This window comes from Salmo salar, chromosome 09 (assembly GCF_965601325.2).
Source record: "Salmo salar chromosome 09, fSalSal1, whole genome shotgun sequence".
Taxonomy (NCBI): Eukaryota; Metazoa; Chordata; class Actinopteri; order Salmoniformes; family Salmonidae; genus Salmo; species Salmo salar.
Window position 1 is genome coordinate 7,473,275 of NC_138299.1, and position 144,179 is coordinate 7,617,453.

Genomic DNA, 144,179 nt, shown 5'->3' on the forward strand with positions numbered 1-144,179 from the left:
ATCTTTGGTTCAGGTCATGGATGTGAACAAAGGAATTTGGAGCTGTCCATTGCCTTTTCATTGCAAATGTCCTGATCTTCTCAAAAATATGTTTCTCCGGTTGTGTCTATTCATGGGGGGATTCTTGCACATCTCTGCATAGCAGCTGAAGCTGGTTCCTTCTGAGTGAAAGCTCTTTGGCCAAAACAACACCAGACTCCAGACAATTGAAGCTGTAATGGAAGAACGCAGAAAAAATAGACAAGACATTAAAACCTTGCATACCAGCAAAAACATTTATTGACCCCAGAGTTCACGCAATAAGCTCAAAGTAAAAAGACAAAATACCTGAAGTGTTGCTTGTTCACCCTCGTTCATCTCCTTGTACTGGTGGAGGAGAGCAGGTTCTTATGCTGAAAGACACATTTCAGAAAGTTGATTAAAACATGAATTAATTCATCTCCGATAGCTTGGTATTGCCTGTAGACTGCTACATCTGTACTAAAATGCCCTGTTTACACTCAAACTGATTCCAGCTAAACAATGGCAATGCTAACTAGCTAGATTTAGCAAACATTTATCTTCATAATTACCAGCTGGACAGATGTACATGGTATTCATCTAACTAACCAGCTAGTAGTTGAGCATGCAAAAAACGATCTCAGAATCTACTGTATAATCCAATGTATTTAGCCATCATTTCATCGTGGCAAGCTAGCTAGTCAATTTAGGTAACATGTGTCCCTATCACTTATCATGGGATTTGATTAACTTGCTAAATCAATTACCATTCACACCACAGTGGCTATTTTTGGTAGCTAGTAAGTTAAACATGACAAAGAATACATCAACAATCAACATTAACAGCGGAATGCAACTGGCCAGCTCAGCTAGCTAATGTTAGCTGACTATACCTGTATTTATCTGTCTAGCTAGCTACGTAGCAATGAAAACTACTTTTTGATACAGTTGAGCCAATAACGTATACACATGTAGCTAGCTTGCCATTTTCACTGTAGACTCTTTCAAAATAATCCTTCCCACTGGGCTTCAACCAGACTGCCTTTGCCACTGAAGACAGAGCTGTGTTGATACCTACAGCTGAATTCAGGACAACACTGTTTTTAAAAGCTGTAGCTACATTTTGCATGTTGTCCATTATGAAAATATGAGTAAGTCCAATGATCAAGGCATTTCTGTCTTTGATCAAGTTATGGATATTTCAAATAGAAATGGTGTCTTTTTGTAAAAAGCACATAAAGGCTTCATAATTCAAAGGTCGTTTTAACTGACTGCTATTATCTCATAGAACAAAATGTATAATATCTACTAAGCCTGTGTTAACCTCAGACTTTATTTTTAGCGTTAATTACAAAACACTATTCTTTCCCCATAGAGATGGCTGAACAAACCAGAGGTAACTAATTTCTGGGTTTCAGCACTATAAACTGGTGAGTTCTATATCCGCAGAGAGCAGGGTGTGCCATTTGACAGAGTAGCCTTGAGTGACAGAATGGGCTCTCTTTCTCGTCAATGTCCCAGCCCCCTCATTATCTCAACCAATCATGGCCAGGCAAGATTCAGAATTTTCTCCATGGCTAAACATCTTCGTGATTTCACATTTACAGATTACATACACGTTTGTTATTAAAGGTACAAAATGTAGAAATCACTACGCCATTTCGTGGTTGCAAAAATGTTAATAGTTCACCTAATTACCAGTCTGACAAAACAAGCACCGAGTGTAGATAATCATTGTATCAAATCGTATATGTCACATGCGCCAAATACAACAGGTGTAGACCTTACACTGAAAGGCTTACTTACAAGCCCTTAACCAACAATGCAGTTCAAGAAACAGTTAAGAAAATATTTACTAAATAAAATAAAATAAAGTAGTAACACAAAATAATAATACCGAGTCTATATACAGGGTGTACGTACCGAGTCAATGTGTGGGGGTAAAGGTTAGTCGAAGTAATTTGTACATGTAGGTATGGGTAAAGTGACTATGCATAGATAATAAACAGCGGGGGTGGCCATTTGATTAATTGTTCAGCAGTCTTATGGCTTGGGGGTAGAAGCCTTTTGGACCTAGACATGGCGCTCCGGTATTGCTTGCCTTGCGGTAGCAGAGAGAACAGTCTATGACTTGGGTGACTGGAGTCTGACAACTTTTGGGGCCTTCCTCTGACACGCCTAGTATATAGTTCCTGGATGGCAGGAAGCTTGGCTCCAGTGATGTACTGGGCCATACGCATTACCCTCTGTAGTGCCTTATGGTCGGATGCCGAGCAGTTTCCATACCAGGTGGTGATGCAACCGATCAGGATGCTCTCGATGGTGCAGCTGTATAACTTTTTGAGGATCTGGGGACCCATGCCAAACCTTTTAGTCTCCTGAAGGGGAAAAGGTGTTGTCATGCCCTCTTCACAACTGTCTTGGTGTGTTTGGAACATGATAGTTTGTTGGTGATGTGCACACCAAGGAACTTGAAACTCTCGACCCGCTCCAATACAGCCCCGTCGATGTGAATGGGGGCGTGTTCGGCTCTCCTTTTCCTGTAGTCCACGATCATCTCATTTGTCTTGCTCACGTTGAGGGAGAGGTTGTTGTGCTGGCACCACACTGCCAAGTCTCTGACCTCCTCCCTATAGGCTGTCTAATCGTTGTCAGTCATCAGGCCAACCACTGTTGCGTCGTCAGAAAACTTGGTGTTGGAGTCATGCTTGAGCACGCAGTCGTGGGTGAATAGGGAGTACTGGAGGGGACTAGGCACGCACCCTGAGGGGCCCCCGTGTCGAGGATCAGCATGGCAGATGTGTTGTTGCATTTTAATTGGGTATGAATACAACCAGACGTCACATTTCTATCTTATTTTAAAACAAATCACTTCAAAAAGTAGGCTACCTGCGTATGTTCATCCACTATATTATATTTCATCCGAAATAATTCCAACATCCAAAAAGAGCAATCACGCCATTTGATGAATGAAAAGAGACAACTGTTACAAAACACCAAAAGGTGTAATGACATTTGGCGAATGATGCGTGTTGCTGACAAAAATGGGGTTTTTTTAGAAAGAAAAGTTGGAACACCTGAAAAGGGGCTGAAATACAGAACTGCGAGCCGTGAGCTGCCCAGTGAATCAAGCCTACCAGACGAGCTAAATGCCTTTTATGCTTGCTTCGAGGCAAGCAACACTGAAGCATGCATGAGAGCACCAGCTGTTCCAGACGACTGTGTGAGCACGCTCTGGCTGTGGGGCCAGACAGATTACAAGGACGTGTGCTCAGAGCATGCGTGGACCAACTGGCAAGTGTCTTCACTGACATTTTAAACCTCCCCAGAGATGTCACTGCAGTCCCTGGTTCGATTCCAGGCTGCATCACAGCCGGCTGTGATTGGGAGTCCAATTGGGCGGCGCACAGCATCGTTCTGGTTTGGCCGTCATTGTAAATAAGAATTTGTTCTTAAATCACTTGCCTAGTTAAATAAAGATGAAATAAAATAAAAATATGGGCCACCATATGTCATGTGTCCACTTTCCTCTTAGCATCATTCTCATATGCGTGTGACATGTCTTAAGATATTAATACTGTATTACTACCAGTATGCATGTGTGATGAGTATCCTTGCCTGAGACCTGAAGAATTGTGCTAGCTCCCGGAACTTATACCTAGGCTTTAACTAAATAGGCTAACACTGTCTTGCATCAATGATATTAATCAAGTTCCGTATCAGGCCAGTCACACATGTAAAGTAATATAACCAAGTTATTTCAGTGGTGCAAGTCTATAGCCTTAATTGTCATTTAATTTTTACAATTCTAAGCCGTGGGGGGGTCTCAACTGACATAAAATTGTTTTAAGGTGGTCATACTATGGATCATTTAGCTATTTGATTTGGATTTGGGATAAAAAAAATGTGGATAAATTATTGAATTTGGCTTTTTACTACTATAGCAAAAAAAAGACTTAAAAAACAAGGTTTTGAAGTGTTTCTACCTATTTGGGTAGGCACAAAACTACCTTCATACTTCCATAAAAAAATTTAAACCCGGTATCGGATACCTTCAGAATCATCCTGTGACACAGAGCAAAATGGAGACACCATCGTGTTCGTGAGAATCTCCCCTTTCCATTAGTGGACACATTCAATGCAACAAAAACATATCTCTAGCTTAAATTGACAGATTGTTATGGTGATGTTTTTCATACCAGTGCGTCAAATCGACTCTTGGGGGTTAAAGGAGCAATATGTGATTGCTACAAATACAAGCTTGTTTTACTCCATTGTTTGTAAACGCTGTAATCGTAAATAAACACTAGATATAGCCTCAAAACATGATTAAAACTATAATTATGATCTCATGGTCAGTCCTCGCATCCATAGCTCCGTCTATGAATTTCTCCAGCTCCATCCCAAAAACAGTAGCAGGGTATTGTTTGAACTGAATATTGTCTCTTTAACAAACTATTGTAACCTCACTTATTCTCTCTTTCCTAAGGAGACATCAATGAGATGACCTGGGAACTCAAAATCAGACCAAATTCACTAGACGAGTAAGGACCTTATTCCAACTGTGTACAGCAACACTTCATTCAAACGCTCACCGAGAAGAGCAATCTCATTGCTGAGCCAATGTAGAACCTGCACCTTCAGAATTGCATGACTTCTTTCCTTGCCTGGATTTCAGCACACAGTCAGATCTACCAGGTGTGGAATAGTTATTTTTTTATTTTATGTAACTCATAGTAAAATTATATAATGCATATTCAATGTTACATTACCTTTTTGATTGAAGAATTATAGGTAACACTTTATTTGGATAGTCCATCTGTAGATGCTTTACAGACTATCATTAACATGTCAACTAACTACCTACTAACTCTAACCCTTAACCTAAACCTTATTTAAACCATAACCTTAGCAAGCACTTACTTATCAACAGATAGTTTGTTGGTAGTATGAGCATCTACAGATGGAAAATCTGGATTATAGGATTGCAATGTATGCCAGGGAGAGACAATACATTTTTACCAATCGCAAACGAGCCCAAGCATCTCACACTGTACGTTAAAGCTTCCACGTCTTGCGGTCTTTATTCAAACCAAACTACACAACATGGTGCAAGTACACTTCCAGCAATTTGCCCTGTACCTTTCGTTCCATAGTTTGTTTATATCCATTGGTTATTGCTGGTTGTCGAAAGGCACATTTGACCTACCCTGGCCAGCGGAGTTTCACGTTTGGAACTATTCTATTAGTCCCTAGTTGCAAACTCCACCTACTCTGTAAACCGGGCGAGCTAATCTAGTGTGCCTGTTCACAAATTGCCTCACTCTGCACGAGCCATGACAAAAATGTTTGCCAAACTATTAATTGGACGTGACAAAATAACATTAAAGCCATTATCTTAATGCGGTTGGCCCTCTCATACTGTACGAGGCAAGGATGCCACGAGATATACAGTTTACAAACAATCTAGAAAATGTGTCATCAGGACCCTAAGGGCAAAAATGTAGCCGATTTCGCACAGTTGTCCCTTTTATTCACTGGAAAGAGTAACTTTGATTAAATGATAAGGAATTTACTGATTTGAGTTTAATGTAATTTCTTTTTTTTTACGTATCTTTATAGGACAGAGTATGCCATCTGCATCTTTCCACAGAATTCTACGACCATTTCTACTTGGCACCTTTCTACTGGGCTGTTTTGTGACTCTGTTTTTGATGTACTTCAAACCGTCAACTAGCTGGCTATCAGGTCCTGTAGAGTCAACAGCATCCACTATCCAAGTTAAAAATCTCTTCTCTACCAAGGGTGACAAAAACCTTACCACTGTACTTGTCTGGCTCTGGCCCTTTGGACAGACCTATGACCTGGGTGTCTGCAGCTCTCTGTTCAACATTGAGGGCTGTTTCATCACAGCAGATCGGAACCTATATAATAAGTCAGATGGGGTCGTCATACATCACAGGGATATCTGTACTGATCTCTCCAACCTGCCCCCCCTTCAGCGTCCCTCCTTCCAAAAGTGGATATGGATGAACCTAGAGTCACCATCCCACTCCTCTCAGCTGCCCGGTATTGAAAACTTGTTCAATTTAACTCTGAACTATCGTCAGGATGCTGATATCGAAGTGCCTTATGGGTCGATTGTGACGGCCCAAGGGGACGAGGATTTCGTGCCACCGAGCAAAAGCAAGTTGATCTGCTGGATTGTCAGCAACTGGAACCAGGATCACGTGCGAGTGAAGTACTACAACGAGCTCTATAAACATATTGAAGTTCACGCTTATGGACAAGCCTTTGGAGAGTACATTGCAGATCAAGAATACTTTCCTACCATCGCCAGTTGTAAATTCTACTTGGCGTTTGAGAACTCAATTCACAAAGACTACATCACAGAGAAACTGTATAACCCACTCTCTGTAGGGACGGTGCCTGTGGTTTTAGGTCCACCAAGACAGAACTACGAGAACTTTGTCCAGGGGGAAGCCTTTATCCATGTAGATGACTTCACCTCACCCAAAGAGCTGGCTGATTATATCCTGCTCTTGGACAGGAATGAGGAAATGTATCTCAGATACTTTGAGTGGAGACGGCACTTTAAGGTGAAAAAGGCATACTTCTGGGCCGAACACACATGCCTCGCTTGTGATCATCTCAAAAGGCACAAGGAGTACAAGGCATTCAATAACCTTGATAAATGGTTTTGGGGTGGAATTCCTTGAAGGGCCATGAAATTGTTGTTTTGCAGTTGGAGGCATTACTTAAAAATATATTTGACATTGTCTTTGACAATGTTCCAACATGTTTTTCTCACTGGTTATAGGGGCCCAAATGAGCCATTCTCTTTTTTTATTTTGTTGCCAGACAGATTTGCTCAGCCTTAATTTGTCTATTGCATTTCAATTCAATCATGATTTATGTTGTCATTTGCAATGCATTTAATATTTTATTCATAAAATCTCACTTTTATACATGACCAAAAGTATGTGGACACCTGCTCGTCGAACATCTCATTCTAAAATCATGGGCATTAATATGGAGTTGGTCCACCCTTTTGCTGCTATAACAGCCTCCACTCTTCTGGGAAGGCTTTCCACTAGATGTTGGAACATTGCTGCAGGGACTTGCTTCCATTCAGCCACAAGAGCATTAGTGAGGTCGGGCACTGATGTTGGGCGATTAGGCCTGGCTCGCAGTCGGCATTCCAATTCATCCCAAAGGTGTTCGATGGGGTTGAGGTCAGAGCTCTGTGCAGGCCAGTCAAGTTCTTCCACAACGATTTCGACAAACTATTTCTGTATGGCCCTCACTTAATGCACAGGGGCATTGTCATGCTGAAACAGGAAAGGGCCTTCTCCAAACTTTTGCTACAAAGTTGGAAACACAGAATCATCTAGAATGTCATTGTATGCTGTAGCTTAAGATTTCCTTTCACTGGAACTAAGAGGCCTAGCCCGAACCATGAAAAACAGCTTCAGACCATTATTCCTCCTCCACCGAACTTTACAGTTGGTGCTACTCATTCAGGCAGGTAGCATTCTCCTGGCATCCGCCAAACCCAGAATCGTCCATCGGACTGCCAGATGGTGAAGCGTGATTCATCACTCCAGAGAACGTGTTTCCACTGCTCTAGAGTCCAATATCGGTAATATTTACACCTCTCAAGCTGACGCTTGGCATTGCACATGGTGATCTTAGGCTTGTGTGCGACTGCTCGGCCATTTCATGAAGCTCCTGACGAACAGTTCTTAAGCTGACGTTGCTTCCAGAGGCAGTTTGGAACTTGGTAGTGACTGCTGCAACCGAGGACAGGCGATTTTTACCCGCTACGCGCTTCAACACTCGGCGGTCCCGTTCTGTGAGTTTGTGTGGCTTACCACTTTGCCGCTGGGCCGCAGTTGCTCCTAGACGTTTCCACATCCCTAATAAACACTAAATACAGCACTTAAAGTTGACTGGTGCAGCTCTAGCAGGGCAGAAACTCGACAAACTGACTTGTTGGAAAGGTGGCATCCTATGACAGTGCAACGTTGAAAGTCACTGAGCTCTTCAGTACGGACATTCTACTGTCAATGTTTGTATATGGAGATTACATGGACGTGTACTCGATTTTATACACCAGTCAGCAACGGGTATGGCTGAAATAGCAGAATCCATTAATTTGAAGGGCTGTCCACATACTTTTGTGTATATAGGTGTGTTTAATCTCTGAATGTGACCACATCTGCTGCTATTTGTTTTTTATGATGTACTGTAACTGTTTTGCTATGTGGGAGTCAGGCTGGCATGACATTTTCATATGGCAGCATACAATACATTTTTGAAATTTAAGAAATAGTTGTCAATTAAAATATGTACTATTTATTGAATTGAGGCATTTTATGATAGACCTTCATATGTATTAGTGATACAGTCATCTATGCAGTGTTTATTGAACACATATGAAAGTAATTCAATCGTGTCATTTACTGTAAAATGTAAATTTCTGTACTGTTTGAAGGTTGCATTTGCACTGCAAAACACACTGACACTCATCTTTAATCATATATCGATACAGTAAGACAGTGTAGAAAGAAGGAAAGGAAGATACATAAAAATAGAGAACTATTATGTTAATAGTGGTTTCTTAGTGAGCATTATCACATTAAATGCATTGCAGTTCTATCATATGCTCCATGAATATTTTACTTACAATGCGAACATTATTCAATTTCATTTAGAATGTTTTTGCACTCATATTTACTCCCTATTGTGGTACAAGGATGAGAGCACACATTTTACATGAATAATGAATCATATGCTTATCTGTGTGGGCTTGTCTATTGCCATCTAGCCACATTGTCTTAAATATTCACTTGTATATTTTTAACCTTTAAGCAAATTTCACCATATGAGTTCAGTGCATGAAAAATAGGATAACTATTCAAGCTTGGATCTGCCCACACATCTGTGGTTTCATTGTGAAAGATTGAAAATGCTATTGATTTGTTATTTTTTACCAAAGATACCTCCAACCTTGAACTTAAATGCTACATAATGACCTGAGGTAGTATGTGCATTATGTACACTACCGTTCCAAACTTTGGGGTCATGTTGAAATGTCCTTGTTTTTGAAAGAAAATCCAAAAAATTGTCCATTAAAATAATGGACCCAGTTGTGCACCGGGGCCTCCCTTACCTCTCTTTCAATTCTGGTTAGAGCCAGTTTGGCTGTACTGTGAAGGGAGTAGTACACAGCGTTGTACGAGATCTTCAGTTTCTTGGCAATTTCTCGCATGGAATAGCCTTCAGACTGACGAGTTTCAGAAGAAAGTTATTTTTTTCTGGCCATGTTGAGCCTGTAAATTGAACCCACAAAATGCTTATGCTATAGATACTCAATTAGTCTAAAGAAGGCCAGTTGTATTGCTTCTTTAATCAGAACAACAGTTTTCAGCTGTGCTAACATAATTGCAAAAGGGTTTTCTAATGATCAATTAGCCTTTTAAAATGATAAACTTGGATTAGCTAGCACAACATGCCATTGGAACACAGGAGTGATGGTTGCTGATAATTGGCCTCTGTACTCCTATGTAGATATTCCTTCCATAAAACAAATCTACCGTTTCCAGCTACAAAAGTAATTTACAACATTAACGATGTCTACACTGTATTTCTGATCAATTTGATGTTATTTTAATGGACAAAAAAATGTGCTGTTCTTTCAAAAACAAGGACATTTTGAAGTGACCCCAAACATTTGAACGATAGTGTATATCATAATACCTGTCATTATGTCATGTTTATGACTATATTATGATGCTGGTATGATGTATAGTTCAAATACAGTGTACCACTTTCGTTGAAGGTTGCATACATAAACAATTCATAAAATGTTCATGGAATCGGTACCCTAAAGACCTTCAGAGTGCATTCATATAGTCATTATTGAATAGTATGTCACATGACAGGATAAATGTGAAAATAAAAGTCACATGAACAAATACATTTTTGGCAGAACAAACATTTTCTTCCCTTATTTTACTTTATTGGTTCATTGAAATACTTTTTACTATTTCCAAAACCTCTAGAGCATTATTATACATCACTACAAAGTAATCATGAATGTTGCCATTGTTATACTTTGCTTACTTTGAATTTAATTTCCAAAAATCCATAGCCAGCACAAAGCATATTCTTGAAATGATCTGAAATAATATTCTGTCTCTGATGTTTTCACCAAAAGCCACAACAGAACACTGTCACCGGCAATTGTTAAAAGCAATTTAGCCATTTCCTTTTGCTTTCCAAATGCAAAAAACCGAAGGTTTACTTACCATATATTATTTCGTAATGTAAATGATAGTGATCAACCAAAACATGAACTAAGAAAATGTTTCTGTTTGTCAAGAACAATGATTAACTGTGGACTAATGTCACTAATGACCTCAGAGTTAGACTGACCGGTCAACCCGAATGGGAAATATAACTTCTGTTGCTTACATGCTCTAAAAATTCACCAGATATTTACAGTATCTGGCTATATGTTTTGCAAACACATGTAAAAATGCAATCAATAAAATGTTTGAGAAGTTGAATTTAAAAGTTAAGGACATTTCAGTGCTCCGAACTACCACCATTCCCAATGTTTTCGCATCTCAGAGTTCTTTCTGTAGATGCTTTACAAATGCACTATGAAGGTCTTTATAAATGTTACTTATACCTTAATGGATGTGTTATGAATGTTTATGCTGTTATGAATGCTTTATGTAGGAGTAATGATGTCACTGTGCTTGCTTAGCTGTGCCACTTCCTCCAGCTCACACCGAGAAAATGACCTCTGCCTCGCAACACATGACTACCCTCTTGAAACCCCTTTAGCTAGCTGCGCTACCAAAAAGCTACCTTACCAATGCAATGGCACAGGTGGTGGTTTCAAGTTAGGGCTTGATTCAATCCATTTTGCAGAAGATCTGCAGTGTAGCGCAATTCAAATGTAAAGGTAATTTCCGTTTGAGCCGACATGTGCAGCGTTTACCATGAATGCAGTCTCCGCAAACACAGGAACATTGCCTTTAAATATCAATCGAGCCATCTTCCACGATAAACATTAAATCAAGTTATACATGCAACCTTCAAAGAGCAAACGGTGTAAACAACTTTCAGACTGCTTTCATTTTGTTTTATTTACTCAGTGGGACCATTTGTATAAAGAGGGTAAATAAGTATTTTTCTTATAGACTATGTAGAAGGAAAAAATAAATCATAGCCTCAACATGTCGAAACATCACCTTTTGTTGACTCCCTGAAGATGATCTACAGTACTGTGCACGGCCGACATTCGTAATGGTGTGTTCCATCCTTAAAACAAACTGGTCCACTGACACAGATCATGCCTGTATGTAGGCAAGCGGAATTCTGTAACTTTCATTTTAAAAACACCCCACAGTTCTACCATTTCATTAAAAAGTGTAGAAGATTTAAGAAGGCCGTTCACCGAATGGCTTTTTATTTCACTGTTCCAGTCTGTGATTTCTTTATACTGCTGTGACATAGCCTAGTTCCAAAGGCTGAAGCAGAGCTGCGCCAGCGGTGCATTATAGCCTGCTGCCAGTCAAGGGTGAGCTGCACAGCAAAGTCAATCAATCTAGCTGATATTGTGGGCAGCTGACAGTAATATGTAGGCTACCCTTGGTTGCGCCATTTTTTATATATATTTTTTTACCTTTATTTAACTTGGCAAGTCAGTCAAGAACAAATTGTAAATAACAATGACAGCCTACCCCAGCCAAACCCTAACCCGGACGACGCTGGGCCAATTGTGCTCCGCCCTATGGGATTCTCAATCATGGCCGGTTGTGATACACCCTGGAATTGAACCAGGGTCGGTAGTGACACCTCTAGCACTGAGATGCAGTGCCATAGACCGCTGCACCACTCGGGAGCCCAGAGTTGACCTATACTCCAACTAAGTTAGCTAGTCCATTAATAGCTATTTAAGTTTGGAAAACAAATTGCTAACACTAATTCTCACTAGCTAATAATGCCCAGTGAGTAGGCCAACAACTACTGGCTAATAGATTCACTTTTTTATTTGACTAGGCAAGTCAGTTAAGAACAAATTCTTATTTACAATGATAGCCTACCCTGGCCAAACCCGTAAAACGCTGGCCCAATTGTTCACCTCCCAATCACTTCCAGATGTGATTCAGCATGGATTCAAACCAGGGACTGTAGTGATACCTCTTGCACTGAGATGCAGTGCCTTAGACAGCTGCGCCACTCGGGAGCCCAACTTGCAGAGGTAGGTATTAATAACTAACTTGCTAGTAAAATAAAATGACAGCACATAGCCTATTAGTGTCAGCAGACCACTACATTTTTACAGCCACAGATTATAGCTAATAAAAAGATTGTATTCTTCAGCTCAGCCACTGGCGTTGCCTTGCTTCGATCTTCTGGCTATGTCATAGTTGTATCAACCAATCATATTTTCAAGTTATGCAATAAAATGCAGTCAATCAAGACCGTCAAAAGGCATTCTAAACACTTTTAGAATAATGTGGTGTATATTTTGTATTTGTAATATTTCAGTCTCTAACTTTCAAGTGTACTCAACTTTGAATAATGTTGGTTCTTCAAAGCAGCTCATGAATGATGGGGGAAAAGAGACACTTAAACCAGAGAGCCAGTGTTGACGACAGTGGTAATACTGTTGTGGGAAGGACATTTTTCCTCAAGTGAGACAATTACACAAAGGAGAATGCAGACAGTTTTTGGCTTAAACGCTAATCCTGTTGTGACATTACCTAATTTCAACCATCTTTTTGAAATTCAGCAGAGATATAGAACTTTTATTCATGTGTAAATGTGTGACTCATTGTGCTGGTGGCTGTCTCAAATGGAGCTATTGTGAGTTCATGAACTGTCCCAGAATATGATTATGAAACTGTTTTGTTGTACAGAAAAGAAACTGAGGTTCAATATGGTGGTGATCTGTCGCAAAAGGTTTGTTCTCTGATCAATTTTTTCTTTGCACAAATTCTGTTCTCCCTTTTCAAGTCTGTGAGTGAGTGTATTAGGAGGGCAGCTTAGGATGTGTTTCTTATTCAAGTTGGCACAAAGTTAGTGTCATGGACATTGTCTCTGCATGAAGTGCATTCTTCATGTTTTGCTGAATCCTAATTGAACAATGCTCATTTTTTGCCAGTTTACAGGAAGAGATGTTGAATCAATCATTACAAGGTTTTTGCCAAATCATTGTATTTTGCCAAATGTTGTGTTGAACTGTAGATGTGTTTTAGTGTCAAGAAAATAAAGAAATTGATAAAAGCAAATACGTTTTAAATTGTTTATATACATTACATATTGATTGGAAGACAATGTGCCAGATTGACTACGTTTAATGTTCAAAAGGTTTCAATAAGAAAGTCTTCTAAATGAAGAGTATCCCAAATCCCAGACTGTAGCTAATCCTGTTTAGATCTTGTAAAACAAATCTGTTCAGACCAGGATCCTATCAAAATCCTATTGAGAATAGGATCCTGAAAAAAAAGGGCCCAGTGTTATGATGGTAGCGCCTCAATCCTCTGGCTGTTAGTTACCCAGGACCCTCACCAGAACTCTGGCTTTCATAATCATCCCTTCGAACATGCAGAGTTGAGACAGATTGATTGTCAGTTGGACACAGCGGGCCAAACCCTAACTTTACATAAGCATGATAGAATTCAAAGCAAGATTTGCATGAATCTTATGTGTGGATACTATACACTGTAAAATAATCTTGTTTTTACAGTATTACACAATAAAACTCACAGTAAAGTTCCATATTAATTATTTAGAGTAAATTGCCATAAATGGCAATGCAGTCTGGGATTTTAGAAGTAAACAGTAAATGATTCCTTAAATTTCAAATTAACTTTGGTTTAACAGTACATTACTGTAACCGCACAGTGTTGTGGGATGCTGGCAACCTTTTCAAACAAGTGATCCAACCAAACAAGGTGTGTATAGCATTTATGATTTACAAAATTAATTAAAACACTATTACACTAATGGAAAACTGATTTACACAATGTGTACATTTATCAAAAATAAAATACTGTAAAGCATTATACTCCAGCACACAGTACATTTCTGTGAGGCATTATACTTCAGCATACTGTAAATTATGGTGCAAAGAATTTCTGTATTTCAAATGGTTCCGTAATTCCACCCCACAGAATATAGTATCATACAGTATGTTTGGCACACCAAAAACCTTTTGACCATTACTGGTTACATGGTATTGTTGTTTCTGGCTCATTAACATACATGGAGGCATGCCTTATAAGGGGCTACATTTCTGCCACCCATTAGTGAGAGTGCTGTACCAATTTAACGGATATGTGGTAGTGTTGCTATTAGTGATGTGCATTCTGGCTCTTTTCTGTGAGCCGGCTCGTTCGGCTCAGCTCACCAAAAAGTAGCCGGCTCTTTTGGCTCCCAAACGGCTCATAAAAAAATATAGGTTTTGTATTTTTTCAAGTCAAACAGTTTGCGATAGTTTGAATATGATTGGTGTTAAAACAATTCTAATTAAATTATTAAATCATACTTTACCTTAACCACAATGTATTTAAAGATGCATTGGTTTGTTATGAAAAAGAATGCTGTTAAACATTTGAATTTAAAGTATAACTTTTGAATGTATATAAACAAAGTGCATATAAATCTAACCATTCAAAATGAATACAATCTGAACAGCATAATAGAATATTCCACCATATCAAAGAAAAATAAATAACAATTTGCAAAACTGCAGCATCCCATAAATTGAAATAAATGTAAAAAAGGATGCTATTACACATGTGCATTTAAAGTAACTTTTTTTAATGTATATAAACAAAGTGCATATAAATGTAACAATTCAAAACGCATTCAATCTGAACAACATAATAATAGAATATTGCACCATGTCAAAGAAAAATAAATAGCAAAACTGCAGCATCCCACTTAAAACATTAAACTGGTCCCTCGTTTCTCTCTCTTCTTTATTGCCATGTTATAACCAGCAGCACACGGCAATGCTGCCCATATTTTTGCTTTTATGAGAGATTTGCATTCAAAAATGCAAGCTGCCTCTCTTTCAAGGGGCTGATGCGGTTTCTTCTCTCAGTAATTATTTGTCCCGTTTTCGAGAAGACCCTCTCAGAGGGAACAGATGTGGCCGATATGCAGAGTCTCCCTGTCATGACTTTAGTAAGCCGTGGGTAGACAGAGGTCTTGTTCTTCCACCAGCTCAGAAGATCTGCAGATCTTTGGAGGAGGGGCTGTCCCTCCCTGCTGCTGAGGTTATTCTTTGAAGAGCCTCAATCACTCTGGCATCACTGAAGGCTAACTTCTTAATAAACCTGGGGTCAATTGTAGCGGTTTCTGATAGCACGTGATTATATTCCATTCTGTGGAACTTTCTGTCCATTGATGAACATAGGGTGTCCATCAACTCTGTCACATGTCCTGTGGTTACATTTGCTTATATCTGGTGGCTGAGCATCAACAGGTGCATTGACAATGGCCAGGGTAGAGATGATGGCATCCTTTGACTCAAAAAAACGCTTCAACATATAAAATGTTGAATTCCACCTTGTAGTGCAGTCTTGTTTAGGCCTCAGCTCAGGCATCCCCATCTGGCGTTGTGTAGACTTTAGTTTTTCAGCACCTACTGCGCTCCTGTGGAAGTATTCCACAGCTGCTTTAACTTTGTCCACAGTGGGCTTCATCAACTTCAGAGCATCTCTTACAATCAAGTCCCGCACTGAAGCCTATGTTCTCTCGTACAGTTGTGGAATAAGTGATTTTGAAAGGGTTTTCCTGCTTGGAATTGTGTACATTGGATTTAGACTATAGCTATAATTTCTAAAACCTCTGTCCTCCACGATCGAAAAAGGCTGGAAATAATTTTAGCCAAAGCAATATCAATTTAGCCTTGTTTTGCTACAGACATAGACTTTGGCATAAACTGGTCCATAGAAGACTGCGTTGCTGTGGGTCGTGGAGCAGGCCTACTTGACTGAGTGGATACATCTCCACGTGTGGAGGTGCTGGCTCCACCACTATCACTAGCAGGCCCGCTAGTTTCTCGAAGCTCCGCTACAGCTAGCTTCACAGTTGGGTGCACAGGTCGCATATGCCGCTGTAGGTTGTGCGTAGAACCGGCTTTATATGAGATTCTGTTTTGGCAAATTCTATACTGTGCTCTAACATTGTCTACATTATTAAAATGCATCCAAAATACTGTGCTTCCGACTCATTTTCCTGCTGTTGTTTTCACAGACCTTCCTCTTTCTTTTTTTTTCTTTGCATATATTTTTTGATTTTTATTAACCCCAACTTCAACATACTCTCCTGCAACCTGCCTCGCCCAATGTGGTATGGATCAGCTATTTTCTTTACTTTAGAACCAGAACCCCCAACAGAAGCTAGCCAGCTGACTAGCTACTAGCTAGTAGTCAGCTACCCACTGCTAGCGGTCATCAGCTAACCTTTAGCCTGGACAACTCCTGCCAGTCTGCACAGCGTGATTCAACCCAGAGTTTATCGGACTCCCTTTCGCTTGATGCCCTCAATCTCACAAATTATCAATGAACCTACCAGGTACAACCCCAAATCCGTAAACACAGGCACCCTCATAGATATCATCCTAACCAACCTGCCTTCCAAATACACCTCTGCTGTCTTCAACCAGGATCTCAGCGGTCACTGCCTCATTGCTTGTGTCCGTAATGGGTCTGCGGTCAAACGACCACCCCTCAATACTGTCAAACGCTCCCTAAAACACTTCAGCGAGCAGGCCTTTCTAATCGACCTGGCCCGGGTATCCTGGAAGGATATTAACCTCATTCCGTCCGTAGAAGATGCCTGGTTATTCTTTAAAAGTGCTTTCCTCACAATCTTAAATAAGCATGCCCCATTCAAAAAATGTAGAACCTGGGAACAGATATTGCCCTTGGTTCTCTCCAGACCTGACTGCCCTTAACCAACACAAAAACATCCTGTGGCGTTCTGCATTAGCATTGAATAACCCCCGCGATATGTAACTTTTCAGGGAAGTGTCATGACGTTGCCCTCTTTGGGTACAGCGAGCACAGTTGACCCCCTCCCCCTGCACTTCTTCACCATCTCCCTCGGTCTCCTACACCCAGGTTGCTGTGGTCAGAAGGGGTCATAAATTCCTAAGAAAATGTCCCACCTCATGGCCACAATATAAAGAGACAGTGTTTTCATGGAGAGAACAAAGGATTCTACCACCTCACAGAATTGGAGAACCGAACTATATTTATGTTCTGGAGAAGGTATAAAAGATCGGTGAAGAATCCAGCTACAAACTGGTCCGTTTGGTACAATTTTGTGAAACTCATGAGAGACAATATTACCATAATAATGTTTATATACTAGCCTCAACTATGAGACTTACGTATAAATGGTTGTATAAAATGTATGAATAAGGATAAAGCTATTTGGAATATGTTAGGATGCTTGTAAGATGTTAATGTGAGAGAATTGTATTTTCTGTTTAATGTCTTAACTAAGTCATCAACACGCCCCCAGGGACACAGACTGGACCTGGCATCATGTGACAGCCTTTTCTACGTTCAGTATATAAACCCCCACCCAGGGTTTCTTTCCTAAGACCAGGCCTCCACTCCATTACGAGTTGGCTAATAGGTTTGACCATGCATCCCTCTACTGAACTTTAACCATACCACGTGGTTAAACTATTAGACTATCGATACAGAATAAGAACAAGTCTTTGATATGAATTACTAGTCTGCAGCTAGGAATTCGGTATCATTGAACGCGAAGACCGGCGAAACATCCATTCTATAACGACATTAATGAATGTCGCTTTGAAAGAGCCATTCTAACCGAGAGAGAGAGAGAGAGAGAGAGAGAGAGAGAGAGAGAGAGAGAGAGAACGCGAGGACAAGACTCTCCAACAGAACCGAACTTTTCAACAAAGATCCCGACGACACACTGAGCGTAAATATATATATTGATTGCAATTGTTCCCGAATGAGTGAGCGTTCATTGTGCAAAGGATTAGCATTTCAATTGTTAATATTTATCAACTCTGTAGTGTCTTCTCCGCTGCCCCCACCCCCCTTTTGTTTAACCTGTTATGGCTAGGGGGCAGTATTTTCACGGCTGGACAAAAAACGTACCCAATTTAATCTGGTTACTACTCCTGCCCAGTAACTAGAATATGCATATAATTATTGGCTTTGGATAGAAAACACTCCAAAGTTTCTAAAACTGTTTGAATGGTGTCTGTGAGTATAACAGAACTCAAATGGCAGGTCAAAACCTGAGAGATTCCTTTACAGGAAGTGGCCTGTCTGACCATTTCTTGAACTTCTTTGCGATCTCTATCTTTTACTAAGGATCTCTGCTCTAACGTGACACTTCCTACGTCTTCCATGGGCGCTCAGAGCCCGGGAAAAAACAGAATGTCGTCATCCCAGCCCCAGGCTGAAACACATTATCGCCTTTCTCAACTGGCCGATCAAGGGACTGTGGGCTTAGGCGCATGCCCTGGCCGCCCCCGTCTTTGTGATTTTTCCTCTGTTTGCCGAAAAGGAGATTCCCGGTCGGAATATTATTGCTTTTTTACGAGATAAATTGCATAAAAATTGATTTTAAACAGCGGTTGACATGCTTCGAAGTACGGTAATGGAATATTTAGATTTTTTTTGTCACGAATTGCGCCATGCGCACGACCCTGATTTACCATTTCGGATAGTGTCTGGGACGCACGAACAAAACGCCGCTATTCGGATATAACGATGGATTATTTTGGACCAAACCAACACTTGTTATTGAAGTAGCAGTCCTGGGAGTGCATTCTGACGAAGACAACAAAAGGTAATCAAACTTTTATAATAGTAAATCTGATATTGGTGAGTGCTAAACTTGCTGGGTGTCTAAATAGCTAGCCCGTGATGGCTGGGCTATGTACTTAGAATATTGCAAAATGTGCTTTCACCAAAAAGCTATTTTAAAATCGGACATATCGAGTGCATAGAGGAGTTCTATATTTATAATTCTTAAAATAATTGTTATGCTTTTTGTGAACGTTTATCGTGAGTAATTTAGTAATTTTTTTGCAAATTCCCCGGAAGTTAGTTAGTATGCTAGTTCTGAACGTCACATGCTAATGTAAAAAGCTGTTTTTTGATATAAAAATGAACTTGATTGAACAAAACATGCATGTATTGTATAACATAATGTCCTAGGTGTGTCATCTGATGAAGATGATCAAAGGTTAGTGCTGCATTTAGCTGTCTTCTGGGTTTTTGTGACATTATATGCTAGCTTGAAAAATGGGTGTCTGATTATTTCTGGCTTGGTACTCTGCTGACATAATCTAATGTTTTGCTTTCGCTGTAAAGCCTTTTTGAAATCGGACAGTGTGGTTAGATAAAGGAGAGTCTTGTCTTTAAAATGCTGTGAAATAGTCATATGTTTGAAAAATTGAAGTTTTTGTATTTTTGAGGAATTTGTAATTCGCGCCACGCCTATCATTGGATATTGGAGCAGGTGTTCCGCTAGCGGAACGTCTAGATGTAAGAGGTTAACAAGCCGCCATGCCGGTTTAGCCCACTAGGGCACATTCCTCTACCATTTCTTTGTAACGATACCTACTGTTAGTATGCCTTTCTGTGAATTATTTAGTTTAGTAAATAAATGATTTTAACCTCTCTAGGGTCGGCGGAACGAAATCGTCCCACCTACGTAACAGCCAGTGGAATCCTGTGGCGCGTTATTCAAATACCTTAGAAATGCTATTACTTCAATTTCTCAAACATATGACTATTTTTCACCATTTTAAAGACAAGACTCTCGTTAATCTAACCACACTGTCCGATTTCAAAAAGGCTTTACAACGAAAGCAAAACATTAGATTATGTCAGCAGAGTACCAAGCCAGAAATAATCAGACACCAATGGATTATTTGGGACCAAACCAACATTTGTTATTGAAGTAGCAGTCCTGGGAGTGCATTCTGATGAAGAACACCAAAGGTAATCAAACTTTTCTAATAGTAAATCGGAGTTTGGTGAAGGCTAAACTTGCTGGGTGTCTAAATAGCTAGCCCTATGATGCCGGGCTATCTACTGAGAATATTGCAAAATGTGCTTTCACCATAAAGCTATTTTAAAATCGGACATATCGAGTGCATAGAGGAGTTCTGTATCTATAATTCTTAAAATAATCGTTATGTTTTTTGTTAACGTTTATCGTGAGTAATTTAGTAAATTCACCGGCAGTGTTCGGTGGGAATGCTAGTCACATGCTAGTCACTTGCTAATGTAAAAGCTGGTTTTTGATATAAATATGAACTTGATTGAACAAAACATGCATGTATTGTATAACATAATGTCCTAGGGTTGTCATCTGATGAAGATCATCAAAGGTTAGTGCTGCATTTAGCTGTGGTTTGGTTTTATGTGACATTATATGCTAGCTTGAAAAATGGGTGTCTGATTATTTCTGGCTGGGTACTCTGCTGACATAATCTAATGTTTTTCTTTCGTTGTAAAGCCTTTTTGAAATCGGGCAGTGTGGTTAGATTAACGAGAGTCTTGTCTTTAAAATGGTGTAAAATAGTCATATGTTTGAAAAATTGAAGTTTTTGCATTTTTTAGGTATTCCACCTAGCCCATAGAGGTTAACTGCAGCCTTTGTAATTCCTCTTTTTCAATTGGCAGCAGGGGAAGGCCAAGACCGCTGTGCTGTGGAGTCAGCTGCAATTCTGAGAAACATTGAGGCAAAATTGACTGCAAGACATGATGACAACTTCATTCCAGTTTTGGTCAGAGGACTTTTGAGAGAGCTAGAGGAAAATGGAGCAATGTCTAAAGAAAGCTTTCTCAAAACAGCCCAATCATTCTTCCCTACGGCTGTGAACTACTTGCAAGCATGGGGAAAGCACACAGATAATCTAAAATATTTACATTGTCTCCTTTTAAAAAGGCAACCTCAACGTGAAGAGATCCAGAAGGCAGCAGGCACACTGCAATGCCCCAATGTGACCATCCATGAGGATGCATTGTTTGGCAAGGTTACTGGCATGCAAGAGGTCCTAAAGGGGGGATCGCTTGACGAATGGAAACCATCTGAGACACCGCTTAGTCAGAGATTGAGCCCGGTGGTTACCCACTTCAAAGAGTACGACACCCAACACACTAACCTGGCTAGATTAGCATCTGTTGTCATGTGCTTACCTGGAAGTAATGCACCAGTCGAGAGAGTGTTCTCCCAAACGAATGATGTATGGACAGCAGCAAGAAATAGGTTCACTATTCATTCAAGGCCATGCTTATTGTGTAGACAAACTTCAACCTCCCCTGCCAGGAGTTCATGGAGAAGCTGGCCGAAGACGGAGCAATCCTGAAGAAAATACATTCTTCTGAGAAATATACATATTAGGTTGGCATAAGTATATTATGTAGTTACCAATCTCGTCATCTTATTTCTTTATTATGTTGTTAAGTATTTCCCATATACTATTGTCTGTTTTTTCATCCTTCTGCTCTAATTCTACCCAGACAACCAGGACCTCTGAATGCCTGTTCAGATTGGACAGTTCTGTCTTGTCTGTGGTGTTTCTTTAATGATATATTGACCGCCGAACTGGAAATGTCCTGGTTTTAATTTCAGAAATCTGGTCACCTTAGGCAACAGATTACACAACAGTATCATCCGCATACAAATGGGGGTTACAATTTCTTACAGACTAACCAATATTGTTTATACATACATTGAACAAAAATAAACGCAACATGTAAAGTGGGTCTAGGCCACTTTTTTTCTCCATTTCCACCTAAATGATGTGCCCAAAGTAAACTGCCTGTTGCTCAGGCCCTGAAGCCAGGATATGCATATAATTGAAGTTTGTAGAAATGTTAAAATAATGTAGGATAATATAACACAATAGATATGGTAGTAGAAAATCCAAAGAAATACCAACCCAGAAATGTTTTTTTTTGAGAGACAATCCTCTTAGAAATGCAAGAGAAAGGTCATATTGTAAAATATCTCCCTGGATGTAATTCCTATGGCTTCCACAGGGTGTCAGCAGTCTATGTCCAAGGTTTCAGGCTTTTAACTTCAAAAACAAATAAGAAATAACAATTTTGGTAGAAGGACACCGTCTTGGAAATCCGTGTCGGGGCACACCATGAAGAAACTAAAATCGGTTCCTATTGAACATACTTCTTTCCTAAATAAATATTGTAGTTTGATTACATTGGGAAAAGTATTTTGACTTCTTGAAACTAAGTTCAGGGGTAGATTTTCGGATTCCTTTCTCTGCAAGTTGAACGAGTGGGTTACTCAAATCGATGGCGCCAACTAAACTGACTTTTTGGGAAATAAAGAAGGATTTTATCTAACAAAATGACCCTACATGTTATAGCTGGGACCTTTTGGATGACAAATCAGAGGAAGATTTGAAAAAAGTAAGTGAATATTTAATCGTTATTTGTGAATGTATGAAACATGTGCCGGTGGGAAAATATTTTGATGTGGGGCGCCATCCTCCAACAATTGCATGGCATATTTTCGCTGTAATAGCTACTGTAAATTGGACAGTCGATATAAGACACTTATATGTACCTAAATGTTTAAAATCTAATATAAATATTAGAATTTATTTGAACTCGTTTCACCGGAAGTTGTCCCGCTAGCGGGACCCCGATCCTTAACAGTTCCCAGAAATGTTCCATAAGCACAAAAAGCTTATATCTCTCAAATGTTGTGCACAAATTTGTTTATGGCCCTTTTGGTGAGCAATTCTCCTTTGTCAAGAAATTATCCATCTGACAGGTGTGGCATATCAAGAGGCTGATTAAACAGATTGATCAATACACAGGTGCACCTTGTGCTGAGGACAATAAAAGGCCACTCTAAAATGTGCAGTTTTGTCACACTACACAATGCTACAGATGTCTCAAGTTTTGAGGTAGCGTGCAGTTGGCATGCTGACTGCAGGAATGTCCACCAGAGCTGTTGTCAGATAATTTAATATTAATTTCTCTACCGTAAGCCGTCTCCAATGTCATTTTAGAGAATTTGGCAGTATGTCCAACCGGCCTCACAACCGAAGACCACGTGTAGCCACGCCAGCCCAGGACCTCCACATCTGGCTTCTTCACCTGTGGGATCATCTGAGACCAGACACCCAGACAGACAGCTAATGAAACTGAGGAGTATTTCTGTCTGTAAAGCCCTTTTGTAGGGAAAAATGAATTCTTATTGGCTGGGCCTATGGTATGTCATGCGATGGTATGTTGAGCAGTCCTCCCACTATGACTCAGGAAACCATGCAGTTTATTAGGCTACAGATTAAATCAATTATGATGAACTTCACATGGTGATGAAAGTGCACACTGATAAGCTTGATGCTCCTTTCCAATAAATATCGAGGGTCTTATTCTGGTGACATGATGATTGATGCTTGGCTGCTGTTTGACAAATAAAAATAATATCGCTCTTATCCATAATAATCTCATAATGTAGGTAAACTACCCACACTGTAGGCTTATCAGCAAGCTGTTGAGCTGGCTAGAGTACACGGGCAAAGACCAGAGTGGACACGTTTGCTATCTAACGCAACAAGTTCTTGAACAAAACGGATGGGACACCGATCTGTAGAGATCCTTAAACCACTCTGTCTTTCAAATAAAAGGCCTGCAGAGACCCCACTGGTCACAAACTGATTGAATCAACGTTGATTCAATGTAATTTGTCAAGGTAATGTGGCATGGAATCTACGTGGAAAATAGGTAACAATTTCAACCACAGGGTTATGTCATCATGGTAACCAAATTTCAGCATCAACAACTCTTGTTGTACAAATTCAACATATGTTATACATCAGATCTTCAACATTATATCCAGTATCAGAAAGAAAAAAGGCTGGGCAGCAGCTCCTGTTGGAGAACTGATTTATCTACAGCTAACCTCTGGTCTCCCATCCAGCCATGATATTTGTCATTGATTATTGAGTGATGTCCACTTAAAAATGTATTAGATTCACTGTGGCTATGGAAGTCATTTCAAAAGATACGTGTGGTGGCTAATTTCTGCATTACCAAATGAGGAGAGTTACAAACACACCAGTCTGAGTTAAACTACATCTTTAATACTTAAGATACTTTTGCAAAAGCACTTTGACCTTCAAGAATGCACTATCTCTAATGAACCATTGAAAAAGGGTGCCAACACAATAGCTACTGAGATATTTTATACCCAAGAACCACCCCTTCAACGTACATGACGAACCACAGATCTTAGGAACAGTTCACAAAGGGACCTTATACTTTAGAAAGGAGTATCCACAGCCAGATAGCATTCGCTATAAATTATCGTTCAGTTTGGTCCCTAATGACGTCCCTGGTACTTCATAGAACAAAAACACCATTTCATCCAATGGCATATATCAATTGTCAACTCTAGATACTCCCATCTCAAGTAAACCCCCTCTTGACCCCACTCCTGGACAGGCTCACTGAGGGGAGTGACTTGCGCACAGACATTGTGGAGACAAATAATTGGTTCCCCATTAAACACGCCATCCCTTCACATGGTTTAAGAATAGGTAAAGACACATTCACATATGAAGACAATGTTTCATTCTAAAACATCTTAATTATCTATATTATCCAACTAATTCTGATTTATCCGCCACATAAGTTTCACAGAGCAAATAAAATAGGACCATACTTTATCAGTCATATGTAATCAATGATGCCATTAATGCCTATATACCATTTGCGAAGTCATCAACAGCTATTGTTTCAGTTCAACACAGAATTGTAAAAGAAATCGAAATAAAATTGTATTCGTCACACGAATACAACTGGTGTAGACTTTACCGTGAAATGCTTTCTTACGAGCCCTTCCCAACAATGCAGAGTTTAATAATAACATAAAATACACAATAATGGAGCTATATGCAGGGAGTGCCAATACTAGTTAAATGTGCAGAGGTACGAGGTATTTGAGGTAGGGTAAAGTGTCTAGGCATTAGGATAGATATTAACAGTCAAATAAAGAACAGAGAAGCAGCTGCAAATGATGAGTGTAAAATTGTGTGTGTGTGTGTAGGTGGAGGCTGTTGAGGGGAGGACGGCTCCTAACAATGGCTGGAACGGAGAAAATGGAATTGCATTGAACACATGGAAACCATGTTTTTGATGTATTTGGTACCATTCCACTTATTCTGCTCTAGCCATTACTACGAGCCCGTCCTCCCCAATTAAAGTTTCATCAATCTCCTGTGTTGTGTTTTGTGTGTGTGTGTGTGTGTGTGTGTGTGTGTGTGTGTGTGTGTGTGTGTGTGTGTGTGTGTGTGTGTGTGTGTGTGTGTGTGTGTGTGTGTGTGTGTGTGTGTGTGTGTGTGTGTGTGTGTGTGTATGAAGTGAATTTTTGTGGGTTTTGTGTGGGAGTGTCAATGTAGTGTGTGTGATTGTGTGTGTATATGGTGTGTATATACAGTGCCTTCAGAAAGTGTTCATACCCCTTGATTTATTTCACATTTTGTTGTGTTACAGCCTGAATTTAAAATGGATTAAATATTTTTTCTCCTCTCACCCATCTACACACTATACTCCATAATGACAAATTGAAACATGTTTTTAGCAAATGCATTGAAAATTAAACAGAAATGTTTTATTGACATAATTATTCACACCCCGGAGTCAATACTTTGTAGAAGCACCTTTGGCGGCAATTACAGCTGTCCATTATTCTTTTCAAAATTCTTCAAGCTCTGTCGAGTTGGTTGTTGATCAAATCAAATCAAAGTTTAGTTGTCAGGTGCGCCGAATACAACAGGTGTAGACCTTACAGTGAAATGCTTACTTACAGGCTCTAACCAACAGTGCAAAAAAGGTATTAGGTGAACAATAGGTAAGTAAAGAAATAAAAACAACAGTAAAAAGACGGTGAAAAATAACAGTACATACAGTAACGAGGCCATAACAGTAGCGAGGATACAGGCACCGGTTAGTCAGGCTGATTGAGGTATTATGTACATGTAGATGTGGTTAAAACCTCTCTAGGGTAGGGGGCAGTATTTTCACGGCCGGATGAAAAACGTACCCAAATTAACCGGCCTACTACTCGGGCCCAGGAACTAGAATATGCATGTTATTAGTAGATTTGGATAGAAAAAACACTGAAGTTTCTAAAACAGTTTGAATGATGTCTGTGAGTATAACAGAACTCATATGGCAGGCAAAAACCTGAGAAAAATCTAACCCAGAAGTGAGAATTCTGGTGCTTGTAGTCCTTTCAAGTCATTGCCAATCAAACACACAGTGAGTTAGGGTTCATTTTGCACGTCCTAAGGCTTCCACTAGATGTCAACAGTCTTTAGAAAGTTGTTTGAGGCGTCTATGATGAACACAGACCGAACAAGAAGGCTGGGAAGTTGTAGACCCATCAGTTCATTGGCGCGCTTCACGTGAGAAGGTACCTGTGTTCCAAAACGTTTTTCAAGACACTGGAACCGTCCGGTTGGAATATTACTGAATTTTCACGTTCTAAAGGCCCTAAAGATTGATGCTTTACAACGTTTACATGTTTGAACGAACTCAAATAGATTAAATTTTTTTTACTTTGTGACATTTTTGGCGCGAACTGAACGCACGAACAACAAGGAGCTATTTGGACATAAATGATGGAGTTTATCGAACAAAACAACATTTATTGTGGACCTGGGATTCCTGTAAGTGGCTTCTGATGAAGATCATCAAAGGTAAGTGAATATTTCTAATGCTATTTAATATTTTAGATGACTCCAAAATGGCGGGTATCTGTATTGCCTTAGTGTATTTTTCTGAGCGCAGTACTCAGATTATTGCAAAGTGTGCTTTCCCAGTAAAGTTATTTTGAAATCTTTCACAGCATTAGCATAAAGGAGATGTTCATCTATAATTCTTTGAATGACAGTTTAATATTTTATCAATGTTTATGACGAGTATTTTTGTAAATTGGAGGCAAATTGGAGGCAAAGTATTTTCTGAATGTCACGCGCCAATGTAAAATGCTGTTTTTAGATATAAATATGAACTTGATCGAATAAAAAATGCATGTATTGTGTAACATGATGTCCTAGGAGTGTCATCTGATGAAGATCGTCAAAGGTTAGTGCTTCATTTAGCTGTGTTTTGGGTATTTGTGATGCATGCTAGTTGCTTGGAAATGGCTGTGTGGTTATTTGTGTCTATGTACTCTCCTAACATAATCTAATGTTTTGCTTTCGCTGTAAAGCCTTTTTGAAATCGGACAACGTGGTTCGATTCAGGAGAAGTGTATATGTAAAATAGTCCTATGTTTGAGAACTTTGAATTATGACATTTTGTGGTTTTAAATTTGGTGCTCTGATTTTTCACTGGCTGTTGAATAGTGTGGGACGATTGCGTCCCACCTACCCTAGAGAGGTTAAAGTGACTGCATATATGATAAACAGAGAGTAGCAGTAGCGTAAAAGAGGGGTTGGCGGGTGGTGGGTGGCGGGACACAATGCAGATAGCCCGGTTAGCCAATGTGTGGGGGCACTGGTTGGTCAGGACAATTGAGGTAGTATGTACATGAATGTATAGTTGAAGTGACTATGCATATATGATGAACAGAGAGTAGCAGCAGCGTAAAAGAGGGGTTGGGGGCACACAATGCAAATAGTCCGGCTAGCCGTTTGTTCACCTGTTCAGGAGTCTTATGGCTTGGGGGTAAAAACTGTTGAGAAGCCTTTTTGTCCTAGACTTGACACTCCGGTACCACTTCCCATGCGGTAGGAGAGAGAACAGTCTATGACTGGTGTGGCTTAGGTCTTTGACAATTTTAAGGGCCTTCCTGTGACACCGCCTGGTAAAGAGGTCCTGGATGGTAGGCAGCTTAGCCCCAGTGATGTACTGGGCCGTACGCACTACCCTCTGTAGTGCCTTGCGGTGGGAGGCTGAGCAATTGCCGTACCAGGCAGTGATGCAACCAGTCAGGATGCTCTCGATGTTGCAGCTGTAGAACCTGAGTGCTACAGGTCTGTAGTCATTTAGGCAGGTTGCCTCCGTGTTCTTGGGCACAGGGACTATGGTGGTCTGCTTGAAACATGTTGGTATGACAGACTCAATCAGGGACATGTTGAAAATGTCAGAAAAGACACCTGCCAGTTGGTCAGCACATGCCCGGAGCCACGTCCTGTTAATCTGTCTGGCCCCGCAGCCTTGTGAATGTTGACCTGTTTAAAGGTCTTACTCACGTCGGCTACACATTTTTACTACTGAACTTATTTAGGCTTGCTTCAAGACATTTTAGAGTTTCATATATAATATTCCACTTTGACATTATGGGGTATTGTGTTTAGGCCAGTTACAAAAAAATAGAAATGTAATCAATTTTAAAAAACATTTTGAAAAAGTCAAGGGGTGTGAATACTTTCTGAAGGCAAAGTGTGTAACGGCTGTCGTATAGAGGGGACCAAGGCGCAGCGTGTTGAGTGCTCATAATTACTGTTTATTGAACTCAGAACACTAAAGAAAATAACAAAGAGAAAACGATCAGCTAACAGTTCTGTCAGGTACTGAAGTCTACACAGAACACAACTAAACAGAACACAACTGCCCACAAACACAATAGAAAAAAACCCAACTTAAATATGATCTCCAATTAGAGACAACGCGAACCAGCTGCCTCTAACTGGAGATCATCCCAAAAAACGGCAACATAGAAATAGGAAACTAGAACTAAACATAGAAATAGAAAACCACCCAAAACACCCCTGTCACGCCCTGACCTACTCTACTATAGAAAATGACATCTTACTAGGGTCAGGACGTGACAAAGTGAGTCTAGTGAGTGTGCGTAGGGTCAGTGCAAGATAGTCAGTCATGATAGTTTGGGTACCATTACTTGACTATTTAGCAGTCTTATGGCTTGGGGGTAGAAGCTGTCTCGGAGCCTGTTGGTCTGGTACCGTTTGCCGGAAGGTAGCAGAATGAACAGTCTATGGCTTGGGTGGCTGGACTCTTGCAATTTTTCGTGCCTTCCTCTGACATCGCCTGATATAGAGGTCCTGGATGGCAGGGAGCTTTTCCCTAGTGATGTACTGGGCTGTCCGCACCACCTCCTGTAGCGCTTTGCATTTGCCATACCAAGTGATGATGCAACCAGTCAAGATGCTCTTGATGGTGCAGCTGTAGAACTTTTTGAGGATCCTTCTATTCTCAGCCATTTTCCTTGACTCTGGTTGAACAGTATGTAGATTTTATCTTCATTAATCAAGAAATAGTTGATTGATGACATGCTATACCTGCAAACCTGTCAGATGCATGCTGCATGATTACTGTGTCTGCCACCTTTGTTACCCTACTCTCATTGTCAAAATATTTCTAAACAGTAGATGTTTACTCTATTCAACGTGTTATAGCTTTTAACTCCTCCTTAGAAGAAGGGATCATATGTCTGGCTCGCTAACAGGCCTTGTCTTACGATGACTCACTTGGCAAGAGTGGATGGGAACCAATTTCACAGGCACTCACAGATTAGCCCTAAAGAGGTGCAAGGTTTTGCTAGATCACAGAGTTTGCGATTGTTCCTACTTGTCCCCTGCCCACTCCCTTTGAGGCTATCCTGTTTAGGCCGAGTACTTGGCTGAGAGCCTGGACCTTGGGTCTCCATGGCGGAAAAAGTTTATCGCCCGGCTCTGAGGAACAGGTTTGTGTGAGGCCTCTCATTAACCACTAGAACAAGCCCCATCTCAACCCAATGTATCCACTTATCCTGTCATCACCATACCAGGCAACTATAAGGCTCATTGCAGGGAAGCTTTGTGCCTCAAAGGGAAACATCACTCCACCTCCCCAACAAGTCACCACCTTAATGTACCCAACAAAGTAAAATAATCACACTTTCTTGAAGCCTCGTTGTTCAAGGTCTAATGCAGCCATAGATAACATCTTTTTTCAAATGAATCCAATCTGTTTGTAGTTGGATTTATTGCACCCATTACTGAGATGGTTGTTCCGGTTTAGATGTTCCAGGCAGTCTCATCAGTCAAATGCCTGTACCCTCGTAGGCCTTCTAAATTAACAGTTCCAATTGTTGGATGTCTGTAAATAACATACATTTATTGCACCCGTAACTGAGAGGGTTTTTCCACACTGGCTGGATTTCAATAGAAATTACACATCATTTTGCAAGCCAATGCAGCCGCTTTGTTGTCTGACTGACAGTGCATTTTTGTAATTTTTTTTTGTTGTTGACATTTTTAGTAGACACTCTTATCCAGAGTGACTTACAGTAGTGAATGCATACATTTCATTTCACACACCATGCTGGCGTTGCAAACACCATGCTCTACCAACTGAGCCACAGGGAAGTGTGCTCAACTAGCAAACCTCAATGTGTTAATGTCTGTTTAGTAGTGTTAACACAGAACTGCTATTTCACGACCACTGTCAGATTAAGCCAGTCCACAGCATGAAATCTGTACCATTTTGTTTGCTCATAAATATAGGCCACTACTCTGTCTTTGTACATTACATTGCAGACAGACATGCCAATGAAAGCAACACATTTTAGAAGTGTGTGAATAGTTCAAGTGTAGTTGGATATACAGTCTCAACTTTTGCAGCATTTGTGACATTGAGTCCATCTGAGCATAATTAATAGTTGCGTCCTCAAACTTGTGAAGTTAGCAAACATGATAGCTAACATTATATTAAAACTGATAAGGTTCACATGAATACTACAGGCCAAGATTAATTAAACCTCTGCTATCTGACAACGTTTCTAATCAATCCTCAGGTACCATAATATGTAAATAAATGATTAAATTTAAGACGGAGAATAGTGTGTTCAATACCGGAGATAAATAACGAAGTGCGCGCCCTCATCCAAGCACGCCACAAGACTACAGTCAAAATGAGAGCCACCTTGAAAAACGACTAATTCTAGCTCATTTTTCAAAAAACAAGCCTGAAACCCTTTCTAAAGACTGTTGACATCTACTGGAAGCCATAGGAACTGCAATCTGGGAGGATTTTCTTAGATTTTCCCATAGACAAGAATTTCAATGGGTGGTCACCTCCAAAAAAAAAAATGTACGGATGGATTCTCCTCAGATTTTTGCCTACCATATCAGTTCTGTTATACACACAGACATTATTTTAACCTGTTGGAGCTAGGGGGCAGTGCACGGCCGGATAAAAAACGTACCCGATTTAAACTGGTCCCTACTCTTGCCCAGAAATGAGAATATGCATATAATTAGTAGATTTGGTTAGAAAACACTCTAAAGTTTCTAAAACTGTTTGAATGGTGTCTGTGAGTATAACAGAACTCATATGGCAGGCCAAAACCTGAGAAGATTCCATACAGGAAGTGCCCTGTCTGACAATTTATTGTCCTTCTGTAGCCTCTCTATCGAAAATACAGCATCTATGCTGTAACGTGACATTTTCTAAGACTTCCATTGGCTCTCAGAAGGCGCCAGAAAGTGTAATGAGATGTCTGCAGTCTCTGGGCGAAGTACAGCAGCTCTGTTTGTTACTGGTCAGGCTGAGGACAGTGACACTGGAGATGCGCGTTCATGTGAATTCTCCATTTTGTTCTTTCAGTCTTTGAATGAATACAACGTTGCCCGGTTGGAATATTATCCCTATTTTACGAGAAAAATCGCATAAAAATTGATTTTAAACAGTGTTTGACATGCTTCGAAGTACGGTAATGGAATATTTTGACATTTTTTGTCACGAAATGCGCTCGTGCGTCACCCTTCGAATTGTGACCTGAACGCAAGAAGAATACGGAGTTATTTCAATATAACTATGGATTATTTGGAACCAAAACAACATTTGTTGTTGAAGTAGAAGTCCTGGGAGTGCATTCTGACGAAGAACAGCAAAGGTAATCCAATTTTTCTTATTGTAAATCTGTGTTTGGTGAGGGCCAAACTTGGTGGGTGTCAAATTAGCTAGCCGTGATGGCCGGGCTATCTACTCAGAATATTGCAAAATGTGCTTTCGCCGAAAAGCTATTTTAAAATCTGACACCGCGATTGCATAAAGGAGTTCTGTATCTATAATTCTTAAAATAATTATGTATTTTGTGAACGTTTTATGCTGAGTAATTAAGTAAATTCACCGGAAGTTTGCGGTGTGAATGCTAGTTCTGAACATCACATGCTAATTTAAAAAGCTGGTTTTTGATATAAATATGAACTTGATTGAACAAAACATGCATGTATTGTATAACATAATGTCCTAGGAGTGTCATCTGATGAAGATCATCAAAGGTTAGTGCTGCATTTAGCTGTGTTTTTGTGACATATATGCTTGCTTGAAAAATGGCTGTGTGGTTATTTCTGGCTATGTACTCTCCTAACATAATCTAATGTTTTGCTTTCGCTGTAAAGCCTTTTTGAAATCGGACAATGTGGTTAGATTAACGAGAGTCTTGTCTTTCAAATGGTGTAAAATAGTCCTATGTTTGAGAACTTTGAATTATGACATTTGTGGTTTTAAATTTGGCGCTCTGATGTGTCACTGGCTGTTGAATAGTGCGAGACGATTTCGTCCCACCTACCCTAGAGAGGTTAACAGTTTTAGAAACTTCAGTGTGTTTTCTATCCAATACTACCAATTATATGCATATCCTAGCTTCTGGGCCTGAGTAACAGGCAGTTTACTTTGGGAAAGACATAATGGATTCATTACACACAGTCTATTATTATATTCATTGATTTACTGACGGACTGGGCAGGCGCACTGGAGGCCTGATGCGTGGGGCTGGCACAGGTGGCGCCAGACTGGTGACACGCACTTCAGGGCGAGTACGAGGAGCAGGCACAGGGTGTACTGGGCTGTGGAGGCGCACTGGAGGACTGGAGCGTAGGGCTGGCACAATCCGTCCTGGCTGGATCCTCACTTTAGCCTGAGAAGTGCGGGGCGCTGGCACAGGACGCACTGGGCTGTGAATGTGCACTGGAGACACCGTGCGTATCACCGCAAAACATGGTGCCTGACATGTCACACGCTCCCTCAAGCGAGGGCGTGGAGGAGACACAGGACGTACCAGACTGGGGAGGCGCACTGAAGGCCAGATGCGTGAAACAGGTGCATATGACACCGGACTGGTGTCACGCTCCTCAGCACGCCCGCTCTGCAGCGCTCTCAATGCTAACCCCTCTCTCCGGAACCTTGCGTCGAGTTCCTCACTCGTCTCCCTGACTGGCTCTGGTTCACCCCTCAGCTCTCCACGGTAAGCACGAGGAGTTGGCTCAGGTCCCAAACCTGACTCCACCAAACTACCCGTGTGCCCCCCCCCCCCTCGTAATATCGCCGTTCTGCTCTCGCTGCTTCAATCTCCTCCTTAGGATGGCGATACTCCCCAGGCCTTGTCCAGGGTCCTGCCCCATCCAGGATTTCCTCCCAGGTCCAGTCCTCCACCTCACACTGCTTCATCTTGGTCAAGCAGTTCCGCCCAGCCGTGTACATGTGTGGGTGGGAGATTCTGTCACGGCTGTCTGAAGAATGGGACCAAGGCGCAGCGTGTGTATCGTACCACATTTTATTAAACTGTGAAACTGTGCAAGACATACAAATAAACAAAATAAACAAAACAACAAACCGTGACGAAGAGGTGCAACATACACTTACTCAATACAATCTCCCACAAACCCAGGTGGGAAAAACAACAACTTAAGTATGATCTCCAATTAGAGACAACGATGACCAGCTGCCTCTAATTGGAGATCATCCCCGTTGTATTAGTTAATGTGACGACTGTTGCTCATCGAATGATTAACGGTTTATAATTGCGTGATTAAATGAATTAAGCAATAAATCAAGCAATTATTAACTCATCAACCTGGGGCACCATGGGAACAGTATTTTGATTGAGTTTCTATTTCCCAAATTAACTCAAAGGATATCAGAATATCGATTTTACAACAGTCGCTAAATTAATCAACCTCTTGTCTCATGTCTGAACGTCGCATAATCCGGGAATCTGCACGGACCCGGGTCCCACCAATGAGTTTACCACACCAATCTTAGTTGATTATTTATTTACTAGCAAGCTCCGATGTCAACAACTACAGACCAGTATCCCTTCTTTCTTTTCTCTCCAAAACTCTTGAACATGCCGTCCTTGGCCAGCTCTCCTGCTATCTCTCTCAGAATGACCTTCTTGATCCTAATCAGTCAGGTTTCAAGACTGGGCATTCAACTGAGACTGCTCTTCTCTGTGTCACGGAGGCTCTCCGCACTGCTAAAGCTAACTCTCTCTCCTCTGCTCTCATCCTTCTAGACCTATCTGCTGCCTTTGATACTGTGAACCATCAGATCCTCCTCTCCACCCTCTCCGAGTTGGGCATCTCCGGCGCGGCCCACGCTTGGATTGCGTCCTACCTGACAGGTCGCTCCTACCAGGTGGCGTGGCGAGAATCTGTCTCCGCACCATGCGTTCTCACCACTGGTGTCCCCCAGGGCTCTGTTCTAGGCCCTCTCCTATTCTCGCTATACACCAAGTCACTTGGCTCTGTCATATCCTCACATGGTCTCTCCTATCATTGCTATGCAGATGACACACAATTAATCTTCTCCTTTCCCCCTTCTGATAACCAGGCGGCGAATCGCATCTCTGCATGTCTGTCAGACATATCAGTGTGGATGACGGATCACCAGCTCAAGCTGAACCTCGGCAAGACGGAGCTGCTCTTCCTCCCGGGGAAGGACTGCCCGTTCCATGATCTCGCCATCACGGTTGACAACTCCCTTGTGTCCTCCTCCCAGAGTGCTAAGAACCTTGGCGTGACCCTGGACAACACCCTGTCGTTCTCCACTAACATCAAGGCAGTGACCCGATCCTGTAGGTTCATGCTCTACAACATTCGCAGAGTACGACCCTGCCTCACACAGGAAGCGGCGCAGGTCCTAATCCAGGCACTTGTCATCTCCCGTCTGGATTACTGCAACTCGCTGTTGGCTGGGCTCCCTGCCTGTGCCATTAAACCCCTACAACTCATCCAGAACGCCGCAGCCCGTCTGGTGTTCAACCTTCCCAAGTTCTCTCACGTCACCCCGCTCCTCCGCTCTCTCCACTGGCTTCCAGTTGAAGCTCGCATCCGTTACAAGACCATGGTGATTGCCTACGGAGCTGTGAAGGGAACGGCACCTCCATACCTTCAGGCTCTGATCAGGCCCTACACCCAAACAAGGGCACTGCGTTCATCCACCACTGGCCTGCTGGCCCCCCTACCTCTGAGGAAGCACAGTTCCCGCTCAGCCCAGTCAAAACTGTTCGCTGCTCTGGCACCCCAATGGTGGAACAAGCTCCCTCACGACGCCAGGACAGCGGAGTCAATCACCACCTTCCGGAGACACCTGAAACCCCACCTCTTTAAGGAATACCTAGGATAGGATAAAGTAATCCTTCTACCCCCCCCCCCCCTTTTAAAAGATTTAGATGCACTATTGTAAAGTGGTTGTTCCACTGGATATCATAAGGTGAATGCACCATTTTGTAAGTCGCTCTGGATAAGAGCGTCTGCTAAATGACTTAAATGTAAATGTAAGCTAAAATGATGATAAAAATACACATACACAAAACACAGTATAGCTATTGATTAGGACTTAGTATAACGGGCCAACACACTATGGCACGTGTTACCCAAGATGGGGATTTAGAAGAGAGAGAAACCAAGAAAGTACATGAGAGAAATATACATTTGGGTTCATTTGTCAGCCATGCTTATTTAAACCTTGCCCCGAACTGCCGCTCTTATGGGTCAGAATATAATGATGTAATTACGTGTTGCAGGTCTCAGGTGGGAAGCTCCGCGTGGGTCGTTTAGGCTTCTCAATGACGCACTTCTCCGGCGCAACTCTCTGGTTGTCCTCACGATGTCAGTGTCCTTCTTGGCTTAGTGGTCTGATCCCTCGCGGTCTTCTGAGGACAGACAGCTCTGTGGCTCAGAGCTCACAGCTTCGGACTCGAACGGTGTAGATACCACGATTCAATGGAGAGTGGAGGCTGGGTGGTTCGGCTTGAATTCACCCGCTTAGACACAGCTACTTGTCCGTAGTTCGTGTATAAAAATATTTCTTTGTCTTCAACCTTGTTTCGTTTTGGGGTTCGTTGACTTCGTTAGACCTTCGCTGCAGCTTGGGGTCAATTAGTCTGATATGTTAATTCTTCACTCTCCTGTCTTATACCCTCGGGTCAGAAGTGGGCGTAACCCCCTTTAGGGCAATTCTCTGGGCGGACCAAGTTAAGGGGCAAGGCCTAGATTTGACTAAAATCCTATTTTAGACACTACCTTCACATCTCATCTTTACCAAAACATTCTCTTTGATTTGGATATTTTCCACACAACGTACAATGTATAAACATCAGGCATATACTGGGAAAACTCTTAAAGGTACAATGTTTTCATAATAACGTCATCTCTTAACCTTTAATAACAATTCAAAAGTTACATACATTTTCATATTCCACCTCTCGTCATGACCACCATTGTGGCTGACGGAAACCATTGTTCCAAAGTCCCTTTATTGCATGTTTAATGTTCTGAGGCCAGTTCTCCATAGTGAGAGGACAAAGGAATTTCTCAGTGGCCTACGGTTTATTATGGGCGTGAGGTGTCATAAAACCCCCCACATCTTCAGACCCCTAGATCTCTCCTCCTCTGTTGGGGGTTTGGGAGATAATCTGTAGGGTGGTGGTCTCCTGTACCCTGACCTGATCAGGACAGTCATGACAATAGAAATACAAAAACAAGAACATGACAACATAGAAAATCTAAACTAGACACAACCCCGTCACGCCCTGACCTACTCTACCATAGAAAAGCTTCTATGGTCAGGACGTGACAATTTCACATTATTCATTACAAGATTTATTCATTACATGATTTGTCCCACATACATTTATTTTAGTTTTGAAATATTTAGGACTAACTTATTCCATGCCACCCATTCTGAAACTAACTGCAGCTCTTTGTTAACCTCTATGGGCTAGGTGGGACGCTTGCGTCCCACCTACTCAACAGCCAGTGTAATCCCGTGGCGCGTTATTCAAATTCCTCAAAAATGCAAAAACTTCAATTTTTCAAACATATGACTATTTTACACCATTTTAAAGACAAGACTCTCGTTAACCTGTTAGGGCTAGGGGGCAGTATTGACACGGCTGGATAAAAAACATACCCGATTTAATCTGGTTACCACTCCTACCCAGTAACTAGAATATGCATATACTTATTACATATGGATAGAAAACACCCTAAATTTTCTAAAACTGTTTGAATGGTGTCTGTGAGTATAACAGAACTCAAATGGTAGGTCAAAACCTGAGAGATTCCTTTACAGGAAGTGGCCTGTCTGACCATTTCTTGAACTTCTTTTCCATCTCTATCTTTTACTAAGGATCTCTGCTCTAACGTGACACTTCCCACGTCGTCCATAGGCGCTCAGAGCCCGGGAAAAAACAGAATGTCGTCATTCCAGCCCCAGGCTGAAACACATTATCGCCTTTCTCAAGTGGCCGATCAAGGGACACTGGGCTTATGCGCGTGACCCCGACCGCCCCCGCCTTTGGGATTTTTTCCTCTGTTTGCCGAAAAGGAGATTCCCTGTCGGAATATTATCGCTTTTCTACGAGAAAAATGTCGTAAAAATTGATTTTAAACAGCGGTTGACATGCTTCGAAGTACGGTAATGGAATATTTAGAATTTTATTGTCACGAATTGCGCCATGCGCGTGACACTTCTTTACTATTTCGGATAGTGTCTGGAACGCACGAACAAAACGCCGCTATTCGGATATAACGATGGATTCTTTTGGACCAAACCAACATTTGTTATTGAAGTAGCAGTCCTGGGTGTGCATTCTGACGAAGACAACAAAAGGTAATCAAACTTTTATAATAGTAAATATGATTATGGTGAGTGCTAAACTTGCCGGGTGTCTAAATAGCGAGCCCGTGATGCCTGGGCTATGTACTTAGAATATTGCAAAATGTGCTTTCACCAAAAAGCTATTTTAAAATCGGACATATCGAGTGCATAGAGGAGGTCTGTATCTATAATTCTTAAAATAATTGTTATGCTTTTTGTGAACGTTTATCGTGAGTAATTTAGTAAAATGTTAGCGAATTCCCCGGAAGTTTGCGGGGGGTATGCTAGTTCTGAACGTCACATGCTAATGTAAAAAGCTGGTTTTTGATATAAATATGAACTTGATTGAACAAAACATGCATGTATTGTATAACATAATGTCCTAGGGTTGTCATCTGATGAAGATCATCAAAGGTGAGTGCTGCATTTAGCTGTCTTCTGGGTTTTGGTGACATTATATGCTGGCTTGAAAAATGGGTGTCTGATTATTTCTGGCTTGGTACTCTGCTGACATAATCTAATGTTTTGCTTTCGTTGTAAAGCCTTTTTGAAATCGGACAGTGTGGTTAGATTAACGAGAGTCTTGTCTTTAAATGGCTGTAAAATAGTCATATGTTTGAGAAATTGAAGTAATAGGATTTTTAAGGTTTTGAAAATCGCGCCACAGGCTGGCAGTGGCTGTTACGTAGGTGTCCCACCTAGCCCATAGAGGTTAATCTAACCACACTGTCCGATTTCAAAAAGGCTTTCCAACGAAAGCAAAACATTAGATTATGTCAGCAGAGTACCCAGCCAGAAATAATCAGACACCCATTTTTCAAGCTAGCATATAATGTCACATAAACCCAAACCACAGCTAAATGTAGCACTAACCTTTGATGATCTTCATCAGATGACAACCCTAGGACATTGTTATACAATACATGCATGTTTTGTTCAATCAAGTTCATATTTATATCAAAAACCAGCTTTTTACATTAGCATGTGACTAGCATGTGACTAGCATTCCCACCGAACACTCCCGGTGAATTTACTAAATTACTCATGATAAACGTTCACAAAAAGCATAACAATTGTTTTAAGAATTAGAGATACAGAACTCCTCTATGCACTCTATGTCCAATTTTAAAATAACTTTTCGATGAAAGCACATTTTGCAATATTCTCAGTAGATAGCCCGGCATCACAGGGCTAGCTATTTAGACACCCAGCAAGTTTAGCACTCACCAAAGTCAGATTTACTATAAGAAAAATGTTATTACCTTTGCTGTCTTCGTCAGAATGCACTCCCAGGACTTCTACTTCAATAACAAATGTTGGTTTGGTTCAAAATAATCCATTGTTATATCCAAATAGCGGCGTTTTGTTCGTGCGTTCAAGACACTATCCGAAAGGGTAAATAAGGGTGACGAGCATGGCGCAATTCATGACAAAAAAATTCAAAATATTCCATTACCGTACTTCGAAGCATGTCAACCACTGTTTAAAATCAATTTTTATGCCATTTTTCTCATAAAAAAGCGATAATATTCCGACCGGGAATCTGCGTTTAGGTAAACAGACGAAAGAAAATAAAGCATGGGGTCGACTCGGGCACGCGCCTAAGCCCATAGTACTCTGATCGGACACTTGCCAAACGCGATAAAGTGTTTCAGCCAGAGGCTGCCTCGATATCGTTCAGCTTTTTCCCGGGCTCTGGGAGCCGTAGGAAGTGTCACGTTATAGCAAAGATCCTCAGTCTTCAATAAAAAGAGCCAAGATGAAACACAACTTGTCAGACAGGCCACTTCCTGCATGGAATCTTCTCAGGTTTTGGCCTGCCATATGAGTTCTGTTATACTCACAGACACCAATCTGAACAGTTTTAGAAACTTTAGGGTGTTTTCTATCCAAAGCCAATAATTATATGCATATTCTAGTTACTGGGCAGGAGTAGTAACCAGATTAAATCGGGTACGTTTTTTATCCGGCCGTGTCAATACTGCCCCCTAGCCCTAACAGGTTAACTTCTTTGGGATGGGGGCGGTATTTTGACGTCCGGATGAAAAGCGTGCCCAGAGTAAACTGCCTGCTACTCAGGCACAGAAGCTAGGATATGCATATAATTGGTAGATATGGATAGAAAACACTCTAAAACTTTTAAAATAATGTCTGTGACTATAACAGAACTGAAATGGCAGGTGAAACCCCGAGGACAAACCATCCCCCCCCAAAAAATGTCATCCTACCACTGATTTCAATGGCTGGCACTTTGATAATAGGGCGAAATCGTGCCCAATTGCAGTTCCTAGGGCTTCCACTAGATGTCAACAGTCTTTAGAAAGAGTTTCAGGCTGGTTTTTGGAAAAATGAGCCAGAAATTGTAGTTTTTCTAGGTGGCTCCCATTTTGGCTGTAGTGTTTCCAAGCGCGTGAATGAGTGCGTTGTTTGGTATTTTTCTCCGGGAAAAAGACAATAACGATTCTCCGTCTTAAATTTTATAGTTTATTTGCATATTAGGGTACCTAAGGTTTGATTATAAACATTGATTGACTTGTTTGGATAAGTTTATTGGTAACGTTTGGGATTCATTTTGTATGCATTTTGAAGGAGGGAAACCGAGTGGATTATTGACTGAAGCACGCCAGCTAAACTGAGTTTTTATGGATATAAAAAAGGACTTCATCGAACAAAAGGACCATTTGTAATGTAACTGGGACCTTTTGGAGTGCCAACAGAATAAGATCTTCAAAGGTAAGGCATATATTATATCGCTATTTCTGACTTTCGTGTTGCAACTCCCTGGTTGAAAATGATTTGTTATGCATTTGTGTGCTGGGCGCTGTCCTCAGATAATCGCATGGTTTGCTTTCGCTGTAAAGCCTTTTTGAAATCTGTCACGGCGGCTGGATTAACAACAAGTTAAGCTTTATTTTTATGTATTTGCACTTGTGATTTCATGAAAGTTTAATATTTATAGTACTTTAATTTGAATTTGAAGAAGTTAACCTGTTAGGGCTAGGGGGCAGTATTGACACGGCTGGATAAAAAACGTACCCGATTTAATCTGGTTACTACTCCTGCCCAGTAACTAGAATATGCATATAATTATTGGCTTTGGATAGAAAACACCCTAAAGTTTCTAAAACTGTTTGAATGGTGTCTGTGAGTATAACAGAACTCATATGGCAGGCCAAAACCTGAGAAGATTCTATACAGGAAGTGCCCTGTCTGACAATTTGTTCTCCTTCTAGGGCATCTCTATCCATTACAGAGGAACTCTGCTGTTACGTGACACTTCCTACGGCTCCCATGGGCTCTCAGAAGGCGGCAAAAAGCTGAATCGTGGCTTTTCAGGCTCTGGCTGAAAAAAAAGTAGCGTGTTTGGGTAGTGGCTGGTTACAGTACTGTGAGACTCAGGCGCGTGCCCGCGTCGACAGAATGCTTTGTTTTCTTGCGTCTGTTTACCTAAACGCAGATTCCCGGTCGGAATATTATCGCTTTTTTACGAGAAAAATGGCATAAAAATGGATTTTAAACAGCGGTTGACATGCTTCGAAGTACGGTAATGGAATATTTAGAAAATTTTTGTCACGAATTGCGCCATGCTCATGACCCTTATTTACACTTCGGATAGTGTCTTGAACGCACGAACAAAACGCCGCTATTTGGATATAACGATGGATTATTTTGGACCAAACCAACATTTGTAATTGAAGTAGCAGTCCTGGGAGTGCATTATGACGAAGAACATCAAAGGTAATCAAACTTTTGTAATAGTAAATCGGAGTTTGGTCAGGGCTAAACTTGGTGGGTGTCTAAATAGCTAGCCGTGATGGCTGGGCTATGTACTCAGAATATTGCAAAATGTGCTTTCACCGAAAAGCTATTTTAAAATCGGACACCTCGATTGCACAAAGGAGTTCTGTATCTATAATTCTTAAAATAATTGTTATGCTTTTTGTGAACGTTTATCGTGAGTAATTTAGTAAATTCACCGGAGGTTTGCGGGGGGTATGCTAGTTCTGAAAATCACATGCTAATGTAAAAAGCTGGTTTTTGATATAAATATGAACTTGATTGAACAAAACATGCATGTATTGTGTAACATAATGTCCTAGGTGTGTCATCTGATGAACATCATCAAAGGTTAGTGCTGCATTTAGCTGTCTTCTGGGTTTTTGTGACATTATATGCTAGCTTGAAAAATGGGTGTCTGATTATTTCTGGCTGGGTACTCTGCTGACATAATCTAATGTTTTGCTTTCGTTGTAAAGCCTTTTTGAAATCGGACAGTGTGGTTAGATTAACGAGAGTCTTGTCTTTAAAATGGTGTAAAATAGTCATATGTTTGAGAAATTGAAGTAATAGGATTTTTAAGGTATTTGAAAATCGCGCCACAGGATTCAACTGGCTGTTACGTAGGTGGGACGAGTTCGTCCCGCCTGCCCTAGAGAGGTTAAGTGTTCCAGTCATTTCAGTCGCTGTAGTAGCTAACGTTTATAATGTTGAGTCATCCGCATTCAAAGACACACTGGCTTCACTCAGCCAGTGGCATATAGTTAGTAAACATCGAAAAAAGTAAAGGGCCTATACAGCTGCCCTGGGGAATACCTGGATTATGTTGGAGACGCTTCCATTAAAGAACACCCTCTGTGTTCTGTTTGTTAGACAGGTAATTCTTTATCCACAATATAGCAGGGTGTGTAAAGCCATAAAGCAATCGTTTTTCCAGCAGCAGACTATGATCGATAATGTCAAAAGCCGCAATAAAACAGAAACAAAACAGCCCCCACAATCTTTTTATTTTCAATTTCTCTCAGACAATCAGTCATTTTTGTAAGTGCTGTGCTTGTTGAATTTCCTTCCCTATAAGTGTGCTGAAAGTCTGCTGTCAATTTGTTTACTTTAAAATAGCATTGTATCTGGTCAAACACAATTTATTCCAAACGTTTACTAAGAATAGAGTAGAGAGAGTAGACTATTACTTTATTTATCCAAACTTGGGAAATTGTTATCACAGGATGCATCATCAATGACATAAAATGACAGAACACCCAACAATGACCAACATGTTAAGACAAAGGCACGTGCACCAACCATAGTATCCCTAAAAGAATAGTCTGATTGAAGTGCTGTTTTCTATCCTTCTCTGGGGAAAACAGGCAAAAAACATTTTCCAATAGGAAGTCCTCATCAAGCAGTTTATCAATTACGCTCATTAAAATGCCTTATGGCTGTGAGTAAAAATGACCCTCTAAACCTCTCTGTTGAACATCTAGGCAAGATGAACCTGTTACTGAAGCTGCTCCTGTGTTGCATTAGAGTGCTGTACAGTAGTGGGTGTGTGTCATTGTCTATGATCATGTGTATTTGTACTTGCAGCCTTTTTAAGAACATATCCTGCAATGATTCCAGGCTGCAGCCAAGTGTATCACTGGCTTTGTTAAGCTTGTTTAAGTCTGCGTAAGTTAAATTCCCTTTCCAGCCCACAGTGTCCAATCCTGGTACGAGTGTAAAGGTTCATGAATGATGTCTTCCCCACATTGACCGTATATGTACACTACCATTCAAAAGTTTGGGATCACTTCAAAATGTCCTTGTTTTTTAAAGGAAAGCACATTTTGTGTCCATTAAAATAACATCAAATTGATCAGAAATACTGTGTAGACACTGTTAATTTTGTAAATGACTATTGTAGCTAGAAACAACAGATTTTTTTATGGAATATCTACATAGACGTACAGAGGCCCATTATCAGCAACCATCACTCCTGTGTTCCAATGGCACGTTGTGTTAGCTAATCCAAGTTTATCATTTTAAAAGGCTAATTGATCATTAGAAAACCCTTTTGCAATTATTTTAGCACTGCTGAAAACTGTTGTTCTGATTAAAGAAGCAATAAAACTGGCCTTCTTAGACTAGTTGAGTATCTGGAGCATCAGCATTTGTGGGTTTGATTACAGACTCAAAATGGCCAGAAACAAAGAACATTCTTCTGAAACTCGTCAGTCTATTCTTGTTCTGAGAAATGAAGGCTATTCCATGGGAGAAACTGCCAAGATACTGAAGATCACGTACAACACTGCCTTCGCAGCATTGTCCCTTCACAGAACAGCGCAAACTGGCTCTAACCAGAATAGAAAGAGGAGTGAGAGGCCTCGATGCACAACTGAGCAAGAGGACAAGTACATTAGTGTCTAGTTTGAGAAACAAACGCCTCACAAGTCCTCAAGCTTTATTAAATAGTACCCGCAAAACACCAGTCTCAACGTCAACAGTGAAGAGGCAACTTCGGGATGCTGGCCTTCTAGGCAGAGTTGCAAAGAAAAAGCCATATCTCAGACTGGCCTATAAAAATAAAAGATTAAGATGGGCAAAAAACACAGACACTGGACAGAGGAAGATTGGAAAAAAGTGTTATGGACAGACGAATCTAAGTTTGATGTGTTCGGATCACAAAGAAGAACATTTGTGAGACGCAGAAAAAAATCAAAGATGCCGAAGGAGTGCTTGATGCCATCTGTCAAGCATAGTGGAGGCAATGTGATGGTCTGGGGGTGCTTTGGTGGTGGTAAAGTGGGAGATTTGTACAGGGTAATAGCCTTCCTTCTTTAAGATCCCTATCACTCCATTTTGCAGTGCTTAATTGTAACCAATTTCCTCGTACAACAGGACAATGACCCAAAGCACAGCTCCAAACTATGCCAGAACTATTTAGGGAAGAAGCAGTCAGTTGGTATTCTCTTTTTAATGGAGTGGCCAGGACACTCTCCGGCTCTCAACCCTATTGAGCTGTTGTGGGAGCAGCTTGACCGTATGGTACGTAAGAAGTGCCCATCAAGCCAATCCAACTTGTGGGAGGTGCTTCAGGAAGCATTGGGTGAAATCTCTTCATATTACCTCAACAAATTAACAACTAGAATACCAAAGGTCTGCAAAGCTGTAATTGCTGCAAATGGAGGATTCTTTGACGAAAGCAAAGTTTGAAGGATACAATTATACCATTGTCAACATCTTGACTATATTTCCTATTAATTTTGCAACTCATTTCATGTATGTTTTCTTGGAAAACAAGGACATTTCTAAGTGACTCCAAACTTTAAAACGGTAGTGTACATACCCCAACCAGAAACCACGGACTACAGAAAAAATCTACACTAAGCTAAAGGCTAGAGTTGCCGCTTTCAAGGACTGGGACTCTAATCCGGACACTTATAATAAATCCCTCCCTTAAGCCTCCTTAAGCCTGGGAGTCAAAATGCCTTTTGGTGATTATCCAATGAGTTTTGTTAAGGTATATGTAATTTACCTATGTTTGTCATACTCTTCTATAGTAACATGTGCAAGTTATGTGTTTGCCTTGACTTCTACATCAGACCCCATTGAATCCTTCGTTTTTATTTATGTTTCACAAAAAAATGTAAACCATGAGATGAATATGAAACCTCTCATATACATATGGGTTTATCCTATGGCTTCCCTCTCAATATTCACATAGCTTTGTCATAACCACAACTTTTTCACAAAAATAATTGTTTGCCAGTATGCTCAGCACAAACTCCCTTAGTTTGCAGTGGAGCATGTCCATTCTCTGCAGAGATTACTGGTAATAAAATGGCTGTTCTCCAATTGCTGTGAAGTGTGCTCTCTGCCTACTGGGTGTACGGTAAGATTTTTGTACTGACCCCATATAATGTATATTTTCATGTGCATATTTATATATTAGCACGTCAGTGAAACTGGAGTACATGATTGTCAGGCATAAAGCCTTTAGTCAGTTATGGTTTAAACCAGCAAACGTTTATAGACATCTAATTAACTCAACTGCATGACTGCATCAAAGCCACAATCCTTATGGGCATATACCCTCAGATAATAAAGACTGGAAAATGCATCCCATGACATTTTGACATGCAAATAAGATTGTATTTATTGTAGTTCTCTCGAAGAATGACCTTCCAATTAATGTTAAAAACCATGATTTTAAGCTATATATAAGTTGTTCAGAAATTAACCAATGACAACTAAAACAAAAAATGGTTATGTAATAAATGATAAGGTAAGCCAATTGATAAGCAAAACAGTAATCTCAGTAAGAAACAATTTACAAATCATGGGATACATTTAATCACTGAAATTACTGTGTCAATAATAACCATCATTCTGAACTATTCAATGGTTAACACTGTCTATATGTTTGTTTGATAGGATCTGTCTTATATGGATCACCACTGGCATGAGCAGTGCTTCAAGTGTGCCAAATGCAGCTGCTCTCTCATGGAAAAGCCCTTTGCAGCTAAGGATGAAAGGGCACAGAGTGTTACTCCCATGAGTACTCCTACAAGTGCTCCAACTGCAAGAAAACCATCATGCCCGGTACTGTTGGACAACAATGATGATGATATTTATTATGATAAAATATGTATTTTTGTTGAAAAAAAGGTGTAAAAGAGAACCATACAGGGTACTTTGGTTTGTCCCCATAGGGGAACCCTTTTTGGTGCTGTGTAGAACCCTCTACGTAGGGTTCTTCAAATAACCACCTGTATATGGTTCTATCTCTATGAAAGGTGCTACCAAGAACCATTTTATAATCTAAAGGTTCTTACTAGAACCATGTATGAAGGGTTCATCCAAGAACCCTTTATGAACGGTTCAAACAGCCTTATTTTGACAATACACTACATACACTACCGGTCAAAAGTTTAAGAACACCTCATTCAAGGGTTTTTCTTAATGTTTACTATTTTGAACATTGTGGAATAATAGTGAAGACATCAAAACTATGAAATAACACATATAGAATCATATAGTAATGAAAAAGTGTTGCAGCACTCTGATGCAGCACTCTATCACTCTCCTTCTTGGTCAAATAACTCTTATACAGCCTGGAGGTGTGTTGGGTCATTGTCCTGTTGAAAAACAAATGATACAGCGCCTTGCAAAAGTGTTCATCCCCTTTGGTGTTTTTCCTATTTTGTTGCATTAAAACCTGTAATGTAAATGGATATTTTGGGGGATTTCATGTAATGGACATACACAAAATAGTCCAAATTGGTGAAGTGAAAAATTCAAAAAAATGTCAAATGGAAAAGTGGTGCGTGCGTATGTATTCACCCCTTTTGATATGAAGCCCCTAAATAAGATCTGGTGCAACCAATTACCTTCAGAAGTCACATAATTAGTTAAATAAAGTCCACCTGTGTGCAAACTAAGTGTCACATGATCTGTCACATGATCTCAGTATATATACACCTGTTCTGAAAGGCCTCAGAGTCTGCTACACTACCAAGCAAGCGGCACCATGAAGACCAAGGAGCTCTCCAAACAGGTCAGGGACAGATCAGATTTGGGTTATAAAAAAGTATCCGTAACTTTGAACATCCCACGGCGCACCATTAAATCCATTATTAAAAAATGGAAAGAACATGGCACCACAACAAACCTGCCAAGAGAGGGCAGCCCACCAAAACTCACGGACCAGGCAAGGAGGGCATTAATCAGAGAGGCAACAAAGAGACCAAAGATAACCCTGAATGAGCAGCAAAGCTCCACAGCGGAGATTGGAGTATCTGTCCGTAGGACCACTTTAAGCCGTACACTCCACAGAGCTGGGCTTTACGGAGGAGTGGCCAGAAAAAAAGCCATTGCTTAAAGAAAAAAATAAGAAAAAATGTTTGGTGTTCGCCAAAAGGAATGTGGGAGACTCCCCAAACATATGGAAGAAGGTACTCTGCTCAGATGAGAATAAAATTGAGCTTTCTGGCCATCAAGGAAACGCTATGTCTTGCGCAAAACCCAACACCTCTCATCACCTGGAGAACACCATCCCCACACTGATGCATGGTGGTGGCATTATCATGCTTCATGCTAAATACAGGGAGATTCTTGAGGGAAACCTGTTTCAGTCTTCCAGAGATTTGAGACTGGGATGGAGGTTCACCTTCCAGCAGGACAGTGACCCTAAGCATACTGCTAAAGCAACACAAGTGGTTTATGGGGAAACATTTAAATGTCTTGGAAAGGCCTAGTCAAAGCCCAGACCTTATTCCAATTGAGAATCTGTGGGATCACTTAAAGATTGCTGTACACCAGCGGAACCATCCAACTTGAAGGAGCTGGAGCAGGCTATATGTGCCAAGCTTACAGAGACATACCCCAATGGACTTGCAGCTGTATTTGCTGCAAAAGGTGGCTCTACAAAGTATTGACTTTGGGGTGGGGGTGAATAGCTATGCACGCTCAAGTTTTCTGTTTTTTTGTCTTATTTCTTGTTTGTTTCACAATAAAAAATGTTTTGCATCTTCAAAGGGGTATGCATGTTGTGTAAATAAAGTGATACAAACCCCCCAAAAATCAATTTTAATTCCAGTTAGTCAGGCAACAAAATAGGAAAAATGCCAATGGGGTGAATACTTTCACAAGCCACTGTAGTCCCACTAAGCCCAAACCAGATGGAATGGTGTATCGCTGCAGAAGGCTGTGGTAGCCATGCTGGTTAAGTGTGCCTTGAATTCTAAATAAATCACAGACAGTGTCACAAGCAAAGCACCTACACAGCATAACACCTCCTCTATGCTTTACGGTGGGAAACTTATATGTGGAGATCATCCGTTCACCCACATCGCGTCTCACCAAGACACGGCGGTTGGAACCAAAAATCTCCAATTTGGACTCCTGACCAAAGGACAATTTCCACCGGTCTAATGTCCATTGCTTGGGTTTCTTGGCCCAAGCAAGTCTCTTCTTCTTATTGGTGTCCTTTAGTAGTGGTTTCTTTACAGCAATTCGACCATGAAGGCCTGATTCACAAGTCTCCTCTGAACCGTTGATGTTGAGATGTCTGTTACTTGAACTCTGTGAAGCATTAATTTGGGCTGCAATTTCTGAGGCTGGTAACTCTAATGAACTTATCCTCTGCAGCAGAGGTAACTCTGGGTCTTCCATTCCTGTGACGGTTCTCATGAGAGCCCATTTCATCATAGCGCTTGATGGTTTTTGCGACTGCACTTGAAGAAACTTTAAGTTCTTGAAATGTTCTGTATTGACTGACCGTCATGTCTTAAAGTAATGATGGACTGTCGTTTCTCTTTGCTTATTTGAGCTGTTCTTGCCATAATATGGACTTGGTCTTTTACCAAATAGGGCTATCATCTGTATCACCCCCCCCCCCCCCCCCAGTTGTGTGTAGGGGTGGTCTATCTTCTGTAGACCACCCCTACCTTGTCACAACACAACTGATTGGCTCAAATGCATTAAGAAGGAAAGAAATTCCACAAATTAACTTTTAACAAGGCACACCTGTTAATTGAAATGCATTCCAGGTGACTACCTCATGAAGCTGGTTGAGAGAATGCCAAGAGTGTGCAAAGCTCTCATCAAGGCAAAGGGTGGCTATTTGAATAATCTCAAATATAAAATATATTTTGATTTGTTTCACACATTTTTTGTGTTACTACATGATTCCATGTGTGTTATTTCATAGTTTTGATGTCTTCACTATTATTCTACAATGTAGAAAATAGTGAAAATAAAGAAACCCATGAATGAGTAGGTGTTCTAAAACTTTTGACCCGTAGTGTATATCATAGGGCCTAGTTATACCCTAACATGGGAGTGTTGAGAATCTCCTGGTTTACAGGCCACATCAGGCCAGCAAGTCACATTATACTAGCTTGCAAAGTGGTGTGTAATTCCTATTGGAATCCAGCCAGAGTTAGGATTTCCAACAAGTGGAATTGTTACTCACCCGAAACCTGGATTCAGAATGACTGCCAGGGTAGGCAAGATTGAATACTCAATCATCTAAACTGGGTGCAATTAATCCAATTACTAATAGATTGGGTTTAGAAAACGGTATGTTATTTATCTTTGTGTAGCATAAAATTAATCAACCAATTAATGTATACGCAAAAACACAGATGTTACAGTAAAACAAACAATTCTGAAAATCTCCCTGCAATAGAGCATGCTGGGAAATATTATATATGGTTCTATGTAGAACCCTTCTTGACTTCCAAAGAACCCTTCTTGCCTTCCAAATAACCTTTCTTGCCTTCCAAAGAATCATCAAAGAACCCTTTCTTCCAAAAACTGTTCTTAGGATGGTAAAGGTTCTAGGTAGAACCCTTTGCCTTACAGAGAACCCTTGTCTTCCAAAAAGGGTTATTCTGATCAAAACTGTTCTTGGTTGAATCCTATCCCTCCGCAAATAACATTTTTGTAACCCTTTTTTCTAAGAGTGTAAGTTCCCGCAAAACAGAGTACAAGGGGAACAGCTGGCATGAGACCTGCTTCCTGTGCCACCTTTGCCAGCAGCCACTAGGATCCAAGTCCTTCAATCCAAAGACAATGGCTACTTCAGCATGCCCTGCTTTGAGAAGCAATTTGTCTATCAGTGCTGTGCCTGTAAAAAAGTATGAATCCTATACTTAAAATAATGCTTGGTTAAAAATTAACTAATCTGGGTAAGTATTGGACAGAACCAGTGGTGAAAAAAGAACCCAATTGTAATATTTCAGTAAAAGAAAAGATGCCTTTTAATAGAAAATTACTCAAGTAAAAGAGAAAGTCACCCAGTGAAATGCTACTTGAGTAAAAGTCAAAGTATTTGGTTTTAAATATACTTAAGTATCAAAAGGAAATGTAATTGCTAAAATATACTTAAGTATAAAAAGTTAAAGTATAAATCATTTCAAATTCCTTATATTAAATAAACCGGCACCAATTTCTTGTTTTTTAATTTGCCGATAGCCAGGGGCACACTCCAACACTCAGACATAATTTAAAAACAAAGTATGTCTCATGGTTTGGACTTTGTTAAATAACAAGGGTTCTGATAAGTTTTTATTTACACTGTGACATAATATTATAGGATCTGGATACCCTACATACTGTATAAGCAGCACGCTAGAAAAATGTGTCATTGTATGTTTCTTATACGCTGAGTTATAAAAAACATTAGGAACACCTTCCTAATATTGAGTTGCACCCCTTTTTATATATTTTGTCTTGCCCATTCACCCTCTGAATGGCACACATACACAATCCATGTCTCAATTATCTCAAGGCATAAAAATCCTTCTTGAACCGCTCTCCTCCACTTCATCTACACTGATTGAAGTGGATTTAACAGGTGACATCAATAAGGGATCATAGCTTTCACCTGGTCAGTCGATGTAATGGAAAGAACATGTGTTTTGTACATTCTGTGTGTGTGTGTGTGTGTGTGTGTGTGTGTGTGTGTGTGTGTGTGTGTGTGTGTGTGTGTGTGTGTGTGTGTGTGTGTGTGTGTGTGTGTGTGTGTGTGTGTGTGTGTGTGTGTGTGTGTGTGTGTGTGTCTCTCCTTAAGGCAGGGGATTCCAAACCTTTTTGTCCCGTGACCCCATTTTGATCATAACATTTTTTGCGAAAGAAGTGATGTAATCAACGGCCACTGTTCACTTTTTTTAATTGGGGCTATGACAGTCTATTACAAATCGTTCTGGCAGTACTTTTGACAGTATTTCAATCTGAAGGAAGTATGGTTTGAAGTGACTGAAATGCATCAGAAAGGTATTGGGAAGTTCAGAAGATCACCATGCAATAAGTTTGTATGATTTTCTGTGTAGAAAAGATCATCATCATTGATGTTCTTTTTTCCCCCCAGTCTGATTTAGTGACTGGTCTTGTCCGCTCTGTTCTAATGAGTTCTTGCATGATGTTCCTGAGGCTTATCTTTCAGTGATGGGGTCATAATATTTTCTAGCTTAAATTGTTCAAAAGATAAAGCTACATTTGTAGGAGTAAAACAGAAACCGCTCTGTTTATTACAACCGCTCCTGACATAACCCCGGTTCTATGAACAAAGCGCAATAGTTTTTTCTGAGTACCTCTCGCGACCCCACATGAGGTCGCAACTCCTAGTTTGAGAAATACTGCCTTAAGGCCATTACGACTGGTGTGACTTACAATAACAAATCTTTCAGGACAGCGTCTCACCTCCAGAGAGAAATACCCCTAATGTCTGAACTGCTTTAGCAACCTCTATGCCAAGAAGTGTGGGGGTTGTACCAAACCCATCACCGGTGAGTCACCCTACGAATATTGTCATTCATTTTCTCACCCTTCAGGCTAAGATTTTCTATGAATATTCTCTATTTATGCCATGCAATCACATGTTGTCTCTTGGTGTTTGTGTTTGTAACATTATATGTGTGTACTTGTAAGTGTGTGTGTGTCTATGCGTGCATTATTCTGCATAGTGTGCTGTGCTGATACAGTAGGTGGGTTTATGTGTGCATATCTGTGTCTGAATCTGTGTGTCCTTTTGTGGCAGGTCTGGCAGGAACCAAGTACATCTCCTTTGAGGAACACCTGTGGCACAGCGAGTCTTTCACCTGCATGCAGTGTTCCGTGTCTCTAGTGGGCCATGGCTTCCTCACCCAGCACGACAACATCCTGTGCACCGACTGCAGCAGAGAGAAGTGACCTTGTAACAATCCAGCAAATGGTCAAACCACACTCGAAACATTACTATTACAACATATTTTGAAACACCACAACAAATCCCTACCCAGCAAGAAGTGACAGAAGATGGTCACGATATTTTACCTTTTATTGTTGTATTGTTGTTGTTTCATTGCTAGTGTGATGATTGTGAGGACAGGAGCCTTTGATGTCCACCTGTAGCTTCCCTTTTCAAGAGAAGTAATAGAATTGTTTGCCAAGTTAAATCTGTAATTTACAGAATAATTTAACTTGTCATAATCTACATGACAAAGGGGTATAGTTGACCCCAATAATTTTGTCTGCACATTAGTCTGTCCTGTTTGCATGTTATGTGTTCATCATTATTCACATCAATATAATAGTTGTTTTGTAGTAGTTCAAATAAGGTGACCATTTTTTGTTCAACTAAAAAATGTGACCCTCTTTTATGAATGCCTAAAATGGAATGTATCTGTTGTGTTAAATGAATGACACTGCTTTGCTTTAATTAATAAAACGTTGTATGGGATCATGTCTTTTGTCTCTTGTACTGAAGATTTTGAGGGCTGTTTCTGGTAAGAAACTTGTAGCAATGATGCCATCCAGAGGATGTAACCAATTATGTCAGGTCACAGACACAATGCACTAAACTTGCTGTAAAATAGGCACAGCATATACTGTAAACATGACATCTTGGAAGAGCACTTGCTTTCCCATATTACAGAAAGGCCTGTTGCATTTCTATAACATTATGAATGTTGCACCTTACTAAACATACCCCAGTTTATACTGAATGTTCACCTACTGTTTCCTGACATTGTCCACTGACCACAAACCAAACACTACAATTCATTTTAAGTTTTGTGGCACGTCAAAATATAATTCCTCAACACAGATTGTTTTCATCCTTGTAAAAACGGTTTTATGGTTTAACTTGTGGTGGCATTGTGCAATTGTACTCCTAGGCTGAGAATAAGTGGTGTAAAATGCTGACACAGACTTCCTCTCAGGATGGGAGTCACATGATGAGGTCAAACTACACTTCAGATGAGAAGGGATTTCTAACAACACAAGATCGAGGTAAGGACAATTTATTAGAATAAATATGAATAGATATGTATCTAAACCTTGTGAATATACTTTTTCATTTGATGATAGATTTGAATTATAACATTGTGACAACATTGGTGAAATACATTTCCATTTTAAACTTTTTTGGGTTCAGTTGTAGATCATTGATGAAACATTATTTGCTTTATTTTTTTATCTAGAGTATTCTAATCTAATATCGAGAACAGCAGCATACATCAACAAATACAGTAGCAATGAGTTTGAAAGCCTTTACTCAAGTGCAAGTCTATGAAAAACTTCCCAACCCTAAAGAAAAATACAAATTCAGCATCCATAGCCTGGAGTGTTACGACAGAAATATATACATTGGAACCAAAGACTCATTGGTCCAACACCTTATCCTACCCAGCACCAGTGACTCGAAGGACTCCAGTCAAAGTCCTCGGGAGGGGAGGGTGAAACTGCTAGGCTCAAGCAGCCCAGTCACCCAATTAAGGGTGATACCAGTTCTCAATCACCTTCTGGTTCTGTGGGATCGTTCCGTTAGCGCCCTCAACATGTTCTCCCTAGAACCCCTTCCTTTCCTGAAGCGGATCCAACACGTGTCTTTCTTTGAGGTGTGTGAATCGGCACTGTCAACCTCATCGCAGTCTGTGTTTGTGGAGCTGGTGACAGCCTCTAGCAGAAGCAGAGTGGTCCGCATCCATGTTGTGGGGGTGGAGAGATGGGATTGTGTAAAAGAGGTGTCTCTACCCCAGGACCCTGTGGCCTTAGCTGTGGATGATAACACTTTCTGTGTGGCAACCAGTGACAGGTATTTCCTCCACGATCACAAGAGTGGAAGCACCGTTGATCTCTTCCCTCACAACCTGAGCAGGCAGAATATCATTGTGAGCACCGCAGGAAAAGGGGAATTCCTTTTAAATGGGCCCGGCTCCTTGGGTAAGAGCTACTGTCATGAAAACAATTACACTCACACGCAGCACATGCTCTGTACCCTTCAAAAGAATGCCTGTGGACAAACACATCAGACACCTTATAGACAGCTACTTTGTCTGATTTTATAGTCAAGCACTGTGCCTGTACATAATATAAACAACACCACACTAGTAGCTTATAATAAATAATTGGTAATGTTTATATCGCCATTCATGACGGCAGTGAACACAGAAGGATACAACTCCACTGCTGGGAAAAGTATAGATTTCCTGTTTTTACACATTTACTGTAAGATATCATTATAATCTACAAAATGAGTGACTAATATGTGTTATTTAAAATAACGTGTTGGTTGGTACAGTTTACGTATCTATAGGATATTTGTTCTATAGATGTACTATTATTTGTTTGCCACAGGCATGTTTGTCATGAAGAATGGCATATGCCAGCGGCCACCAGTGCAGTGGTCTGAGGAGCTGTTGGCAGCGGTGGTGTGTTACCCCTACATCCTGGCCCTGCAGCCTCAGGCTCTCTATATCTACAGTATGGTGGATCAGCATCTTAAACAGACTGTGCCTCTGCTTAGGGCCAGGGGCCTACTCTCAACAACAGGTACACTGTAAAACCATCCTGTTATTATAACTCTAAATCATTGTATAAACTGCATACAGTAGATTACGTAAATTACATTGCATTGCGTGAAAATATTCAACGGTTGGGAAATATTTGACGTATTTTGGACATTCTCGTAATATTTTATGTATTTTGGACTTTACCATAACATTTGCTATGTAAAATACAGTAGCAGTTCACTTACTGTATTTGTGAATTTTCTAAATATAACGGCGCTCAAAGAGCACATGGTTGACAAAATCAAAGTACATTCTTTAATGTAAGAAATATGTTATTTTTTGCTGTATTTCCAATGGCTTGTAACTTCCACCCCACAGAAAAAAGTACGATACAGTATTTTGGAGCGCCAAAACCTTTTGACCACTAGTGGGTGCATGGTATTGTTGTTTCTGGCTCATTAACATATTTTGAGGCATGCCTTGTGTGCCTTGTGATGTACCAAGAGTGCTGTACCAATTTAACTGAAATGTGCTAGTAGCGTCCTATCAATTAAATGTATATAAGCGACATATTGGAGTTTCCGCAAGTCTTAAACCTTTAATAGTTGTGTATTTGACATGTCCTTTGGTCTGTTTAGCCCTGTCACTATTTGGAAGCCTTTGTTAAGGCCTCTGGAATTGCAAGTGATACAAAATACGAAAATGTGGTCTTATATCACTTGCACTTCTGGAAGCCTTAACAAAGGCTTCCAAACTGGCATTCATTGATATTCTGTAATATGTAAACACATTACCTAGCAGCCAACCTGCTTGCAGCAATTCAATGTAATTACGGTAAAATACTGTAAAATACAAACCCCATTTCTCCACAATTAATTAAATTAATGAATTAACCCATTTGTTCATTAATTACAATTACCATAATACGATCACTGTAATGCATTATACTGTTGTTTTACTGTAACTTACAGGCAGCCAGTTGCCTGTAAGTTACCATAAAAACAACAGTAAAAAAAGATCACAGTAACGGTATTGAATACTGCAAAAATACAGTACGGTAACATACTGTACCTTTTTCTACGGTAATTTACAAGAAAGGGTTTACAGTGTATTGGACCAACAAATCAATCAAGCTGCCAACCAATAACACATTTACATTTTTATTCATTTCATTCATTCAGTCAGTGCTGATGACAATGTTTAATTGTGGTCATTCTGCATATTGTGGTGTGTTACCCCTACACCCTGGCCCCACTCTGGTTCGAATACTCTGTTTTGGGTTTCTGTCAGAACATGTCAATGTTATCCTCTCTTTAGAGGGTGTGTACATTTTTATGGAGAGAGAGATCATCGGTTTGTCCCATGTACCATTTGAGGAGCAGATCCAAACCCTGGTAAGGTATGAGAGAGTGGAGGAGGCATTGGGACTGCTTGGTGGAGTTCAAGCTCATCTTCCACAGGTTTCTTACAAGGTAATCACTGACAATAAACAAGATCTCCTTTTGACTCTGAATCAAATTGCCTAACTGAACACCAAGAATAAGAACTACAACTCTCACGTAATTAATCAAACATGGTTATGACTTTGAAAATGAAAGGACTCAGGACAGGCAGGCAAGTCGAACCCAGACAATGCAAGCTCTTGTACACAAGGGTTCTTACAAGGTAAAACACAGATTATAAACAGTTGAACAGATGATTAATCTCTCATCTTCCTTGACTCTTCCATCCTAGAAAATGAAGACAAAAACTAATCCAACTATTCACATACTACAATAGTCTAATCCCCAGGACTACAAGTTCAAAATTGCATCAGAACCGTATTCTATATTAGAGCTTTATAACTGATGTGTAGACAGCATTAAATATATTAAAACCCTCATAACATGGAATATGAATTTAATATTTCATCAGGGTAATCATGTTCATCAGTTATTGAGCTGCACATGGAGGTGTATGATGAAATGCAGCATGCACCAAGGCAACAGATGGTATCAGAGATTTATTGGAATCGTGGTAGATTCTCAAGTTATAGGTCAAGGGTTGAATTGAGGTTTCTTGAATGAATATGCCTTCTGTTCATTACTTTTTCATTATACTTTCTCTGTCTCGAAAGCATTGAAATCTGGGTTTGTGGGTACTAAATTTAGATATACATTAACGTGTTGCTCTTAAGATTTAGCTGCAAACACATTAACTTCAGCCCCAGTGACTTGAGAAAAATAAATTGATTTAAAATATGCTTATTTTTAATATGTACCAGATCTTAGAAGATATTTGATTTTACAAATGTATTTGATTTGACAGGAGCTGCATAAGATCATCACTTGCATGGATGGATTCATTAAATTCTACCAGGAGTCTTTTTCAGAGGCCAAAGAACTTTTTATGTGAGGACAGTCCTTTTCCACATCTTATTTTCAGTATGGACCCCTAATTTAAAGAAACTACCTTCAATCATAGTGAAAGTAGATAATGTCAATAGCATTATTTATTGCTTTGTTATAACAGTTTGCATTATTAGTTCTGCTGTCTGTTGAAATGTTTCAATTATTCATTCCTGTTTTCGACAGCAAAGGTGAGTTGGACCCTAGAGAAATCATCAGCTTGTATCCAGAGATGGAACCACTCTGTGAGACCTTTCATTCCCAGCTGGTCAAAGTGAACAACGCAAAGGAGCTCTTGGCACTACGGCAAGAGGACAGGACCACATTTCAACAGTATCTAGACTTCCTGGGCGATTTCCTAAGGGTGGTTCGAGGGACGAAGCAGGGAGTTGAGTGCAGTGAGGATATCGATACTGCACAACTGAGAATATACACAGAGCAAGGTGACAGAGAAGACCTGGACGCACTTGTGTCCTCTCCCAATTCCTGCTCAATCGACAAATGTGTGCCTCTCCTTGAGCTGCACAAGAGGTGAGAATGGGTGGCTGTTCAGTATAAACTGAGAACAACATATTTGAATCTTGCAATGCTTCATTTAACATAATACTGCTATAATTTCATTATACTGTCATCTCAGATTTTTCACACTTGGATTACTCTACCAGAGTCATGGTCACCATATCAAAGCAATCCAGGTAATCTCTGAGTTTAGCATTCAATAAATAGATGATTTGCATTTATTTTAACCAGTCTAATCAATAGCATATTCTTTGTATCTTACTTTGTACCATATTTGTGTTATAAGACAGTGAACAATGATATAATGTAGTTTCTGCTTAAATTAGGATTTCAGACCATACTGAAAATAAGATGTGTAAAAGTACTGTCATCACAAATGTTATTTGGCCTGGTTCTCACAATGTTGCAGACTTGGGTGAAAATTACTGATGGGCAATATGAAGACAGCTCATGTTCAAATGTGTATGAGCACATTGTGAGAACTCTCAGTCGACTAAAACAGAAAGACGTCGTTTGGACGTTTGCAGACTGGGCTCTCCAAAGAAACCAGGAGGTATCTGAGTATCCATATAGCTCAACTGTAGAGGGCAGAGTTATATGATAAAAAAGTATAAAAATATTATAATTATAATAAATAACATCATTATTTGATCGGAACTATACCTCATGTTGACCTATTTTAGTGACATTTCTTTACTGTAACTTTTAAGGTTGGAATACAGATTTTCACAAAAAGAGATCCAGAAGACCAAGACACATTTGCACAGGACGATGTCCTCACTTTTTTAAAGAAGTACTCTCTAGCTTTGATGTTGTTCCTGGAATTTTTGGTCCATGATTTGAAAAGTGAGGTTGGTACCACCAGTATATCAATAGCACCACACCACTTTTACCCATAATAAACTGTTGTTTGAAATTAATTAAAGGCACATATTTGTATCCCCCCTCTTTTTATCATTTCTCAGGAGGAGAAGCATCATACCCTTTTGGTCACCGCATATGTCACCCAGATACTCAGAGCCTTACAGAATGGAAAGGGTACGGATTCAGATGGAGGAATGACCAGAGATAAACTGCAACAGTTGCTGTGGCAGTCTTCCCTCTATGACACCATGACAGTACATGGTATGTGAGTCATATGGAAATGTATCATGCTTAATGTATGTAGGAAATCCTTACGTAACTATTTAATCAAAACTACTTAACAGGATAAATAGAATTATTACTCATGTTGTGCTCTAAGAATTGTGTAGCTTATTAAACTCCATATTCATTAGGATTGATGTAGCTTAATAAACTTCATATTCATTCATCCACAGTAACAATATTTGTTTTTTCTTCTCTCTAGAAACCTGATTCCCAGGTTAGATTGAATAGTATATGTGATTATTGTTTTATAATAATATAAGTATGACTGATATTACAGAGGCCATCCAGCCGACAGTCCTGCACATAGAGAAGGCCATCCTGCTCGGGAGAGATGGTGACCACAATCAGGCCCTACAGACCTTGGTCCACAAAGAGAGAGACCTCCAGGTTGCAGGGGCCTACTGCAGGAGGGCTGCTGGATGGCAGGAAAGGGAACTGGAACACACACTTTTCCTCACCCTGCTCCAGATCTACCTGGGCTCCAATGAGCTAGCAAGTGCAGCTGTGGACCTGTTGAATGCCAATGCTGCTGCTTTTGAACTGGAAATAGTCCTTCAGGTTCTGCCGGATTCCTGGTCTGTTCAGCTGGTCTCCCAGTTCCTGTTGGGGTCTCTTAGAGGGACTTTCCATCAAAGACGAATGGCAGGGGTAGAGAGGGGCCTGGCCCAGGTAGAACTCCTTAGACACAAGTACACTTGGGTGAGCACATGCTTCAATATTTTCTCAGGGATGCACTTGCTTTATTTATAATGGGAATCTTCAGGTATTCATAATGTGGAAGTAGACTCCATTTTATTAATACATGTTATGCATTGCATTAATATTCATCTCTTGTCCCCTCAGGCCCAAGCCTCAAAAAGAATGCTGAAATTGGATAAGGGTCTGGTGTGCAATACCTGCCAGAAGGATCTCACAGAGCCAGAGTTTGTGTGTAGTCTTAGGGGTGAGCTGATTCACACTAACTGTGGAAGCTACACAGAGTAGCTTCCACAAATCCAATGCAAGTCAATGGTACCTATATTAACATTTTCCCATTTCACGTCAAAATCCTCTATAAGTAACTTCATTCAGTTAAAACAATCCATTTTTAGATACTTTAGGATGATTTGGACATAATGCGCAAAAATGATAATGATTATAGGTACCATTGTTTTTTTTATTGAACCTTTATTTAACTAGGCAAGTCAGTTAAGAATACATTCTTATTTACAATGACGGCCTACCTGGGAACAGTGGGTTAACTTTCTTGTTCAGGGGCAGAACGACAGATTTTTACCTTGTCACCTCGGGGATTCGATCCAGCAACCTTTCGGTTACTGGCCCCACACTCTGACCACTAGGTTACCTGCCGCCCCAAATCCAATTATTTGCATTGAATTTGTGCCAAAACTGTTAAAAAGTTAGCATTTGAAACAGTGGCCAGGGAAACAAAACCAAAGCATGGATTGCTGTCATACCTTGTCTATAGACTGCTTACAGGGAAAGAAAACTAATATGCCATTTTGCAATTAGGATGAACTATCCCTTTAAGGCAGCAACATTTGACAGCTGTGCAAGGGGTGTGACGACTTCCACTAGGCACTGTGTCTGCTTCTTACCCAATCATTAGTTTAACCCCTGGTCGGGCTCGACATCCAGCGAAAAATCCTATCGCCATTAGCATAATGAAATGTAATATATATATTTTTTCAAATATAGGACTATGTTATATCGTTTTATAGATACACCTCTCCTGAATCGAACCACGTTGTCTGATTTCAAAAAGGCTTTACAGCAAAAGCAAAACATTAGATTATGTTAGAGGAGTATATCGTAAAAGTAGCCACATAGCCATTTTCCGACCAACCACATGCATCCCAAATAACCAAAAAACAGCTAAATGCAGCACTAACCTTTGACAATCTTAATCAGATGACACCCCTAGGACATCATGTTACACAATACATGCATTCTTTTGTTCGATAAAGTTCATATTTATATATAAAAACAGCATTTTACATCGGCGCGTAACGTTGACTAACTATTTTCCGTCAAATGCATCCGGTGAAACAGCGCTACAATTTACTAAATTACTATTCGAAAACATATTTAAAATGTAATATTGTCATTCTAAGATTTATAGATGAATATCTCTTGAAAGCACCTGTAATGCCAGATTTAAAAATAACTTTACTGGGTAATCACACTTTGCGATAAAAGGGGATGCGATACTCAGAAAATAGGCTACCATTACAGGTCAGCGCCATCTTGGAACAATCGCATATCAAATCTAGTCTTGTATACTATTGTCAATAATCCCTTACCTTTGATTATCTTCATCAGAAAGCACTTCTAGGGATCCCAGATCCACAACAAATGTATTTTCGTTCGAAAAAGTTAATCCTTTATGTTTCAATAGCTTGTTCTTGTTAGCGCGTTCTGAAGGCTGCACCAAAAGTCCGTCGTGCGCAGGACTCCACTTTCAAAAAAATGCATTTTTTATTTATTTAGGTTCGTTCAAACATGTCAAACGTTGTATAACATAAATCTTTATGGCCTTTTTCAACCAGAGCTCCAATAAGATTCAAGGGGGACGATTGCATTGTGTTTCAAAACGTTTCGAAAGGGGAGGGTAGCCAGGGGCGCCGGCGTCATAATGGTGATGGCCCTCTCCGTGTGACCACGTTCCACTGCGTCTCATTCATTCAGTTTTCACAGTAGAAGGCTCATCTAGTGGAAGCAATAGGAAGTGCTCAATGAACCATTGCTCACTGTGTGATTTACAGGCAAACTGATGAAGTTGAGTCCGCAATTCAGAATTCCACTTCCTGTTACGATCGGTCTCGGGGTTTTGACTGCCATATGAGTTCTGTTATACTCACAGACACCATTCAAACAGTTTTAGAGACTTTAGGGTGTTTTCTATCCACAAGTATTAATTATATGCATATCCTAGCTTCTGAGTTTGAGTAGTAGGCCGTTTAAAGTTTTATGGTGAATTCGCAATATACACTGAGTTACACTAAACATTAGGAACACCTCCTAATATTGAGTTGCATTCCCTTCTGCCCTCAGAACAGCCTCAATTCGTTAGGGCATGGACTCTACTAGGTGTCGAAAGTGTTCCACAGGGGTGCTGGCCCATGTTTACTCCAATGCTTCCCACAGTTGTATCAATTGGCTGGATGTCCTTTGGGTGGTGGACAATTCTTGATACACACAGGAAACTGTTGCACATGAAAAACCGAGCAGCGTTGCAGTTCTTGACACACTCAAACCGGTGCGCCAGGCATCTACTACCATACCCCGTTCAAAGGCACTTCAATCTTTTGTCTTTCCCATTCACCCTCTAAATGGCACACAAACACAATTCATGTCTGAATTGTCTCAAGCCTTAAAAGTCCTTCTTTAACCTGTCCCCTCTCCTTCCTCTACACCAGTGGTTCCCAAAATGTTTCTATTCCCGTACCACTTCAAACATTCAACCTCCAGCTGCATACCCCCTCTAGCACCAGGGTCAACGCACTCTCAAATGTTGTTTTTTGCCATCATTGTAAGCCTGCCACACAAACACTATACGATACATTTATTAAACATAAGAATGAGTGTGAGTTTTTGTCACAACCCGGCTCGTGGGAAGTGACAAAGAGCTCTTGAAGGACCAGGGCACAAATAATAATATAATAATAATCAATAATTTTCTTTCTTTATTTAGCCATCTTACATATAAAACCTTATTTGTTCATCAAAAATGGTGAATAACTCACCACAGGTTAATGAGAAGGGTGTGCTTGAAAGGATGCACATAACTCTGCAACGTTGGGTTGTATTGGAGAGAGTCTCAGTCTTTAATAATTTTCCACACACAGTCTTTGCCTGTATTTCGTTTTCATGCTAGCACGGGCCGAGACTCCACTCTCACATAGGTGCGTGGTTGCAAAGGGCATCGGTGTCTTCACAGCACGATTTGCCAAGGCAGGATACTCCGAGTTCAGCCCAATCCAGAAATCTGGCAGTGGCTTCTGATTAAATCACATTTTTTGCAATTATGATGAGGCTCTCTTGTTCAGATATCGGTAAGTGGACCGGAGGCAGGGCATGGAAGGGATAACGAATCCAGTTGTTTGTGTCGTCCGTTTTTGGAAAGTACTTGTGTAATTGCACACCCAGCTCATTCAGGTGCTTCGCTATATCACATTTGACATTGTCCATAAGCTTGAGTTCATTTGCACACAAAAAATCATACAATGACGGAAAGAGCTCCAACTTCTTAATCATAGCCTTGTCATCATGCAAGTGGTCAGACAAATGAAAATTATAGTCAGCGAAGAAAACCTTAAGCTCAACTCTCAATTTAAAAAAAAACATGTCAATACTTTGCCCCTTGATAACCAGTGCACTTCGGTATGTTGTAAAAAAACACTGCCCATATAATTTCATGATGCAGATAATAGACAAGAGTTCAGGAGCCTTGCTTTAACAAAGTTAATCATTTTCACTGTAGTGTCCAAAATGTCTTTCAAGCTGTCAGGCATTCCCTTGGCAGCAAGAGCCTCTCGGTGGGTGCTGCAGTGTACAGAAGTGGCTTCGGGAGCAACTGCTTGCACACGCGTTACCACTCCACTATGTCTCCCTGTCATGGCTTTTGCGCCATCAGTACAGATAGCAACACATCTTGACCTCCAAAGTCCATTTGATGTCACAAAGCTGTCCAGTACTTTAAAAATATTCTCTCATGTTGTCCCGGTTTCCAGTGGTTTGCAGAAGAGGATGTCTTCCTTAATTGACCCCCCATAAACGTAACGGACATATACCAGGAACTGTGCCAGGCCCACCATGTCTGTTGACTCATCCAGCTGTAACGCATAGAATTCACTGGCTTGTATGCGAAGCAGTAATTGTTTCAAAACAGCTCCTGCCATTTCACTGATGCGTCGTGAAACAGTGTTGTTTGATTAAGTAATTGTGTGTATAGTTTTTTGGGCCTATTCCACCAGCATTGTCCCAGCCAAATCTGTGGCAGCAGGAAGAATTAAGTCCTCCACAATAGTATGGGGCTTGCCTGTCCTAGCCACTCGGTAGCTCACCATATAAGATGCTTCTAGCCCCTTCTTATTCATGGTATCTGTTGCTTTTATACATGTCTTACTACTCGAAAGTCGTCTTTATTCTTGCTCAAAAAACTCCCGTGTCTTATTTTTCAAATTGTCATGTTTCGTTTCTAAATGTCTGCGCAAGAGTGAAGGTTTCCCGCGAGAGAGTAACAGTTGATGTGATTGGATGCTAATTATTTGACTAGGCTACCTGTATTTAACATTGTGTTGTTATTTCCTTGAACAGTAAGTAGATGGTTTAATTATATTTTTGGCAGTGAAACGAGGCTACTCAGGCGAGAAAAAAACTCACCCAAATGTATATCTCGTTGGAAAATATAAATGTAGTGTTTGAAAATGTGAAGATAAATGTAAAAATATAACATTTTAAATATGAATCACATTTTTATTTGGCGTTCCCGCAACGACATTGCGCGTACCAACCCCAGTTTGGGAATACCTGCTCTACACTGATTAAAGTGGATTTAACAAGTGACGTCAATAAGGGATAATAGCTTTCACCTGGATTCACCTGGTCAGTCTATGTCAAGGAAAGAGCAGGTGTTCTTAATGTTTTATATACTCAGTGTATAATATTTATTGCGTACTAACAGTGTCTGTGGACTCAGTGTAGTACTCCAATTTAAGGACCATTCACCAGACACATTCCTCAATTAGAATAATGTAAATAAGTTGTCTAAATAACAGAATTATACAATAACCTGTTTAAGGAAAAACACCATTGTGTCACATGCGTCGATGAAAGGGGACCAAAGCGCAGCGTGTTGAGTGCCCATCTTCTTTTATTAACGTAATAAAGTGAACACTTAAACAAAAATAACAAACCGAAAGTCAACAGTCCCGTAAGGCATACAGGCTATACAGAAAAACAACCACCCACAACCCACAGGAAAAAACAGGCTGCCTATCAGAGACAACTAACGACACCTGCCTCTGATTGGAAACCATACTCGGCCACACAAAGAAAAACTAACATAGAAAATGACAACTAGAACATATCCCCTGGAAACAAACAAACCCCAAAACACACAAAAACAACACCCCCTGCCACGCCCTGACCAACTACAATGACAAATGACCCTTTTTACTGGTCAGGACGTGACACATTGCCCATGATACAGCACGCAATGCACATGTTCACTGTGGTATGTCTAAACCATTTCCTTTAAAACCATAGACAGCAATAGTTATAATGTAAATACACATTGAGGACACTGTGGGACATACTGTATTCAATGATCAGACTGATATTTTGGATATGGAAACCACAAAGGGTAGAATTTGGCCATCCTGAATGGAATTTAACCATTTGGCCATCCTGTCCTGCTCTTGGTCTCCACCCTCAATTTCCACTGTGTACATTTACATATGAAGATGGAAATAGATGTGACAGTTTCTACTGCAGTTACTGTGTATAATTTCAACAAACAAGTCAGCACAGCTATCAAATCTTGGACATGGCTGAAAATAAAAGTGTTAATTGCTCTAAATTAAGGAAATACTCATTTATGTTGCAAATGAATTGTTCAAAAATAAAAACTCATTGTGTATAGAACACTAAATACGGTGTAATTCTGCAACCACTGAGTTTGCTTTGACATCAAGTATACCTCATTTTAAAACTCAGCTAGAAGGAAGGAGACATGTATCTATTTCTGTCACAATTAAGTAATTTAGGCTAATCATAAGTGCAAGTATTTCTTTATGCTCATAGTTTTTTGGAAAAGTGCCCAGGAGCAGAAGTCTGACATACATCTGGCAAGAGTTTTTACCACACTTCAGTTAACACCAGTGTTTTCACCTGGACAGAGGGCATTTTACTCTTGCACTTTTTATTAGGCCTAAGTGTGTTTCGACATGGTCAAGTTTCAAACCTGGCCTGGATGAGCTCTATGTGTGTTTTAGGTCTTAGGCAAGTCTCCCTCCTGGGTGGGTTCTGTTTAACACTGATTCTAGTTAAGCTCACTGACTGGCTGTGTTAGGCTGTGTCTGATGACCACTGGGTGTACCCTGCAAGGGGTCACTCTGGGACCATGTCCACTCCCCTCCTTTCAGAGACACCTCCTGGAATAATGCTAATGTTGTTTTGAATGCTTGTGCAACCCAACAAATGTTTTTTTTCATCTTTGATGTCCCCCAACAGTTTTTTAAAACAACTTCTACATAAGCAACAAAGTATCCTGGAGTATGGGTCTCACTATGATACAAAAAAGTATATATCTAAGGACAGATACTGCTTCAATATTGGAGTTAACTGGAGTACAATGACTTTTCCTCCTGTTGTTAATGGCCTGTATATGCAATCTGGTGCTATGTTACACGTGTGTGTGTCTGGGCAGGCGACAGCTCCCCTGGAGTGGGGCCCTGGATCTTTAAATGGCCCAGACCAGACGGTCATTTCACACATGAGGGAACAGGATGGATGCAAAAATCAACAGTTATAGAGCAAAGTATGGTTAGGAACCAGACATTGGTCTCCCATTATACATATCCACACCACAGACAAAGGAAGGAGGAAAAACAATAACATTTACTTCTTGTGCTTTTCTAAACGTAAAGGCACTCGGGATCTGAAAATGCAACTGTTTAGTTTTAGTGTGTGCATGCACCTTTATTGTTGTAGGCTAATTTCGGCTAATATCTTTACAATCCATATATTAGATTAGTTGTATAGAATCATATTCTCTATGAGCTGTCAGAGATCTGAGGTTCAAATGCAGTTCTCAGTCATTGTGCTTTTCTTCTGCAGAATTTGTTCCAATATATTTCCAAATCACAGGAGGTTGGTGGCACCTTAATTGCGGAGGACTGGCTCGTGGTAATGGCTGGGGCAGAATAAGTGGAATGGTTTCAAACACATGGTTTCTATGTGTTTGATGCCATTCCATTCACTCCGTCCTCCTCTCAGCAGCCTCCACTGTTCCAAATCTATTAATTGTTCCAGTTCCAAAACAATTCCAATCACATATTTGAACTGTTACAGGGAAAGGGACAATTACTGTAGTTTCCAATTTGGTAACAGCAGGTAGTTAAATAAAGGTTAAATATATATATATTTTTTTTAATCAAAAAATAAAACCCATGTGGAACCTATGTGAAGAATGAATATACGATGGTGTGCATCCTTCTCATTTTTAGACATTTAGCCACCAATTACTGCATCATGTCTCTTATGATGACTTGTTCTGTCTCTTAGTGATCACTGAAAGACAAGGCAAATCTTAATTTGCAAGTCTTGGTAGCGTTAATGGTAAGATTCAAGAAAACCTAGGATTGAACCTTCTTTAATTTCTACTATCCCTGACAAAACTAATGCTATAGCTGAGCACAGTAAGTACGTTAATAAATAGCCTTAAGGATGATCAAAACATATCTATTTTTTCCTTCTAAGGCAACTCTGTAATTTCCATAGCTTTCTTTAACTTTGGGTTTGGAGAAGTGGCACTCTGGGAAATGTGTAGTGTGACCCACTGGAGACCCACCCAGTCCTCCCGTGTCGAGACATATCATGCTTTATCATGTATGCCACATCTGATGGGTTGATCTCAAGGGCTTAGTATCGAATAACTGATTTTCTCTGTCCATGTTGAGGTGATATACTGTAAATCAGTTTGAAACACTTAGGTATATTATTATTTTAATATTGGCTCCCTCCCTGACTAGCATGATGGTGCTAGTCAGGGAGGGAGTTGTAAAATGGAACAAAAGGTTAAGCAATGAATATAACTATTGACGATACGGAGTGAAAAATCATTCCATGGCAATGTGAGTTGTATTTGAGGTGTACTCCCACAAATGGACCATGTTTATCTCTTCGGAGATCATGCCAGGATAAATTGTACAAAAATAGAAATAGCTGTTATAAACAAATAGTTTTAGTTCATTCCGTGTCCTGAAGTCAGCCATAAATCTGTTTATCAGCTACTTAAGTGATATTAGCTTAATGGTCTGTACTGTACATGTAATGGCTCCATTTTATACAAGAATAAGGCTTGGTTTATGGCAAATGACACCTACTGGCACCCTACCTGTTTTGCACAGGGCCCTCCATTGTTTGTTTTATCAGATTCTGTACCTTAACCCATCATTTCCTTTCCATTCAGAAGTTGTTGAGAGTCGGAGGATCTACAATGAGTAATTTTGAACGCAACAGAACCATTCAACAGGGCTATTCCTGAGGCAATGGGATCCACCTGGGTCCTGAATTGTCAGACGTGTTTCATGTCCACTTCTCATCTCTAGCTCATTGGGGTTTCTACACAGCAGAATCTCCAGTATTGAATCAACACTGATAGTTTTAAATTTAACTCTGGGCCAATGTGTATATGGGTCCACACGTTGCAGTGTTAAATTAACACTGCGCTTGGTGCTAACGCTGTTATGCTTTGTCAGTGTTAGGCAATAACACCTCATATAGTACTTTTAACCATTATGAATAGGTTGCTCAATGTTGGGTTAAGGGCATTACAATATTATTTACAACTCTTTATTTTCACATGTTCTTATATCAGCATTTACAAAGAACTGTCAATGGACATGCTCAAACTTGAATCTTCTACCTCTTTGTGTGGATTTCCCGGAAGACGAGACACTTTGTTACTCATTGCTGCCTTTCACAGTTTGGAAAGTGCATTACATATTTGTTCACAAAAAAGGGAAAAGGGAAATGGAGAAAAAAGGAAATTGCACTGTCATCTAACCCATATATATATATATATATATATATACACAGTACCAGTCAAAGTTTGGAAACACCTACTCATTCCTGGGTTTTTCTTAATTTTATTTCTCCATTGTAGAATAATAGTGAAGACATCAAAACTATGATATAACACATACAGTGGTTCGTCCTTTAAAAGTTGCAGCGTACTGCAACACAGCTTGCATGGCCAACCACTGGTACCATTGATGCTAGTTAGTGCTAGTTTGACCACCAGAAGGCATCTTTGAGAAGCATTTGATGGCCTTCAATAGTGGCTGCTCCCAAGGATGAACCAGACTTGTGGAGGTCTACAATTTTTTTCTGAGGTCTTGGCTGATTTCTTTTGATTTTCCCATGATGTCAAGCAAAGAGGCACTGAGTTTGAGGGTAGGCCTTGAAATACATCCACAGGTACACCTCCAATTGACGTCAATTAGCCTATTAGAAGCTTCTAAAGCCATGACATCATTTTCTGGACTTTTACAAGTTGTTTAAAGGCACAGTCAACTTAGTGTATGTAAACTTCTGACCCACTGGAAATGTGATACAGTGAAATAATCTGTCTGTAAACAATTTTTGGAAATATGACTTGTGTCATGTACAAAGTAGATGTCCTAACCGACTTGCCAAAACTATAGTTTGTTCACAAGAAATTTGTGGAGTGGTTGAAAAACGAGTTTTAATGACTCCAGCCAACTGTACCTGCTAATAGCCATAATGACTCTGTACAACGTGACTGTGTATGTTTGAAAGAGCATTTTCCAGTAAGCAACAATTTGTTTCAATAAACAACTTATGTTTCTGTAATTCAGTGATATTTATTCCCAAAGTAATTCGTTATGGATCCATAACTAAATAAACACATGCATTGTGAAAGAGTATTTTAATCATTATTTTATTTTACGAAAGCATAAAGATGCTGATAAAGAAATACAGTACTGTACAGTATATGCTTTTACATTTGGATATACATGTTTATTAGGCTACTGTGCAGTCTGACAAGTAAACATAGCCTACAGTACATATTGTTGTAAACATGGGAAGTGCCTAATTCCTTACATAAGGGAGAGCAGTCCATATCCAGACTTTCTCGGTGACCTCAAGTACTCCTTAACTCTGTCTTTAATGCTTTTTCGGGTTGCATCAGTCATGGACAGAAACTTTTGTGACACAGTATTAATGATGAACACCCGGAGGTTCACTGGTAAGCTACATTTGCCTTGGTCAAGTTCTGTTGTCAGAAGAGAAATGGAAATGTCAGGGTGAATCGACAACCTGACGAACCCGCCAGGTACGTTGACTTTGCCTGTCGAAGGTGGAGTTCCAGAGCTCACAGGTGTGCCTGGCATGGATTGTGACTCCATCTCGTTCCTCGCCCTCTTCATTCTCCGCCTGACTCTCCCCCAATGCCACCCGGCTCTGGACCAATGCATCAGCTGTCACCCATATCTTTGCCTTCAGATAATGTTTCTCTTTCTGGTCTGCCTTCAATGACTCGATCTCGGTCTTCAAAGTTTGAATCTGATCCATGTGCACCTTCATCAGATGAGCGGAATGGTACCGCCAAGAGCCCCCATCGATTACAGTGACCTACGATAGAAACGGTAGATCAATCAAGAATTAAAAGTGACTCCAACACACAAATGTTGCGTACACATTTTAAGAATCTAGCAAAACTAACCGCTTTCTTGACAACCATGCGTTTTTTTCGGTGCGGCCCGTTGTCCAGACCTTTTTCCACTGATCACCACAGCTGGTTGTCGTCATGGTTGTATGCTCTGCAAAAACACATTCACGTTTTTAGTACACAATCATTTAAAAAATATATTTTTTATTTAACCCTTATTTAATTATCAATTTTATTACACAGTATGCCTACACATTGATAGGCTATATACATTTTTTTTATAAAATGCACTGAAACCAAAATACCTTTAGTTTTGGTGATCCTCTCCGCTCTGATCCTCTGGTGGTTGCAGTCCTACCCTGGGTAGCACCATAGAAAGAAGCTGGCTTGATGAAAACTATGTCCACTATGTCTGTTCTGTTTGGTCGCAATGTCATTTTTTAGACAAACAGCTCGTTTTTGAATGGTAACTGTGTTAATGGTGGAGTTTGGGGCGCAAGGCACTACAGAGGGTAGTGCGTACGGCCCAGTACATCACCGGGGCTAAGCTGCCTGCCATCCAGGACCTCTACACCAGGCGGTGTCAGAGGAAGGCCCTAAAAATGGTCAAAGACCCCAGCCAGCCCAGTCATAGACTGTTCTCTCTACTACCGCATTGCAAGCGGTACCGGAGTGCCAAGTCTAGGACAAAAAGGCTTCTCATCAGTTTTTACCCCCAAGCCATAAGACTCCTGAACAGGTAATCAAATGGCTAGCTGGACTATTTGCATTGTGTGCCCCCCCCCCCCAAACCCTCTTTTTACGCTGCTGCTACTCTGTTTATCATATATGCATAGTCACTTCAACTATACATTCATGTACATACTACCTCAATTGGGCCGACCAACCAGTGCTCCCGCACATTGGCTAACCGGGCTATCTGCATTGTGTCCCACCACCCGCCAACCCCTATTTTACGCTACTGCTACTCTCTCTTCATCATATATGCATAGTCACTTTAACCATATCTACATGTACATCCTATCTCAATCAGGCCTGACTAATCGGTGTCTGTATGTAGCCTCGCTACTTTTATAGCTTCGCTACTGTATATAGCCTGTCTTTTTACTGTTGTTTTATTTCTTTACTTACCTATTGTTCACATAACACCTTTTTCGCACTATTGGTTAGACCCTGTAGGTAAGCATTTCACTGTAAGGTCTACATCTGTTGTATTCGGCGCACGTGACAAATAAACTTTGATTTTATTTGACTTTCAGCTTAAGTACACAGCAGTACACAGCAGACCATAAGTACACAGCAGATCGCCAATTGTCCTCACTTTGATTATGCTGCTAATCGGGCTACCAGTGTTTGAAAACCTGTTTTCAAAATGCCACCAGCTGTCCATCACTACTGTAAATCAAATTAAATATTTAATAATATCTGCCCTCCGAATTCATATCTAAGGAGCATTTTTCACGCCATTATTAGTTACATTGTTTTAGTTTGAACGTGCAGACTAGCACTAAGAGCAGCGGGAACGTTTCCCCAGTCAGCACCATTATTAGTGCATTGCCCCGAGTAGCAGTGCTACTCCTCCCTTCCAAATGGTGCTCGGCTCTGCAGCCCATCCCGTGCCCCCTGCCCTCGTGCCTTGAACCTCGCGCGCTCACCGCTATTTCAGTGGATACAGCTGGAGAACTACAAGGAAATCCCATTGTGCGCCACTCGGGAGCCGTGACCAATATGACCAATATATATTGTCCTGCTAGTAACAGGGTTAATAATATATCTGTGAGAATATCCAAGGGACTTTTATTTAATTCTAAATTAATAATAATAATAATAATCACTTTGTTTAAAAATATATATATATTTTGGAGATGATTTTGTTTTCAAATAAGAAAAAGGCCATTCTTGAACATACGGTGAGACATTGTTACTAATTTGTAAATAAAGCCAGTGTCACGTCCTGACCATAGAAAGCTTTTATTTTCTATAGTAGAGTAGGTCAGGGCGTGACTGGGGGGTTAGTCTAGTTTATTATTTCTATGTGGGGTTCTAGGTTTGTTTTTCTATGTTGGTGACTGTGTATGATTCCCAATTAGAGGCAGCTGGTAATCTTGGTCTCTAATTGGGGATCATACTTAAGTAGCATGTTTTTCCAACTGTGGGATATGGAATATTGTTTATATTTAGTTGCCTGTTAGCACTGCATTGTCGTCACGGTTCGTTTATTTGTTTTGTATTCTGCTAAGTTTCACTTTCTAATAAATTATGTGGAACGCTACTCACAGCTGCACTTTGGTCCGATCATTCCAACGAACGTGACAGAATATCCCATCAAACCAGGACCAAGCAGCGTGTCCGGGAGGAAATGGCATCCTGGTCTTTGGAGGAGATCAGGGAGAAGATAAGTTGGACCTGGGAGGAAATAATGGAAGGGCAGGAGATCCTTCCTTGTCAGGAGTCACAGCAGACGCAAGGAGCAAAGGAGGATCAATCACGACGGAAGCCAGAGAGACAGCCCGAAAACGTTTTTTTTGGGGGGGCACATGGAGTGGTTGGCGGAGACGAGGAGTGAGTCAGAGACCGAGGAGGAATATTGGGACAGACTGAGCGAGGAATGGGCGGCGAAAGTTGAGGAGAGTGATGAGAGAGAGCTGTTGGTTTGGCGTAGTATGCACGGCATTTGCCCTGAGGAGCGTGTTAGCCGTCCGAGGCCACCTGAGTCAGCTCCTCGTACTCTTTCTGAGAAGTGTGTTAAAGTTCCGGTACAATTGATGCCGGCTATATGCACCAGGTCTCCAGTACACCTTCACAGCCCACTACGTCCTGTGCCAACTCCCCATAGTCACCATAGGGAGCGTGTGACTGGTCAGGCACCATGTTTTGCGGTGATACGCACGGTGTCTCCAGTGCGCATCCACAGCCGGTGCGTTCTGTGCCAGCTCCTCGCACTTGCCGTGCGAAAGTGGGCATCTGTCCAGGACGGGTGGTGCCAGCTCAGCGCGCCTGGTCTCCAGTGCACCTCCTCGGTCCAGGATATCCTGCTCCGGCTCTACGCACTGTGTCCCCAGTGCGCCTTCACAGCCCAGTGCATCCTGTGCCGCCCCGCACGCCATGCGAAGGTGGTCATCTGTCCAGGACGCGTTGTGCCAGCTCTACGCTCCAGACCTCCAGTGCGTTTCACTTTCTAATAAATTATGTGGAACGCTACTCACGCTGCGCTTTGGTCCGATCATTCCAACGAACGTGACAGCCAGTTTGTCATTTTGAATTATTTATTTCTGTTTTAGAGGGAGAGAAACCAAAAACCTACAGTCATCCCAGTCAAGGCCAGCACTGGTATTAAACCAACATCTGTAGCAACACAGCTTGCACTGCGATGCAGTCTAGGTTTTTGGTTTCTAGACTGCAGACTGTCCTGTGCCAGCTCCCTGCACTTGCCATGCGAAGGTGGTCATCTGCGCTTTGGTCCGATCATTCCAACGAACGTGACAGCCAGTTTGTCATTTAGAATTATTTATTTCTGTTTTTAGAGGGAGAGAAACCAAAAACCTACAGTCATCCCAGTCAAGGCCAGCACTGGTATTAAACCAACATCTGTAGCAACACAGCTTGCACTGCGATGCAGTCTAGGTTTTTGGTTCCTAGACTGCAGACTGTCCTGTGCCAGCTCCCTGCACTTGCCTTGCGAAGGTGGTCATCTGTCCAGGACGCGTTGTGCCAGCTCTACGCTCCAGACCTCCAGTGCGTTTCACTTTCTAATAAATTATGTGGAACGCTACTCACGCTGCGCTTTGGTCCGATCATTCCAACGAACGTGACAGCCAGTTTGTCATTTAGAATTATTTATTTCTGTTTTTAGAGGGAGAGAAACCAAAAACCTACAGGCATCCCAGTCAAGGCCAGCACTGGTATTAAACCAACATCTGTAGCAACACAGCTTGCACTGCGATGCAGACTGCTGCGCCACTCCTGCGCTGTACAACATGAATGGTCGGGAGTAGGCCTCAGCACTACAGTAAGAGCAAAATATTCCTAACATTTCCACACCCTAATTGTAGTCTAAGTTTCTCTTAGAATAAAAACCTTTGTGTAACAACAGTTTTAGTAATTAATACTGAAGTCATGCACAATTATCAGTTTCTATATGGTTTGTCACCCATTTATTGTCAGTTAGAGACATAGTAGCACCTTGGGACCCAAAAGCACAATCACTGCTCTAATTCCCCCTTACGCTAGTCTGGAGCAATGAAGCAGTGACGTAGGGTAAACCACAAATTACCACAGCATAATCACAAAACGTTTAGTGGAGCAACCACTGTATGGAATCATGTAGTAACCAAAAATGTGTTAAACAAATCAAAATATAAAGTAGCCAACCTTTGCCTTGATGACAGCTTTGCACACTCTTGGCATTCTCTCAACCAGCTTCATGAGGTGACCTGGAATGCATTTCAATTAACAGGTGTGCCTTCTTAAAAGTTATTTGTGGAAAACCTTTCCTCCTTAATGCGTTTGAGCCAATCAGTTGTGTTGTGATCAGGTAGGGGTGGTTTACAGATGGTAGCCCTATTTGGTAAAAGACCAAGTCCATATTATGTTAAGAACAGCTCAAATATGCAAAGAGAAACGACAGTCTATAATTACTTTAAGACATGAAGGTCAGTCAATCCGCAAAATTTCAAGAACTGTGAAAGTTTCCTCAAGTGCAGTTGCAAAAACCATCAAGTGCTATGATGAAACTGGCTCTCATGAGGACCGCCACAGGAAAGGAAGACCCTGAGTTACCTCTGCTGCAGAGGATAGGTTCATTGGAGTTACCAACCTCAGAAATTGCAGACCAAATAAATGCTTCACAGTGTTCAAGTAACAGACACATCTCAACATCAACTGTTTAGAGGAGACTGTGTGAATTAGGTCATTACGGTCAAATTGCTGCAAAGAAACCACTACTAAAGGACACCAATAAGATCTCAGTATATATACACCTGTTCTGAAAGGCCTCAGAGTCTGCTACACTACCAAGCAAGCGGCACCATGAAGACCAAGGAGCTCTCCAAACAGGTCAGGGACAAAGGTGTGGAGAAGTACAGATCAGGGTTGGGTTATAAAAAATATCAGAAACTTTGAACATCCCACGGAGCACATTAAATCCATTATTAAAAAATGGAAAGAATATGGCACCGCAGCAAACCTGCCAAGAGAGGGCCGCCCACTAAAACTCACGGACCAGGCAAGGAGGGCATTAATCAGAGAGGCAACAAAGAGACCAAAGATAACCCTGAATCAAATCAAATGTATTTACATAGCCCTTCTTACATCAGCTGATATATCAAAGTGCTGTACAGAAACCCAGCCTAAAACGCCAAACAGCAAGCAATGCAGGTGTAGAAGCACGGTGGCTAGGAAAAACTCCCTAGAAAGGCCAAAACCTAGGAAGAAACCTAGAGAGGAACCAGGCTATGAGGGGTGGCCTGTCCTCTTCTGGCTGTGCCGGGTGGCGATTATAACAGAACATGGCCAAGATGTTGATAAATGACCAGCATGGTCAAATAACAGTAATCACAGTGAACAGGTCAGGGTTCCATAGCCGCAGGCAGAACAGTTGAAACTGGAGCAGCAGCACAGCCAGGTGGACTGGGGACAACAAGGAGTCATCATGCCAGGTAGTCCTGAGGCATGGTCCTAGGGCTCAGGTCCTCCGAGAGAGAGAAAGAGAGAGCATACTTAAATTCACACAGGACACCGGATAAGACAGATACTCCAGATATAACAGACTGAATGAGCTGCAAAGCTCCGCAGCGGAGATTGGAGTATCTGTCCATAGGACCACTTTAAGCCATACATTCCACAGAGCTGGGCTTTACGGAAGAGTAGCCAGAAAAAGTAATTGCTTCAAGAAAAAAAAAGCAAACATATTTGGTGTTCGCCAAAAGGAATGTGGGAGACTCCCCAAACATATGGAAGAAGGTACTCTGGTCAGATGAGACTAAAATCTTTTTGTCCATCAAGGAAAACGCCATCTCTGGTGCAAACCCAACACCTCTCATCACCCTGAGAACACCACCCCCACAGTGAAGCACAGTGGTGGCAGCATCATGCTGTGGGGATGTTTTTCATCGGCAGGGACTGGGAAACTGGTCAGAATTGAAGGAATGATGGATGGCGCTAAATACAAGGAGATTCTTGAGGGAAACCTGTTTCAGTCTTCCAGAGATTTGAGACTGGGATGGAGGTTCACCTTCCAGCAGGACAATGACCCTAAGCATACTGCTAAAGCAACACTCGAGGGGTTTAAGGAGAAACATTTAAATGTCTTGGAATGGCCTAGTCAAAGCCCAGACCCCAATCCAATTGAGAATCTGTGGTATGACTTAAAGATTGCTGTACACTAGCAGAACCCATCCAACTTGAAGGAGCTGGAGCAGTTTTCCCTTGAAGAATGGGCAAAAATCCCAGTGGTTAGATGTGCTAGATGTGCCAAGCTTATAGAGACATACCCGAAGAGACTTGCAGTTGTAATTGCTGCAAAAGGTGGCTCTACAAAGTATTGACTTTGGGGGGGGGGGGGGGGGTGAATAGTTATGCATGCTCAAGTTTTCCGTTTTTTTTTCTTATTTCTTGTTTGAAGATGCAAAATATTTTTTATTGTGAAACAAAGTGGTAGGCATGTTGTGTAAATCAAATGATACAAACCCCCCAAAAATCAATTTTAATTCCAGGTTGTAAGGCAACAAAATAAGAAAAATGCCAAGGGGGTGAATACTTTTGCATAATAAAACTCTCCCCCTCAACTCTGGTTATTAACACTAAAACTGCCATTATTTTACACCAATGGAGTGTTAAATTAACACTTAAGGAGTAACAACTGATGTGTGGGAAGAGGTCCAAATAAAGCTACTGACTCTATGGAAACCTTTACTGAGAAGGAAACTGTTACTGAGAGAGGAAACTCTGCAAGGCTAAAGTCTCTTTCAGTCCCTGGTAGAGTTACAGAATATACTTGAAGTTAACTCAAATGGAGAATATTATTCATTAGCAATAGACAAACATTATCCATAATAGATTTCAGTTTTTTTCTAATGAGATATCTTAACAATTTCAGACAAGTGACTATGGTTGGATTAAGGTCGTCGGATTTGTGAACAGTAGGCCTATCATTCCCACAGATAACTGCCTGTCTGTGTCATGTGTTCAGTGTTCATTTACAAAAGAGACTAGTCTCAATAAGACTTTCATGTTGAAATAAGGGCAAATCAAATAATTATGAGGTAGACATCAATCAGAAGTGAGGGCGGGTGCTGTAAAACATCTGATATCTTGTCCTGTGTGAAACTAATGCTATCAGGATAAACATGTCTGCTTGACCGCTAAATCACAGCTAGATTTTAACCTTAATCTCAGACTGAGCCTCATCTGGAAATTGACATCACTGATTACAAGGCAAACACTGTCTGAGTTACTGTACACTGAGAAACTTTCAAATGTAGCAACACACATAATTAGACATTTCGCACCAATATTTTCTACAGATGATCACACCCATTACCACAGTAGAAAGACTGTAGAGCTATAAAAGGTTTTTAAAACCCTAAATGTATACTAGCAGTGTACAAAGGGGGGGGGGGGGGATTTTATGAATTGTTCAGCAGTCTTATGGCTTGGGGGTAGAAGCTGTTGAGGAGCCTTTTGGACCTAGACTTGGCGCTCCGGGACCACTTGCCGTGCGGTAGCAGAAAAAACAGTTTATAACTTGGGTGACTGGAGTCTCTGACAAATTTATGGGCTTTCCTCTGACACCGCCTATTATATAGGTCCTGGATGGCAGGAAGCTTGGCCCCAGTGATGTATTGGGCTGATCGCACTACCCTCTATAGTGCCTTACGCTCAGATGCTGAGCAGTTGCCATACCAGGCGGTGATGCAACTGGTCAGGATGCTCTTGATGTTGCAGCTGTAGAACCTTTTGAGGATCTGGGGACCCATGCCAAATTTTTTCAGTCTCCTGAGGGGGAAAAGGTTTTGTTGTGCCCTCTTCACGACTGTCTTGGTGTGTTTGGACCATGATAGTTCGTTGGTGATGTGGACACCAAGGAACTTGAAACTCTCGACCTGCTCCACTACAGCGCCATCGATGTTAATGGGGGCCTGTTCGGCCCACCTTTTCCTGTAGTCCACGATCAGCTCCTTTGTCTTGCTCACATTGAGTGTGAGGTTGTTGTCCTGGCACCACACTGCCAGTTCTCTGACCACCTCCCTATAGGCCGTCTCATCGTTGTCGGTGATCAGGCCTACCACTGTTGTGTCGTCAGCAAACTTAATGATGGTGTTGGAGTCGTACCTGGCCGTGCAGTCATGAGTGAACAGGGAGTACAGTTGTGGGTGAACAGGGAATACAGGAGGGGACTAAGTACACACCCCTGAGGGGCCCCAGTGTTAAGGATCAGCGTGGCAAACATGTTGTTGCCTACACTTGCAACCTGGGGGCGGCCCGTCACGAAGTCCAGGATCCGGTTGCAGAGGGAGGTGTTTAGTCCCAGAGTTCTTAGCTTAGTGATGAGCTTCGTGGGCACTATGGTTGAATGCTGAGCTGTAGTCAATGAACAGTATCCTCACATTGGTGTTCCTTTTGTCTAGGTGAGAAAGGGCAGTGTGGAGTGCGATTGAGATTGCGTCATCTGTGGATCTGTTGGTATGCGAATTGGAGTGGGTCTAGGGTGTCCAGGAGGATGCTGTTGATGTGACCCATGACCAGCCTTTCAAAGCACTTCATGGCTACCGATGTGAGTGCCACGGGGCGGTAATCGTTTAGGCAGGTTACCTTCACTTCCTTGGGCACAGGGACTATGGTGGTCTGCTTGAAACATGTAGGTATTACAGACTCGGTCAGGGAGAGGTTGAATATGTCAGTGAAGACACTTGACAGTTGGTCCGCGCATTCTTTCAGTACACGTCCTGGTAATCCATCTGGCCCAGCGGCTTTGTGAATGTTGACTGGTTTAAAGGTTTTGTTCACATCGGCTACCGAGAGCGTTATCACACAGTCATCCAGAACAGTTGGTGCTCTTGTGCATGCTTCAGTGTTGCTTGCCACGAAGCGGGCATAAAAGGCATTTAGCTCATCTGGTAGGCTCGCATCACTGGGCAGCTCGCGTCTGCCTTTCCCTTTGTAGTCCGTAATAGTTTTCAAGCCCTGCCACATCCGACGAGCGTCAGAGCCGGTGTAGTAGGATTCAATGTTAATCCTGTATTGATGCTTTGCTTGTTTGATGGTTCGTCTGAGGGCATAGCGGGATTTCTTATAAGCGTCCGGATAACTCTCCCGCTCCTTGAGAGTGGCAGATATAGCCTTTAGCTCGATGCGGATGTTGCCTGTAATCCATGGCTTCTTGTTGGGATATGTACGTACAGTTACTTTGGGGACGACGTCATCGATGCACTTATTGATGAAGCCGATGACTGAGGTGGTGTATTCCTCAATGCCATTGGATGAATGTTCCAGTCTGTGCTAGCAAAACAGTCCTGTAGTGTAGCATCCACATCATCTGACCACTTCCGTATTGAGCAAGTCACTGGTACTTCCTGCTTTAGTTTTTGCTTGTAAGCAGGAATCAGGTCAGATTATGGTCAGATTTGCCAAATGGAGGGCGGGGGAGAGCTTGAATGCATATCTGTGTGTGGAGTGAAGGTGATCTAGAATTTATTGTTCCCTGGTTGCACGTGACATGCTGGTAAAAATTTGGTAAAACTGATTTAAGTTTTCCTGCATTAAAGTCCCAGGCCACTAGGAGCACTGCTTCTGGTTGAGCATTTTCTTCTTTGCTTATGGCCTTATAGAGTTGGTTGAGAGCGGTCTTAGTGCCAGCTTCATTTTGTGGTGGTAAATAGACGGCTACGAATAATACAGATGAGAACTCTCTTGGTAGATAATGTGTCCTACAGTTTATCATAAGGTACTGTATCTCAGGCGAGCAATACCTCAAGACTTCTTTAATATTAGATATCACGCACCAGCTCTTATTGTCAAAAAGACACACACCCCCACCCCTTGTCTTACCAGAGGTAGCGTCTCTGTTCTGCCGATGCATGGAAAATCCCACTAGCTCTATATTGTCCAGTCAAAGAGGAATATTAATGTTCCTCATTTATTCTTGGGCACAATGAGCGGCTTCATGCCGGCTGGGGTAGTAATCTTATAGATCACAGTGGCTGGGATGTGGTGTTGAGGAACTGCCTACGTGTGCACTTGGAAATTCTGACTGGCGAGTTCATAAACTGGCTTAGCTAAGCACTTAAAACATAAAGTGGATAGCAGAGAACATGCCTACCATTTACCCTCACTTTGAGGGCAGACAAGAGTTTTAGAAACGGTTCTTCGGCCTCTCGAGTGGCGCAGCGGTTTAACCTGTTAGGGCTAGGGGGCAGCATTGACACGGCTGGATAAAAAACATACCCGATTTAATCTGGTTACCACTCCTACTCAGTAACTAGAATATGCATATACTTATTACATATGGATAGAAAACACCCTAAATTTTCTAAAACTGTTTGAATGGTGTCTGTGAGTATAACAGAACTCAAATGGCAGGTCAAAACCTGAGAGATTCCTTTACAGGAAGTGGCCTGTCTGACCATTTGTTGAACTTCTTTTCCATCTCTATCATTTACTAAGGATCTCTGCTCTAACGTGACACTTCCCACGTCTTCCATAGGCTCTCAGAGCCCGGGAAAAAACAGAATGTCGTCATTCCAGCCCCAGGCTGAAACACATTATTGCCTTTCTCAAGTGGCCCATCAAGAGACACTAGCTTATGCGCGTGACCCCGACCGCCCCCGCCTTTGGGATTTTTTCCTCTGTTTGCCGAAAAGGAGATTCCCTGTCGGAATATTATCGCTTTTCTACGAGAAAAATGTCGTAAAAATTGATTTTAAACAGCGGTTGACATGCTTCGACGTACGGTAATGGAATACTTAGAATTTTATTGTCACGAATTGCGCCATGCGCGCGACACTTCTTTACTATTTCGGATAGTGTCTGGAACGCACGAACAAAACGCCGCTATTCGGATATAACGATGGATTATTTTGGACCAAACCAACATTTGTTATTGAAGTAGCTGTCCTGGGTGTGTATTCTGACGAAGACAACAAAAGGTAATGACATTTTTATAATAGTAAATATGATTATGGTGAGTGCTAAACTTGCCGGGTGTCTAAATAGCGAGCCCGTGATGCCTGGGCTATGTACTTAGAATATTGCAAAATGTGCTTTCACCAAAAAGCTATTTTAAAATCGGACATATCGAGTGCATAGAGGAGGTCTGTATCTATAATTCTTAAAATAATTGTTATGCTTTTTGTGAACGTTTATCGTGAGTCATTTAGTAAAATGTTAGCGAATTCCCCGGAAGTTTGCGGGGGGTATGCTAGTTCTGAACGTCACATGCTAATGTAAAAAGCTGGTTTTTGATATAAATATGAACTTGATTGAACAAAACATGCATGTATTGTATAACATAATGTCCTAGGGTTGTCATCTGATGAAGATCATCAAAGGTGAGTGCTGCATTTAGCTGTCTTCTGGGTTTTGGTGACATTATATGCTGGCTTGAAAAATGGGTGTCTGATTATTTCTGGCTTGGTACTCTGCTGACATAATCTAATGTTTTGCTTTCGTTGTAAAGCCTTTTTGAAATCGGACAGTGTGGTTAGATTAACGAGAGTCTTATCTTTAAATGGCTGTAAAATAGTCATATGTTTGAGAAATTGAAGTAATAGGATTTTTAAGGTTTTGAAAATCGCGCCACAGGATAGCCGTGGCTGTTACGTAGGTGGGACGAATTCGTCCCGCCTAGCCTAGAGAGGCTAAGGCACTGCATCGCATTGCAGTGCTTGAGGTGTCACTACAGACCTGGTTCGATCCCAGGCTGTGTCACAACCGGCCATTAGCAGGAATCCCATAGGGCGGCGCACAATTTGCCCACTGTCGTCTGGGTTAGTGAAGGGTTTGGCCAGTGGGGGGGCTTTATTTGGCTCATTACGCTTTAGCTTCTCCTTGTGGTGGGCTGGACGCCTGCAGGCTGACTTCAGTCTTTGAACGGTGTTTCCTACAACACATTGGTGCAGCTGGCTTCCGGGTTAAGTAGGCAGGTATTAAGAAGCGTGGTTTGGCAGGTCATGTTTCAGAGGACGCATGACTCAAACTTCGCCTCTCCCGAGCCCGTTGGGGAGTTGCAGCGTTGAGACAAGATCAAAAAAGGGGGTAAATGCAAAAAAATAAAAATAAATCGGAGACATCATTATGAATCTAAGCATGGTACTTTCAAAAGTTAGGCCAACTTTTCCACCCCAGACAAAGTATTTGTACTTGTACTTATTATTATGGATCCCCATCAGCAGCTACTCTTCCTGGGGTCCAAAAAAATTAAGGCAGTTATACAATTTTAAAAACATTACAATACATTCCCAGATTTCACCACACTGTGTACCCTCAGGCCCATACTCCACCACTACCACATATTATCTACAGTACAATACAAAATCCATGTGTACGTGTGTATAGTGCGTATGTTAGCATATGTTATCAAAATCTGGACCCCTACAAATCAGCCGGACTAGACAATCTGGACACTCTCTTTCTAAAATGATCCGCTGAAATTGTTGCAACCCCTATTACTAGCCTGTTCAACCTCTCTTTCGTATCGTCTGAGATCCCCAAAAATTGGAAAGCTGACGCAGTCATCACCATCTTCAAAGGGGGAGACACTCTAGACCCAAACTGCTACAGACCCATATCTATCCTACCCTGCCTTTCTAAGGTCTTCGAAAGCCAAGTTAACAAACAGATCACCGTCCATTTCGAATTCCACCGTACCTTCTCTGCTATGCAATCTGGTTTCCGCGCTGGTCATGGGTGCACCTCAGCCACGCTCAAGGTCCTAAACGATATCATAACCGCCATCGATAAGAGACAATACTGTGCAGCTGTATTCATCTACCTGGCCAAGGCTTTCAACTCTGTCAATCACCACATTCTTATCGGCAGACTCAACAGCCTTGGTTTCTCAAATGACTGCCTCGCCTGGTTCACCAACTACTTCTCAGACAGAGTTCAGTGTGTCAAATCGGAGGGCCTGTTGTCCGGACCTCTGGCAGTCTCTATGGGGGTGCCACAGGGTTCAATTTTCGGGCCGACTCTTTTCTATGTATACATCAATGATGTCGCTCTTGCTGCTGGTGATTCTCTGATCCACCTCTGCGCGGACGACACCATTCTGTATACTTCTGGCCCTTCTTTGGACACTGTGTTAACAACCCTCCAGACGAGCTTCAATGCCATACAACTCTCCTTCCGTGGCCTCCAACTGCTCTTAAATGCAAGTAAAACTAAATGCATGCTCTTCAACCGATTGCTGCCAAAACCTGCCCGCCCGTCCAGCATCACCACTCTGGACGGTTCTGACGTAGAATATGTGGACAACTGCAAATACCTAGGTGTCTGCTTAGACTGTAAACTCTCCTTCCAGACTCACATTAAGCATCTCCAATCCAAAATTAAATCTAGAATCGGCTTCCTATTTCGCAATAAAGCATCCTTCACTCATGCTGCCAAACATACCCTCGTAAAACTGACTATCCTACCAATCCTTGACTTCGGCGATGTCATTTACAAAGTAGCCTCCAACACTCTACTCAGCAAATTGGATGCAGTGTATCACAGTGCCATCTGTTTTGTCACGAAAACCCCATATACTACCCACCACTGCGACCTGCATGCTCTCGTTGGCTGGCCCTCGCTTCATATCCGTCGCCAAACCCACTGGCTCCAGGTCATCTATAAGCCTTTGCTAGGTAAAGCCCCGCCTTATCTCAGCTCACTGGTCACCATAGCAGCACCCACCCGTAGCACACGCTCCAGCAGGTATATCTCACTTGTCACACCCAAAGCCAATTACTCCTTTGGCCGTCTTTCCTTCCAGTTCTCTGCTGCCAATGACTGGAACGAACTGCAAAAATCACTGAAGCTGGAGACTCATAACTCCCTCACTAACTTTAAGCACCAGCTGTCAGAGCAGCTCACAGATCACTGCACCTGTACATAGCCCATCTGTAAATAGCCCATCCAACTACCTCATCCCCCATACTGTTATTTATTTTGCTCCTTTGCACCCCAGAGTCTCATTGCCAAAATCCCGACGTATCCCTTTAAGCTAACAAGCTAATGCTTTTGGTCATTTGCTTTAGCAAAAGTTAGGCCAATGGCATACGCATACCCTCTTATCCCTCAATTCGAGTCCTGGTGTTAATTTCACTGACACAGAGGTAGGCTATTTAAAGAGTGCATGGTGCAACACCATGAGCTGTCCAATTGATTATGCCGCTGCTGCAGCTGCCGCTTCAAGTTTCAGCGCCACAATGTTACTTTACTCTGGCTAATTGTGAGGTTAATAACTGATAAATAGCTTCATCATGGGCAAGAAATATATTGTTGTTATTAAAATCAATTATAGTAGTAGCAAGCTATCAAAGTCTTCACGCTCTCCTTCTCAAACTGAACAGTGCTAGTGCTAGTCCGCACACAAAATATTTAATTCAGAAATGCAGACAGGCTCTATAGACTTCTATATATGAGTGACTGGTGTTATGTTGGGCACCTAATGACCAAGAAAGGATTTTATGAAAAAAATACATTACAAGACAAAACAGCTCGCTCATCAAGCATGATAGGCATGTAAGTGTAAAAGCAAAGCTTGTTTTAATATAATAAAAAAAGCTTGAAAAGGTAGTGGAATGGGATTAGTGCTGTGTATGAAGAATCCAATACTTGTATATGGTACAAATCACATTATTGTGAAAGCACCTCCTCTAAGAGTATGAATTAGGCTGTTAGAGAAGATTTGAATCCTAAGCAATCTGCATACACATTGTTTGAAGTACAATAGACCAACAGCTATGACAGTAGGTCAAAGCTGTGTGCTGGCAAACCTTAATTGTAAAGGACTTGGGTTGATACATCTGAACATTAGGAGCTTACTTCCTAAACTGGATTACATCAAGAGCTGGGCTATACAGATGAATCCAGATATTCTGGTATTAAATGAAACTTGGATTTCTGGGGACATTCTGAACTCTGATATTAATATTGAGGGTTATAATATGTTCAGAACTGACAGACAGGGTAGAGGTGGTGGAGTGGTTATTCTTACTAAAAAAATAATTTACCTGTCTCTTTACTGAAATCTATTTCTCTTGCCAAAAAATGTAGCTACTATCTTTAAGCCTTCATCTGGGGAAAACTGTTTTAGGGGTTTTATCGTCCTCCATCGGCTAACCTTTGTGCACTAGAGGAGTTAACTCATTTGTTGTCTTCTTTTATTAAATAAGAAGTTATTATCCTGGGTGACCTAAATCATGATTGGGAAATGCAGGCTTCAGACAATCTAAAAGACATATGAAATTATCTAAACCTAACCCAGCTGGTGACTAAGCCTACACAGCCTAACACTGGCTCTTAGGTAAATTGTTATGGCTGTATTGTTTTAAAAAGCCAATAATGTTGTGGGTCCATCAGACCCTCAAACATTGGGTGAATAACAAAAACAAAAACATGAACATCACACAAGGGTTGTAACGGCTGTCTTCTGTAGAAATGGACCAAGGCGCAGCAGGTATGTGAATACTCATCTTTAATTAAAATAAAGAAGTAAAGCATCCACTTAACAATGCAAACAAAGTGACAACAGCTACAGTTCTGCAGGCTAGAAACGCAGTGCAAAAACAACCACCCACAACCCCAAAGAAAAACACACACACCTATATAGGACTTCCAATCAAAGGCAACTATACACACCTGACCCCAAAACTAAAACACTAGCTCCATCTGCTGGTCAGGACGTGACAGTACCCCCCCCTCAAGGTGCAGACCCCGGAATGCACCTACCAACAAAAAAAAAACAACACAAAACCCATAAACAATAACCCTAAAATAATAAGGGAGGGAAGGGAGGGTGGCTGCCGTCACCGACGGCACTGTGCTACACCCTCCCTCCCCAACCCACCTATCCTGGAGGTGGCTCAGGTGCAGGGCGTGGACCTTGCTCCACCGTCGGCGTAGCCCACTTCGGTGGCGCTGCTAACTGCGCCGGGCAGATGGGCCACTTGGGCTGACCCTGGCAGACGGACCACTCGTGCTGGGCCGGAGGACAGGAGGGCCCCTCGGGCTGGGCCGGGGGACAGGAGGGCCCCTCGGGCTGGGCCGGGGGACAGGAGGGCCCCTCGGGCTGGGCCGGGGGACAGGAGGGCCCCTCGGGCTGGGCCGGGGGACAGGAGGGCCCCTCGGGCTGGGCCGGAGAGCAGGAGGGCCCCTCGGGCTGGGCCGGAGAGCAGGAGGGCCCCTCGGGCTGGGCCGGAGAGCAGGAGGGCCCCTCGGGCTGGGCCGGAGGACAGGAGGGCCACTCTGGCCGATCCTGACAGGCCGGGCACCCTGGCAGATCAGGGCAGGCGGGCCACTCTGGCAGAACAGGGCAGTCCGGCCACTCTGGCAGAACAGGGCAGTCCGGCCACTCTGGCAGAACAGGGCAGTCCGGCCACTCTGGCAGAACAGGGCAGTCCGGCCACTCCGGCAGAACAGGGCAGTCCGGCCACTCTGGCAGAACAGGGCAGTCCGGCCACTCTGGCAGAACAGGGCAGTCCGGCCACTCTGGCAGAACAGGGCAGTCCGGCCACTCTGGCAGAACAGGGCAGTCCGGCCACTCCGGCAGAACAGGGCAGTCCGGCCACTCCGGCAGAACAGGGCAGTCCGGCCACTCCGGCAGAACAGGGCAGTCCGGCCACTCCGGCAGAACAGGGCAGTCCGGCCACTCCGGCAGAACAGGGCAGTCCGGCCACTCCGGCAGAACAGGGCAGTCCGGCCACTCCGGCAGTTCAGGGCAGTCCGGCCACTCCGGCAGTTCAGGGCAGTCCGGCCACTCCGGCAGTTCAGGGCAGTCCGGCCACTCCGGCAGTTCAGGGCAGTCCGGCCACTCCGGCAGTTCAGGGCAGTCCGGCCACTCCGGCAGTTCAGGGCAGTCCGGCCACTCTGGCAGTTCAGGGCAGTCTGGCCACTCCGGCAGTTCAGGGCAGTCTGACCTCTCTGACGACTGTTGACTGGCGGGCAGCTCTGACGACTGTTGACTGGCGGGCAGCTCTGACGACTGTTGACTGGCGGGCAGCTCTGACGACTGTTGACTGGCGGGCAGCTCTGACGACTGTTGACTGGCGGGCAGCTCTGACGACTGTTGACTGGCGGGCAGCTCTGGTGATGGTTGACTGGCGGGCAGCACTGACGACTGTTGACTGGCGGGCAGCTCTGGTGACTGTTGACTGGCGAGGCTGGGTTGACACACTAGACTCCTGATGCGTGGGGCTGGTATAGGACGTGCCAGCCTGGAGACACGCACCTCCATGCTAGTGCGTCTGGCGGGAAACACCGGACCGAAAGGGCGCGCTGGCGGTCTTGATTGTAGGGTTGGCATCCCCCCTTCCGGCTCGATGCTCACCTTGCCCTGGCACCTGCGGGGCGCTGGTACTGGGCGAACTGGGCTGTGCGTCCGTATAGGCGAGATGGTGCATACCTCAGCGTAACATGGCGCCCTCCACCTCGTACGCACCTCCCTGTAGTCACGGGTAGCTGGCTTACTGCTCCTCCCTGGCCTGGCCAAGCTACCCGTGTGCCCCCCCCAAAAAAAATCTTGGGGCTGCCTCTCGGGTTTCCTAGCCAACCGTGTTCCAGCGTAACGTTCCCGATGGTTCCTCTGTCCAGCTGCCTCCACTCTCCTGAGTGCCTCCACCTGTTCCCATGGGAGGCGATCCCTTCCGGCCAGGATCTCTTCCCAGGTATAGGCTCCCTTGCCGTCCAGGACGTCCTCCCATGTCCATTCCTCCCTTTTTCTCTCCTGTGGCTTCCTCCTCTTCTGCTGCTTGGTCCTTTGGTGGGTGGTTCTGTAACGGCTGTCTTCTGTAGAAATGGACCAAGGCGCAGCAGGTATGTGAATACTCATCTTTAATTAAAATAAAGAAGTAAAGCATCCACTTAACAATGCAAACAAAGTGACAACAGCTACAGTTCTGCAGGCTAGAAACGCAGTGCAAAAACAACCACCCACAACCCCAAAGAAAAACACACACACCTATATAGGACTTCCAATCAAAGGCAACTATACACACCTGCCTTCAATTGGAAGTCCCAATCATCCACCCAACATTTAACCAATACAAACATGCCACGTCCTGACCCCAAAACTAAAACACTAGCTCCATCTGCTGGTCAGGACGTGACAAGGGTTAAAGGAATACCAGCTACAAGCCCAAATATTCTGGTAACGGTACACTGTAACACGTTTTTGTTGTTTGACAGTATTATACAATAAAACTAAGAGCAAAGCACTGTAATAATTATTTACACTACATTTCTGTAAATGACAATGCACTCTGGGTGAAAAACGTTGGTTTTACAGTATTTTACTGTAACGACAATTCTTAGTGATCGGATTGAGAGACAAGGTCTGAAGTGAACTAAACATTTATATGATTTACAATATGTATTACACCTAATATCACAGTGTAATGGAAAACTGTGATTTATACGGTACATTTGTACACCCCAGGGAATACAGTACCGTACCGTGTTTTTGGAGTGCCAAAAACCTTTTCACCACTAGTGGTTGCATGTTATGGTTGTTTCTGGCTCATTAGCACATTTTGAAGCATGCCTTGTAGGCAACTACATTTGTGCCACCCATTAGTGAATGTGCTGTACCAATTTAATGGATATGTGTGGTAGTAGTGGCCCAATGATTAAATGTGCATAGGGGACATATTGAAGTGGCAGAAAGTTGTAAACATTTAAAGCTTGAGTATTTGCCATGTACTTTGTTAGTTTTGCCCTGTCAGTCACTGCCAGTTTGGAAGCCTTTGTTGAGGCCTCTAGAAGTGCAAATGATGTAAAATGGCATTCATTGACATGCTGTAATATTTAGCTGACACTCTTATCCATAGTGACTTACAGTAGCAATTAGGGTTAAGTGCCTTGCACATTGACAGTTTTTTCACCTAGTCGGCTCTGGGATTCAAACTAAGACTACCTGCCGCTCTACAGTCATGGCCAAAAGTTTTGAGAATGACACAAATATTGTCTTTAGATACTTTTGTCAGATGTTACTATGGAATACTGAAGTATAATTACAAGCATTTCATATGTGTCAAAGGCTTTGATTGACAATTACATGAAGTTGATGCAAAGAGTCAATATTTGCAGTATTGACCCTTCTTTTTCAAGACCTCTGCAATCCGCCCTGGCATCCTGTCAATTACCCTCTGGGCCACATCCAGACTGATGGCAGCCCATTCTTGCATAATCAAAGCTTGGAGTTTGTCGGTTTTTGTTTGTCCACCCGCCTCTTGAGGATTGACCCCAAGTTCTCAATGAGATTAAGGCCCGGGGAGTTTCCTGGCCATGGACCCAAAATATTGATGTTTTATTCCCTGAGCCACTTAGTTATCACTTTTGTCTTATGGCAAGGTGCTCCATCATTGTAACGGTCATCATATGAAGTGAACCAAGGCCCAGCGGGTTGAGTGCTCATTTTAACTTTTATTTGAACACTGAAAAAACAAAACAAGAAAACTAACGAACGCACAGTAATGCAGGCTACACACAGCTATGCAAAAAAAACAACTTCCCACAAACCACAAGTGAAAAAAGGGCTACCTAAGTATGACTCTCAATCAGCAACAACGATGTACAGCTGTTCCTGATTGAGAGCCATACCAGGCCAACAAAGAAATACACAACCTAGAAAATCATAGAAATACAAAACCAGAACAATACCCCAAAACCCCTACAACACAAAACAAACACACCCCTCTTACATAATAACATACCCAATAAACCCCGAAACACTCTAAACAAACGCCCCCTGCCACGTCCTGACCAAACTATAATAACAAATAACCCCGTTACTTTTTTCCAGATGCCCCAAACATTCGGAAAGGGGATTCATCAGAGAAAATAACTTTACCCCAGTCCTCAGCAATCCAATCCCTGTACCTTTTGCAGAATATCAGTATGTCCCTGATGTTTTTCCTGGAGAGAAGTGGCTTCTTTGCTGCCCTTCTTGGCACCAGGCCATCCTCCAAAAGTCTTTGCCTCACTGTGCGTGCAGATGCACTCACACCTGCCTGCTGCCATTCCTGAGCAAGCTCTGTACTGGTGGTGCCCCGATTCCGCATCTGAATCAACATTAGGAGACGGTCCTGGCACTTGTTGGACTTTCTTGGGCGCCCTGAAGCCTTCTTCACAACAATTGAACCGCTCTCCTTGAAGTTCTTGATGATCTGATAAATGGTTGATTTAGGTGCAATCTTACGGGCAGCAATATCCTTGCCTGTGAAGCCCTTTTTGTGCAAAGCAATGATGACGGCACGTGTTTCCTTGCAGGTAACTATGGTTGACAGAGGAAGAACAAGGATTCCAAGCACCACCCTCCTTTTGAAGCTTCCAGTCTGTTATTCGAACTCAATCAGCATGACAGAGTGATCTCCAGCATTGTCCTCCTCAACACTCACACCTGTGTTAACAAGAGAATCACTGACATGATGTCAGCTGATCCTTTTGTGGCAGGGCTGAAATGCAGTGGAAATGTTTTTGGGGGATTCAGTTCATTTGCATGGCAAAGAGGGACTTTTCAATTAATTGCAACTCATCTGATCACTCTTCATAACATTCTGGAGTATATGCAAATAGCCATCATACAAACTGAGGCAGCAGACTTTGTGAAAATTAATATTTGTGTCATTCTCAAAACTTTTGGCCACGACTGTACTATGTAAACACATTGCCTAGCAGCCAACCTGTTTGCACCAATCCCATGCATTCTGTCAGGCTGTATCACCGCAACTGCACTGCCCTCAACCGGAGTGCTCTCCAGAGGGTGGTGCAGTCAGCCCAACGCATCACCGGCTGCCCTCCAGGACATTTACAGCTAAAAGCTGATTTGCAGTATACAGACCTGAAAAAAATATAAAAGGAATAATATTAGATTGAAAAAGATGGAAAGCGAGTCTCTAGCTATTTCGGTTAGAAGCCAGTTCAGAAAAGTAGTATGGCTTGGGCGGAGGGAGCATTGATGGTGTAGGGCAGGAGAAAAGTCAGTCTAGACAGGCTTGGAGCTTTTCTTCAGAGCTCTGTGACTTCTGCAGTTCCTCGTACGTAGCTAGTCCTCCACTGCTGAAAGTGTAGCACTCACCTGGGTGATGCCCTTGCAGCTGTAAAAGTGCAGAAAGCCCACCACACATCTGCAGTGGACTGGAACAGTCCCTACAATGACCCTATGATTTTCCAACAACTTCCCCTATGCCAATGTCAACATCGTTGTGCAATACACAATACAATAGTTGCTTTTGAGCTGTTGCATTATATCCTCATAGAATCCTATTACTATGTAAGAAGCATTTACAGTATACTCAGCAGTCAGGCATTGAGTATGTCATTGTGTGAGTAATAGGGCTATGTTGTTTTTATAGTATATTGAAAGTATGGCTAAGACAGTCTCACCCAAAGATGACCATTTGTCAGATAACGTTAGCATTATGGTTTCCATATAGTGGTTGTTCAAAAGAAACAACCAAGACACACTGTACTAAGGACAGTTTTCCAATGCCTCAATTTGTGGCCACGTGAGACACGAAACATGCAGACAGCTCTAGAGCTCTACAAAAGCCACCTTCTTTGCAACTGTTCAAAATATCTTGCACAAATGAAGAGCTTGGTCAAACCAAAACCCCTAAACAAACAGATCCCGAAGCTGACCAATGTGATCGTGCAAACCCGTTTGAATGAATCCACCATTATAAGTAAAAAAAAAATATTGATTAATTTTAAGTTGACCTTCTCTCCATGAATGGCCAGTAGCAGATTCAGTTGCAGACATCTTGTTTACACATTCTTAGATACATTTTTCTGTCTTTTCAGATATTCAAACACTTGGTTTGTTCTTCAGAGAAATCAATGTATCAATCAAACTTCTATGAATGGTTAAAAATCCTTACAATTGTCACAGGTACACAGTATGAAAGGGTCCGAAGAATAACACATGAAAGTATTATACAACAAATGAACACATTTCGGTAAGACTTGCTATACACTGTCATAACAACCCATAAGTAGTTATAACATCCTTATAATACAGTACTATGAAGCATTATAAGACCGAAGTCCAGAATGCATCATAACCCTACTTTGGTGAGCTGACCACCTGCCTTGGCTGCTATGATGTTGAACCCAAAAGCTGCACCCTTGCGAAAGTTTCACATAACATGGTGAATGATAATGTTCACGAACTTGGACAGTGCATCGATGCACTTCTTGAAAAGTAACCACCCGGTGCGACATCGAGAGGAGAACAATGGTGGCAATGAGTGAGAAACAGCACAGTCAGTGTTTTCTCTGATCAAGTGTCAAACTTGTTTGTATAAATACCTGACGTTGTACTGTAAATAAACATTTCGCCAGGCATAGTTATACTTTTGACTCATCTGTCCATGATCATTCAGTTGTTTCCAGGTGCTTTTTGGCAAGCTTTAGTCATGTTTTTGGATGGGATTATGGATTAGGGATGTTTGTCTTTGGGACCCTGGAATTTCGCTACCAATCAGTCACATGGTAGTGTGATGGTTTGGGAATGCTTTACTGCCTCAGGACCTAGACGACTTGCCTCAACAGAAGGAACTATGAATTCTGCTCTGAATCAGAGAATTCTACATGAGAATGTCAGGCCATCCGTCTGTGAGCTGAAGCTGAAGCGCAGCTGGTTCATGCAGCAACACGATGATCCAAAACACACAAACAAGTCTACATGAAAATTGTTAAAAAGCAACTAATTTGAAGTATTTGAATGGCCTTGTCAAATTCCAGACCTAATTCCAATTAAGATGTTGTGGCAGGATTTGAAATGAGCAGTTCATGATTGAAAACCCACAAATGTAAGAGTGGGCCAAAATTCCTCCACGGCGATGTGAAAGACTGATCAACAGCTACAGGAAGCATTTGGTTGCAGTCATTGCAGTTAAAGGTAGCACAACCAGTTATTGAGTGTAAGGGGGCAATTATTTTTCACACAGGGGAATTGGGTATTGCATAACTTTGGTAATTACATAAATAAAATAAGTATATGTATTTTTTTGTAAACTCAGGTTCCCTTTATCTAATACAGAGGTTTTGGTTGAAGATCTGATAACGTTCAGTATAAAAACAAATCTAAAATAGAGAAAATCAGAAAGGGTGCAAATTCTTAATGCATCATGACGATGTATTGTAAGGATTTCATAACTACTTATGAGACGTTATGACAGCAACTGTTATAATGTGCTATAAGTGTATCCTTTATGTGCATTATATTCGTGTGCCTCATAGAAAGTGTGAGGTTTTCAACACCACAAGAAGTGTCAACTCCCACACAGCCTCCAATGGTGAGCCACCAAGTCCTACAAACCACATAGAGTCCAGCCTCTTTCTTAGTACTGTACACTGTCATACACTTTAACCTGACTGGTTTCATATGACAGTGGATCTGTGTACAGTATGAAAGATATGTGGATTGTGTGGGCAAGGTTTATTTTATAGCACCCATAATTTGAGACAGACATGGCTGGTCTCAAATACAACAGCACTTCTCTCTCGATGACTCATTATGGTGCAATGCATAGTCTCAATTCTAGAGAGAAGGGTGAACAGGAGCGGTGACAGTGTCTCGTCTAAACTTCCTGTCTGTCCCATCACATACATTTTGAGCTACAGGAAATGGAGAAGTATATCCATTTGAAGCATCAGTGTTTAGATAGTAAAGTCAAATCAATTATGGTAAACATAAATGGTACCATATGAATGATACTTCATGGTCCTTTTTGTACAATTGATGAATAGCAGGCAAAAATTATGTAATAATGAGTTTAATGGAACTGACCCATACTTTTTGGGTAAAGTTAACCTTATAGTACAGAGTTTAGGTCTGTTTCATATTAACTCAAGTAAATAGAATTGCACATGGGTTTGACGTCATAGTTAATTCTGCATTGTCTAAAATGGCACTCCAGTCTGCTATGGCATTGGCTTTCACAATGACAGCTGCATGCTGGTGTTCTCTCACACTTTGACAGGTTTGTCAAGTTTTGTGAAATTGCAGAAATTATCCCATGCAGACAGCTAAACCTGCAATTTTCGTAGGCTTTCTGTCTTTGATTATTTATTATCCTTAAATACAGGACTCCACCACCAACACTTATGTGCTGAAAAACCTATTAAGATGGCTTTATTTAACTTTGATACCCTTAAATTATTTCACAATAAGCATTCATTTCTGCCTCCCTTTCCATCATTAAGACTGTCTTCTATTTGATTGGGAATTCTTGAAGACAATCCACAGGAGAGTAAATGTCACGCTCGTCGTAAAGATTGGACCAAGGCACAGCGGGAATGTGTATGCTCATCTTCTTTATTTAATGAGAAGAAAACAAAACAAAACACTTAATACAAAAAAACAACGACGAGAAACAGTCCTGTAAGGAACACAACTACACAAGGAACAACTACCCACAAAAACCCATGAAAAAACACCCCTACTAAATAGGATCTTCAATTAGAGGCAACCAGGAACAGCTGCCTCCAATTGAAGGTCAACCCAATAAACTAAACATAGAAATAGAAAGACTAGAACCAGACATAGAAATAGACTAACATAGAACATAAACCAAAAAACCCCGAAACACATTAAATAAACACCCCTTTCCACGTCCTGACCAAACTACAATAACAAACAACCCCTTTTACTGGTCAGGACGTGACAGTAGAATTCAAAAACATAATGCTAATTGTTTTACAAGATCATGAATTGGAAGTAATATTTAATATGGAAAGTACATTCTTGATTACAATGCATTGTCAGGAACACTGTATAAAGAAAATACACTATATATACAAAAGTATGTGGACACCCCTTCAAAATAGTGATTTGGCTATTTCAGCCACACCCGCTGCTGACAGGTGTATGAAATCGAGCACACAGCCATGCAATCTCCATAGAGAAACGTTGGCCGTAGAATGGCCTTACTGAAGAGCTCAGTGGCTTTCAACATGGCACCGTCATAGGATGCCACTTTTCCAACGAGTCACTTTGTCAAATTTCTGCCCTGCTAGAGCTTTCCCGGTCAACTGTAACTGCTATTATTGTGAAGTGAAAACGTCTAGGAGCAACAACGGCACAGCCGCAAAGTGGTAAGCGCACAGGCTCACAGAATGGGTCTGGCGAGTCCTGAAGCGTGTAGCTCGTAAAAACTGTCTGTCCTCGGTTGCAACACTCATTACCGAGTTCCAAACTGTCTCTGGAAGCAACTTCAGCATAAGAACTGTTCGTTGGGAGCTTAATGAAATGGGTTTCCATGTCCGTGCAGCCACACACAAGCCTAAGACCACCATGCGCAATGCCAAGCGTCAGCGTGGTGTAAAGCTCGCCGCCATTGGACTCTGGAGCAGTGGAAGAGCATTATCTGGAGTGTTGAATCATGCTTCACCATCTGGCAGTCCGATGGACGAATCTGAGTTTGGCAGATGCCGGAAATATTAAGCTACAGCCTTCAATGACATTCTAGATTATTCTGTTTCCAACTTTGTGGCAACAATTTGGGGAAGGCCCGTTCCTGTTTCAGCATAACATTGCCTCCATGCACAAAGTGAGGTCCATACAGAAATGGTTTGTCGAGATCGGTGTGGAAGAACTTGACTGGCCTGCACAGAGCCCTGACTTCAACCCCATCGAACACCTTTGGGATGAATTGGAACGCTGACTGTGAGTCAGGCCTGACTAATGCTATTGTGGCTGAATGGAAGTAAGTTCCCGCAGCAATGTTCCAACATCCAGTGGAAAGCCTTCCCAGAAGAGTGTAGGCTATTTTAGCAGCAAAGGGGGGACCAACTCCATATTCATACCCATGATTTTGGAATGAGATGTTTGACGAGCAGGTGTCCACATACTTATGGTCATGTGGTGTATCTATAAATGTCATTTCAAACTCAATCACCTTTTATGTTTTTCTTCTGCTACCAGTAACAAAGGATTTGGTGACCATATAAATAGTAGCATAACCATATAAGTAAAATCACTATTTCAATAAGAATAACACTTTCAACATAATAATCAAATGGTTCAAGAGCTCACATCTTCTAGTAATTAAATAACACATTACATTTCAATTAATTACCAATTAAAAGACAATGTTTTGTGATAACTAGGAATTTTCTTTCTGGTGTTTTGGTCCCTGTTTTAGCAAACGCCACTCCTCTGGACCGTTCCCCTTCTGTATCCATTTGGGGATGTTTGTCTTTGGGACCCTGTAATTTCACTACCAATCAGTCACATGGGCCCCCATCAACCCTTCCATTCATAACTCACAAAGGAGCTCTTAGTGGTACATTGAGTTTATTGAAACGTTAAATCCGTAACCTAACCATGATGGGATATCTTTAGCCTTAGCTCACGTGCTGGGTTTGGCCTCCCTTACATCAACTGCCAAATATATTATCCTCCTGGGTCCGGTCAGCAGGAGGAAAAACCAGAAACATCAGTTCTTGAGGCGCACAAAAACATACAAAATGGGAAACCTTTTGTCCAGACACTTATCATCCCACAAGTTGAAACACTGCTAGGAATTCAATGTTAAAAGTGGTCTTAAACCCTCTTACTGTGTGTTACAACAAAAAAGAGACCAAGAATTTCCAATTCATTCCAAAGGTGTTCGATGGGGGTAAGGTCAGGGCTGTGCAGGCTAGTCAAGTTCTTCCACACCAATCTCGACAAACCATTTCTGTATGGATCTCACTTTGTGCACGGGGGCATTGTCATGCTGAAACAGGAAAGGGCCTGCCACAATGTTGGAAGCACTGAATCATCTAGAATGAGTTTAAGATTTCCCTTCACTGAAACTAAGGGGTCTAGACCGAAACAAGAAAAACAGCCTCAGACCATTATTCCTCCTCCACCAAACTTTACAGTTGGCACTATGCATTGGGGCAGGTTGCGTTCTCCTGGCATACGCCAAACCCAGATTAGTCTGTTGGACTGCCAGATGGTGAAGCGTGATTCATCACTCCATAGAACGCGTTTCCACTGCTCAAGAGTCCAATGGCGGCGAGCTTTACACCACTCCAGCCGACGCTTGGCACTGTGCATGGTGATCTTAAGCTTGTGTATGGCTGCTCGGCCATGGAAACCAATTTCATTAAAGCTCCTGACAAACAGTTCTTGTGATGAAGTTGCTTCCAGAGGCCGTTTGGAACTCGGTAGTGAGTGTTGCAACCGAGGAAAGATGATTTTTACGCACTTCAGCACTCGGCGGTCCCGTTCTGTGAGCTTGTGTGGACTACCACTTCGCGGTTGAGTCGTTTTTGCTCCTAGAAGTTTCCACTTCACAATAACATAACTTACAGTTGACCATGGGCTGCTCTAGCAGGGCAGAAATTTGACTAACTGACTAGTTGGAAAGGTGGCATCCTATGACAGTGCCACGTTGAAAGTCACTGAGCTCTTCAGTAAGGCCATTCTACTACTAATGTTTGTCTATGGTGATTGCATGGCTGTGTGTTCGATTTTATACACCTGTCAGAAACGGATGTGGCTGAAATAGCCAAATCAACTAATTTGAAGCGATGTCTACATACTTTTGTATACAGTTGAAGCCGGAAGTTTACATACACCTTAACCAAATACATTTAAACTCAGTTTTTCACAATTCCTGACATTTAATCCTAGTCTTAGGTCAGTTAGGTTCACCACTTTATTTTAAGAATGTGAAATGTCAGAGTAATAGTAGAGAGAATGATTTATTTCAGCTTTTATTTCTTTCATAGCATTCCCAGTGGGTCAGAAGTTTACATACACTCAATTAGTATTTGATAGCATTGCCTTTAAATTGTTTAACTTGGGTCAAACGTTTCGGGTAGCCTTCCACAAGCTTCCCACAATAAGTTGGGTAAATTTTGGCCCATTCCTCCTGACAGAGCTGGTGTAACTGAGTCAGGTTTGTAGGCCTCCTTGTTCGCACACACTTTTTCAGTTCTGCCCACAAATTCTCTACAGGATTGAGGTCAGGGCTTTGTGATGCCCTCTCCAATACCAGTACTCTCCAATACCATTTTGACACAACATTGGAAGTATGCTTGGGGTCATTGTTCATTTGGAAGAACCATTTGCGACTTCCTGACTGATGTCTTGAGATGTTGCTTGAATATATCCACAAAATTGTATTGTGAAGTGCACCAGTCCCTCCTGCAGCAAAGCACCCCCACAACATGATGCTGCCACCCCCGTGCCTCACGGTTGGGAGGGTGTTCTTCGGCTTGCAAGCCTCCCCCTTTTTCCTCCAAACATAATGTTGGTCATTATGGCCAAACAGTTCTATTTCTCCAAAAAGTACGATCTTTATCCCCATGTGCAGTTGCAAACCAGCAGTGGCTTCTTCCTTGCTGAGCGGCCTTTCAGGTTATGTCGATATAGGACTCATTTCACTGTGGATATAGATACTTTTGTATCTGTTTCCCCCAGCATCTTCACAAGGTCCTTTGCTGTTGTTCTGGGATTGATTTGCACTTTTCGCACCAAATTACGTTCATCTCTAGGAGACAGAACGCATCGCCTTCCTGAGCAGTATGATGGCTGCGTGGTCCCATGGTGTTTATACTTGCGTACTATTGTTTGTACAGATGAACGTGGTACCTTCAGGCGTTGGGAAATTGCTCCCAAGGATGAACCAGACTTGTGGAGGTCTACAATTATTTTCTGAGGTCTTGGCTGATTTCTTTTGATTTTCCCATGATGTCAAGTAAAGATATACTGCAAAAAAAAATAAAGGGAACACTTAAACAACACAATGTAACTCCAAGTCAATCACACTTCTGTGAAATCAGACTGCCCACGTAGGAAGCAACACTGATTGACAATACATTTCACATGCTGTTGTGCAAATGGAATAGACAACAGGTGGAAATTATAAAGGAGTGGTTCAGCAGGTGGTGACCACAGACCACTTCTCAGTTCCTATGCTTCCTGGCTGATGTTTTGGTCACTTTTGAATGCTGGCGGTGCTTTCACTCTAGTGGTAGCATGAGACGGAGTCTACAACCCACACAAGTGGCTCAGGTAGTGCAGCTCATCCAGGATGGCACATCAATGCGAGCTGTGGCAAGAAGGTTTGCTGTGTCTGTCAGCGTAGTCTCCAGAGCATGGAGGCGCTACCAGGAGACAGGCCAGTACATCAGGAGACGTGGAGGAGGCCGTAGGAGGGCAACAACCCAGCAGCAGGACCGCTACCTCCGCCTTTGTGCAAGGAGGAGCAGGAGGAGCACTGCCAGAGCCCTGCAAAATGACCTCCAGCAGGCCACAAATGTGCATGTGTCTGCTCAAACGGTCAGAAACAGATCCTCAGACCCCTTGTGAGACCATATGCTGGTGCGGTTGGCCCTGGGTTCCTCCTAATGCAAGACAATGCTAGACTTCATGTGGCTGGAGTGTGTCAGCAGTTCCTGCAAGAGGAAGGCATTGATGCTATGGACTGGCCCGCCCGTTCCCCAGACCTGAATCCAATTGAGCACATCTGGGACATCATGTCTCGCTCCATCCACCAACGCCACGTTGCACCACAGACTGTCTGGGAGGAGATCCCTCAGGAGACCATCCGCCACCTCATCAGGAGCATGCCCAGGCGTTGTAGGGAGGTCATACAGGCACGTGGAGGCCACACACACTACTGAGCCTCATTTTGACTTGTTTTAAGGACATTATATCAAAGTTGGATCAGCCTGTAGTGTGGTTTTCCACTTTAATTTTGAGTGTGACTCCAAATCCAGACCTCCATGGGTTGATAAATTGGATTTCCATTGATTATTTTTGTGTGATTTTGTTGTCAGCACATTCAACTATGTAAAGAAAAAAGTATTTAATAAGATTATTTCTTTCATTCAGATCTAGGATGTGTTGTTTAAGTGTTCCCTTTATTTTTTTGAGCAGTGTATATTTATTTTACCTTTATTTAATTAGGCAAGTCAGTTAAGAACAAATTCTTATTTTCAATGATGGCCTAGGAACAGTGGGTTAATTGCCTTGTGCACGGGCAGAACAGATTTTTACCTTGTCAGCTCGGGGACTCGATCTTGCAACCTTTCGGTTACAAGGAATTTTCCAAACTGTTTAAAGGCATAGTCAACTTAGTGTATGTAAACTTCTGACCCACTGGAATTGTGATACAGTGAATTAAGTGAAATAATCTGTCTGTAAACAATTGTTGGAAAAATGACTCGTGTCATGCACAAAGTAGATGTCCTAACCGACTTGCCAAAACTATAGTTTGTTAACAAGAAATTTGTGGAGTGGTTGAAAAACAAGTTTTAATGACTCCAACCTAAGTGTATGTAAACTTCCGACTTCAACTGTATATAGTGTATGTGCAGGAGTAAGAATTACGCATTTTGGGACATTAACGTTCTCTTTGTGTCCTCTGGTGTGGCACATTTTTTATATTTTTGGGGGTGGGGAGTGACAGAGTTTAATACTTTATGTTTAAAGTATTTTACAATGCACAGCAATAGACAATATAAAGGCTTTGTCACTGATGTTCATTTCTACAGCACTTACCCTAATCCATAATGGTTATCACGATGGAGGCAATGCTACCACATCATGCCACTGAGTTGAGCAGAGGACGAAGGAAGAATAAGTTATACACTGTCATAGTCTTATAATACTGGATTTCACCACCAAGTATAAGGAGATTAAGCCCTTCATAATGCTTTATTGTAGAAAAGGACAAAATTCTATATTGTGCAAACATATAAAGTAACCAAATTACACTGTTAGCTTTAAGGCGCATCATGCACTTAGTTTCCTTTAGATATACAGTAGGAGCATCATACATTTGATTTTTTATGTGTTTGGCTTCTTTGTGGTTAGCACTGTTTAAAATAACAAAAATAAACTAGAATTATCTGAACGTGGAAAAATTTACAATCCTGACTCTATCCTCTCTTGCTCTATCATTTAGCTAAATATGACTAAAGTTGGGATGATCGGTCCTCTTATGTGGGTCATAAACAGAGTTTGAAATAAAGTATGGCCAAGGCATATCAGTATAGGTGGCACAGGAATATACTATATACCACCACAGTATTAGGTACAGCAACTGTTTCACAGCACTCTACAACACATAGTAATGAAAACAGCCTTGTTCAAAGGGGGAACATGTATGAACAGAATGAAAAACACGCTTGGCATTTATGATGGGTGCCTGAAAGTGAGTCTTTGGCTAATTGCATAGAATGATCTAATGTCACATTCCTTTTGTTCTAATTCCAATGTCTTAGAAATGAGACATCTTTATACTAGTTAATCTGGGATATTTCAGTGTTTTGCGCTAATATAAAACATGATCTTTCATTTTATAGTGACAACATGCTCAAACAATACTTGTCAACCTCGACTAAATGTTATAACTATCAACTATGCAAGGCAGCACTTTAGAAAATTACAGTTCATTTGGTCTAAATCTAAAATAGGAAAAGTTCAAACAAGTTTCATGTTCTTAGAATTTTTTATTATTTCCTTTGTGGAAGGGGTTTCTCATGTCACAGCTAATATAGACATCCTCCACAGAATCCTGTTACAGCATACCCCTTCCTCTCACCCCTGTCTTCACCCCTATTTGCCTCTGTGACGCAAATAGACATATAAACCAGTCAGTGCATTGAAAATGCAGGAAATCAATCATAAATGGTACTATGTTCAAAACGTTTTAGGACACAATCTGTATATTAAGTACCCTACACATAATTTATGGCCACTTGTGTGTTATAAAACTATGATTATTTGGGTGTATGCATTTCTTACATAGCGTGGACGAAATTCAGAAATTACATTGAGAGCATCCCAAAGTAAGCGAGACATGGGTCAGGGACCATAACACTGGGCGATATACAGTAGCTGATTGAGGAAATACTACATTGTGGCAGGAGCTATAATTGTAGGGATATGCCTGATGATGTATATTAAGGTAGAAGACTCCCAAAATAACAACAAGCGACCACAGAGGCAAGGCCACTTCACATTCCACAAAGTTGAATGGCAGAACCTGCCCCCTGGTGTTCAAGTCTTGATCATCTCAAGAGCACTGGTCAACCACACACTACACTGCATTCACCAGGCAGAGAAAAACAAGTCCAACACAAATGGCTTTTCCAGTACTTATTTTTAGAGCGTTATTAGCTGTTTCGAGGGTGAAGAACGAACAAAAATACAGAAGTTAAGGACTATAAACTGTTAGGCCTAAAATAGTGGATGAAATGAAAGGTTCACTGTGTACTCGACCAAACAGAATCCATGCTGCTGTGTTCATTTTAGGGTAAAGGGCTAAGTGTGTTTAGCCTTAGGTAGGTGTACATTTAGGTCCTATTATGACTGTTGTAATATTAGGTCAAGAGAGGAGCCATACCTCTGCTGCCCTTCCAGTGTTTGTTTTTGTTTACTTTATCATAGGACGGGTGGGAGATGTTCAGACAGTAAGTAAAGGTAACAGGCTTGTCAAATACAGACAGGCTGGGGCAGATATATATTGGGGATGTATATCCTATCCTCAATGCCATCTAGCTGAGGCAATGATTCCACTGTGGCGGCGCCAAAAACCTGGGGTTGTTTTTAGATTTGTTTTAGTATCTGGATATGTGCGTAGAGGGTCATTTAATAATGAAACAGAAACAGAAAACATACTCGCAATGTGTTTAGTCTTTGATAAATAAGAATATTTATCATTGATAATCTATATCTGAAATGTATAATTTGTCATCTACATCTATAGCATGTGACTAAGTGATATTTCAATATTTTGACTGTCCTTAGTAATGCAGATCACAGGATATAATTAAAAGTGTTGCCCTATTCTCCACATACTGAAGTTTCAAATGAAAACATACCTGTCATTCAGGGCAGGTGGGGCTCTGTTTTGAGACCCACATTTTTCTCAACAAATAAATAATTATATATATATATATATATATATATACATAAAAATATACACTACCGTTCAAAAGTTTGGGGTCACTTAGAAATGTCTTTGTTTTTGAAAGAAAAGCAAAAAAAAAGTCCATTAAAATAACATCAAATTGATCAGAAATACAGTGTAGACATTGTTAATATGGTAAATGACTATTGTAGCTGGAAACAGCTGAATTTTTATGGAATATTTACAGAGGCCCATTATCAGCAACCATCGCTCCTGTGTTCCAATGGCACGTCGTGTTAGCTAATCCAAGTTTATAATTTTAAACGGCTAATTGATCATAAGAAAACCCTTTTGCAATTTTGTTAGCACAGCTGAAATCTGTTGTTCTGATTAAATTAGCAATAAAACTGGCCTTCTATAGACTAGTTGAGTATCTGGAGCATCAGCATTTGTGAGTTTGATTACAGGCTCAAAATGGCCAGAAACAAAGCACTTTCTTCTGAAACTCATCAGTCTATTCTTGTTCTGAGAAATGAAGGCTATTCCATGTGAGAAATTGGCAAGATACTGAAGATCTCGTACAACGCTGTGTTCTACTCCCTTCACAGAACAGAGCAAACTGTCTCTAACCAGAACAGAAAGAGGTGTGAGAGGCCCCGGTGCACAACTGAGCAAAAGGACAAGTACATTAGAGTGTCTAGTTTGAGAAACAGAAGCCTCACAAGTCCTCAACTGGCAGCTTCATTAAATAGTACCCGCAAAACACCAGTCTCAACATCAACAGTGAGAGAGTGGATGAATATACACACTGAAAAGTGTTAAAATTAGAACTACAGCGAGTTAGTTTAACACTTTTAACACAGATTTAGCTGTTTACTCTTATGGTAATATTGACAGAAAACTGACCAAATCTGGAAGAACATTTACCAGATTTGTTCACCACACATATGGTAGAGGAAAAATGTTACAGGGAAAACCCATATGAACAAGAGCAATAATTAAAATAAATCTTCAAACCAAACAGTAAACTATTTTACATTTTGGTGTCTAAACTTGATTATTTTGCAAGACTAAAATAAGTTCTAATCATGTGTCTAACTATTCAAAGCAAATAGGCATCCTTACAGTTTGTGACATGCCTGCATTGGGCAGATCTGTTAGCTAATTACAGCGTAGCTCTGAGAAGGGAGGTACTTGTGTGGTGGGGGCTATTTTTTATGATCCAAGGGGCAGATATGGTATAAATACTCACATCATTGTACTGGGAGGCAGCAAATTCTCCAACGTGCTCCTAACCTAAGGATATACAGCAGCAGTAGGAGGACAGTGGTGCTGAAGATTTCTTACCCCTTTTTTGGAACTCCAACTCACTCAACTGCATGCTGGTATGTGTGCTCTTCCTCTCTATCCTCTTAATCTCTTGGTGCAATGAACAATAGGGCCCTTCTGAGGCTTGACTCCTACTCCCACTGGGTTGAGCTAGGACTGGGCAGGTGGAAGAGATGTTGGTGCCTTATAAAACCAAGCAGGATAGCCAGAGTTCTAGGAGAACAGGCAGAGATCCATGAGGCTGAAACTCAGTATTCAAACGAATTTCCTTGCTATCTATATAATTTGTTGTGCTTTTTTTGGTGGGGGGGGGGGTGTAATTCAGTTATGTGTGCAGTTCAGAGTTCAGTATATGTGTGCAGAGAGAAAAAAAGAGTGTTACAAAAATGTCCTTTCTTGAGTCATTGCAGCAACTTCAAAATGAAAGCTCAGCAGTACTGAATCTTTTCCTGTTTCAGAAAATGGAAGTAAGAGTATTGAGCATCCTCCTCCTCCTGGTGGCCTTGACAGCTGTTCATGGTAGTGGTACATATGTAGTGAAGAAAGTAATAAAGGCCTCCCCCCAATACCAGCCCTACTCTGTGAAGAGCCACGGTAAGAACCAACATTACATTTACATTACATTTAAGTCATTTAGCAGACGCTCTTATCCAGAGCGACTTACAAAATGGTGCATTCACCTTATGATATCCAGTGGAACAACCACTTTACAATAGTGCATCTAAATCTTTTAAGGGGGGGGGGGGGGGTTAGAAGGATTACTTTATCCTATCCTAGGTATTCCTTAAAGAGGTGGGGTTTCAGGTGTCTCCGGAAGGTGGTGATTGACTCCGCTGTCCTGGCGTCGTGAGGAAGCTTGTTCCACCATTGGGGTGCCAGAGCAGCAAACAGTTTTGACTGGGCTGAGCGGGAACTGTGCTTTCTCAGAGGTAGGGGGGCCAGCAGGCCAGTGGTGGATGAACGCAGTGCCCTTGTTTGGGTGTAGGGCCTGATCAGAGCCTGAAGGTATGGAGGTGCCGTTCCCTTCACAGCTCCGTAGGCAATCACCATGGTCTTGTAGCGGATGCGAGCTTCAACTGGAAGCCAGTGGAGAGAGCGGAGGAGCGGGGTGACGTGAGAGAACTTGGGAAGGTTGAACACCAGACGGGCTGCGGCGTTCTGGATGAGTTGTAGGGGTTTAATGGCACAGGCAGGGAGCCCAGCCAACAGCGAGTTGCAGTAATCCAGACGGGAGATGACAAGTGCCTGGATTAGGACCTGCGCCGCTTCCTGTGTGAGGCAGGGTCGTACTCTGCGAATGTTGTAGAGCATGAACCTACAGGATCGGGTCACCGCCTTGATGTTAGTGGAGAACGACAGGGTGTTGTCCAGGATCACGCCAAGGTTCTTAGCACTCTGGGAGGAGGACACAAGGGAGTTGTCAACCGTGATGGCGAGATCATGGAACGGGCAGTCCTTCCCCGGGAGGAAGAGCAGCTCCGTCTTGCCGAGGTTCAGCTTGAGCTGGTGATCCGTCATCCACACTGATAATAGCTGACTTTGCCCTACCTAACTGATGGTAACAGTACCGATACTGACTTTTTAGTTAGGTAGGGCAAAGTCAGCTATTCATTACAATAGAAGATCTAGAAGATAACAATTAAATAATTTATAGACAGCTCAACATCACTGGTTTCTTTTTCAATTGTCATCAACTGTATTTTCATATCATATAAAGTAGTGTGTAAAATAGTATGTGCCTCTTGTTAATATATGACTTTAACACCGTCAATTACAGTTCAATCACCCAGAAATGTATAGGTGTGCCTTTCAAAAAGTAGAAACATATGTTTTGATGAATCTAAACTAGGCCTCTACATTTGACCAAGGACATGCCGTTTACACCCTGGGTCATGTGACCACAAACAATTCATTTAAAAAAAGACTCTTACAATTCATCATTCTGCTTTACAAATGCTTGTTTTCTCCCCATACTCCAGTTTCTTAAGAATGAAATGTCCGCTTTTTTATGGTGAAATGGCGAAATAAGAACAGATTGAACCCTTGAGAAAATTATTTTGAGCTAATAATTCAACAGGTTTAAATGTCTATGCAGGTTTGACTTGCACTGTTAATGCTATCATACCCAATGCTTTCGAAGTGGCAATTCCTAAAAAAAAATATATTTACTATTCTAGTTTGCCTTATTAGGCGATTTCCTCCCCCATGCAGGTTTAACATACATGGACAAAAGGGCAATTTCATTGATAAACATTTTGAATAAATGTGCCAAAATCGTTGGAATGACCTTGAGGGAGAGAGTACCCCAACATTTTGCAGTTGATTGGGGGCCATCTCCGAGTAGGAGTGCTGATTCAGGATCAGATCACAATGAATAAGATTATATGGATCATAAATCAAAACTCCTAATTTGAGACACTTGATACATACAGCCCCAGGACTCAGGTTCCCATGTTTCCAGCAAAAGGAGATGTTAACCAAATGTCAAACCAGAGCGAGGTTAAATTGGGAAACACTACTTACTTCTGTCTAGCTAGCTAACTAACCTGCCTACCCAAAACAAAGATGTAGTGCACCATTTTGGTAAATGGTCAGGCGGTGAATTGCATTCTGGGAATCCTAGTACAAACAAATAAGGTATCAACCAAATGTACATGAAATTTGAATATGGAAGCAAAACAGAGCAAAAAAAAAAGATTATTCCTCTGACAATTGCTGAGTGTAACACAATACTTTACTTATTTTAATAAGTTCTAATCCTCTTCATTTTTCATGTCCATAAATTAAAATGTCCATCCTCCATCACTCAAACAAGTAGGAGGTCCTGGAGTGCCAGGCCATGCCAGGCCCACCCAATTAGATTGAGCAAATACAAAACAAGAATACATTATTATGAAAACAATACTCCTCATACAAATCAAATCAAATGTATTTATATAGCCCTTCTTACATCAGCTGATATCTCAAAGTGCTGTACAGAAACCCAGCCTAAAACCCCAAACAGCAAGCAATGCAGGTGTAGAAGCACGGTGGCTAGGAAAAACTCCCTAGAAAGGCCAAAACCTAGGAAGAAACCTAGAGAGGAACCAGGCTATGAGGGGTGGCCAGTCCTCTTTTGGCTGTGCCGGGTGGAGATTATAACAGCACATGGCCAAGATGTTCAAATGTTCATAAATGACCAGCATGGTCAAATAATAATAATCATAGTAGTTGTCGAGGGTGCAACAGGTCAGTAACACAAGAGTAAGTGTCAGTTGGCTTTTTCATAGCCGATCTTTGAGAGTATCTCTACCGCTCCTGCTGTCTCTAGAGAGTTGAAAACAGCAGATCTGGGACAGGTAGCACGTCCGGTGAACAGGTCAGGGTTCCAGCAGGTCTGGGACAGGTAGAACGTCCGGTGAACAGGTCAGGGTTCCATAGCCGCAGGCAGAACAGTTGGAACTGGAGCAGCAGCACGGCCAGGTGAACTGGGGACAGCAAGGAGTCATCAAGCCAGGTAGTCCTGAGGCATGGTCCAAGGGCTCAGGTCCTCCGAGAGAAAGAAAGAGAGAATTAGAGAGAGCATATTTAAATTCACACAGGACACCGGAAAAGACAAGAGAAATACTCCAGATGTGACAGACTGACCCTAGCCCCCCGACACAAACTACTGCAGCATAAATACTGGAGGCTGAGACAGGAGGGATCAGGAGACGCTGATCCCTCCACCAATGTATTTCTGGCTATGCCCCTGCTGTACAAAGACCAAAAGTGCCCCCATTTGTTGTCTGGGGTGGTCTAGCAGTCTAATCGGCTGCCTTTGATCATATGTACTGTGCAGCTGTGAGCATGGGTGAATCCGACTCAGTGCTCTAGCACCCTCTCTCCTGCTTTCTTTCATCTCTACACCTCTATATCTACACCCTATCCAATAAAACACAACAAATAGGATAAGGTGCCCCACTTGTTTGTAAATGAGTGTTATTATTAGTATTATCTTAGTATTCTTTTTTATTACATTCTGGCACCTAAATGTGCTCATAGTACCTTGAGGTGCCCACATAGGGTAATGGAAGTCAAAGAATTGTGCTTTTAAAGTGCACTACATTTCTGCCTCCCAATTCTATAAACGTCTGAACAAGTATGTGCACTTATCTATACTTAATGGATTTAAAAGGAAAAAATATATAAATATGCTTACACCTTTCCAATGCTTTAAAATATGTATGGAGGAGTGGACAAGTGCACACTTCAGGAGTGGCACACCAATCTCAGCTCCTAGTCTTAAATTAAAATAATAATAATTGGAGAATGATCGACAATAGTAGCTGACTTAATTATAATTCTATTATTAGGTAGAGACAATTGCCAATAACACATTTACTACAAGAGGATCACTTGTCATCTGTTGTATTAATAAGGTGACTTGTTATTTCCCCACAGTGGTGTCAGTGGCAGGAGAGCCCGGTACCCCAGGTGAGCCCGGCCCAGAGGGCCCCCCTGGCCCACCTGGCCCTGCAGGGGAAAGCGCTGTGGGACAGCCCGGACCAGAGGGCCCTGCCGGACCACCCGGACCTGCTGGCTATTCCGCACCTGCCAAACCTGGCTCCCCAGGTGGTCCTGGTAAGCCTGGTGTTCCTGGTGCAGCTGGTGAGAAAGGAAAGGTGGGGGCAGCTGGACTTCAGGGTCCCAGGGGCATGCCTGGACCTGCTGGAAGCCCCGGACCTGCTGGGATCTCTTCCACTGGCATACCTGGACCTCACGGTCTGCCTGGAGCAATGGGACCAAGGGGGGAAACAGGTCTTAAGGGACATCCAGGTGTGCCTGGTTTGTCAGGAGCTAAAGGGGACAGAGGAGTGGGTATCCCAGGGGCACAAGGTGAGACAGGGGCTGTGGGACCTATGGGACCAGCTGGGCAGCCTGGAGCAGTCGGTGTTGGAAAGCTAGGCAAGCCAGGATTCCCAGGTGAGGCAGGAAAGTCAGGTAGCCCAGGTAGGGATGGGGCCGCTGGTCCCATTGGATTGCCAGGTGCTAAGGGCCACACTGGGGCTCCTGGTGTAGGTCAGCCCGGAAAACCAGGTGATAATGGGGCTCCAGGTATGCCTGGTTCATCTGGTCCTAAAGGTCATCAGGGAGCAACTGGAGCAACTGGTGCTCCTGGTATCCCTGGATATGGAAAGCCAGGAGCAAATGGACAGAAAGGTGAAAGGGGAGTTGTAGGAAGCTCAGGTACCACAGGTCAGAAGGGTGAGCCAGGAGCACATGGATTCACTGGAGCTACTGGTGCTACTGGGCCCATGGGTCCTGCCAGTCGTCAGGGTGCAAGAGGCTTCCAGGGAGATACTGGGGCAATGGGACCCAAAGGTGACACAGGTGCAATGGGACCCCAGGGACCAAAGGGATATAAGGGAGATCAGGGAGCACAAGGTTTCCAGGGCAAGCAAGGTTATACTGGGGAAACAGGGCCAACTGGTGCCAGGGGAGCCACTGGAGCTCCAGGTAACAAAGGTGACACTGGCCACACAGGTTCAACTGGTGATTCAGGTGTCCCAGGACCTGCCGGGCCCAAAGGTTTCCCAGGGCGCAATGGTGAGGCAGGGGAGGCTGGAGCTGCCGGCGCCCCAGGTACGAGAGGCCCGGTTGGGCCTGCTGGTCCCGCAGGTACACCTGGTCTTAAAGGACACCCAGGTCTCCCTGGCACACCCGGCCCAGCTGGACTGGCCGTTAAGGCAATCCCCGGCCCTCAGGGTCCCCCTGGGCTCCCTGGTAGTGATGGTCAGGATGGTGGCCAAGGCCCTGCTGGACTTCCCGGCCCACCTGGTCCTCCTGGCGAGGTAATTTTCGAGAAGAGCATAGGCATGGGTGAGATTATGGTGCCTACTCTTGTCAAGGCCCCAATGTCTGCTTTCTCTGTTTCCCTGGCTAGTCCTTATCCTCCATCTGGGGAACCCATTAAGTTTGACAATGAGGTGTACAATGCAGAGAATCACTATGACACTACCACTGGGAAGTTCACTTGCCAGGTCCCTGGAGTCTACTACTTCTCATACACCATTCACGTGAATGGGGCTCATGCTCTGGTGGCTCTGTACAAGAACGTCAAACCAGTCATGTTCAGCTATGATGAGTACAACAAGGGCTTCTTGGACCAGATGTCCGGTAGCACTGTCCTTATGCTTGATGTGAATGACACAGTCTACCTTCAGATTCCCGATGATGAGGCCAATGGCGTCTTTGCCGCTGAGAACGTCCACTGCTCTTTCTCTGGGTTCCTTATCGCTTCAACGTGATACGATCTCACCCAATAACCACACAACAAAATCCGCAAGCTATTTATCAAACAAGTTATCTCCCTGTCTTTACCAACCAGGCAGTTCTCTCTTTTTTGAGGAATAGAAGCATCTCAAATTAAAAATACAAGAAGTGGGTGCTAAGAGGAAGGAAATAAATTATCTAACAAGTTATCAGGGATGGGGAGGCAATCAACAAAGTTATCAATGATTCAGAGTTTTATTTTGTGAGTGGAAGCAACATGTGAAATTGAGGTGTTATGGCTTTGTTGTGTCCTGAAATTTTCTTATTTCACTTTTTTTTCTTTTTTTACTGATTACAGCAAGTGATTCTTGTTTTTGTACAACCTTTTTTTGGTGACCAATCAGATGCATTAATTACTTTCTGTGCACCATGTTGTACCTGACTTCCTTGTATGTGACTTGAATATTGTGAAATGGCAATGGTCAAATTGACCATAAGAAATAAAACAAGATATAACACACCACAAAATACTGACGTAAACTGTTTACCAACAACATTGTTATATCTCCAAAGATTCATGTCATATAAAGCAAAATTACCAAAATAAATGTCTTTAAAAAAAATGTGTGTGTGACTTTCAAACAATGCAAAGGCCATTAAAATGCACACATAATACTGATGATGTTCTTGTCACATAGATGTCACAACATTTAAGAAAAGCCAGGCAGTTAGTTATATTTTAAGGGAAGTCCAAGATCAAGGCTTAACCTTTTCTGTGCAGCGCACCACATGGTTTACAACTCAAGATCGATTATGGAAGGAACTAGTTTTAGTTAATCGTTAAACAATTGGTGTTCATTACATTATCAGATTTCACTATTTGAGACTGTAGTAATGCACATTATGCTCATGATGGGGTGTACATAAAGGACTAAAGTCCTTTTTACACATTTTTCGATTCTGTAAGAACAAACGTTGGGAAGATATTTTTAAGCATACTGTATCTGTGTGTAGCCTCACCCCAACCCTAACCCCAACCCTACTGATGGACTGACCCTAACGCCCAGCCATCGCACCCCAGAGCCTTTTTATTACAAGTGGGCAACCAAGGGGTCTACAACTCTGGCCGGGTGTACCCGGACCCCCCTGGCTCATGCGTCAATGCCGTGGAGTCACTCTCCCTAATCCCCCCTCCGGTTTCCACATGGCAGCGATGGAAGTGGATCAACCGACTCCACAACTAGCAAAGAACCTAACCCTTCGCATCCCACCCCTAACCTTAATCCTTAACCTAACCTGGGTTCACATCCCGCTCCCACCCCTAAACCTAACCTTAACCCTTACCTGGGTTCACATCCCACCCCTAACCTTAACCCTTACCCTAACCTGGGTTCTCATCCCGCTCCCACCCCTAACCTTAACCCTTACCCTAACCGAGGTTCGCATCCCACTCCCACACCGACCCTAACCCTAACCCAGGTTCGCATCCCGCTCCCAACCTTAACCCTTCCTCCTCATCATCCCATCAACAGAAAATTCTCATCCCATTGGTATCAACATTTTCACATAGACCCCTACATCAAGCAATAAAACTTCTCCATAGTACAACAGGTTTACTCACCCCTTCAACCTTACAGAATCATTTCAGCATTCAGGAAGAATTCAAAATCTCAAAGACTTACTCACTCAGGAAAAGTTCAGTAACATACCACCACAACCCCCCAAACCCCATACCACCCACTACACACAGAGAAAATGAATCTCCAATCCCCACAGTGACACCTCTGCCCTGATCACAGATGGCCTCTCTCTCAGCACCTCCAATGTTATCTATATTATCACCTGTACAATATGCAATAAACCTTATATCGGTCAAACAAAACATACAATAGAAACCCGGTTGAAACAACATCTGTACAACATCAAACAAGCATAATTACATACAGTACTGGTTAATCACTTTCAAGATCACCCCATCACTAACCTCAGTGTATCGGGTCTGCAGTCGGGTCCTGGGTGGACGGGGAGACAGCGAGGGGCAGAGGAATGCAATTGGATCAGAGTTTTAAAAAACATTACACTGGAGGGTTTAAATGAGAAACCCCTGTGGGGAGGGGTTGGAGGGATTGCACCTTTTTAGTTGTAATACAAAAATTTCAATTTTGAAAGAAAGGTGGTTTGAAGGATAATGTGCATGTTTCTCTGTTAATAAATAGTACTAAAACTGATTGATTTTAGAGCATGCACTTGTTTATTCATGCCCTAGAAAATTCAGCCCTCCAGAGGCCTGGCCTACTGTTTCAAGACTCACTCAGTACCATCTTTGTTTTATTTATGATCCTATGCTTCCATCTAGCGACTCTGTGAAGGTACTGTATTTGAATAACATTTTATTGAGATATTGGAGGGGCACATAGGAATAGGCCTGTGCACCTAAAAAAACTAAACAGTTTATTTTAACCCTACCAAATACAAAAACCTAACCCTAACCCCCATCCCAACCCTATCCCTAACCATAACCCTAACCCTAACCCACATCCTAACCCCCATCCCAACCCTAATCCTAACCCCCATCCTAACCCCCGTCCTGTCCCAACCCTAATCCTAACCCTAACCCCCATTCCAACCCTAACCCCCGTCCTAACCCTAACCCCATCCTAACCCTAACCCCATCCTAACCCCATCCCAATCTGGACGCACTCGTGCGCAAATTGATTTTGTCCCCCCACACCAAACGCGATCACGACACGCTGGTTAAAATATAAAAACAAGCTCTGTGCCTGACCTCATGTTGTTAACCTTGTCTGCCCCTTATAATGTATTGCAATCCCCATTTTGTCACACTCCATAGTTTTATCCAAACCGAATAACATTTTAACAAGCCTTGTGTTACTACAAGGTTGGACTTTGTCATATTGGGTCACCAATGTATTGTTGTCATGTGTGCCTGACCTTAACTCTAACCCCCACCAACTTTAATTGCATCCCACTCAAATTCTCCCCTTAATCTGAACCCCTTACCACAAAACCTGTTTTCTGCCACACGGCATAGCAACAGTACAGACCAACCAAAAATTCCCACACCACCTGGGCCACGCCCACCAAACACTAGAGGAGCAGCAAACCCCCTTCCACACACTTCTCATAATTTTACAGTGGGACAACCAGATAACACATCGCTCCACAAATTTAACCAAGATTACAACAAAGGTAGGCAAAACACATAGAACACCACACCTACAGAGATATACACACATTTTCATTGACATTAACTCTAACCCTACACCAACCTTAATTGCATCCCACTTAAATTCTTATTTCAATCTGAACCCCTCAACCCAAAACCTGTTTTCTGCCGCAAGGCAGAGTAACAGAACGGACCAATCAAAATAACCCACACCACCTGGGCCACGCCCACCAAACACTAGAGGAGCCGCAGACCTCACAACTTTACAGGTGGACAACCAGACAACACATTGCTCCACAAACTCAACCAAGACTACAACAAAGGAAAGTAAAACACATAGAACACTGCACCTGTAGATACAGTTGAAGTCGGAAGTTTACATACACTTAGGTTGGAGTTATTAAAACTCGTTTTTCAACCAATCCACAAATGTCTTCTTAACAAACTATAGTTTTGCAAGTCGGTTAGGACATCTACTTTGTACATGACACAAGTACATTTTCCAACAATGGTTTACAGACTATATTTATAGATTATTTCACTTATAATTCACTTTATCACAAGTCCAGTGGGTCAGAAGTTTACATACACCAAGTTGACTGTGCTTTAAACAGCTTGTAAAATTCCAGAAAATTATGTCATGGCTTTAGAAGCTTCTTGACATAATTTGAGTCAATTGGAGGTGTACCTGTGGATGTATTTCAAGGCCTACTTTCAAACTCAGTGCTTCTTTGCTTGACATCATGGGAAAATCAAAAGAAATCAGCCAAGACTTCAGAAAAAAAATGTTGTAGCCTTCCACAAGTCTGGTTCATCCTTGGGAGCAATTTCCAAATGCCTGAAAGTACCACGTTCATCTGTACAAACAATAGTACGCAAGTATAAACACCATGGGACCACGCAGCCGTCATACCGTTCAGGAAGGAGACGCGTTCTGTCTCCTAGAAATGAACGTACTTTGGTGCGAAAAGTGCAAATCAATCCCAGAACAACAGAAAAGGACCTTGTGAAGATGCTGGAGGAAACAGGTACAAAAGCATCTATATCCACAGTCAAACGAGTCCTACATTGACATAACCTGAAAGGCCGCAAAGCAAGAAAGAAGCCACTGCTCCAAAACCACCATAAAAAAGCCAGACTATGGTGTCTTGTTTTGTACACTTTGAAAAAAAATAATAAAACGCAGAACTACAGGATGTTTCTTAACATAACTCTTTATTAACTAGCTACAACTACATGTTAGCCTATCTCCAACCACGATCAACTGCCCATGACCTAACCGTCTGGGTGGTCTTAACCAATCACCGCACAGTATGATACGGCGGTAAAATGCATCCAATTATAATTCAGTATGTATTCACATATGAATATTACATCCCCCTTCTTTTAAACAAAATACAAATGTTTTACATATTCTAAGCTTTTCTTTTGGATACATGCTCTGTAGTTTGAACTCAAGGTAAGTAACCATTTATATTGCATAATACACCAACTGAATCAACATAGACTCTGAAACAATGATCCAACTTTTCAAACAAGGGATTCTCAGCAACTCAGCTTTCACTGTAGAAATGACATCTTAACATTTCAAACAAATACAATACCAAAGCATGTCAAGTGAACTTTCAATAACAAGTTTACAGTCTGGAACGCTTTTAGGGCAGCGATCCGCCTACACCCTTTGACATTTCACAGGTCGAGGACAGCTCTGGGCTTGACCTCTCTTTCTGACCTTGTGCGATATGATGTTGAGCATGCTTCTGTGTCAGTCAACAGCTCTTGTGGTGTTGCAGGTAAGTGTGGTGTATGTTGTGCTGTGTGTGTGTTTAGTCCATCACGTTCTCTTTCAGGGGAACAGTTCATCTCATCAGTGTGTTGTTCTTTTGTGTTCAGTAAGTGACGACGATTGCGGCGGTACACTGCTCCTTCTGCTGTGCGGACGTGATATGAACGTTCAGTGTCAGCTGGCTGGATGACGACTGCTGGTTTCCAGAGGCCATGCTCCTGGATTCTAACTGACTCTCCGTCGATCAGTGGTGGCAGTGGTCTAGCTGACCTGTCATAGTATCGCTTTTGTTGTTGTTGTCTCTGTGCACGTTTTTCATGCATTTCCTTGTAGCTGACAACCTCAGGTTGCAGCTGCTGGTTGGTGCTGGGAAGGGTTGAGCGAAGTCTGCGGCTCATCAACAGCTGGGCTGGTGATTTGAAGTTGTCAACTGGAGTGTTGCGGTATTCAAGGAGACTGAGGTAGGGGTCTCTCTTGTCTGCTTTTGCTTTGTCCATGAGTGATTTAGCAATCTGCACAGATTTTTCAGCAAGGCCATTACTTTGAGGGTAATGTGGGCTTGTGGTGACATGTGTGAACTCCCATGCTTTTGTGAAGGATTCAAACTCATTTGATTTGTAACAGGGCCCATTGTCAGATATTAAAGTCTCTACAATGCCATGCCTGGCAAAGGCTGCTTTCAGCTTGTGTATCACAGCTGCAGATGTGGTGCTGTGAAGCTTGTCGAGTTCGAAGTATCTGCTGTAGTAGTCCACTGTTACGATGTAGTCCTCGTTGTTCCAGGTGAACAGATCGGTTGCCACAACCTGCCAGGGTCGGTCTGGGATACAGTGAGGTAACATTGGCTCTTTGGTGTTTGAGGGGCGTCTTTCAAGACAGATGGTGCATCTACCAACAATGTCCTCTATTTGTTTGCACATTCCAGGCCAAAACAAAATGTCCCGTGCTCTCTGTTTGCACTTTTCCATGCCCATGTGTCCAGCATGGATCTTTGTCAAAATCTCTTCTCTGAGACTGGTAGGAATAATGATTTTCTCTCCTTTGAAAATGATTCTGTTGATCTGTGATAGTTCATCACGATGGTTCCAGAATTCTGAGACGCTCTGAGGGCATTTTCTCCTCTCCTCAGGCCATCCATCCTGTATGACTTTCCTCAGCTGTGTGAGTTGTGAGTCCTTGTCTGTTTCTGCTTGGATCTCCTTCAGTTTCGTGTCACTAACTGGTAAGTTGCTGTACACCGTGTGCACTTGCATGTCCATGCCCTCACTGAGGCTGCTGTCCTTGTAGGTAAGAGTGTGTCTGCGACAGGGAGAGTGTGTCTGCGACAGGGATGTCTTTGCCTGGACGGTGAGTGATTGTGAAGTCGTATTTTTGTAGTTGAAGGATCATTCTCTGTAGCCTTGGCGGGGCTGCAGCTAGTGGTTTCCTCATGATTGACTCAAGGGGCTTGTGTTCGGATTCCAAAATGACTTGTCGTCCATATACGTACTGATGGAAACGTTTACATCCGAACAGAATGGCATAGAGCTCCTTTTCGATTTGAGCGTAGTTGATTTCACAGTCTGTGAGAGATTTGGAAGCGTAGCCGATGGGCTTTCCTTCTTGCAGTAGCACTGCACCTAGTCCATACTTCGACGCGTCCACTTGGAGTCTGAGCTCTTTGTTGGGGTCGTAGTAGGCAAGGATTGGTCCTGGTTCTCTCGTGATCAAGTCTTTTACATTCTGGAAAGCAATGTCGTGTTGCTTGTCCCAAAGAAACTCACTGGACTGCTTTAGCAGTTGACGCAGGGGTGCATTAGCATTGGAGAGGCTGGGTGAGAACTTGGCTAAGTAGTTGACCATGCCAAGCAATGTTTCCAGCTCTGCACGGTTCTTTGGTGGCTCCATTTCTTTTATGGCTGAGATCTTCTGTGGATCTGGCTTGATTCCATTCGCTGTGAGAAGATGTCCGAAGTAGCTGACCTCTGTAGCGCTGACTGTGCTCTTCTCGGGGTTGAGCCGGACTCCTCTCTCGCGGGACCTTTGCAGCATCGCGCGGAGGTTTCGGTCGTGCTCCTCTTTGGTTCGACCATAAACAAGGATGTCGTCCACAATTGCCACAACTCCGTCGAGGCCTTCATATACTTCGTCAATCTTTCGCTGAAACTCGTCTTGGGCTGAGATAATCCCAAAAGGCAGGCGACGGAACCTGTAGCGTCCAAACGGTGTGTTGAATGTTGTGAGCTTAGATGACTCTTCTGTGAGCTTGATAGCCCAGTAGCCTGATCTAGCGTCCATGACACTGAAGTAGTGTGCTCCCGCTAGCTTGTGCGTGATACCATCTAGCGTCTGTAAAGGGTTTGCAACTGCACATGGGGACAAAGAAAATACTTTTTGGAGGAATGTCCTCTGGTCTGATGAAACAAAAATACAACAGTTTGGCCATAATGACCATAGTTATATTTGGAGGAAAAAGGGGGATACTTGCAAGATGAAGAACACCATCCCAACCGTGAAGCACGGGTTTGCAGCATCATGTTGTGGGGGTGCTTTGCTGCAGGGGGGACTGGTGCACTTCACAAAATAGATGGCATCACGAGGAGGAAAATTATGTGGATATATTGAAGCAACATCTCAAGACACCAGACAGGAAGTTAATAGTTGGTCGCAAATGGGTCTTCCAAATGGACAATGACCCCAAACATACTTCAAAAGTTTTGGCAAAATGGCTTAAGGACAACAAAGTCAAGGTATTGGAGTGGGCATCACAAAGACCTGACCTCAATCCTATAGAAAATGTATGGGCAGAACTGAAAAAGTGTGTGCGAGCAAGGAGGCCTACAAACCTGTGTCACGCCCAGACCATAGAGAGCCTTTTTATTCTCTATTTTGGTTAGGTCGAGGTGTGACGGGGGGGGGGGGTGTTTCTATCTAATCGTTTTGTTTTTATGTTGGCCTGGTATGGTTCCCAATCAGAGGCACCTGTTTATCATTGTCTCTGATTGGGGATCATATTTATGCAGCCATTCCCCCACTATGTTTTGTGGGATCTTGTTTATGTGTAGTGGCCTGTGAGCACTCCATAGCTTCACGTGTTCGTTGCTCTTTATTGTTTTTGTGAGTTTCATTTAATAAAGATGTGGAACTCTACGTACGCTGCGCCTTGGTCTGAGTATGATTACAACGACGGTCGTGACAGCCTGACTCAGTTACACCAGCTCTGTCAGGAGGAATGGACAAAAATTCACCCAACTTATTGTAGGAAGCTTGTGGAAGGCTACCCAAAACATTTGACCCAAGTGAAACAATTTTAAGGCAATGCTACCAAAAACAAATTGAGTGTATGTACACTTCTGACCCACTGGGAATGTGATGAAAGAAGTAAAAGCTGAAATAAATCATTCTCTCTATTATTATTCTGAAATTTCACATTCTTAAAATATAGTGGTTATCCTAACTGACCTAAGACAGTGAGATTTTACTAGGATTAAATGTCAGGAATTGTGAAAAGCTGAGTTTAAATGTATTTGAAAACCACACTACAGGCTGATCCAACTTTGATGTAATGTCCTTAAAACAAGTCAAAATGAGGCTCAGTAGCGTGTGTGGCCTCCACGTGCCTGTATGACCTCCCTACAATGCCTGGGCATGCTCCTGATGAGGTGGCGGATGGTCTCTTGAGGGATCTCCTCCCAGACCTGGACTAAAGCATCCGCCAACTCCTGGACAGTCTGTGGTGCAACGTGGCGTTGGTGGATGGAGCGAGACATGATGTCCCAGATGTGCTCAATTGGATTCAGGTCTGGGGAACGGGCGGGCCAGTACATATCATCAATGCCTTCCTCTTGCAGGAACTGCTGACACACTCCAGCCACATGAGGTCTAGCATTGTCTTGCATTAGGAGGAACCCAGGGCCAACCGCACCAGCATATGGTCTCACAAGGGGTCTGAGGATCTCATCTCGGTACCTAATGGCAGTCAGGCTACCTCTGGCGAGCACATGGAGGGCTGTGCGGCCCCCCAAAGAAATGCCACCCCACACCATGACTGACCCACCGCCAAACCGGTCATGCTGGAGGATGTTGCAGGCAGCAGAACGTTCTCCACGGCGTCTCCAGACTCTGTCACGTCTGTCACATGTGCTCAGTGTGAACCTGCTTTCATCTGTGAAGAGCACAGGGCGCCAGTGGCGAATTTGCCAATCTTGGTGTTCTCTGGCAAATGCCAAACATCCTGCACGGTGTTGGGCTGTAAGCACAACCCCCACCTGTGGAAGTCGGGCCCTCATACCACCCTCATGGAGTCTGTTTCTGACAGTTTGAGCAGACACATGCACATTTGTGGCCTGCTGGAGGTCATTTTGCAGGGCTCTGGCAGTGCTCCTCCTGCTCCTCCTTGCACAAAGGCGGAGGTAGCGGTCCTGCTGCTGGGTTGTTGCCCTCCTACGGCCTCCTCCACGTCTCCTGATGTACTGGCCTGTCTCCTGGTAGCGCCTCCATGCTCTGGACACTACGCTGACAGACACAGCAAACCTTGCCACAGCTCGCATTGATGTGCCATCCTGGATGAGCTGCACTACCTGAGCCACTTGTGTGGGTTGTAGACTCCGTCTCATGCTACCACTAGAGTGAAAGCACCGCCAGCATTCAAAAGTGACCAAAACATCAGCCAGGAAGCATAGGAACTGAGAAGTGGTCTGTGGTCACCACCTGCAGAACCACTCCTTTATTGGGGGTGTCATGCTAATTGCCTATAATTTCCACCTGTTGTCTATTCCATTTGCACAACAGCATGTGAAATGTATTGTCAATCAGTCTGTCTTCCTAAGTAGACAGTTTGATTTCACAGAAGTGTGATTGACTTGGAGTTACATTGTGTTGTTTAAGTGTTCCCTTTATTTTTTTGAGCAGTGTATCATTATTGTGTATGGAAGAGCATACTCGACTAGGCAAAAAGCTTACAGTACCTGGTATTCCCAAGCTGTCTCCCAACCAAGTACTAACCAGACCTGACCATGCTTAGCTTCCGGGAGCAGACAAAAATCAGGCGTATTTTTTTTATATACAAATGATTGAATTAACAATACACAAAACTCTAGACTAACATAGGAAATTGAACAATTCACCCCCTATCAAATCAAAGAACTCAAAGAAATAAAAACACAAAAAAAACTAATAGACAAATACAGTCAAGACTAAGACATAATTTCCACTCACAAAAAGAAACAAAAATGAAACAGGTTAAACGCAACCCCCTATCAACTATAAAAAAACAAATAAAATGCCAAAATAATGCTTTCAAAAATTATATGTGATCCATCCACCCTTGCAATTAACCCACTCCCATCAACAAAAGCTTAGTCAAAGTCAAAATGTACCATTCTATATTCTATAACAATAAAACATCTATGTGCTTCTTAAACGATGCTATAAAAATACTCCACACCTTTACCCTCTTCCCCTCAAAATACACAGAATTTCTCCCACAAAAAATAGCATACCTAACAACCTAAAAACAACATTCAACAAATACACATTAACCCCATCCCATTCATCCCACACACCAAATAAAACCAATTCCTCCCACACATACTTTCCCAAAAAAACACTCCCCCAGATTTTACTTGTCATTTCCTTTACTTTCCTAAAACAAACGTTTAATTCCTCACATTCTACAAATAAGTGTAATACATTTTCCGGTATCCTACCACATATATCGCATTCTCTTTTTATTTCTTTATTAATTTGATGCAACACTACTTTTGTGAATATACGATTTTATCTTATTTTAAAATCATTATTTCAACATTCCAATTTATTTCCAGGTAAGTATACATTTTTCCATAATACATTAACATCCAACTTCAGATACAGTTCTACCCACATCTTCTCAGCAGCAGGCCTGTCAGTATCCAGTAACATTTTATAAAAAAACATTTGTTCTGACACTAGACAATGATTTCCATTTATCCCCATTGCCAATATATAATTGATAATACATCCAAATCTTCCCTAATTTCATCTCTATTTATGACTGCTACTTTTCACCCGTTCAAAAGCATGCAATATACAGTCGTGGCCAAAAGTTTTGAGAATGACACAAATATTAATGTTCACAGTCTGCTGCCTCAGTTTGTGTGATGGCAATGTTCATATACTCCAGAATGTTATGAAGAGTGATCAGATGAATTGCAATTAACACCCCCGCTTCATTGATTTTCCTCACTTTGACATGAGGAATAACAGCCATTTACGGTAGCAAGGCCCGGGATATGGTTTGAGTGCGATGGCGAAGGTGTGTGCATGCTATGGTCGGATATCCTCAAATGGAAACCCAGTCGAGTCACGCCCGGCTGTATTGTTAAAGTTGTTAAAGTCTACCCCCACCTTACCTCCCCATACCCTCCTGTCAGAGATTATCCGACATTCCCCTAATTGGTGTCATGCAGAGAGGGGTTGGACTAGCCCTTACCTCCCTACCTTAACCAGCCAGAGGCTATCGATCCTAGCCAAGCTAAGGATGCACTCCCTTCGAACCATCTTGACACCTTCCTTACGCCCTCAAGTGTTTTAGGGGGAACCCCTAATGGAGCCCCCCTTGGATGTTTTAATTATATGTAAGGGAAGACCCCCATGCAATGGACAGGAACATATTGGCACCGCACAAATCATATGGGCAAAACCACCCAGTTTGGTCCACATTCATCCAAATCATATTGCAAATTTCATATGGCAAATGCCAAGTGTCACACCCCAAAAATCCTATAGATGGCGAGCTCGCTCCACCGTGAATTTTCATATTGCAAATGTAACACCCAAGAGTCAAACTTTGAAAAAATGATTTTTTTCGAAAACTTACCACCCCTTAACCTCTATGGGCTAGGTGGGACGCAGGCGTCCCCCCCGTGGTGCACTCCATCAACAGCAGGTGCATTTCAAGAGCGGCAAATTTGAATCCAAATAAATGTCAAAATTCTAATTTTTCAAACATACAACTATTTTACACCCTTTGAAAGATAAACATCTCCTTAATCTAACCACGTTTTACGATTTCAAAAAGGTTTTACGGCGAAAGCATAAATTTAGAGTATGTTAGGACAGTACATTTACAAGAGTTGTGTGTAATGTTTTGTCAATTCAAAGACAGGGTCACCAAAACCATAAAACCAGCTAAAATGATGCACTAACCTTTTACAATCTCCATCAGATGACACTCCTAGGACATTATGTTAGACAATGCATGCATTTTTAGTTCTATCAAGTTCATATTTATATCCAAAAACTGCGTTTTACTATGGCATTGATGTTGAGGAAATCGTTTCCCTCCAATAACCGGCAGTCAAGTCAGCATCACAAATTAAATAATTAAAATTAGAAAACATTGGTAAAATATTATATTGTCATTTAAAGAATTATAGATTTACATCTCTTGAACGCAATCAACTTGCCAGATTTAAAAATAACCTTACTGGGAAATCACACTTTGCAATAATCTGAGCACTGCGCCCAGAAAAATACGCGTTGCGATACAGACTAGTCGTCATGTTGGGGAGATCTAAAATCGAAAATACTATGTAAATAATCCATTACCTTTGATTCTCTTCATCAGATGTCACTTCCAGGTATCACAGGTCCATAACGAATGTAGTTTTGTTCAAAAAAGCTCATCATTTATGTCCAAAAATCTCCGTCTTGTTAGCACATGATCTAAGCCCGCCGGACTTCACTTCATGAACGAGGGGAAAAATATATTTACGTTCGTTCAAACATGTCAAACGTTGTATAGCATAAATCATTAGGGCCTTTTTTAACCAGAACATGAATAATATTCAAGGTGGACGAATGCATACTCTTTTATAACGTATTGGAACGAGGGTACCCAACATGAACTCGCGCGCCAGGTGTCTAATGGGCCATCATCGTTCCATGGCTCTTGTTCGGTCAGATCTCCCTCCAGAAGACTCAAAACACTTTGTAAAGGCTGGTGACATCTAGTGGAAGCAATAGGAAGTGCCAAAATATTCCTCAGCCCCTGTGTTTTTCAATGGCATAGGTTTAAAGGTAATACAACACATCAGGTATCCACTTCCTGTCAGAAAATGTCTCAGGGTTTTGCCTGCCAAATGAGTTCTGTTATACTCACAGACACCATTCAAACAGTTTTAGAAACTTTAGAGTGTTTTCTATCCATATATAATAAGTATATGCATATTCTAGTTACTGGGTAGGATTAGTAACCAGATTAAATCGGGTACATTTTTTTTATCCAGCCGTGCAAATACTGCCCCCTAGCCCTAACAGGTTATTAAGCACCGCACTGTGTCACTCCATCCTTGCTGTGTGTGAGAGCTTTTCTTTGACATCTGATGGGATAAATTACTGATTTACAGTTCATGAGGGTTGCCTAGTCACACATATGAAGTTTTGGAAAGATGTGACTTTTTTAATCCTTCAAAACAGCTACTCTGACCCCAATTTAAGGCACTTCCGGTTGGCACAGGAAGCTTAGAATCGACGATGTCATTGGGGTAGGCTTTCACAGAATCCTGAGTTTTAAGTCTTTATGTTAAGAATTGACTGATTTACACAGGGTTGAATTCAGTAATTTGCACAATCTGTTGGTTGGTTATATCAAAACACCTTTAGGGTGTTTAACAACTTCCAGTTGCTCCAAGAAGCCTAGAATCGACACAGGTAGACCTCACAGTAGCCTGATGGATTGTCATCTAAAACAGGTTCATAAGGCATTTACCATCACAAATTTGACATGCTCAAAAATACTGCAGAAATGCAAAATTGACTGGCCCGTTGAACTCGGGATGGCCGGGCAGTGACTGTGGTTCCTCTCCATTGCATTGATTTCATCATGTCATTTTTTTCACTGTTGAATCATATTGCAAATGCGCGTTACATTTGCAATATGTTTCAATGGGCATTTAGCATCACAAATCTGACATGCTCAAAAATACTGCAGAAATGCATAATTGACTGGCCCGATGAACTCGGGATGGCCGGGCAGCGACTGTGGTTCCTCTCCATCGCTCGTTGGTGTTGATTTCATAATGTCATTTTGGTGATTGTACATCACTGTTTAAATATAGTCATTCTGACACCAAACTGATACCATCTGACACCAAATCCACTTTTTCCAACTCGTTTAGAAGTCAACTATCACATATTTCAGAGCAGGCCCATAATTCACGGCGCCTTCAGTTTAAACCATAAAACACATAGTTACGTTCTAGCTGCAGGTCCAGCTCTGACATTATGTGTAGGCCTATGTGAGGCGACCCCGAATCCCAAGTTTCGGCTCGATAGGTCATTCGGTGCCCGAGAAACAACCTTAACCTCTTGGGGCTAGGTGGGACGCTAGCGTGCCACCCGTGGTGCACTCCATCAACAGCAGGTGCATTTCAAGAGCGGCAAATTTGAATCCAAATAAATGTCAAAATTCAAATTTTTCAAAAATACAACTATTTTACACCATTTGAAAGATAAACATCTCCTTAATCTAACCACGTTTTACGATTTCAAAAAGGTTTTACGGCGAAAGCATAAATTTAGAGTATGTTAGGACAGTACATTTACAAGAGTTGAGTGTAATGTTTTGTCAAGTCAAAGACAGGGTCACCAAAACCATAAAACCAGCTAAAATGATGCACTAACCTTTTACAATCTCCATCAGATGACACTCCTAGGACATTATGTTAGACAATGCATGCATTTTTAGTTCTATCAAGTTCATATTTATATCCAAAAACAGCGTTTTACTATGGCATTGATGTTGAGGAAATCGTTTCCCTCCAATAACCGGCAGTCAAGTCAGCGTAACAAATTAAATAATTAAAATTAGAAAACATTGGTAAAATATTATATTGTCATTTAAAGAATTATAGATTTACATCTCTTGAACGCAATCAACTTGCCAGATTTAAAAATAACCTTACTGGGAAATCACACTTTGCAATAATCTGAGCACTGCGCCCAGAAAAATACGCGTTGCGATACAGACTAGACGTCATGTTGGGGAGATCTAAAATCGAAAATACTATGTAAATAATCCATTACCTTTGATTCTCTTCATCAGATGTCACTTCCAGGTATCACAGGTCCATAACGAATGTAGTTTTGTTCAAAAAAGCTCATCATTTATGTCCAAAAATCTCCGTCTCGTTAGCACATGATGTAAGCCAGCCGGACTTCTCGTCATGAACGAGGGGAAAAAATATATTTCCGTTCGTTCAAACATGTCAAACGTTGTATAGCATAAATCATTAGGGCCTTTTTTAACCAGAACATGAATAATATTCAAGGTGGACGAATGCATACTCTTTTATAACGTATTGGAACGAGGGTACCCAACATGAACTCGCGCGCCAGGTGTCTAATGGGACATCATCGTTCCATGGCTCTTGTTCGGTCAGATCTCCCTCCAGAAGACTCAAAACACTTTGTAAAGGCTGGTGACATCTAGTGGAAGCAATAGGAAGTGCCAAAATATTCCTAAACCCCTGTGTTTTTCAATGGGATAGGTTTAAAGTCAATACAACACATCAGGTATCCACTTCCTGTCAGAAAATGTCTCAGGGTTTTGCCTGCCAAATGAGTTCTGTTATACTCACAGACACCATTCAAACAGTTTTGGAAACTTTAGAGTGTTTTCTATCCATATATAATAAGTATATGCATATTCTAGTTACTGGGTAGGATTAGTAACCAGATTAAATCGGGTACATTTTTTTTATCCAGACGTGCAAATGCTGCCCCCTAGACCCAACAGGTTAAGAGGTGCAGAACAACTTTGATACCTAAGACTGCTGACCAGACGTTACATACCCAGGAGTCTGGGTGGAGGCCTCTTATTATCGGGTCGGTGGTGTTGTCGTGTCTTTGGCTATGCCGGATTAAGTGATATGACATGCTAACCTATAAAATTCTTTCTCTAATTAATATTACCTGATTAAGCTAATCATGAAAATGTAATTAACTAGAAAGTCGGGGCACCACGGAAGAACGTTTATAGAGCCATTATCTTCCGAATAAACTCTTAAAATACTTAGTAATACTTTACATCGATAGCAGTCAATATTAACCCTTATCTTATTTTCAGTCTCATAATGAAAGTTGTAAATTCTTGGCTATCTTCACGAACCCTGGCTAACAAGTTGAATCAGCAATACAAAATTGGGTTTAATTATTTATTTACTAAATACCTAAACTAATCACACAGAATTACAAATACACCGAATACAAATGATGTCATACATGATGGCTGGTTACACAAAGGAAAGGGGGTTGGGCTTGAATGAAAGAGCGGGAAGATTTAGGAACAAAGAAACAGCAGCTATGCTATCGTAAATACATTATCTTATGCATTCTAAATTACCGCCCATTTGGAAAAGGAAAATGCAATAAATATTTACTTTGAGCTGCGCATCGGTATATTGGTCGTAGATGCTGGCCGGGTTGGCCAACAGATCTTCCTGTCCTCGGAAGAATGTCTCTGGTGGTAAATTGGATACGTGGTGGTATCTTCGTCTGTCTGTTAGACTGGATCCGTCATCCGTCCTTTCCTAGCCCCCGTCTACAGCGGCCGCTGCTAACTCAACAGCTAGGAAGTATCACTTCTGTAGTGAATAAGCTCAAAGTTCATACCATTCGCCACCAAAGCTCACGCCGAGGTTGGCTTAGTTCTGTACTTGACGTGTGTCCTTCTAACGTAGAGGCTGCAGACCTCACGTACTGGAACATGTGGTTATCTTTTCGTCAAAGGCTTATATAGTGGAGAGGGGGAAGGATGTGTTTCATCGTTTATAACCCCTGTCTCTTCACAGGGGTGGGCCACTGATCAAGCAGGGCACTTTCCTTATGAAAACCCAATTCTCTCATTTGGAAGCTAAAATTACATTTAATCTCCTAACAAACAATTTCAATATCAAACATTTCAATTGCATAACAATTCCATGTTACTCTGATAACTAGAGGGTGTATACTTTCTCAGGTACAGTTTATGTCGTCCTGTCATCAGTCATAATGTCTCAGATGACAACCGAACTGACATCCATACTCATTACGTTCGCAAGCATATTTCCAACTGGTTTTATTACCAAAATATGGTTCCTTTTCCCCATTTGTTTGATGTTCCCAGACTCTCTATATTTAACACAGGCTATTCAAGTCCTTCAGTAGGGTCAGAAAGAGAGGGGAAGGGAGAAAGGTATTTATGGGGGGGTCATAAACCTTACCCACAGGCCAACGTCATGGCAGTGTTGAGGCTATACTCTCACATTCTGACACAGGCTGGCGAGGGCGTGTCCCATTAACCTGCGCCAGAGAGGATTTATTTCCTCACCTGGATGTTCAGAAAACTTGATCTTGTGAGGATTAATCAAGCCGAGCAGGGTGAAGGGCAAGACGTTGACCGTGGTGTTGGTTGATTTTGAGAGTGCATTTGATTTGGTGAGTCATCTGCACATCTTGGAGGTACTCAGGCAGCTACACATGGTTGGGCCGGAGGAATCAGTTGCTTACTTGGGCTTGAGGGTGAGTCCGTGGTATGGCATTATGGATTAGATTGATTGGGCAATCACCACTGAAGCCTTCACAGAAGGTGAGGATGTTGAATGTCTACGCAATTTAAAGGATGGTATTTCGAGCGGATCATGGCGGGCTGGGGCCAAAACTCCTGAATATACTTGATGGGATGATCAGGAAAGTGGTGACAGTATGGCTCCGCCTTCCACCGTGTACCTGTGATGGACTGCTTTACTTGAGATGCCAGGACGGGGGGCTGGGAATAGTAAAGTTAGCTTGTCAAATCACATCTATCCAAGCCAGAAGGGTCTACCGTTTGTGGAATTCTGAGGATGCCATTACTTGGCTAGTTACCCGCAGGACAGTGGAACCGAAGGAGTACCTCGGGATGTGGCCGAGAGCCGGTGGGGAGGAGGCAGGTTTGCCTCCCCTTGAGGGGATGGTAGAGGGAGCTGTCGGGAGTACAGAGCCTGCCGACACGGTGAGACCAAAACGCCCAGTCACACCGGACTGGAGGCAAGTAGAGTTCCTAAGATGGCAGAACCTGACATCGCAAGGATTTGGAGTACATGCCTTTGGTAGAAACAGCAATCACTGGTTGGCAAATCCAGCAACGGTGGGATTAAAACAACGCCACTATATTGCTGGTCTCCAGCTTAGGGCAAATGTATATCCAACTCGCGAGGCGTTGTCGAGGGGCTGGCAAGACTTACCGAAAGTCTACCGCCACTGTCGCCACTGTCTATCAGAAACTGAATCTTGCTCGCACATTCTCGGACAGTGTCCTGCGGTGAAGGATAGTTGCGTCAAGCGACATCAAACTGTGTGATCTGTTGGCAAATGAAGCCAAAAGCGTCGGATGGAACATCAGAGAAATGTGCTGCGAAAACCGTGCCGGGGCATTGCGGCACCCAGACCTGGTGTTCGTGAAAAATGGTAACACTTTGGTGGTGGATGTTACTGTGCGGTACGAGATGGCCTTTGATACACTCATGGTCGCGGCTGCTGAGAAAGTTGCGCGGTACACCCCGATTACTTCGTATGTTATGACTGCCCTGGAAGTGAGGAAAGTAAAGGTGTTTGGCTTTCCACTGGGAGCTCAAGGCAAGTGGCCAACTGGCATAGCGGGTTGCTACGCGCTTTGGGGTTGAGTAGTGGTAGGAGGAAGCAACTGGCCAAACTGTTCCGCAGAAGGGCTCTTCTGTACTCCTTGGATGTCCTCAGGGACTTCTTCAGAACAGATGGGGAAGTGGTGGACTCAGATGGTAAGAGCGAAGATAGCCTCGATGGCGACTATCGAGGTGTGTCTGCCGCGAGTGGGGGCACCTTCACTATCGTCCCCTAAATGCTGCCCTGATTCCAATCGGGAGATTCCCAGATCCCCACATTCAAATGCAGCCATGGCTTTGGCTAGGAGATCCAATGGGCCATTGGTCTATGGAGCATCATGACTGTTTAAGTACCTCCGTAGCTTGCTGGGGAGGTAGCGGCAATGTCGAGTCATGGTGTATTGAACAAACCCTTAACTTCGGTTAGGAGAAAAGGGCCAAGAAAGGGGCTAGGTTGTCTTGTACAACTACGCCCACATGTAAGAGGGTATTACAGAAGGTGATTACTGGGCTCAGTGTCATCTTACCCTAAGAATTGCTGTGGGGCCCCGGTTGAACACTGCTCCAGTCCGGACTGGAAGAGTGGATAGGCCGGTAAAGGGCCAAAGTTAGTCGGAGGGCGAAAAGTTAAGAGCTGTTGCTCATGTTATAAGGGAGAAGTTAACCTGTTTAATTAATTAGTAGATTTGGATAGAAAACACCCTAAAGTTTCTAAAACTGTTTGAATGGTGTCTGTGAGTATAACAGAACTCAAATGGCAGGTCAAAACCTGAGAAGATTCTGTACAGGATGTACCCTGTCTGACCATTTCTTGGCCTTCTTTGTCATCTCTATCCAAAACAAAGGATCTCTGCTGTTACGTGACACTTCCTACGGCTCCAGTGGGCTCTCAGAAGGCGGCAAAAAGCTGAATCGTGGCTTTGCAGGCTCTGGTTGAAAAAAAGTAGGGCGTTTGGGTAGTGGCTGGTTACAGTACTGTGAGACTCAGGCGCGTGCCCGCGTCGACCGAATGCTTTGTTTTCTTTCCTCTGTTTACCTAAACGCAGATTCCCGGTCGGAATATTATCGCTTTTTTACGAGAAAAATGGCATAAAAATTGATTTTAAACAGCGGTTGACATGCTTCGAAGTACGGTAATGGAATATTTAGAATTTTTTCTGTCACGAATTGCGCCATGCTCGTGACCCTTATTTACACTTTGGATAGTGTCTTGGAACGCACGAACAAAACACCGCTATTTGGATATAACGATGGATTATTTTGGACCAAACCAACATTTGTTATTGAAGTAGCAGTCCTGGGAGTGCATTCTGACGAAGACAACAAAGGTAATCAAACTTTTGTAATAGTAAATCGGAGTTTGGTCAGGGCTAAACTTGGTCGGTGTCTAAATGGCTAGCCGTGATGGCTGGGCTATCTACTGAGAATATTGCAAAATGTGCTTTCACCGAAAAGCTATTTTAAAATCGGACACCTCGATTGCACAAAGGAGTTCTGTATCTATAATTCTTAAAATAATTGTTATGCTTTTTGTGAACAGATAGTTTCCCCTATTATCGCTTTTTTATGAGAAAAATGGCATAAAAATTGATTTTAAACAGTGGTTGACATGCTTCGAAGTACGGTAATGGAATATTTAGAATTTTGTTGTCACGAATTGCGCCATGCTAGTCACTCTTATTTACCCTTTCGGATAGTGTCTTGAACGCACGAACAAAACGCCGCTGTTTGGATATAACTGGATTATTTTGAACCAAACCAACATTTGTTATTGAAGTAGAAGTCCTGGGAGTGCATTCTGACGAAGACAGCAAAGGTAATAACATTTTTCTTATAGTAAATCTGACTTTGGTGAGTGCTAAACTTGCTGGGTGTCTAAATAGCTAGCCCTGTGATGCCGGGCTATCTACTGAGAATATTGCAAAATGTGCTTTCACCGAAAAGCTATTTTAAAATCGGACATATCGAGTGCATAGAGGAGTTCTGTATATATAATTCCTAAAAAATAATTGTTATGTTTTTTGTGAACGTTTATCGTGAGTAATTTAGTAAATTCACCGGCAGTGTTCGGTGGGAATGCTAGTCACATGCTAGTCACATGCTAATGTAAAAAGCTGGTTTTTGATATAAATATGAACTTGATTGAACAAAACATGCATGTATTGTATAACATAATGTCCTAGGGTTGTCATCTGATGAAGATCATCAAAGGTTAGTGCTGCATTTAGCTGTGGTTTGGGTTTATGTGACATTATATGCTAGCTTGAAAAATGGGTGTCTGATTATTTCTGGCTGGGTACTCTGCTGACATGATCTAATGTTTTGCTTTCGTTGTAAAGCCTTTTTGAAATCGGACAGTGTGGTTAGATTAACGAGAGTCTTGTCTTTAAAATGGTGTAAAATAGTCATATGTTTGAAAAATTTAGGTTTTTGCATTTTTTAGGTATTTGAATAACGCGCCCGGGATTACACTGGCTGTTACGTAGGTGGGACGATTTGGTGCCACCTACCCTAGAGAGGTTAATGAGTATGGATGTCAGTTTGGTTGTCCCGGTTGTCCTGTCCCCCGGTGCGAATAAGGGGGCCTCACTGGGGTGGCGGTCAGCGCTCCTCTTCTGCCGTCCTCCTGCTTGCTTCAGGGATTCCTGGACAGCCCTCCAGGTTTCCTTGGAGCGCTGCACCCAATCCTCCACCGCAGGAGCCTCGGTCTGACTCTGATACCATGGTGCCAGGACCGGCTGGTAGCCTAACACACACTGGAAAGGCGACATGTTAGTGGATGAGTGGCGGAGTGAGTTTTGCGCCAGCTCAGCCCATGGTAAGTACCTAAACTTCCCTCTAGGAAGGTGCCTAGGAGCCTTACTCTGGGCGCATACCGAACAGGAAGAGACATAAAACCTCACATCCTTAGCCAAGGTGGGCCACCAGTACTTCCCCCTAAGGCCTCGCACTGTCCTCGCCACCCCAGGATGACCCGACGAGGGTAGCGTATGAGCCCATCGGATCAATTGATCACGGACACCAAGCGGAACGTACTTACGGCCTGTAGGAATCAAATCAAATCAAATGTATTTATATAGCCCTTCGTACATCAGCTGATATCTCAAAGTGCTGTACAGAAACCCAGCCTAAAACCCCAAACAGCAAGCAATGCATGTGAAGGAAGCACGGTGGCTAGGAAAAACTCCCTAGGAAAAACTCCCTAGAAAGGCCAAAAACCTAGGAAGAAACCTAGAGAGGAACCAGGCTATGAGGGGTGGCCAGTCCTCTTCTGGCTGTGCAGGGTGGATATTATAACAGAACATGGTCAAGATGTTAAAATGTTCATAAATGACCAGCATGGTCAAATAATAATAATCATAGTAGTTGTCGAGGGTGCAACAAGCACGTCCGGTGAACAGGTCAGGGTTCCATAGCCGCAGGCAGAACAGTTGAAACTGGAGCAGCAGCACGGCCAGGTGGACTGGGGACAGCAAGGAGTCATCATACCAGGTAGTCCTGAGGCATGGTCCTAGGGCTCAGGTCCTCCGAGAGAAAGACAGAAAGAGAGAAAGAGAGAATTAGAGAGAGCATATTTAAATTCACACAGGACACCGGATAAGACAAGAGAAATACTCCAGATGTAACAGACTGACCCTAGCCCCCCGACACATAAACTACTGCAGCATAAATACTGGAGGCTGAGACAGGAGGGATCAGAAGTTAGAAGGTGCAGGCTCCACCTGTAACGCCCGCTCAATGTCCGCGTCCACCTCCCATACCACTGGTGCTACCAGCTTAGAGGCTGGAAGGATGGGAGTAGGATCGATGGGCCTATCCTCAGTGTCATAGAGGCGGGACAGCGCGTCGGCCTTGGTGTTCATGGAACCTGGTGTATATGAAATCCTGAACTGAAATCGGGTGAAAAACATGGCCCACCGTGCCTGACACGGATTTAGTCTCCGGGCTGCCCGGATATACTCCAGGTTCCTGTGGTCAGTCCAGATGAGAAAAGGGTGTCTAGCCCCCTCAAGCCAGTGTCTCCACATGGTCAGAGCCTTGACCACAGCTAACAACTCACGATCCCCCACATCATAGTTCCGCTCCGCCGGACTGAGCTTCCTAGAAAAGAAAGCGCAGGGGCGGAGTTTCGGTGGAGTACCCGAGCGCTGTTATAGGACGGGACCCACTCCAGCCTCGGACACGTCCACCTCCACTATGAACGGCAAAGAGGGGTCAGGGTGCGCCAACAAGGGCGTATCAGTGAACAGCGCCTTCAACTGGTTGAAGACTCTGTCCGCCTCTGTCGACCACCATAACGCACCGGCCCCCCTTCAGTAGTGAGGTAATGGGAGCCGCCACCTGGCCAAAACCCCGGATAAACCTCCGGTAGTAATTGGCAAAACCCAAAAACCGCTGCACTTCCTTCACCGTGGTTGGAGTCGGCCAATTACGCACGGCATTAACGCGGTCACACTCCATCACCATCCCTGAGGTGGAAATGCAATAACCCAGGAAGGAGACAGCTCTTTTGAAGAACTCACACTTCTCAGCCTTGACGTATAGATCATGCTCCAGCAGTCTACCAAGCACCTTGCACACTCGAGACACATGCTCGGCGCGTGTGGAGGAGTAAATCAGGATATCGTCGATATGCACAATCACACCCTGCCTGTGCAGGTCCCTGAGAATCTCATCCACAAAAGATTGAAAGACGGCTGGAGCATTCTTCAACCCATACGGCATGACGAGGTACTCATAGTGGCCCGATTTGGTACTAAATGCGGTTTTCCACTCGTCACCCTCCCGAATACGCACCAGATTATATGCGCTCCTGAGATCCAGTTTCGTGAAAAAACGCGCTACGTGAAATTATTCCACTGCCGTAGCAATGAGAGGTAGCGGGTAACTGAACCCCACTGTAATGGAATTGAGACCTCTATAATCAATGCACGGACGCAGACCTCCCCCCTTTTTCTTCACGAAAAAGAAACTCGAGGAGACGGGTGAAATGGAGGGCCGAATGTACCCCTGCCCCAGAGATTCCGTGACATATGTCTCCATAGCCAACGTCTCCTCCTGGGACAATGGGTACACGTGACTCTTGGGAAGCGCAGCATTACCCTGGAGGTCTATCGCACAATCCCCCTGTCGATGAGGTGGTAATTTAGTCGCCTTCTGTAAGCCAAATCGGCATACTCAGGGGGAATGCGCACAGTGGAAACCTGGTCTGGACTCTCCACCGACGTGGCACCGATGGAAACACCCAGACACCTACCTGAATACTCCTCTGACCACCCCCGGAGAATCCCGTTTCCACAAAATCCTGGGATTGTGACTGGCTAGCCAGGGCACCCCCAGTACCACTGGAAACGCAGGTGAATCGATAAGAAACAAATTAGTTCCTTATGATTCCCCTGCGTTACCATGTCCAGTGGCACCGTGGCCTCCCTGACCAGCCCTGACCCTAATGGTCGGCTATCTAAGGAGTGCACGGGGAAAGGGGAATCTATCGGTACCAGTGGAATTCCCAACTTAAGGGCGAGTCCGCGATCCATAAAGTTCCCAGCTGCGCCTGAATCGACTAGCGCCTTATGCTGGGAAAAGGGAGCAAAATCAAGAAAAAAAATTAAGACAAACATGTGACCAACAGAGGATTCTGGGTGAGTGTGGTGCTGACTCACCTGGGATGAACGAGGAGTGTTCTGCCTGCCTTCTCGACTCCCAGAGGGACCCCCCCAGCACCGGTCGGCCGTGTGTCCTTGTCGACCACAATTGGTTCCCCTTGACGCGGCCCCCCCTAGCTCCATAGGAATGGGCGCAGGCAGGCTAGGAGGTGGAACTGACAGGACCATTTCTGAACACCCGCGGGCAGCCAGCAGACTGTCCAGTCGTATAGACATGTCGATCAGTTCATCTAGGGAGAGTGTAGTGTCCTGACATGCTAGCTCCCTGCGGACATCCTCCCGGAGGCTACACCGGTAGTGGTCCATTAGGGCCCTGTCGTTCCACCCGGCCCCAGCAGCCAAGGTCCGGAACTCCAGGGCAAAGTCTTGCGTGCTCCTCATCTCCTGCCTAAGGTGAAACACTCACCCGCCGCTCGACCTTCTGGGGGGTGATCGAATACGGCCCTGAAATGGCGGGTGAACTCAGGGTAGTTATCCCTCGCTGAGTCTGGGCCATTCCAAACAGCGTTGGCCCACTCCAATGCTCGACCCGTCAGGCAGGCGATGAGGAGGCTCCCCCGAGGGAGTCGGCCTCACGGTAGCCAGGTATAACTCTAGTTGTAACAGAAACCCCTGGCACCCTGCCGCTGCTCCATCGTACTCCCTCGGAGGCGTAAGACGCAGTGCCTCAGATCCAGACGGGGAAGGGAGTGGAGTAGGTGGACTTGTCGCGTGAGCCGGAGGTGAAGGGAGGAGACCACTCCTCTCCCATCGGTCCATCCTCTCCATCATCTGGTCCATGGCTGACCCAATCCGATGGAGGACGGTGGTGTGATGGAGGACCCGTTCCTCCATCAATGGTATAGGGGTGGCGGCTGCTTCTGCTGACTCCATGCTTTTAGTGCGGGCTTCTGTAACGCTTGGACGTCGTGGGTGTGGAGTCAGGCGCAGGAAGCAGAAAACGTTTGGTACAATGCTTAATTTAATAAGTACCACAAAAGAGAATATGCTCAAAACAACAGGGCGTAACAAAACCCAAAGTCCAAAACACGATCCACTTATACAAACACAGTGAAACTGAACGTAACAACTAATCACCTAATTGACACAGGTGCAAATAATAAAGGCATAACCAACAGAAAAAGGAAAAAAGGATTGGTGGCAGCTAGTAGGCCGGTGACGACGACTGCCGAGCGCCACCCGAACAGGGAGAGGAGCCACCCTCGGGAGGAGTCGTGACACCAAATGAGAGAATTGGGTTTTCATAAGGAAAGAGCCCTGACCAATCAGTGGCCCGCCCCTGTGAAGAGACAGGGGTTATAAACGATGACACACACCCTTCTCCCCTCGCCACTATATAAGTCAGTGACGAAAACATAACCAGCTGTTCCGGGTACGTGAGGTCTGCAGCCTCTGCGTTAAAAGGACACACGTCAAGTACAGAACTAAGCCAACCTCTGCGTGAGCTTTGGTTGCGAATGGACTTTGAACCCTCATTCACTACAGAAGTGATACTTCCTAGCCGTTGAGTTAGCAGCGGCCGCTGTAGATGTGGGCTAGGAAAGGACGGACGACGTATCCAGTCTAACACACAACGAATATACTACAACGTATCCATTTTACCACCAATGACATTTTTCCGAGGACAGGAAGATCTCTGTTGGCCAACACGGCCAGCATCTACGACCAACCTACCGAAGCACAGCTCAGAGTAAATATTTATTGCATTTTCCTTTTCCAAATGGGCGGTAATGTAGAATGCATAAGATACTGTATTTAAAATGGCATAGCTGCTTTCTCTGTTACTCAGTCTTCTCGCTCTTTCATTCAAGCCCAACCCCCTTTCTTTGTGTAACAAGCCGCCATGCCGGTTTAGCCAACTAGGGAACATTCTCCTATCATTTCCTTGTAACCATATCTGTTTGTGCATTTCTGTGAATTATTTAGTTTAGTAAATAAATGATTTTAAGACAATTGATGTATGGATGACTCATAGTGAAGACTGGGTTCGTGCAGATAACCAACAATTTACAACGTTTGGAATGAGAGTGTCATGAGGTAAACTAACATTATTAAAGGAGACTAATCGATCAGTTATTAATATCTGAAAGTTATATTAGGAAAATTATAACTTTGTAATCTGAATAATTTCCTTGGTGCCCCGACCTTCTAGTTAATTACAGTTACACGATTAATCAGTTTAATCGCGAAATAATAATTACAGAGAGTTATTTGATTAACATGTATTCCGTTTTAATGATGCCAAAGACACGACATTATTAATATTAGTTCAGAACCTAACATTTTACACAGATCGGCTACATACCGTAGCTAGCTACACATCCATAGGCATACAGTTATTTTTATTCTCCACTACACAATAAGCAAGTAAATAGGTAGCTAGCTATGTTACTTCAGCTGCATTGCACTGCAAGGCAAGCTTACACAATTGTACATTTAATTTGCAGTAAATGCTTTAGCTAGCTAGATTCTTTACATCCACTGTTTCCCATGACGACAGCCTGGTTTGCTGGTTTTCTCAGGAGTCCCTAAAACATTAAACAACACAAATTACAATGGCATACTCATGTCATAACACCAGCTAGCTAGCTGGCTAATGTTAGCTAGTCAGTTAACTTGCTAAATAGCGATTTCCGTAAATTAAAATTATGACAAAAAATATGCACAATCGTTTGTCTCTACATTAACTAACATATTCCTCTCAATTGTAGTTTTTTTTCCTTGACTCGTTATGACGTTATAATGACTTACATTTGCTTCCCGCGTTATGTTTTGTCAGCCATCTTTGCTGAAGAAAGTCACCAGGGACGGGTGGCTCGCGTCAAATCGTCATTGGAACCACTCGATATGATTAGTCATATAAAAATCTTGGTACCCAAATGCATAATGTGTGCTCCATCTCCCCCTTGTGGGGGTCTGGAGAAACGAAGCCTTGACGCTGGGTACCTCTAAGTTCCACGGTGTAAGCTCGCAACTTTTAAAGGAGTAACCACTGTACCAAGCATACAGCACACTGTCCATGACACCAATCAAAATTGAGAAATTAGTTTGTCCATTTGCACCATTTTGTTTACCCCAGAGCAGTTCCAAAATCACTGATCGGCGTTCGCAGTAATGCTCCCCATACTTTCAATGCATTTTTCTGCAAAAGGTGGGTAAATGCTCATGCAAAACAGTGTTTACGTGCATTTACCTTCCACTACACCACTGACTGAGATAATCCGAACCTCTCTGATACATGAGACTGATGTTCTTAAATGGACATCATACCCATGTGCAAATTGGTTTCAAACTCCTAAAATGAACATAAGTTCTGCATGACAGCTACTGTCAAAGTTGTGATTCTATTTGAACATTTCTTAGCCACTTTTAAAACTCTATATCACGGATCCGTGATTTGGACTGGTTCTGAACACCTCCTTAGTCGCCTGATTCAGCTACAGTCTTCCAGAACGCATCATTTGGCATGTCTATTTGTCCTGGATCCGCCCATAGTAGCCACATGCCTGTGCTGTGGACGGAGGTTGAGTTAAGAGTGTAGTTTATCAGACCAGGAGACATCCCGAAATCAGTTGTTCTCATTAAAACATCTCTAAAGTCCGAACGGGTTGAGTAAATGTCACTAATTTCCGCACATGAAATAGTATCTATAATATTGTAATAAGCTTACATAGTTGCTGTCACAAACTCCAAACAGTTGTCACTGATTAGCTGGATAATCATTTCCCACTGAGCTAACCATTTCTGTATTTACAGCATTCTTATAAATACATTTTTTATCAGGTTTTTGCTTGCAGGCATTATTATTTATTGGCATTTGTGAATGTCAATAAACAAAGACAATGGTGAAACACTTCAATCTGAGGCTAAATAAGAGGGCAGAGCAAGCAGATGAATGAAAGTAATGAATTTCAGATTGTTTTGCTACGGCCTGGTTACAATGGCATTAATACTTGTGTGTGTATGAATTCTCCAAAACCTCTATGATGGTGCATGCAAAGCCCCTTTATCTAAATATAGCAGGTCTATCTGAAGGTGTCTTCCAGGATAGCAGCTGTTGCTGACAGCGAGGATGAAAAAGACCCACCCCAGCAGATGTAACTTTGTCGAGACACCTGGCCATTAAGGATGTATTTCTCACTTATGGGCATCAGTTCTGCTGGTTGAAATATAAAATGTTGGCCCCAAATTAAATTATCCACCATCCCATGTCTTTAACATTAAATCCATATATTTCTAGTGAGCCACACTTTTTATGGCACTTATTAAAAGTACAAAACAGGTGGGGAAAGCGAAGTAACAAAAAAACTGGTTCTTACCCGCTTGTATCTTTGTTTTGACGAGGTGATCCATCAATGGGAAATAGGTAGTATGATATAAAATAATGAATTACTACTAGAAGCATATTTCAATTATAGCGAATACAGCACAATGCATCGTTTTTATTAAAATACTGTTTTGAAAGTCTCAAACTCATTGCATGTCCGCTTTAATAGTTGCATGCGTAGTGTACCCTCGGGTGCTTAGTTACAACACATGGAATATAAAACAAAACTCTGTGCGGCAGCTGTGCCAGTTGAATTTCAAGCACTTAGGTTCTTTAATAAACTAAAATTGACTAAGCTGTGTGTGTCCATTATTTTGTCCGAAATCAAATAACACCTACTATGTGCCACATAAAAAACTGTCCCCCCAAAGAGTCATTGATTATGGCACTCTAACTTTGTTTCGATGCCCACATTCCAGATGTCACATGGTATCTGTGATCAATGTCTCTGCATCACCAAGCCAATGACCTGGAAAGCATTCTGGGCTCTGCTGTAAAACCTATATAAATAGCTACACATATTCATTACAAATACTGTCCACAGAGTGTATGCACTTGTTGAGCTTTCTAATGCCTTTTGTAAACAGGAATAGATTATGTTTAGAATGTCAGTGGGGCCATAATGGAAGTACATCCCCAAATCCAGTTCTAACCAGCTGGGGGTTGAAAATTTGTCAGTCCTCAGCAATAGGCAGAGATCATAATGGGAAGCCAACACATCTAGGACGACCAGTGATATAGAAGCTACGGGACAGAAAACCTGTTTTAAATCTGTCCCACTCAGCATGGTTCAGTTGCCAGTGCGAGCGATTTCTAAGAGTGCAGCTCCAAACTCCAGCCCTCAAATGCAGAACGGATCAACAAACGGATCTGCAAAAGGATCAGCGAATGGATTGTCAAAGACTGGTCGAGGGACGATGTTGAACAGGACCACCGCCTCCTGTCCCGTCCTCTCCGGCAGGCATAGTGACCAAGAGGAGGACCCACCTTCACACGGTCCCTCCAGCCTCTGCTTTCCCAGCCTCCAGGGCTCCAACTCCAGCCTGTACTCGTCCATCTCCAACTCCAGCCTCCACAAATTTGTCTCCAACTCCAGACTAACCTCATCCGGCAAAAGACCCAAGGGCTCTTTACCCAGTCTCCACTCGTCCGGTCCCAACTCCAAGGGCTCTTTACCCAGCCTCCAAGGCTCCTTACCCAGCCTGAAGGGCTCCATCTCTGGGTTGAGGCACATTTTGGCGAGCCTGGATCGCTCCAGCCCGTACCTGCGTAGCTCTAGCCTGGGTCCACTTAGCTCTAGACTCAGCCCTAGCGCCAACTTGCGCAGCTCCAGTCCCAGCTTGCAAAGTTCTAGTCATAGTCTGCACAGCACCTCTAGCTCCAGCCTGTGCAGCTGCAGCTCCAGTGAGGATGACAGCTTGGACACCAACAGCTGGAGCTCCGGGGCCACCTGCCTGCTGCACACCTCCATCAAGCAGCACAGAAACAAGGTGTTCCGGGCACACGCCAGCTCACCTGGTCCTGGTGGCAGGACTGATAAGGCAAGCGACATATCTACAGAGAACGTCTACCAGACCCTGGGAAACTACAACACTGATAGCAGAACAGATCGAGCTAAGAGCCAGGAGGGGCCGGCACAAGTGTTGAAAGTAAAATGGGATTCAACCCAAAGTCTGTCGTCATCCAGCAACCAGGGTCAGGGCAAGGTTGTAACCTTCTCAGCACAGCAGGAGCAGAAAGTGGAGGAGCGGCTCAAATTCTCCCAGTTCCTGGATGAGGTCACCAACAGGGTGCTGATTCCCGGGAGTCCCTGGGAGTCCTTCAACCCAGTCCGACAGAGAGAACTAGCTGCAGGTGCAGCCTCCTGGTACAGCCCAATGTCTTCCTCTCTACAGACCATTCAGGAACTACAAGACCCGAGGGTGGACTGTGCCAACTTGATTCATCAGTGGAGCAAATACAGCTTACCCAGCTGTAAGGTGCTGGACCCTGGAGAAGGCCTGAGGAAAGTGGGCCAGGGAGAAAGCTGTTTCTACTCAGAGCTGGAGTCCGTAGAGACGGACATCGACATTGTCAGGAGACAGGATGAACGGGAGTTTAATGGCTCCCTGGAGAGAGGGAGGGAAAGGGAGAGAAGAATCATGTGTGGCAGTCCTGAACCCCCTCAAGTGAGCTTCGAGGGACTGAGAAGCCCAAGTCCATGTCCTGTCTTGTCCTGGCCCCAAGGATTTTCCAATTACCAATACAGGTCCACTTCTCTGCCTAGACCTGTTACTAACACAGTGAGTAGTACCCTGTAGAAAAACATACATACACACATAATTATACATCCCTCCGGATTACAATATCTTAAATATGGTAATGAATTCTAGCAATGAGCTCCCTGGTGAGCAGAGCAGAGCAGAGATCCGTTATTAAAAAACTGGGGAGCAGAAGGGACCAGATTACAGAGATGCATAATGACTTGAATCCGCACCCCCTGCTAAATTTAAATAAAAGTAACTCTTTACATTCCAACGTTACTTCCATTAAAAGTAACTTGTTACGTTACAACGTTACTTACGTTACTAAAAACAAAAAAAAATTCAAAGATGCCTTGTGCTTGTTGGTCATTGTTATGCTATATCCTTAACACTAGAAAAGCCGGGCCTCTACACCCACATAGGCTAAGCCAATGACACGTCTTCTTGTATTCAACCTTCTAACAGTCTAATAAATACATTTCATATAGGCCTATGCCTATCACAAAAATAATAATTTAGTTGTGTTTATGAAGGTAACATTAGAATATAAAAGAAAATATATTTCAAAGAACACAATAGCATTTTCATTAGTTTATGTAACTATGGGCTATATGTACAAACTGAAAAAAACCCACAAAAACCCCACAATTCAAGTGTAAATAAACTGGTCCGTTAGATGTACTGCCAAATTCTCTAAAACAATGTTGGATGTGGCTTGTGATAGAGAAATTAACATTCAATTTTCTGGCAACAGCTCTGGTGAACATTCCTGCAGTCAGTATGCCAATTGCATGCTCCCTCAAAACTTGAGATCTGTGGCATTGTGTTGTGTGGCAAAACTGCACATATTAGAATGCCATTTTATTGTCCCCCGCACAAGGTACACCTGTGTAATGATTATGCTGTTTAATCAGCTTGTTGATATGCCACACCTTTCAGATGGATAGATTATCTTGGAAAATGAGAAATTCTCACTAAAAGGGACATAAACAAATTTTGCACAACATTTTACAGAAGTAAGCTTTTTGTGCGTACGGAAAAAGGTTCTACAGCTGCACCATCGAGAGCATCCTGACTGGTTGCATCGCCGCTTGGTATGGCAACTGCAAGGCACTACAGAGGGTAATGCGTACGGCCACGTACATCATTGGTGCCGAGCTTCCTGCCATCCAGGGGTAACATTAAAGTATTAGAACATGAAGGATAACAATACAGCATCAAGATACTTTCCGCAACAGAGCCATCCTTATGTGTGAGGGTGCGTGTGCATGATAGTGATATAAAATATGTCATAGCTTCCTTTTTCATGATCACAATACCAGGCAGTGTCAGAGGAAGGCCCTAACAATTGTCAAAGACTCCAGCCACCCAAGTCATAGACCGTTCTCTCTGCTACTGCATGTCAAGCGGTACCGGAGCACCAAGCCTGGGACCAACAGGCTCCTTAACAGCTTCTACCCACAAGTCAAAAGACTGAACAGTTAATCAAATGGCTACTCAGACTACTTGCATTGACCCCTCATTTTATTTCTATCAATTCTTATTCTTTGCACTGACTCTCTTACATAGACTCGACTCTAACCACACACTCACACATACTATACTGACACTCCAACACACGCACACATGCATATTGTAGGGGGAGGTATTTTTTTATTTTTTGGGCGGGGGAAAAAAATAGGGAAATAATATTGTAAAAGTAACGACTTGCTTATTTGAAAAAGTAACTAAGTAACTGATTACTTAAATTGAAAAACTAACGTGTTAAGTTACTTGTTACCACACAAACGTTATCTGAGTACTCTAACGCGTTACAAGTAACGCATTACCCCCCCAACACTGGCCATCACCGGTGAGTAGCCCAGGCTTCAATTTATTTAGTAGCCTATAATATTTAGTCTACAAAACATGCTCTTTACATGACATAGACTGACCAGGTGAATCCAGGTGGAAGCTATGATCCCTAATTGATGTCTCCTGTTGATACTCCCAAGTGGTGCAGTGGTCTAAGGCACTGCATCTCAGTGCTAGAGGCATCACTACAGACCAAGTTTGATCCTGGGCTGTATCACAACTGGCCATGATCGGGAGTCCCATATGGCGGCGCACAATTGGCCCAGCGTCGTCTGGGTTAGGGGAGGGTTTGGCTGGGGTAGGCTGTCATTGTAAAATAAGAATTTGTTCTTAACTGACTTGCCTACTTAAATAAAAGTTAAATAAAAAATACAAATAAAATAAATAAACGGTTAAATCCACTTCAATCAGTGTAGATGAAGGGGATGGAACAGGTTAAA

The 144,179-nt window shown here is 42.4% G+C and overlaps 3 protein-coding genes and 1 pseudogene across 4 annotated transcripts; all 4 read left to right on the forward strand.

The window, feature by feature from the left end:
- The first annotated feature begins 4,391 nt into the window (after positions 1–4,391).
- LOC106610592 (4-galactosyl-N-acetylglucosaminide 3-alpha-L-fucosyltransferase 9) lies at positions 4,392–13,300 on the forward strand. The gene is made up of 2 exons (XM_014209982.3): positions 4,392–4,698; positions 5,623–13,300. Exon 2 carries the CDS (start codon positions 5,631–5,633, stop codon positions 6,717–6,719), a length of 1,089 nt encoding a protein of 362 aa, XP_014065457.1. The 5' UTR covers positions 4,392–4,698; positions 5,623–5,630; the 3' UTR covers positions 6,720–13,300.
- Positions 13,301–33,035: 19,735 nt separating this feature from the next.
- LOC106610578 (four and a half LIM domains protein 2-like) lies at positions 33,036–52,460 on the forward strand (annotated as a pseudogene).
- A 927-nt stretch (positions 52,461–53,387) lies between these two features.
- si:ch211-266g18.9 (transforming growth factor-beta receptor-associated protein 1) lies at positions 53,388–69,612 on the forward strand. 2 transcript variants are annotated; one of them, XM_014209979.3, is made up of 13 exons: positions 53,388–53,453; positions 53,645–54,386; positions 54,801–54,995; positions 56,273–56,427; positions 57,263–57,345; positions 57,529–57,873; positions 57,980–58,037; positions 58,271–58,414; positions 58,572–58,712; positions 58,827–58,986; positions 59,288–59,709; positions 59,854–59,953; positions 68,207–69,612. In XM_014209979.3, exons 2-13 carry the CDS (start codon positions 53,699–53,701, stop codon positions 68,239–68,241), a joined length of 2,526 nt encoding a protein of 841 aa, XP_014065454.3. In that variant the 5' UTR covers positions 53,388–53,453; positions 53,645–53,698; the 3' UTR covers positions 68,242–69,612. The 2 variants fall into 2 exon arrangements, with proteins under 2 accessions (XP_014065454.3, XP_014065453.3); XM_014209978.3 differs by having other exon boundaries at positions 59,854–69,612.
- A 35,112-nt stretch (positions 69,613–104,724) lies between these two features.
- Positions 104,725–111,582, forward strand: LOC106610590 (uncharacterized). Its single transcript, XM_014209977.3, has 3 exons — positions 104,725–104,876; positions 105,279–105,414; positions 109,243–111,582. The coding sequence occupies exons 1-3, from the start codon at positions 104,871–104,873 to the stop codon at positions 111,087–111,089; spliced, it is 1,989 nt and encodes a 662-aa protein (XP_014065452.1). The 5' UTR covers positions 104,725–104,870; the 3' UTR covers positions 111,090–111,582.
- The last annotated feature ends 32,597 nt before the right edge of the window (positions 111,583–144,179 follow it).

Excerpts from the sequence above, each read along its gene's own strand:
- LOC106610592 (XM_014209982.3), top strand. The coding sequence starts at position 5,631 with ATGCCATCTGCATCTTTCCACAGAATTCTACGACCATTTCTACTTGGC.
- si:ch211-266g18.9 (XM_014209978.3), top strand. The coding sequence starts at position 53,699 with ATGAGTTTGAAAGCCTTTACTCAAGTGCAAGTCTATGAAAAACTTCCC. Across the intron at positions 54,387-54,800 it reads AAATGGGCCCGGCTCCTTGG|GCATGTTTGTCATGAAGAAT; the intron begins GTAAGAGCTACT and ends TGTTTGCCACAG. Across the intron at positions 56,428-57,262 it reads TTCCACAGGTTTCTTACAAG|GAGCTGCATAAGATCATCAC; the intron begins GTAATCACTGAC and ends TTGATTTGACAG.
- LOC106610590 (XM_014209977.3), top strand. Across the intron at positions 105,415-109,242 it reads CTACTCTGTGAAGAGCCACG|TGGTGTCAGTGGCAGGAGAG; the intron begins GTAAGAACCAAC and ends ATTTCCCCACAG.